The sequence below is a fragment of the Vicia villosa genome, linkage group LG6, assembly GCF_029867415.1.
Source record: "Vicia villosa cultivar HV-30 ecotype Madison, WI linkage group LG6, Vvil1.0, whole genome shotgun sequence".
NCBI classification, from domain to species: Eukaryota; Viridiplantae; Streptophyta; class Magnoliopsida; order Fabales; family Fabaceae; genus Vicia; species Vicia villosa.
In genome coordinates, this window is record NC_081185.1 from 140,166,684 (window position 1) to 140,310,862 (window position 144,179).

General features: G+C 32.6%; 6 protein-coding genes and 3 long non-coding RNA genes across 14 annotated transcripts; 4 read left to right on the forward strand and 5 right to left on the reverse strand.

Moving 5' to 3' along the window:
* Positions 1-3,988: 3,988 nt before the first annotated feature.
* Positions 3,989-7,200, reverse strand: LOC131612561 (uncharacterized). Of its 4 annotated transcripts, none has more exons than XM_058884331.1 (5): positions 7,082-7,200; positions 5,474-5,625; positions 4,887-4,974; positions 4,446-4,512; positions 3,989-4,359 (listed from the first exon to the last, which is right to left on the reverse strand). In XM_058884331.1, exons 2-5 carry the CDS (start codon positions 5,580-5,582, stop codon positions 4,294-4,296), a joined length of 330 nt encoding a protein of 109 aa, XP_058740314.1. In that variant the 5' UTR covers positions 5,583-5,625; positions 7,082-7,200; the 3' UTR covers positions 3,989-4,293. The 4 variants fall into 4 exon arrangements, with proteins under 4 accessions (XP_058740314.1, XP_058740316.1, XP_058740317.1 ...); XM_058884333.1 differs by having other exon boundaries at positions 5,474-5,629; positions 7,083-7,147; XM_058884334.1 differs by having other exon boundaries at positions 6,991-7,111.
* An 8,691-nt stretch (positions 7,201-15,891) lies between these two features.
* Positions 15,892-24,392, forward strand: LOC131610231 (uncharacterized). Of its 2 annotated transcripts, XR_009286421.1 has the most exons (18): positions 15,892-16,177; positions 16,267-16,389; positions 17,053-17,098; positions 17,181-17,344; positions 17,487-17,604; positions 18,499-18,581; positions 18,782-18,841; positions 19,147-19,383; positions 19,791-19,887; positions 20,048-20,098; positions 20,181-20,261; positions 20,521-20,592; positions 21,815-21,877; positions 22,066-22,218; positions 22,688-22,745; positions 22,836-22,888; positions 22,976-23,150; positions 24,170-24,392. XR_009286421.1 is itself a non-coding variant. In XM_058882124.1 (17 exons), exons 2-17 carry the CDS (start codon positions 16,289-16,291, stop codon positions 23,060-23,062), a joined length of 1,524 nt encoding a protein of 507 aa, XP_058738107.1. In that variant the 5' UTR covers positions 15,892-16,177; positions 16,267-16,288; the 3' UTR covers positions 23,063-23,408. The 2 variants fall into 2 exon arrangements, 1 of the variants encoding a protein (XP_058738107.1); XM_058882124.1 differs by lacking the exon at positions 24,170-24,392 and having other exon boundaries at positions 22,976-23,408.
* A 30,429-nt stretch (positions 24,393-54,821) lies between these two features.
* Positions 54,822-55,432, reverse strand: LOC131612562 (uncharacterized). The gene is made up of 2 exons (XR_009287424.1): positions 55,198-55,432; positions 54,822-55,095 (listed from the first exon to the last, which is right to left on the reverse strand). It is a non-coding gene; the product is annotated as an uncharacterized LOC131612562 (long non-coding RNA).
* An 18,581-nt stretch (positions 55,433-74,013) lies between these two features.
* On the forward strand, positions 74,014-74,578 carry LOC131610233 (uncharacterized). Its single transcript, XR_009286422.1, has 2 exons — positions 74,014-74,131; positions 74,238-74,578. It is a non-coding gene; the product is annotated as an uncharacterized LOC131610233 (long non-coding RNA).
* A 1,575-nt stretch (positions 74,579-76,153) lies between these two features.
* On the reverse strand, positions 76,154-78,932 carry LOC131610232 (pentatricopeptide repeat-containing protein At3g14580, mitochondrial-like). Its single transcript, XM_058882126.1, has 2 exons — positions 77,921-78,932; positions 76,154-77,817 (listed from the first exon to the last, which is right to left on the reverse strand). Exon 2 carries the CDS (start codon positions 77,799-77,801, stop codon positions 76,596-76,598), a length of 1,206 nt encoding a protein of 401 aa, XP_058738109.1. The 5' UTR covers positions 77,802-77,817; positions 77,921-78,932; the 3' UTR covers positions 76,154-76,595.
* Positions 78,933-79,599: 667 nt separating this feature from the next.
* LOC131612563 (uncharacterized) lies at positions 79,600-82,454 on the reverse strand. Of its 2 annotated transcripts, XR_009287426.1 has the most exons (6): positions 82,222-82,454; positions 82,030-82,126; positions 81,548-81,598; positions 81,042-81,453; positions 80,461-80,548; positions 79,600-79,725 (listed from the first exon to the last, which is right to left on the reverse strand). It is a non-coding gene; the product is annotated as an uncharacterized LOC131612563 (long non-coding RNA). The 2 variants fall into 2 exon arrangements; XR_009287425.1 differs by having other exon boundaries at positions 80,461-81,453.
* A 39,075-nt stretch (positions 82,455-121,529) lies between these two features.
* Positions 121,530-122,377, forward strand: LOC131610235 (thioredoxin-like 3-3). The gene is made up of 3 exons (XM_058882128.1): positions 121,530-121,735; positions 121,857-121,882; positions 122,017-122,377. The coding sequence occupies exons 1-3, from the start codon at positions 121,556-121,558 to the stop codon at positions 122,234-122,236; spliced, it is 426 nt and encodes a 141-aa protein (XP_058738111.1). The 5' UTR covers positions 121,530-121,555; the 3' UTR covers positions 122,237-122,377.
* A 37-nt stretch (positions 122,378-122,414) lies between these two features.
* On the reverse strand, positions 122,415-125,043 carry LOC131610234 (S-adenosylmethionine synthase 3). Its single transcript, XM_058882127.1, has 2 exons — positions 124,901-125,043; positions 122,415-123,924 (listed from the first exon to the last, which is right to left on the reverse strand). Exon 2 carries the CDS (start codon positions 123,920-123,922, stop codon positions 122,750-122,752), a length of 1,173 nt encoding a protein of 390 aa, XP_058738110.1. The 5' UTR covers positions 123,923-123,924; positions 124,901-125,043; the 3' UTR covers positions 122,415-122,749.
* Positions 125,044-128,160: 3,117 nt separating this feature from the next.
* On the forward strand, positions 128,161-130,202 carry LOC131612565 (transcription factor RAX2-like). Its single transcript, XM_058884335.1, has 3 exons — positions 128,161-128,448; positions 128,533-128,662; positions 129,063-130,202. Exons 1-3 carry the CDS (start codon positions 128,313-128,315, stop codon positions 129,568-129,570), a joined length of 774 nt encoding a protein of 257 aa, XP_058740318.1. The 5' UTR covers positions 128,161-128,312; the 3' UTR covers positions 129,571-130,202.
* The last annotated feature ends 13,977 nt before the right edge of the window (positions 130,203-144,179 follow it).

The window sequence follows — 144,179 nt, forward strand, 5'->3', positions numbered from 1 at the left end:
TTGCTGAGGGAAATCACTTGATCATATGAGAAACTTGACTCCCTTTGAGAGTCACAAAAACCTGATCACTTGAGCTCCTTAATCCCACCTACCTTGAAACAAATGCAAACAAATCAAAGCATATTTTTTGTATTTTGAATGGTTAGTAATATTAAATGATGCATGAGGATCTTCTGGATGAGTGATGGATGAGATGATGGAGATCAAACTCTTGCAAAATTGAGTGGGATCTTAGGGTCAAAATTTGGGGTATGACGGAGGGGATGTTCCAAAAATGCATCTCCGGTACCACCCTATTATGTTATTCCGAAGATGTATTTCCGGAACCACTTAGAACAAAATAAAATTCTGGAACATTAAGAAATAGAACGTTTATTGAAATGCAATTTTTTTTGGAAAATTTAAACATGTAACGAAATTAGTCATGGGAAGACTCAATTATTAGTTCATGTATTCCCAACTAATTCTTTAATGTAGCATGAGCAGACTCAACTCGGTTAGTTGTTATCTTTCCAAGGTGTCTAACCTGCTTGGTCCAAGCACAAACAATCATCTCCTTCACCTGGTCCATAATTGTACTTTGAACACATTTCAATAAATCTAAATATTTTCACAAACTTTCCTGAAATGTTTAAAATATAGACATATGGCTCTTTTATAGAAAAATTTATTACAACATTCCATACATCCATTATTTTTTTCACTATCATGGCCACCTTGACCATTTTTTTCATCTCTGGCCTTTATCTTTTTCTTCCTTACAGCGAGTTTAACCTGACTTCTCACATTCATTGTTATATGATACCTACACAGTAATGCGTAAGAAGTAGGAAAGACATTTGCAACTGAATTCATCAAAGCGGTATCACGATCGATGACAATTACTTTCAGCACGTCTTCTTTGTCGTTCAACATTCCCCGACACAACTCTAATGCCCAAATAATATTTTCCTTTTTTTGGTCTCTAGAAATGCAAAGCCAACATAATAACTCTTCTCATTAGAGGTAACACCAACAATTTTCAATAGTGGAAGCATGTACTTATTGGTCTTATACGTTGAATCAATGATGAGCACAATAGAAAATGTATTGAACAACTTGATGGAATCAAGGTGAGCCTAAAATATATCTCTAACGCTTATTTCATCCTCTCATGTTCGATACATAGATACATAACTGTTATCGTCCACAAACTTCAAGAGTGATTGCATATTTGCATTTCAGTTATACCCCCACTCAGCGCCTTGTTATTATGGGCCCAAATATTGTAGACTTGCCTGATATTTGATATGTTTTCGGGTCTTTGATGTTTCAAAGTTGCAAGTATGTTTTTCGGTTACACCATATTCAATGTCATGTTAGAAATAATTTCATTCTCTGCCAGCATGACGCGACATGCAATTGGATGCTCGGATAACTTTTCACACATGTCATGGTTATGTAATCCACATATCACATTAAATCGTTATTTGTTATTTAACAACGGATAACCACACAACTTAAAGGGACAAACACATTTGCTTGATGCAAATTAGATATTTTTTAAAACGAAATGTCTCTGAAACAAATTAGATATTTTAAATAAATATTTTTGCACAATTGTTTATAATGTATCTGGTCAATCCAACTCAAACCAACCTGTTGTTTTTCAATTTGGTCCTATTTGAGCTTTGTAGCAAAAAGGTACAAATCCAATACAAACTAATTCATATATTTTTTATCAGTTTGAATATTTGATTTTCTTTAAACCAAACCAAACCGACTCGCAAACACCCTTATAAGTGAATGTCAAATTGGTTGTTTTTATCTATAATATAAGAAAATTAATGGTTGTGGAAAAGTCTACAATACCCTTATTTACTTTTTTGCCACCGCATTAAAATTGTCTTTATTTTGTCTATGTACAATAAAGTTCTTAATTTTATTATTAAAATAATACAACCTTCATATTTTATCAAACTTATCAAATCTCTCTCCATTCTCTATTTTTTTCTCTTTCATCACTTTCTCACTTCTTTCTTTCACAAAAAAATATATATTATTGATCTATATATTTTTATATACGAAAAATGGTATTTAGGATCCAAATATTTTTATTCAAAAATGGTTTATGGAAAAAATTTATTCAAAAAATTTACTAGTGCTAAATACTTTATATACGAAAAATTTAATATTAATCCAAATATTTTTGTAAATGATACCTAAACAAAAATAATATTTGTGTATGGAAAAAATCTATTATTTATGAAAAATGATATTTATGAACCAAATATTTTTTACTCAAAAAAAGTATACGGGAAAAAATCTACTATTGATTTAAATTATTTTATATACGAAATTTATTATTGATCCAAATATTTTTCTAAATGATACCTAAACAAAAATGAAGTCTTTATACGGGAAAAACGTCTGTTATAGATTTATATATTTTATATACGAAAAATGTTATTTTTGATCCAAATATTTTTTATTCAAAAGTGGCATAGGCCAAAAAATCTATTATTGATCTAAATATTTTTATATATGAAAATTTAATATTGATCCAAATATTTTTGTAAATGATACCAAAACAAAAATAATATTTGTATACTATTTACGAAAAATATTATTTATGATCCAAATATTTTTTATTAAAAATGGTATACAGAAAAAATCTACTATTAATCTAAATATTTTTATATACGAAATTTACTATTGATCAAAATATTTTTAAAAATGACACCTAGACAAAATGAAGTCTGTATACAGAAAAAATCTATTATTTATATAAATATTTTTATATACGAGAAATGGTATTTATGATCAAATATTTTTGATAAAATAATCGTATACGGAAAAAAATCTACTATTGATTTAAATATTTTTATATACGAAAAATTTAATATTGAAGTCTGTATACAAGAAAAAAAATCTATTATTGATCTACATATTTTTATATACGAAAAAGGTATCCAAAAATGATATACGAAAAAAAATCTATTATTGATCTAAATATTTTTATATACAAAATAATCAATTATTTATATAAATATTTTTTTAACATTTTGTTTAAAATAAATGATGTATCCAAATGCGCGTAACAGAACAGAACCTGTGCATATGCACGGGTTTGTTACCGGTTGTTTTAAATTTTGCAAGTTGATCATCATATTTTCAAAAAAATTTAAAATTGACCTAAATTTTTTGCAATTTGGTCCTTAATAATTTCAAAATTTTATAAATTAGTCTTTTAATTTTTCAAAAATTGCGACTTATTCCCTTTTTTCAAAATTTTAAATTTTGTAAAAATGACCCAATAAATTTAACAAAGAAGTTTTTTAATACTCTATTCTAACAATATTTAAAAATAAATAAATTTTAGTTAAATCATTTGAACTGCTGAGAATTTAAATTTTCTTAAAAAATTTCAATTCCCTTATCCAAACAACTCTCAAGTTAATTGTTACGAAACATAATTTTACCACCCCTAGTTCTGTAGAATATTTTTGGTCGACTGAAACGACCATTGGTTCAGACAAGTGCAAGGACCCATGCAAATATGAAAAATGCGAGCAACTTGTCAGTACTCAGTAGCACTGAAAGTGGGATTTGAGTGTCAAACTGCAGTCGCCTGTACTCAATCAACGACTCTACAGCTACCGCAACGGATCCATATACTTGTCAGCTACCTTAGTCAATTGTATATATTTCTCATAAGGGCCATGTATCCCAATTCAATTAAATCCGAACACAACGAAGATGCAAATTGAAGAATTAGTGAAGTATGACTCTGAGCCATTGAGTGTATTGCACCAGCAGCATTATGCTTCAAAAACCCTTGGCTACTACTACTTTTACGCGACTTGGGCGCTTTTAGACTTGTGATTAGTCAAAGTTGAATACAGTTGCGTCAGAAAGCGAATGAACAACCGTGTGAATTCAACTTTTTTTTCATTTAAAACTTCATCAAAATACTGAGATTGCCTACTTTGTAATGATGCAGAACACATTCAAGTTCAAAAATGTAAAATAAAAAAAGTAACTGAAATATTAATGTTTAGCCAGACACAAACGACCCAAAAAATCGACCTTGTGGCAGGCAGAAACTGCTAATAAGCTAGCTTATTTGGATGCCAACAGAACCGATAACAATATTATCATTCAATGACTTCAACCAATCTCATGTTAAAGGGTCTGTCTCACTCTCAGCAATGTGCTTGTAATGGCTTCTTTGCACATAAAATCAATGTGCTTGTAATGGCTTCTTTGCACATAAAATCATCCAAGATTCTTACTGAAATTTACAGCAGAATATTACCTGTTAGCTTTTTCAACAAGACCTTGCTCTTCCCAAATTTTAACAAAATAGCCTACCATCGCCTGCATAACCCAAACATACCGAAATAACTTTTTCATATAATGCATTTCCAATTTGAAAAGGAAAGAATATGTCTCACAGAACTTACAGGTAATGGTATAGGCGGATGGAAAGGTTCTCTAGAGAAAAGCATGTCGTCTGAACTTGCTGTCAGGCTGAAAGAGATGACTCGGTTAATTTTGGTAAACATGATATGGAATTATGGATTCTCATAGAAAGGTACAGTCAGGACCAATGTTGAGCTATTGCAACATGTACAGGTTTACTGAAGTAAAAGTTTCCGCATAATATTGACAAGCCAGACAATGAAAAACATGATATACATCATACATGTATAGTGCTAAGAGGCACAGTTAAGAGATAGCTTTCATTTTCTAAAATACGGAATCAATTCACAAAGTAGTCAATAAACTTATCCATAGAAATCTTGATTGTTCGATTTAGTTGACGCCTACATTTCTGAATGAAGAACCCCTATTTTTAACAGTCATATTAAGAGAATAGATGAAAATCCAAAATATGCAAGTACCATATAGTTGAATCTTTAGATGGTCTATGTAATTTCTTTGACTGATCACCAACCCATTCTTTCCTCATTTTATTCCATGCTATCTCAGCTGCATGAGAACAAGAATATAGTTGAGAATATTCTAAGAGGCCTAATACTGTACTGCATTTGACAGAGGAGAAATCGATCATTAAGAAGAGTCTCACACAAGTCAACATCAAAATGCAATAATTTTTTTAAATATATTTCATATTTTCGAAATGATTTCATATTCCATATATTATTATTTTCACATATTCTAATTTTTCTACTAGGAAGCCACAGGCATACACTATATGCAAGTTGCCTCGTGACTTATCTAGGAAACAAAGAAAAACAAAGGACTAAATTTTCTAAAATGTTACTCTCTTGAGGCATGCAAAATCTATTAATTTAAAGTTAAAAACAAACACGCAAATCATGTTGCGGATTTGTCTAAGTTCAATTTGCTTAAATACCCAAAAAAAAACTCAATGCATGAGATGAGAGAGATACTGTTTGCCAATGCATGCTAACTCTTATGTTTTTAAAGTAGAACTATCGGTGAAATGTGTCAGAAAAGAGCATACCATGGTTTACAAAGTCTTCTTTCTCAGTCAAATTACTTTTGCTGGCATCATGCAAGCCCCGTGAAGAGTCATTCTGGTGGGCATTTGAACTACAACCGATCTCTTCCATCTTCTATGGAGAGCCTTATAGCATTGCCTTCTAAACTACTAGCCTGTGTAGAAAAAAATACTCTATTAGAGGGAAAGCTTTCCACTCATGCTATATGAATATAAACTATACAATCATCCGAAGGCCACGACATAAAAGTTAATGTTTTTAGGAGATCTGGCACTCATGCAAAAGAGCTTCTAGTTAAGCAATTGAAAATGAAGTACCATTTAGGCCATACTATAGAACTAAACTGTGTACCAGTAGGATGCGGCCAAATGAAAGAATACTATTCGGCCTCTAAATTTCACATTCAAAACTAACAATTGTAAATACAAAGTCTATTTCTCAATTCCAAAAGCCAAATTACTCAGGAACTAAAAATTCCAGCGAACAAACACAATTTAGAGTGGATTTGACTCTTCTAAAGTAAGCACAATTCATTTACAAGGTAAAGTAAACAATCCCAAACCATTACTGAATAAATCAATAGTTGATGTAACATGCACATGCATTCATAATAAATCACGCGCATTTTGCAATATAAACTGCAGAATTCTCATTAACTGTAGAAATCATTTTTTATACTCAGGGTTCAGGAAAGCATCCCTTTCCTCAGAGGGCAAAACGATCACAGTCAAAGCAATTATGAGGATTGAAGTTTCCAAAACATGGATTCCCCCGCAGCTGCGAATAGGAAGATTCTACTTTTCTGAAAACCCAAAATACCGATCACAAAGTCCATACCGTTCGATCTCGCACAAATTATCACCAACATATTGACAACACCAAATCAGAATATCCCAACAGCAGGAAACCTTGATCCCTCACTATTGTTGTGACAGCAACATGGTAACATTTTTTTATTCGAACAATACATACATTGATGATGAACCAATAATTCACAAGCACAAAGGTTTTAAAAAACGGTCGCGGTTGCCTAAAGGAAACATTTCGGTCGCGGTCACACAAATGTAACATTTCGGTCGGAACAGGTGTTGCGACACTGAATGCGGTCGTCGTGGCGTGAATTAACCATAATTCATTCTTAAACATAAAAACGGTGATACTGTTTTGTCGCGACAGTTTTCGCAGTCAGAGACCGTTTGCACAATACAGCACCTCAAATCAAACATACAAATAAACCCTATCCCATTTCTTTGACTTGTAAACTACACAGTCAATGTTACCAACTCACAAAACCTAGCCATCAAAATAAACCAACACAAGAAACCACCTTGAATTTCATGGCCACAATTTTTTTTCCAGCAATTGAATATAATTCAATTTTTTTCAATGCAACACTGTCATCATTTCAATAAAACTGAAGCAGTAAACAACATTCATCATAACAAAGCAAAAAAGATCAAGAATATTAGGAATTATTTCATCAAGAAAAGAATGGATTGATAAAGAACTCAGTGTTTACAGTGAGGGTGAATATGAGTTGAGGAATGGCGTTGTGAATATTAGGGTTTGGGGATTGAAAATCGAAAGGGAAATGGAAAGAAAGGAAAAACCTGTTGGGTAGTGTGTAGTGTGAGTGGCACTGCACCGAAGCGAAGCGAGGGAGAAGAAAAATAGCGTCGCAGTTTGGTTTAGAAAAAAAAAGGAAAATTCAATAAATTGAGAGTTAAATTGATAGGAATAATAAAAAAATTGTAAAAAGGACATCAAATATTTAAAGATACACTCAAACGGTCAAAGACACGCAACAATATATATATATATATATATATATATATTTATTTATTTATGCTATTTTATTGTGAAATTTCTAAACATAAATTATTTATACAATATTTTATAGAGATAATGATAGTGCACTGTCATCTAAAGATGTAAGGAAATATTCAACCAAAATATTTTAAAATATAAAATCATACAATTAATTTAAAATGTCCAGTGTAACTATATAAGATACAGTGTTGTTATTGGTAGTGCATTATTATTTTTTTTTTCTATTTTATAATAGATAGTAAACAAATTTTAATTTATTCAAAATTTTAATTGAAATACGTGACAGTGTAAATTTTTTTATATCAATCCCGTTGATTAATTTAAAATATTTAACTTTTATTTTATTTATTTTTAAATAATATAATTGAATGGTTAAAAGGTATTTATGGTAAAAAAAAATTTACATGAAATAATACATAACAATTAAACTCTTTATTCAGTTCAATAAAAATATCTATAAAATATTTGTCTTTTATTATTTGAATTTATTCAATGAAATATCAATTGTGAGAGATGAAACGACATATGAGTGATGGGTTAGCTGGTTTGAAGAAAACGCTTGCGCGATGAATTTTTTTCAACCGTTTTCTTTTTCAGAGCAGCTTCATTGTACAATTCCTAGATGACACAATGTTAGTGGCCAAACTTTCTTGCGTGGTTTCGAAATCGCTTCTGGTTTATCTGTTAATTTCCATAAAAGTAGGATCTTTGGTATCAATGTTAAGTAGGAATTTTTGAAAGCAGCGTCAGATTATTTATCTTGTGCAAGAAGTCAGCTTTCGTTTTCCTTTCTTGGCACCCCGATTGGCTGGAACCCTAGGAGAAGGTCAACTTGGGGACCAGTGATCTCAAAACTAAGAAATAGTCTGGCTTTGTGAGGAAGGAAAGGTATTTCGTTGGAAGGAATGGTCGCTTTGATTAACTCAGTTTTGATTTCAATACCTTTGTTCTCATTTTCTTTTTATAAAGCACCTGAAGGTAGTCCACAATGTAATCATCAAAATTCAGCGTGCTTTCTTATGGAATGGAGTCGAGAACCTTAGGAGGATTAATTGGGTGGCTTGGTCCACAATTTTCCGCCCCAAAGCGAAGGGAGGTCTGAGGATTAAAAACTGCAAATTGTTCAATCGTGCGCTCTTATGCAAATGGGCCTGGAGGATTCTATCGGAGGAAGATCCATTATAGTTTCAGGTTCTCTCTTTTAAATACGGGGACATTAAGGCTATGTTTGCGAGTTTGGAAGGGAGGGGAGGGAAAGGCTTCCAAAAATGAAATTTTAAAAAAATATAGGAAAATATTTGACATTTTTTGAAAAAATAATTTTGTTTAGAATGATAAAAGAGTCATTATCATTACTAAATTTTTAATTTTCAGAATACTTTAACAACCTAAAAGATATTTGTAAAATTTATGTAAGCCCTCCAAAACCCTCCAAAACCATCCTTCAATACAATTTTTGAGTTCCCCCATTTTATGGGGTTTTTGGTGTTATGAATAAACTCAAACCCTTCAAAACCCTCCTACCCAAAATCTTTTTATCCTTTTCTCCTAATTCTTCCTATTTTCTAAAACCCTCCCCTCCCTTCCCCTCCAAACTCCCAAACATAGCCTAAGGCTTTAATTATGGATTCTGCTTTTCCTTGTATCAAATCAAAATTTTCCTTGGTGGCAGGATTTGCAGCTTGTTTTGAGGTTCTTTCCTGATAATAGTAATTGGTTTCGTCACTGCATTACTTATAAATTGGGAAGTGGTAATTCTATTATTTTTAGAGGGACCGTCAGATTGTGCACGAGCCCTTATGTAAACAATTTTTTGTTCGGTTTGATTTTTTACAAAGACCTCGATTGAAAGTCTACAGAGCTGGCTTTTGGCTTAATGATGATTGGATTTGGAATCTTGTTGGATCTGATATGCCATTGTTGCAAGGAGTTCCTTTAACTAAAGCGAATTATTTGCACAATATGTTGATTGGTGTTTTTCCTAAAGCAGGTTTGCGCAACAGATTCGTTTGGTGGACCGATCCAAACGCCTTTTCTGTCAAAGCGACCTATTCTTTTTTGCTCTCTACTCTGCCCTTTGATGCAATTCCAGAATCCTCTTTGAAATCGGCTTTGGATTGCATATGGAGAGCTAATACCCCTTCAAATATTTAAGTATTTGTGTGGCGTCTTCTCCGTAAAAGACTTTAAACTAGAGACGAGTTGACATAGCAGGGTGTTATCTCAAGAGTGCATTGCATTGTTATTCCTCTATGTTTTGCTCCAGAAGAAACTCATCATCATTTTTTCGTTGCTTGTCATGTTACTTCTGAGGTTTGGTACCTTATCTTTACTTGGATAGGCTGCCTCTTTCTCTTTATTGTTGAAGGTGAAATCGAAGATCATCTGTTGGTTTTTAATATAACCTTGAAAGGCATATCCAAGAAAAATTCAAGAGTTCTTATTTGGTTAGCAATTGTTTGGGCCATTTTGTTGATTTGTAATGACACTTTGTTCAATGGAGGTATGAATGGAGCTTGTAATATTATTGTTATTGCGAAGTTGATTTCTTGGGATTGGTTATGGGCTAGATTTAAGGGCATTCTTTCTTTTTCTAAAGAAGATTAGTTGGCAAATTCTTTGCGTTGAATGAGCTAACTCTTTCTTTTTCTAAAGAAGATTAGTTGGCAAATTCTCTGCGTTGTATGAACTTGGGATGGCAAGCAAACCCAGACTCGCAGGGCCCACCCGCACCCGAACCCGAGTCAACGGGTGAAAACCCGAGTTGACTGGGTTTGGGTTCGGGTGGTGTGAAACCCGCACCCGAAATCACACCCGCTTATATATATATATATATATATATATATATATATATATATATATATATATATATATATATATATATATATATATATATATATATAGGGGACAACTCAAGTGAGAACACTTGGTTAATGTGAGAAACGAGAACAATTAATCTTATCCATTAAATTTCGATTCATTGAAATTAATGAACAAGATTGATTTCTCTTTCCATAGTCCTCTTTATTAGTAATGTATATAATCTTCAAAAAAATTAATTCACATTTATATTTTAAGAAACAAAATATTTAATTTATTGTTTTTTGGAAATAATAAAAATTGACAGAAAATAATTTTATTGATGATATATTTTATTTAATAATTAACCTTTGAATAAATATTATCATACTATCACAAATTTAAAAATAACAATAATATATTCATTCAACAAATTATTTACTGCTAATATAATTATAAATATATAATTTATTTATATTTTAAAAATAAAAATTAATATAATTATGAATCAATAAAAGTAAAAATATTATCATATATTAATTTGCATATTAATAATATTGTTATATATTTATTATAATCCTTAGTATATTTATATGAATTGTTTTTTTTATAGAAGTACTAAATATTTTCAATAGGATATCATTATTTTAAAAGTACAACAATTTAAATATTTCATTTCTTAAAATATAACATATCTTAAATTATAGAAAAGTTATATAAATTACAAATATAAAAGACATTAGAATGAGAAATCAACAATTACGTTTTTAATTTCTTAAAAAAAATTATAATTTTTATCTAAAAATTACTAATATAATTATATTATAATTTAAATATTATATATTTGGTTTTCATATAAAAAAATTAATATAATTATATATTAATCATTAACCTTAGTATTTAATTATATAAACTATTTAATTTTTAAAAACAATGAGAATATTTAATGTTAGTGAGAATATGTTACGTTAAAAATAATGATAATATTTAACGTTAGTGAGAATATGTTACTTAAAAATAATGAGAATATTTAACTTTAATTATTTTAAAATTAAATAGTTAATATAAATAATATAAAGGTTAACTATTAAATAAAATGTATCATCTTTAAAAAAATTATTTTCTGTCAATTTTCATTATTTCCAAAAAACAATAAATTAAATATTTTGTTTCTTAAAATAAAAATGTGAATTAATTTTCTTGAAGATTATATACGTTACTAATAAAGAGGATTATGGAAAGAGAAATCAATCTTGTTCATTAATTTCAATGAATCATTTAATGAATAAGATTAATTGTTCTCATTTCTCACATTAACCCAGTGTTCTCACTTGAGTCGTCTCCTATATATATATATATATATATATATATATATATATATATATATATAGGGGACGACTCGAGTGAGAACACTTGGTTATTATGAGAAATGAGAACAATGAATCGCGGCCATTAAATTTTGATTTTATTGATTTTAATGGACCAGATTGGTTTCTCTTTCTATGTTGATTTAAAATAAATACTAAGGATCATAGAAAGAGAAACCAATCTGGTCCATTAAAATCAACAAAATGAAAATTTAATGGTCGTGATTCATTGTTCTCATTTCTCATAATAACCAAGTGTTCTCACTTGAGTCGTCCCATATATATATATATATATATATATATATATATATATATATATATATATATATATATATATATATATATATATATATATATATATATATCTTTTCAATCTAGTGGTTAAAAATAATAAGTAATTAAATGTGGAGAGAGAAAACTATTACTTATTATTTTTAACCATTAAATTGAGAAAAATCAATGGTCTAGATTTGGAGTAAGTTATAATAACTTACTGCTGGAGTAAATATAACCCTCTCTCTCTAGATTTAAAGATACACTCAAACGGTCATAGACACACAACAATACATAATTATTTATTTTATTTTATTGTAAAATTTCTAAATATAAACTATTTATGCAATATTTTATAGAGTTAATGGTAGTGCACTGTCACACCACACCACCCAAAGATGCAAAGAAGTATTAACATTTATCCAATTAAAATATTTTAAATTGTTAAATTATATAAAAAATTTAAATTTACAGTATGACTGTACAAGATACATGGTTGTTATTGGCTAATAGTGTAAAAATAATTTACACGGTTGGTGTATTATCCATTTTCTCTCTTTTATAATAGATTATAAACAAATCTTAATTTATTTAAAATTTTAATTGAAATATGGAGACAATGTAACTTTTTTTTTATAAATTAATCACAACCATTGATTAATTTAAAATATTTAACTTTTATTTTAATTTCTTTTAAAATAATATAATTGAATGGTTAAAATGTATTGGTGGTATACATTTTTTTTACATCAATAATACATAACAATTAAGCTTTTTATTCAGTTCAACGAAAATATCTATAAAATATTTGTCTTTTATTATTTGAATCATCAACTATCAACCATCGATTAAAAATTATTTGCAATACCTAAAAGTTAAAAAAGTAAATACATAATATTCCCAATTAGTACCATTACAAGGCTATCATGTGCTAACACATGACAATACATAATGAATCCATTTTTATCTTTGTAACATTTTCTCTCTCGATTTTCTCTTTTTCTTTTTATTATTCTAAACATAAATAAATAAATTGAATTTTTGTAATGGAATAAAATAAAATACATTAAATTTACTCAACCAAAAACATAATTATTTTATGATTATTAAAAAATTATTTATAATTAGTAAAAGAATTATTTTTAAATATCAAAAACTATATTTTTCTCACAGGCTATCACCAAAAATACCTATTTTATTTTAATTAACCATTATCTTTATTTGAGACACAAAATTCATATTTTCAAATGTCAAAATTTTTATTTTTCTCACGGGCCAATATCACAAAATACAGCACAACATATTTTGGCAAGTGCTATTTTTAGTACAAGTGTTCAAGACATGAATGTAAAGTTTAACATGACCACAGGAAATAAAGTCGTTTTTGGTTGTTTGCAAGTTGCACATGCCCATGACTTTCTCCTTGCTATTCTTATTGATGGACTAGGTCAACATATACCATTGGTGGAGTATCGTACTATCGTGAGATACCACCTTATGATTTCCTTATCTCTTATTGATGAGGTTTTCCCTGTTTTTTGCAAGGCATTTTTGATTCATTTAGGGAATACACAGTTCATCGTAAGAAGTTTTAAGGCTTTAAATGAAAATATGAACCTGATAGAGGTGTCCTATTTGATATACTAATGCAAACCGAAGTATCTGTAAAGAAAGAAACGCATGTGAATTTCTTGACTGATCCACATGAGGGGAGATTGACACTTAGGCCAACAAATATTCTAATGTACGGGTGGGTAGGAGGGAAACATGCATGTGTGGACTTGATAGAGATTTCTCCACTAGAGAGACTGAGGACTGGAGGTTTTGTTGTAGGATAGACAACCCTCAAAGCCTCTTCAAGTAAAATGGTCAAACTTGAAAAAACATGTTCTGACAATCTACATGCTTTCATACCATTTGCCTTTGACACTTCTGATTTTCTAGCATCAAAAGCAATGAATCTCTTATAAAGAGTCAAAAGAATTATGTATAACAGTGTTATATCTCCTAGATCAATGATGTAGTCTTTAAGAAAATTTATTTTGCATAAAAAATTAATAACGAGAAAATTTATTTTGCATCAAAAATTAATAACGACAACTTGCTGTCTGTTTGTCTTATATTTTTCAATATGAACTTTATTATATATGATATAATAGAAAGAACACAATAATACTTGGACTTAAAAAAAAAATTGTACTTCATGTTCATTCTTTTTATCGTGTAAATTTTTAATTAAGAATATTTATGTCATTTATATATAAAAATATTATTTCTTTATTTTCTTTCATACGAAAATATTACACAATCACTTTTTTTTTTAATTTCTTTTATTTTTTACATTTTTTTCATCAACTAAATAAAGTATAAAGAAAATAAGATTAAATTACAATTTATACTTTCCCAAAATTAAAAGTTATTTTTATTTTTCTCTTATATAAAATCAAACAATGCAATTTTTTTCAAGGTTGAAAATATTCATCAATCTTAAAAGAATTGATAAAAAGTAAGTATTTATTATATGACTATGAAACCTTCCTATGGAAATGAGAATTAAATTTTTGATCCAAATCAAACTCTTTTAAGAAATTGACATCCTTATTTAGGGGTGTTCAAAACCAAACCAGTGCAATAGAAAACCGTAAAACCGAATCAAACCAAATTAAAATCGCAAAAAATCACATTCGATTCGGATGTGTTTGGGTCATTTTTTAACAAACCGCACGATTCGATTCGGTTTGCGGTTTGAATTTTACAAGCTGAACCAAACCGAACCGAACCACATTATGTTACAGCCCCATACTTCACTTAACCTATATCCAACCCAAACTCAAACATATTATGCCTTAACTTTACGATTACAAATGATTTTCTCTTCCGCACACTTAAGGTTTCAGTTTAAGTCTTCTCAAATCTCTCCTAGCGGTATTGCACATTCTTCTCATCTTCTTTTCCGAGTACATATCACCTATTCTTTTCTAGTCTTTCATCTATTAAGTTATTTCTTTTTCATCTTATTATTTTTATTCTACCGTTTTCTCTTCCAATTACGTTTTTAATGTTCCTCTTCTTATATAATCTCTCATCTCTTCTGCTCTTTCTTTTTCATCTTCTCTAATCTTTCATTTTTTTTTTCTATTTCATTATAATATTTTTGATATTGTTTTATGCTACTATTTTATGTTTTTTATTCTACTTTTAACTAATCTTATTTTTGTATATTAAATGGAGAATTGTTATTCAAATATGATGAATTTCGCTGTTAATTGATAACACATAAATGATTAAATACAAAATTATGTTGTCATCTATATGTATATGTATGGCTCAATAAATTTTTGTAAAAAAATCGAAACAATCCAAACCCCATTGGTTTGATTTTATTTCTAAAAGTCAACCAAACCAAACCGAACTGCTTATTTTTTTTCTTTTGCGGTTCGGATAATTTTTTTAAATTAAAACTGCGAAAACCGCACCGCGAAAATCTCTATTTATTTCTTACAAAAGGAGGCAGGCAACCGTTGACATAAATAAAACGTTTTAATTTTAATGTTGAGATTTGTGAAATAAAGAAATTGATACCCTTAAAATGGAAGCGGCAAGCAAGAAAGGTATTTCCTTTTTCACAAATCTTTCAAAAAAGAATATATGGTATTTTCGTTTGCCCCATATAATATTTAATAGTAAATATAAAATAAAAGGAAAGCACTATAATTTTTTTCTTCTTAAAAAACAATACATATTATTTTTCCTAAAAAAATCTTCCTAAACAATTCTTATCTTTTAGACAATGTTTGAAAAATAATAGCGAAGACCGAATCAACAATAAAACTTAAATACTAATTGAATCGATAGCAAAATATGTAAATAAAAAAAATTATATATATATATATATATATATATATATATATATATATATATATATATATATATATATATATATATATATATATATATATATATATATATATATATATAAAAACATTTAGGTATTTATGACTAAAAAAACATTTAGATATTAATATTAAATTTAAATTAAATTCTGGTGCGCCCATACATTTTTGTCTGACCATTAGTAGAAAAAAAAATCAAATAATGATTTAGTTTTGGGAATAAACGGCGAATATTAATAAATTTGTGAATGATTGCATCTGTTTGGATCCAATTCATAAATTTAGAGTTGAAAAACCAGAAACCGCATTCAGCATAGATGATGGATATATAAGTAGGTCCATTTCTGTTGAGTGTTAGTTTATTCTATTCTATGCTATCTCACATACCCAAACAAATTTTCTTCATCTTCATTTCTTCTTCCAATCCAATCCTATTATTCACAAAACAACAAAACCATCACAATCGTTCGCCACTAGCACATATTCCTCGCTAACAATCACACTCCACAGAATTTAGTTAGATATCCTTTTGACGAAAATTCAGGTTTGCTTTTATGGAAAATACTATTCAATCTTTACGATACTTAACCTAACTTGTTTTGATTGTGTGTTTGATTTTTTTTGATTGCTCAGGTTTTCGTGGCTGTTGGTCAACATGGAGATCGATGAAGCGATTAGAGGCTGTGAGGATCGAAGACTTCAGACTAAGTATAATAATGCTACTAGTGTTATTCAGAGAGCTTTGGCTTTGTATCCGTAAGTCTTAAACACTTTCTTAGAATTAGGTTTGAGTTTTATGTTTTTTTGTGGAGTTAGATTCATTTGCTCTTTGGTCAATGGTTTGTTGGTTTCAATTGAATGTGGAAATAAATGTTATGTGATGTTTGATTTGAATTCGTGGCTGGTAAGATGGATTAGAGTTCAATGTGGATTGATGTTTGATTCATATATGTTGGAACAAACAGGCCTTTGTTAAAAATTATTCTGTCTGTTGACTTGCAAATAGTCAACTAAATTTGTGTTGGAACTTTAAATAATAATGTGTAATGAACAATTGTCTGAACATGAAGTTCCACTTCGTCGTGTAATTGGGAAACTCGAAATAGCTTTGATGTATTTGAGTTGGTTTGTGTAGAAAGAAGGGTATGGGGTTTTGCTAATTGTTATCTTTTAAAACAGTCCTTTTCTGAATGATTGACCAGTTCTTACAACTTCATAAGGATATTAACTTGATTGTTTTAGGGATAAGTCCATGGATCATAGAATGGTGTCCCTACTTATTTTTGTCTTTATGCTACTTTGTATACAATAAGTCATCCTTGGATTTGCATGTAAACGAAAAAGATTATTTTACATTTTTATTTGTGGTGCAAGTTTGCCAGTGTATGCGTTTATTAATTAATGTATTTCTTCTTACAGAATTGAGGAGGTTGCTTTCAGTTTCAATGGTGGAAAGGATTCAACGGTGAGTTACAATGTGTGTAATCTTTTGTCATTCAACAGAATCTTTGAGTCTAATAATAATGAGGTTGAGCTATGGCTTGTAGGTTTTGTTGCACCTACTTAGGGCTGGCTATTTCTTGCATAAAGTGGGGCAAAATAGTGCTGCTGCCAATGGAGATGTTAAGGATTTTCCTATTCGAATAATATATTTTGAAAGCCCTAGTGCTTTCCCGGAAATCAACTCATTTACCTATGACACCGCTGCCACGTGAGTGAAGTTTCTTCTTCCTCTGTGCCAACATGAAAAGTGATATTTTCCGCCCTTATTTTTATTTTCTCTGTTGTCTTTTAGAAGTTAAGGCTTGTTGTTCTCTGAAGGATGAAACAACTAATGTTTTTTGTTTGAGCAGCTATGGTTTGCAAATTGACACCATCCGCTTAGATTTCAAGTCTGGTTTGGAGACTTTGCTGAAAGATAAGCCAATTCGAGCTATTTTCCTTGGAGTTCGAATGGGAGACCCTACTGCGGTATCCTTAGTTTTTAACCTTAACATACCTTTTTTTTTGGTTTGTTTTGAAGTGCATATTTTCTCACCTACTCTTCATTCCCATGTTTTGTACATGATTGGTTTTTTTTTGGACAAAAGTTTATGCATGCTTGTCGAGAGCTAAATTTTATTTGAAAGTGCTTGAGGATCTGTAGAAGCAAAATTTAAAAGTGAGATGCAAAATTGAAGGTTTTGCATCTTTCATATAAATATCATTCCACTATGAATGATACAACATAATCATTTATTATGTGTTAATATATATGGAACAGTTTGTTTATATATCTCATTTCAAATTTTCTTCTATAGGTAGCGCAAAATTGTTTTAATTTATCCAAAGAAAAGAAAAACTGACCCTGGCTTCCTCAATTTGTGCCAAATCTAGCTATTAGAAGGAATTGGAATCTAGGCTAGATAAGCACTTAAGCTTTTGAGAAAGGAATTAGGGTAGATGAGCAAAATCATCTCTTTTGAAGAGCATTGAATGCTTGTGAATAAGTAGTTTTACAGTATACGTTATTTGGAGATCTCTCTCCTTTATTCTTTTTAAACATGCATAATATTTGACATGTTGGACCAACCTGAAGGTGCCTACTGAGGCTTATGCATATACCTGAAGATGTTTTAAAAAATATGAAACTGAAAATACAATCTTGAAATTGCTTATTAAAAGCTTGATTTGAACACTTTACTGTCTAAAGGCAAGTTTTTAAATATGTTAATCCAAAAACAGTTTTTAGAAAAAGTCAAATGTATGGCCTAGGCTAAATTATTATTTTTTATGCTGTAAACCAAGACTTTTGATTACCATGGTTCTATGACAATTGGAATATTTTCATATATATATTTATACATGTGTGCTACCTCCTTGCAGGTTGGCCAAGAACAATTCTCCCCCAGTTCACCTGGTTGGCCACCTTTCATGAGAGTCAATCCGATTTTAGATTGGTCATACAGGTTTGCTTCCGTGTTATATGTTGTTTCTTCTCTGTTTTTTCAAACTCTCATCTGGATAAGTAAATAAATAACGATCTGGAAAAAAAATCTCTCTTCACCATATTAGTTATTCGCACTCACTTGTTTGAAAGCCTTTTTCATTTAATAATGTTAATTGCTTCATTTTGTTATCGTATTTACTTGCTTATATTTCTTTGCAGAGATGTCTGGGCCTTCCTTTTAACTTGCAAAGTGAAGTATTGCAGCCTTTATGATCAAGGGTAATACTCAATAGATCTGCATGTTTTACCTTATTGTTGGATTTTAATAATACACATGCCATATTTGTCCTTTTCGCTTTACTTCATCCCAAATAGGGAATTACGTGATTAATAATTCGTCCAAAGTCTCATAAATTTGCTTTGTCATCTCATTTGAATGAAATAAAGAAACTCCACTTAATAACCCAACCAATTTCGTCTCTAGCATTTATTAATCGTACCATCATTGTTGATCTTATGTTCCAGTTGATTGTGTTTATTCAAATAGTTTCAGTGTGCAATTATAACTTTATGATCTTGTGCAGATATACTTCAATTGGCAGCATATACGACACTGTTCCCAATTCCTTACTATCCATCATTAATTCTTCCAATAAATTCAAACCAGCATATTTACTTTCTGATGGAAGATTAGAGAGGGCAGGGAGGGTTAAAAGGAAATCTTCTGCTGGTGGACAACTTACTGCTGATAGCAATGGCTTGGATGTGCATAAAAACAGCACACTCACAGCATCAATCATTGCTGTGGGAGATGAGATTCTGTAAGTACCAGAATATCACATGGATAATTGGATTATGTTGAATCTCTTGGAAACTCTATGCTCTGTTTACTAGTATGATCTGCATTATAATTTTCCATTGGGAGATATTTCAATTATACCTGACTATTTATCCCTCTTTTTGAGTTTCGGATCATCAATATTCAATGTTTAACCTGTTGAATTTTTTGATTTTTTACTGGTTGATTTGTTGCCGAGCTTTCTACTATATCTTGTCATAGTTGGATATACTCATGAACAAACAGCATTTTTAATGAAAGAAAAATAAATGAAACCGCAAACTTTTAATCTCCATCATGTCTTGCTGTGCAGTACAGTGAATGCTTTTTTATTGTCCTTCAGCTGCTCTTTTAATGTTCTATTATTCTTTACCCTGCTCCATAGCTCAGGTTTGGCATTGTTGAGGATCAGTTGGGACCATATTTATGTAGGAAGCTGGGTTCCATTGGTTGGTCTGTGTTGCATTGTTCTGTAGTTCACAATAATGTGAGTTCATTTTTATAGAAGTCCTACCTCTGTATTTATAAATGGTTTTGCTTTGCAGATATAAAAGTTGATTGGATACAGACCATATGCAAACTGCAATATAGACATTATTAACCTAATGCTTTAATTTTTATTTTTATGGCACATGTGTTTTGTACAGATAGATTCTGTGGCAGAAGAAGTTGAGCGACAGAAATCTAAGACTGATATGGTAACATACAAATGCTTAGAAAGTTGTGACATTTCTTGAAAATCAAACGATGGTTCATATTATTCATCTGGCCTGCTTGTAGGTATTTATATATGGAGGTGTAGGTCCACTGCATTCAGATGTTACCTTAGCCGGCATTGCAAAAGCTTTTGATGTTCGTTTGGTGCGTTCCTTTCTCCAATTGTTATTGTTAATTTTTACAATCTGAGGCTACTTTGATCATTCCTTAAATATGCTCTTGATTCTTAAGTTAGCGTAGCATTCTTTATAGATAAAGTGTGACTTTAGTCAAGCTTTCCACCGACTTGATTAAATAGGTTTTTATACGGGAATGCCAGCTTGGTGGCTTACCTTTTATTTTCAGCTGCTTTTGATTTACCATTGCAACTCTATATGTGCGGTGATTGAGTTTTTTTGTGTAGGCTCCTGATGAAGAATTTGAAGAATATCTACGGTATATTATTGGTGATCAGTGTATTGGCGATAGGAATGAGGTGAACCATTGTTTTTTTTATTTGTTTTAGGAAATTCAATGATGTTTCTTTTGCGTTCTTTGGGTTTGTGACTGGGTATTGAGGCCGTCTTTGCCTAGGAGTTCTTTCTATTACATTTTACAGGCTTCTCAATATATAGTTGTTGTCACAACAACAACCAAGCATTGTCCCACTAGGTGGGAACGACTACATGGATCAAACGACAATATAGTGTTCTATCATAAGTCATGTCTATATAAACCACTGGCTTCTAAATCTCTCTTGATAGTTTTTTCTTTAGTTTTTCTTGGTCTCTCCTTGCCCCTAGTGACCGAGCTACCCCCATCTGATTTACTCTATATAGTGCTAAATTTACAAATTTCCTCCACTCATGCTCAAATCTCCTCAGTTGAGACTCAGCCATCTTTTCTACACTAGGAGCTACTCCAACACTCTTTCTATTGATATCATTGCTAATTCTTCTATTCTATATTGCCTAATACAATGACGATTTGCTACATAGAGTATTTTCTCAAGACTGAGTAGTGCCTTTTTATTGTCACAAAAACCTGAGGCTCTCGTCCATTTCTCAACCACACCACTTAAATTTGATGGTTTTATCTCCCTCTATTTATTGTCATTTGGCACAATGAACTGAAGATATTAAAACTGTATGGCTTGGGGCATGTTATGGCCTCCAACTTTCACCTCTAACCTGATGATTTTCTCCTTTTACTAAAATTACATTTGACATACGATATCTTCTATTCAAATCACAGTCATGTAACTCTTTGATTGAAGCATATGGCTTCTATTTGAGTAAAAGAGAGGCGTGTATGAAATTATAATTTGTGGCGCTGTAATAGAAGAAAGCACTTGTTTGATTGTAGAGACCTATGATTTTCATGACTGTACACACACAAATGGAAAGATCACAAGTTTTAACCCAACTCTTCAACACCACATTTTAGAGCAAGTCCCCCAGGGTTGTTACCTGCTAGAAAATTTGTGAAACACTGCATTCTTTTTTGTTGGGGAAGCAGTAAAAAGTTGACCTGTTGTATATTAGAAGGACAATCATTTACACCAATGAGATCTAAGGGTACAATCATATCTCGATTGCAACATTTCTTCCTCTTGTGTCTGAAAGACATCATTGTCTCAGATTTAGCTTGCATTACACAATATGCCATGTGACAGGAAGTTGTAAGTATATTGATCTGTTTTGTCTTTCATCTTTCAGATGGCTCAATTGCCCGAGGGCATAACTGAATTACTGCATCACGACAAGTTGGCTGTACCCTTGGTATGTGTTTAGAAGTTCGTTAATGAAAACTTTTTCATTTTCTTGTCATTCATCGGGAGTTCTATTTTACATTGAAAGCTTATAAATGTTTATTTATTTATTTATTTTCTGTGACGAACTCTTGTTTTTTATATAATGAAATAGTTGAAGTAATACAACCTGTTTGAGATATTGTCTTTTTCTTGCAGATGAAGTGCCAAAATGTAATAATTCTCAATGCAACAAACATTTCGGAGATGGAAAAGCAATGGGATTGTTTGGTTGAATTAACAAAGTCTAGTGACCTACTAACATTGCTGGAGCCATTCATATCAAAGCACATGACAACTAATTTATCTGATGTATGTGTTAACTTTCATATATTACGATACATCTGGCATGACCCATTCCCTTTGGTTTGAAGACAGTGCTTTCAGTGGCTGATGGCAGATTCTGATTTCCAGCCAAAATCTGCCATATAAACGCCTTGTGGCCAGTCGCGGAAACATATCGTATACATACAATAGGTGTTGTGGCCTATGGCGGCTAGCACAAAATCCGCTGTGTACATTGGAAATGATGCATGCCCTTGCCTATTTTTCACTTTTAATGCACGTTCTGTTAGCTTTATTAATTTGAAACTTCAATCTGGTTAGATCAGGTAGTGCAAATCATGTTTGTTTTTCACTTGAAAATATTTTTAGTGGTATCAACAGAATGCAATTTATTTTAATGAGAGTATGCAACATCTATGGTTTTCTGTGCTTTGTCTTTATTTAAGTTTTATTCCTTACGGACTCGACTGACTCCATTGGGATATCTAAACTGCAGGTTGAAGTTGCTCAACCTCTGTCAAAGCTTTGTCTAGAATTCCCAGACCTTTATATTGGTATGAAGTTTATGAATTGTTATGATGGTCTTACCAATATATGATTCATCATCCATGTTTTTTAAAAATGTTTTTCTTTGAAACATCTAGGATGTTACCGCAAAGCCAGATATGGATCTCTCATAATAAGTTTCAAAGGAAAGGTACAACTAAACTTCAACATTTATTGTCTTTAATTTTTACATATGTAATGTAAGTTTCTCTGCTAAGCCGTTCTAATGTTGTTACAGGACCAAGCACGCCTTGAATTAGCTATAAAAGCATTGCAGAATAAGTTTAAATCCGGTGCTTTCTTGGAGATTAAGAAGGATGATTGATATCTGCGTTCAGGGATCAAGGGATCATATCATTCTCATATTATCAATTATTTATCATGCAAAATGGACAAAGAAGAAAATCAAGGGTACTGCTGTTAGGGGTGTAAGCGGATCAGAAAAAACCAATTAAACCGAAAATCCAAACCAAACCAAACCAAAATAAAACCGATTGTTTATGGTTTGGTTCTAAAACCGAACTGAACCAATAAAAACCGATGTGGTTTGGTTTGGTTCTCGGTTTTAGTTTTTAGGAACCGCCGAACCGATGAACCGAACCAATAGAAGTAATTACGCTCTAAATTCTTTATTCCACCCTTCATTAAGCTCAAATTTTGTACCTTTCCAACCATTCTCCATCTTTATTTTTACTTTCTTCCTTTAAGCAAAACATGCATTTAGAACTAAACTCCAAAACATATAAAGTAAAAATCATAAGTCACAAAAACTTGCTTTCACTAAATTACTCTAGTTGTCTATCTCAAATAGTGCTCTCACTATCGCCACTATGATATGTTATGGTATCCTTCTTCGAGTTCAAATTCTCTTCGTTAATTTTCATATTGTTTTTACCTTTCTGATTTCTTCTTCAACAAAACTCCTTCTAGTCTTGTTACACAATAGTTTTTTTTGTGTATTTAAGGCGGAAACATGTTAATTAATGTGTGTTTTTTTGTGTTCTATTTGTTAAACTTTCAAATCTATCTCCAACATTCCGATGTCAAGATTCAACTTTTATAGTGAATTTTTTTCATTATTCAATGAAAGTATGTCATTGTTTCATATATGAATTTAAGCACAACTTGTAAGTTGTTTGAAAAATTAGAGCATGAAATAAACGACATGAAATGTATTATTTAAAAAAATAATAGTATAAAATATACCGAAAAATGAAATATTGGAAAATACATTGATGAATATAATGTTTGAAAAAAATATTAAAAACCGATCAACCGAACCAACCCAAACCGAACCAAACCGATTAGTTTGATTCGGTTCCATTTTTGAAAAATGTTAAAAACCGAACCAAACCAAACCGATGAAGATATTATTGGTTCGGACCTTTTTTTTGACCAAAAACCGGTCCAAACCGATCCGATTACACCCCTAACTGCTGTCATTGTAAAAGGAGGAGGAACAATGGCACAGAGAAGTGGCTGAAGCTTCAATTTTCACTATCTCCTTCAGGAGCTTGATTACAATTGAATTATGATTATTTTCTCAATTTACAACAGTTTTATCTCCTTCAAGGAGTTTGATTATTATTGAATGATGATTATTCTCAATTTACAGCACCAGTTTACAAATAATATACATGATTTTCCATTGAAAACTCACAAGTTAAACCTCATAAGTTAGCAGCATTTTATTTAGAAATTTACATGATTGATCTAGAGGTGATTTGTTTTCACTTGTTTTATTTTGTTTTTATTATTGTTAGTTTGTGGTTATCCTATATTCTACATTATTTACCATACGTCACTATTGCCATGCATTTGAAAAAGTAGTTCTTACTCATAGTACCATTCGTCACTAATAGTAATCATTATTGCCATACATATGAAAACTAGTAAAATAGATCCATAGTACATCATAAAATCTATTGTGTACGACTTCTTTCAAACACTAATCTAAAGCACGGCTTCTTTCAAACCCTAAACTTAAAGTACGACAACATTTGATTTTTTGGCAGTGTTTTTTAAATAAAATAAAGAAGACTTACAATATTTAACGTAACATATCTACAATGTAACATATCTACATCATAAAATTTTAATGGTGAGATGATATGAGCTCGTCTACTATTCAGTTGATAAAAATGCATATGACCGTTGAGTTGTTATTGAGTTTTTGGAGAAGTACTGATGCCAATACAACTTACTTGGTGGGATGATATGAGCTCGTCTACTATTCAGTTGATAAAAATGCATATGACCGTTGAGTTGTTATTGAGTTTTTGGAGAAGTACTGATGCCAATATAACTTACTTGGTGGGTAGAGAATTGCTTCAGAGGAAGAATAGTAAAAATAAGGGATAAACCTTTTAAAAACTATAACAGAGAAAATTTAGTTTGAGGTCGAGTTTCCTACTATGTATAATAGTAGTAGCGAGGGAACTGTTACAGGTAGGGGTGGCAAAACGGGTCGTGGCCCGCCGGGCCGACCCGCCACCCGCCAAAAAATGGCGGGTTGGGTTGGGATTTTAGGCCCGCCGCTTGCCAAAGCTCGCCCCGCAAAAACTCGCCGCCCGCCATACCCGCCCCGCCAAAGCCCGCCGCCCGCCAAAACCCGCCTCTCCTCCAAAACTCGCTCTTTTTTTAGTTAATTCTAGTAATTTTTATTCTTGGTGGTTTATTTTATACATTTATTTATAAATATATGTAATATTTTTTAAAAGTAAATTTGTTAAAAAGTTGCTTTTATAAAAAATTGTTTTAAAAAATAAGTGAAAAGTTTAATTAAAAGGTAAAAAAAGCCTATTAATCTATTAAAAAAATATAAATAAAAATAAGCGGGTAAGCCCGCCGCCCGCCAACCCGCCATCTTGGCGGGGGCGGGCATGACTTTTATGCCCATTTTACTTGGCGGGCATGCCCGCCCCGCTCGTTTTTTGGCGGGCATAAGGCGGGGCGGGCGGCGGGCGGCCCGTTTTGCCACCCCTAGTTACAAGGGTCTCTAATTATCATTTGACTCATGATAAGATAAGGAGGGAGATTGTAGCCCTCAAAGGGACGATAATGCTAGTCTTGGTTGTTATGCTTTGAATGTGGCTGAAGGGTGGCAAAATTCAGAAACAAAGACCTTCAGGGAGGCATTCGAAAGCTGGTAGATTCAACGATGGTTGAAGAGCCATTCTTGTGAGCTTGTTAGATTACCTAGGCCAAAAAAGGTGATTAGAATCATGTGGATGCCAGTAGCGAGATCATGGTTCAAGAGTGTCTTGAACTTGATAAAAGTTATTGATTAGAGTTTCATCATGGTAAAGAGCAGCAAGGTTGTTGACGGTTAAATTGGCATCAACACGGTTTCAAGTCAAGGTGAATATTGTTGAAGTATACCTTAAAACCTTTGTTGATAAAGAGAAAGAAAACATGTTTCAAGTTTGCCAAAAATAGAAAGCCGAAGAGCATCAAGAATGCCCGGTTCCGGCGGTTCGGGAATATCGAATTTGATCGGTTCGATTTGTGGTTCTGTTCATTAATGTTAGAATATTTGATATATATTTTATATTAATTTAGAAATAGTCTAAATTAATATAAACTATATTATAAGATATTTATAATATTTTATTCTAATAATTAATGGATTTTATTTTGGACTTTGTTATGTTGGGTTTTATATTATAAATATGCATCTCTTCTATTATTACATTGTGACAAGAAAAGATCTTTAGAGAAAAAAAAGGATAAATAAGGATTTTGGGTTTAGGTAAAATTTTTAGAGTTATCTTGAAGGGTCAAATAATACTTCTTGATACCTTGAGTTTGAGTGATTCATATTTGAGAGCTGGAGAAGTTGGGAATTACTTGGGTAGAAAATAAGGGTTTGTTCTTGGGAACTCTGAAGGCGAAGACTATTTTCTTGTAACCCATTTGAAATCTTTTGTAACAACTTTCTGAGTATACTGAATTCGAGAGCCGCTCTTTCCTGCATACGTAGATCTTTTGATCGAACTGGGTAAATAAACCTTTCACCTTTTCTCGCCTTATTTTATTCTATTACTTTTCTAATTATTGATTATTATTACCGAATGCCATTTATTTTGGTTGCTACTTTTCTTTGCATCACATATCAAAGTGTTGATTTGAATTGAACCTTGTCATTATCTCAACATCCGAAATTAACCCCAATCTTATTTATATTTAATTAAACTCTTTTACCCAATTAGTGATAATAAGGAAATAATTGGAAGAAATACCTAACGTAATCAGGTTGAAATTGATGAATTTAATGATTTCATAAATGCGTTGGAAGTGGTGGATATCCCAACTATTGGGAATTTTTTCACTTGGTAAAATGTTAGGGGAGTGCTAGAAGTAGACTAGATAAATTTTTGGTTTACGAGGGAATCATTGAAGGTTGTAAACTGGTAAGACAGGAAGTAGGAGTGAAATATATTTATGATCATGCACTTATTTCTTTGAATGAAAATGTTTTAGATTGAGGACCAAAACCATTTAGAGTGAATAAATGTTGGTTTGATCACCAAGATTTCAGTAATTTTGTAGAAGAAGTTTGGAATTCTATAGAGGTGGAAGGCAGAAAGGCTTGTGTCTTAAAGAATAATTCAAAATTCTTAGATCAAAGCTAAAAGTATGGAATGTTGACATTTTTAGTTGGTTGAATTTGAAGGTGGAAGAGGCAATTAAGATGATCTGAATGAGGTAGATGAAATTATGTTCAATAAGGATCTAACTTGAAGGGACGTGTTAATTGAAGTATTGGTTGTGGAGATAAATTGATGAGGTGGATGTAAGCTTGTATCTCTAATATCTCTAATAGTAGCATGTCAATTATTGTCAATGGAAGTCCAATAAATGATTTCAAAGTGGAGAGAGGGTATTAGACATGGGGATTCACTATCTTTTTACCTTAGTAGTGGAAGGTTTAATTTGCTTGGTCCATAAGGCAGCTGAAATATGAGAGTTTGTTGGTTTCAAAGTTTAATGATCAAATTGAACACTTGATCCTCCAATTTACTAATGATATACTTTTGTGAGGGAAAGGTAGCTAGGATAATTTATTGAGTTTGAAGGTTGTGTTGTTAGGTTTTAAAAGGGTGTTAGGGTTAAAGGTTAATTTCTTCAAGAGTAAGCTATATGGCATACAATTAGATGAGAATTTCTCGGAGGCATGTTCTCAATTCCTTACTTATTGTGTAGATTATATTCATTTCAAGATTTTTTTGAATTCCTTTAAGATCCAATTCAAGAAGGTGTGCAACCTGGAGACTAGTGATTGACGATTTGAGGAAGAGGTTGGCATTTTGGAGAGGAGATGTCTTTCAATAGGAGGTTTAGTGACTTTGTTGAATTATATTCTCACAAGCTTACCTTTTTTTAATGACTTTATATAAAGCTCCTAAAAAGATCATAAAAGAGATAATTCAAATTTAGAGCAGGTTCATTTAGCATGGAAATGAAGACAAGAGAGGGGTCAATTGGATAAAGTGGAGTAATATTTCTAAACCTAATGAGAAGGGGTCGTTTGGGACTTAGAAACATAGATACCTTTAACATAACACTTCTTTACAAATGGAAATGGAGGATGGTGCATGAATATGAGACAATTTGGAGGGATATTTTATCATTCTGATATGGGAACTTACAGGATTAGGTGTTGTGTGGTGATTCTATAAAAGGAGCATGGAAATCTTCAATGCACTGGAATGACATTCATCAAGTTGGCCAAAAAGTGTCAGATAAAGATAATTGGTATTCTAATGGATGAATATGGAGGAAGTGTAGGATGAAGAGTGCAGGGAACACTTCCAGATGTTTGTAAAAGTTTTGCAAGGTAGGAAATCTAAAGTGGAGATGCCATGGATGGCCAGTGTGTGGTGCTTATGGTTGATGAGAAACAACATTATATTCAATGATAAAATCAATAATATTAATGATATTTTGGCAAACATCAAATCGATCATCTGACTTTGGTTAGTTATTGAAGTTAAGAGTAAGGCGTGTGGTAGTTTTTATGAGTGGACTTTAAGTCCAAGAGACTTTTAGAATTGAAGTGATTCTTTTGTATTGGACTTGAGTACCCCTTTGTACTCTTTTTAATACAATTATGTTGTTCTTTTTGGATTGACTGCATCATGCAAAATAATATGGTGCGTTTAAGATATTTTGGTGCAGAAGGGACACATGTGGGACACGATGTTCCACCATGTATGCAACATCCGACCATTGTTCAGCAGGCTAATGTTATTGCATTTTTGGAGTTAAATTCTGTTTGGGAATCAATCAGATTTGTTGCTATTGTATAACAATGCATTTGTGTGATTTGTTTGGCAACTGTTTGAAGATCAAATTAATTTAAATGGATATTTAAATTTGAATTTGAATTAAAAACAAATCATATCTTTTGTTGGGAATTTTTATGGAGCAAATCAAATCTAACTGAATCAGCTATAATTATAGACGAAATCAAATCAATATTCAATTGAAAAAAAAATCCAGAAGAAGCATTTCTATTTAAGAAGACCAAACCTAACGTTTGAGGTGTGCAAGTAATGAAGATTCCTCGAGTTTGGGTTTATCTTTGAGTCTTTGGTTGTATGTGCACCACTCTAGCGTCTTCATTCATTATCTTAAAGCATAGAAATTGGTTTGTTAGTTGAGTTGTAATACTTTGTTCCTAGACACTAATTCTTTAAGCTTGAGGATAAAGTATTTGTGGGAGTTTAAGATTGCTTCATCTTATCAATCATATTTATGGGAGAGTATTTGAAAGAAAGTGAGAGGGTTCTCATATTTAGGGGGAGTCTAGAACGAAGCTTCACGGGTAGAATTAGAAAAGTGGCATTGAACTGGGAGAGTTCAGTGTAAGGCCATTTGACCTTCTGACTATTGAGAGTGAAATAGTTCTCTTGGGTGTCCTAAATAAAAAGACACTAGGGTAGAATTAAGAAGATGAACATTGAATAAGCGGCTTGTTCATCTAAGACACTCTGTACTAATTCTATTGAAGAGTGAATTTCCTTTCTTGGGTTGGAAGCCCCAAACGTAGGTGAGGTTGCTCCGAACTAGGTTAACAATTTTTTGTGTTCTTTTATTGCTTAAATGTTATTTGCTATCTTCTTACAAACTGGTTTTTTCTATGCTCCAGACATCGTATCTGACATCTGTCCCAAAAATAAGTCATTTGTCATAAATCAGTTGTACAAATTATTTTAGGCATTTGGTCCAACATCTAGCCTCCTCAAAACAGAATTTCAAATTCGCTTATAAAAAAAACTTGTCTAACCAACTTAACTAATTCTAACCAACCTAACAAAAGCAATTATGATATTTCTGGTTAACTCTAATATTCAGGATGAACAAGCTTACTTACCATTAATAGGTGATATTTCATATATTGATTGGAATGAGATAACTAAAATTTTAGGCATTGTTTGTGAGTTTAGAGGAAAAGAGAAAGGAGAATTTTGAAAAATAGGAAGGATTGGGTCAAAAGAATAGAAAAATTTTGATTGGTAGGGTTTTGGAGGGTTAGCTTTTAATTCATAACACCAAAAATCTCCTAATTCGGGGGAACTTGAAATTTGTATTGAAGGAGAATTTTGGGGGTTTTGGAGAACTTACATAAATTTTTCAAATATCTTTTATTTTGTTATAGTATTCTAAAAATTAAAAATATAGTAATGATAAACATTATTTTATCATTCTATACAAAATTATTTTTTCAAATGTCAAATATTTTATTATATTTTCTTAAAAAATCATTTTCGAAAGTCTTCTCCTACCCTCCCCTCCAAACTCGCAAGTAAAGTATTATGAATTACTGCATCATACTGTAATGTTTCATGATACTAGATATCTAGGAATAATCAGAGATATACAATTGATTGAAGGATCTATGTATGCTTGTGTTTGACTATTAATTGACTATTTTACAATATCTACCTCATTTTTAGAATTTTAGCTTCTATGTGTTTTGTCTTGTGTTCATCTTTACAAAAAAGAAATTTTCGAAAGTGAAAAAATAATATCTGAATGATGTAATAAGAAAATTTCTTAAATTTATTTTTTAAATACCAGAATCTTAACTTACAAGAATATTATACACTTCAGAATAATATAGTTATCTTTCAACTTTATTTTTATGGTAACTCACATAAACACAAAAATATACGACACCTCATAACAAAAGCCTTGCCGCATATATTAGAATCACAATCATCAGTAGTATAGCAGAATATTTTATCTGTGATGTCAAATACAAATAAACGAATATTACTAAAATGAGATGAACCATTATATACACATATAATAATTAAGATGATATGAAATAGGTGTAAGAAAACTTACTATCGCTGGTTACAAGAACAATAAGAGAAAAATAAATAATTAAAATAAGAATGAATTTAAACATTTCAGCCATTTTTTTCTCCAATTAATAAAAAAATGATTGATCCCTTTTTATTTCTCATGTATTTTTTAGTTGAGTTTAATGTCATATAGTATTTACAGATTGTTTGAAATCATTCTTAAATTAAAAAAAATATTGTTCAGCACCTCTTAGATATGTCAATGTGTCATGCATGTCTTTTTAACCAAGTTAAATGATCATTCAATAAAAATATTCCATGAAACTTTTGATAATTATTAGAGCTAATCTTTTTACTAAAGTTTCGTTATACATATTAATTTTTCTTTTAACTCTTCAAGACAAATAAGGAAATATTTTAAATGAGAAATAATAGTTTCAAACTAATAATATACCCGTGCGTCCGCACGGGTAAAAATTATTTAGTAGTGTAAAATTATACTATAAATTACAAGTTATGTTTATGTATGTTTAGCTGCTTAAAATCTACTAATTGGTTGTGTTCCATGACACTTCATAAAGTACATTCATTCACATTTTCAACATTAAAGATAAGTGCAAATGAGTGATAACTCAACACCTACTAAATAACAAATTCTCTTGAGAGTAGGAATGAATCGGTTCATCAATCATATTACAATAAAAATATTAGAATACATATTAATATTTAAAATATTTCATCATTGAAAAGGTCAATTTATGTATGTCTTTTTGTTTATATCTAACTGATTGCGCCTAATGTCACTTTATCAAATGCAAATTAACATTTATACATGTTTTGTTGCTTGGATCTAACTTGTTGTGTCCCATAACATTAAAGACAAGTGCAAAGTTATAATGAGTAAGATATAATATGATTTTGAGATAGATATTGTAAAAATCATAAGCTAAATAATAATTTTATGCAACAATGAATATATATAGAATTGTCATTCATTTGTGTATTTATATAGAAATGTTAGTTAAAATAAAATAGGTATCGTGTTGAAGTGGCCCGGAGTAAAAATTAAAAATTTGACATTTAAAAATAAGAATTTTGTGTCTGAAATAAAGATAATGGTTAATTAAAATAAAATATGTATTTTGCTGATAATGCCCCGTGAAAAAAATAAAATATTTGACATTTGAAAATAAGAATTTTGTGTCTCAAATAAAGACAATTGTTAATTAAAATTAAAAAAACTATTTTGATGATAGTGGCTCGTCAATAAAATAGAAATTTTGACATTTGAACATATTTTTTTTAATAATCATAAAATAATTATGTTTTCGATTGAGTAAACTTTTACGTATTTCTCTTTGTTCCATAAAAAAGATTCAATTTATTAATTTATTTATATTTTAAAAAATAAAAAGAGAAAAAAAATTGAGGGAGAAAAAAATGAAAATGAAAATTGTGAAGTGTGTAGGGTGTTTAATAAAGAGAGTGAAAAATAGAAATAATATAATTTGTAAAAGGAGGGAAAATATAATTTGAAATGAGAAAGTGATTTTGTATTGCCAAATGTCAACATTTTATTGATTAGAGTGTGTGATTATATTGATCTTTATGTAAGTACTAATGTACCCTTTTGCTTTGTAAATTTTAAAAGAGCAAAGAGCATTTTTGGTAGAGTGGTGACATCTTCTAAGAATAGCTAGATAGTAGATGGTAAAAAGAAATAGTTGTAGATAAGATGCCCCAACATTCCTTTGTTAAAACCTAAGTCACTAACCTATATTTTAAATGATATAATTTAAAGAGCACATAAATAATATATACATTAGAGCTGTCAAAATGGGCTAGTCCATATGGGTCGGCCCGCCAGGCCCAAAAATTCATAGGGTTCGGGCCTTAAAATTAGAGCCCATATTTTTGAGGGCCTTTTTAGCCCAGCCCTGAAAAGCCCGCTACCCATTAGGGCTAGCTCATATGGGCCGTGGGTAGCCCATCAGGCCCGCATAATTAGAAAATTTTAAAAAGTATATATTATATTTATATTGTCTTACTCCAAATAGCACATTCATTTTTCTCACCTCACTAAATTTTATCTCTATTCTATTAAATCTTTCTCTTTTAAATATTATATATTAATATAATAACCATTCTTTCATCGTATTATTTTAGTTTCTCTCTTATGTTAATTATTCAAGTATTATTTCATACAATTTAGACATATATTGTATTTAGAAACACATTATAGTATTTATAATAGAAAATATAGTACTTAAAAATGTATTATGGTTAAAATATTAGGACCGGGTAGCCCGAAGCCCATCTAGGGCCGGACTCGGGTAGTAATTCTCGAGCCCATTTAACACAGGGCCTTTTTGGCCCAGCCCTTAAAAGCCCAGAGCCCGTCAGGGCCGGCCCGTTTAGGGCTGGGTAGCCCATATTGACAACTATAATATACATGTCGTAGCATATTGAATATATGGATTACCTTGTAGGTTTTACTATTTCTGACAACTCTAAACTTGCGTAAGGATTTAAGCGTTCTCTTTATGATTAAAACAGTTTCCATGAGTTTGGTTTAGTTGCTTCAGCTATGCCTTGATATAGTTTGCCATAACTAGATGTGAAGCAGATCATTTTGTTTTCTTCCTTCACCCTTTTACTGGTCAGCGTATCTTTTTTGTTGTCTATGTTGATGACATTTTTATCACTGGAGAAGACTCTGATGATATCCAACATCTCAAAACTCATATTTTCAAAAACTTTCAGACAAAAGATTTGGATCCACTCTGATACTTAGGCATTGAAGTTTTCCAGTCCTCACCAAGCATTGCACTTAACCAACGTAAGTACATTAGTCATCCTAAGTGAAACTGGTATGCTTGATTGTTGTCCTATTGATACTCTTATGGATCCCAACGTCAAGCTTCTCCGGGTCAAGGGGAATCCATTGAAAAACCAGAGAAGATATCGACGTCTTGTGGGTAAACTCCATTATCTTACTGTCCCCAGACTAAATATTATATTTGTAATGGGGACTGTGAGCTAATTTGTGAATGCTCCTTGTGATAGTCATTATAACACAGTTATTTGAATTCATATATATATATATATATATATATATATATATATATAATGCACCAAAAATAGGACTATTATATGAAGATAAGGGAGATGCTATATTTACTTGTTATTCAGATGCAGACTATGTCGGATCACCGTCAGATAGGATATTCATTTCTGGATATTATGTTTTTATTGGAGGAAATATGATCCTATGGAGAAGGAAGAAAAAAACACAATTGCACAAGGTACTTTCAGAAGAAATAACCACATATTTCATCAAGTCTGAAGATCAATTGGCTGATATGTTCAATGATTCTCTCAAGGGTTCTCGAGTGGATTACATTTGTAACAAGCTTGACTCATATGACATATATGATCTAGCTTGAGGGAGAGTTTTCAGAATCAATCATCATCAATCTCTATCAATTAGAATACATTATACTTATTGAATACAACTCATACGAATATGGATATACCCTAGTATGATCTCATGACACACAACATTATATAGAAAATTCTTTTTCAATACATACTCGTTCCTGTACTCGTACTAGGTATTATACCAGTATCGGGTACTGTGTTCGAATGGGTGCAATCAATTTCATACCCGTACCGGGTACCGTACCCAAATGGGTGCAAGCAATTTCACAACAGTTTTGAGGTTCAATGTATGTAACATTATACCTATCTTCTCCTTTTTTATTTCATTTTTTCCTCATTCCTCTTCGGTTCTTCCTACAATTTCTTCATACAATTTTACTCATGTTAATTTCTTTTTATAAAAAAAATATTTAAAAAATATTTAGTTAAAAATATTACTTTGCTTGTTAACTCTGCAACTCTGGTTCATCGTGTTATTACTTCCACTGTCATTCTCGCATGGTCGTTGCCTCACATGTTGTCTCACAGTCACAACACCTCATCTTCTATTCTCCATAACATCTCGTTGTGCCTCGCTGCTGTTTTGGGGTCACTTTGTCTCATCGGTAAGCCGTCTCTTCTTGAAGTGAGTAAACAAAATAATTTAGTACTATTTTTTTCTCTGAAAATGTATAAAAGCATAGGCATTATAGGTGCGCGCAACTAGCTCCCTTTGTATTGTGTAATCCTGAAGCTCCCTTAGAGCTTGGTTTCTTACCTTCTTTGAACATGCCACGTGTTGTCTTTGCGCTAGCTCTTTCTCTCACAAAATTGGAATACTTTGTGATGATTTTCAAATAGTGAGTCATGTGAAAGAAGGAAGGGCATGTGAGAGCCTCTCAATGGGTCGTCAAGGTTTCTCATTGGCGTGTGAATATTTAGGGGTTCTAGGTTTTCGGTTGGTTCAAATTCTTACAAAATATGGTCCAATTTATTATGTTGGGTCAATGGTACCCAACTCTGTTTCTGGCTCAAAAGTTTTTTTTTTATGGAAAGGCAACTCTTTTGCAAAGAGGTTCATAATCCATTGGTTATTCTTTGGGCTCTTGTTTGCATTTAGGATTTGGTAAGATATGACGATGCATATTACTGGACCCGAATGGAGAGTTGATCGAGGCCATTATTCCTTGTTGGCAAAGAGGATTAATGGATAAATTCTCTTCCGCTGGGAAGGTTATGATATTTAGAGAAAACTCTTTAGTCATTTTACATTAGTTGACTAGGTTTTTACGAAGGAATCTAAGACGTACGATTTTGGCATCTTCTCTTGTGAAGTTCTACTGAGAGGATCAGACATTTGACCTTCCTTAAATAATCGTTGTAGCATATATAACAAAATTCCCTTCTGATCAAAGAAAGGGTTCAAGTAAGCATAATCAGGTATCTTTTTAAACTTGATTTTCATTGTGATGAGGTGTCTGTTAGTAGATCATGTATAGGTTTGGTAGTTCTCGTAGTAGCCGGACATGCTCAGTCTTTTATCCATTTCATATAGTGATTTCGTCAATATTTTTGGTTGTTAGTTATTTTTCTGGACCGTATAGAAGAATCTAAAAAAGAAGCCTAGAAACGAACATAACAGGGGATCACACACAAAACATGTGAACCCTCGATCCTTGGAAGATAGGGTATAAATCAATCAGATGGTCCACCATGCAACACACTGCTGTCTACGTGAGCGGCTGTAACCACCTTTTCTATACAAAGACATAAGCGCACCATTTTACAAGTATTAAAATCCATTCTCATTTTCACATCAATTTTTAATCTTATATTGACTTGGGCATTATAGTGATATCCTTAGAGATTGACCCCTATCTTCCACATCGCAATTTCAAGTCCATCGCAACGAATTCCATCATTTATTCATTGCATGGTTTCCAATGATTATTGGTTCGTTTGATATTAGGGGTTTAAGAGACCAGTTTAAGAAGAGGAAGGTTAGGTAGTTGGTTAAGGAGTGTCATATATCTCATATCTATTGAAGAGGTTAAGTTATAGGAGGTGGAAAAGACATTGTGTTTTAGTTTATGGGGTAGTTCCTCTTGTGGTTGGAGTTTTCTTCCAGTGATAAGGGTCAGTGGTGAGTTGCTCTCTATTTAATGTAGTAAGAAAGGAAAGGCAATTTTTTTTACATAGGGCCAAGTTACCATGGGTTCTGCCTAGAATGGTGTGCGAGTGATCGTTCGTGCTTTATTGTGAATGTTTATGCTAACTGTTCTCTTTCTGAGAGGAGGGTGATGTTGGATCATTTGATTCAGGCGTAAGGGCAGTTTCAGGGGGTTTCTTAGTGTGTTTTTTGGTGACTTTAATGCGGTCCTTATACCATAAAAAAGGAATGGAGTAAAGGCCTACTTGTCTAGCTTTGTTAAGTCTCTTGAGTTTGGAGCCTTCATTGGGGTCATGGGTCTGGTCGATCTAGCTCCGTTGGGTAGAAGATTTACCTGGGTTCACTCGAATGGGGTGCCTATGAGTAGGATGGATCGGTTCTCTTCTCACTGGGACGGGGAAGAGGAGTTGGTCATGGAATTGTTTTGACCTTGCCTAGGGATGTTTATATCCACTACCTGATATTAGTTAAGTACCCTTCACATCTCTGGGGTTATAAGCCTTTCTAGTTTAATAATTTCTAGTTGGGCAACCCTAATTTAGAGCTAGTTGTCAGAGATTTATAGAAGGCATAAGTGTATTCCTGTTGGATGGCGTGTACTCCTAAAGATAAGCTAAAATATCGCAAGCTTCATCTATAGGTGTTGAATAAGGAGGTTTTGGTAACACAAAGCTTAAGATTAATAAGTGTGTTGATAAGCTTGAGTTGTTGGAGTTGAAGGCATAAGTAATGGATCTTTCCCTGGATGAGTTGGGTAGTAGGTCAAGTGTATATCAGGAGCTTGAAAACCTCATACTTTATAGGGATGCTCAATTGTTCCAAAGCTCTAGGATGGCTTGGTTAAAATAAGATGATATTAATATTGGCTAGTTTCATGCGTTCTTAAAGCAAAGATACTAGAGAAATAACTTGGTTGCTCACCGAGTTAGGGATCGTTGGGTGGAGGATGTGGTAGAGGTGTGTAAGGAGGTTACTTAGTATTTTGAGGATCGATTCTCTGACTTTGAAGGGTTTAGACCTGTTTTAGAGGGGGTTACCCTTCTATGTATCTTGTCTGCTAAGGTGGAGTTTCTCTCTTCCAAATTTGTTCCCACCAATGTGGATGTGGTGAGTGCGAGGATCACTACAAAAAAAAGCCTCAGTAGTGACGTGAATATCACGCCACTAACGAAAAAATCACATCACAAACCAATATTTGCGAAGTGAAAATTCACGTCGCAGGAGGCAAGGTGGCAACTTTTAGTGACGTGATTTTCACTTCACTATTTAGTGAAGTGAAAATCACGTCGCAAAATTTGGGTCAGAGATTAATGCATTTTCAGTCAGAGCAGGCGTAGCAGCGTTTGGGTTAGAAAAGCAACTTTAGTTGCGACGTGATTTACATGTCACTACTTAGTGACATGGCAATCACGTCACTAAATTTGCCTAGGAGTCAACTGAAATGCGCATTTAATGTCTAATGTTGCGACGTGATTTTTATGTCACTACTTAGTGACATGGAAATCACGTCACTAATATATTTTTTTTTTTTGAAAAAACCAAATATATATATATATATATATATATATATATATATATATATATATATATATATATATATAAATATATATATATAATTAAATTAATAAACTAAATATATTAAAATTTATAAATTAATTCAATAAACTAAATATAAATCTAATATTAAAATTAAGAAAGTAAAATTATAAATCTAATATTACTAAATAATGTAATTATAATTTAATTAATAGTTTACACAAATTCAAAATTAAAAGTTATAACAACAAAATAAAAACTAAACTAAATCAACAATCAATCCGGGTCGGAAAACTCATCCTCATTTAGAATTTCCTGATCAGTCGGCGCAAAACTCCCCATAATTTGGTTTCCACCAAAGGATTGCATAAATTGTCGCATTTGTGTCCCCATATCCGATTGTCTTTTCGCCATGACCTCCATTTCCCGCTGATGCTCACTCCGCATTGCCCTCATTTGGGCCTCCATTTGGGCCTCCATTTGGGCCTCCATTTGGGCTTTCAGTGCCGCTTCACGTTCCGCCGCCTCACGCCTCACCTCATTTATCGCCAATTGTCTTACAGTGTCTCTCTGTTCATCTGTTAAAGTTACAGGACGTGAACCTCCTTCCCCGTCGAGAACTCTTTGATATAGAGTTCTATCATCAGATCTCAAGGTGCCTGCCAAATTTCCACCACCAAAAAAACACCCGTTAGGCTCCTTGCCGCCAATGACTTTACTCCAAAGATAAAAATCTACATCTGGATGAAGCGGCTCTCCCGGTCTTGGAGTATACTTAGGATTAGCAGTCAGAAATTGTACAAGCAATGCCTGATAATCATCCTACACATACAAAAAAAAGTTAAATATAATTTAGTTGCCACATGAATTTCACGCCACAAATTTAGTTGCCACATGATTTTCACGCCACAACATGTCACATGCCACATGAATACGCACTTCCCGACGCTTGAACATAAGGAGCAAAACCATCTGAGCATAATCCAAGCCTGACATTTCTAGGTTCTGCGGCAAAATCAGGATGTATTCGATCAAAGTGTTTCCATGCCTCGCCATCAGACGGATGCCGCATAATGTCTGGACTTGTTTTGTTTGTATGATGCCATGTCATCTGACTTGCACTATGCATTGAAGCAAACATTCTTTTTAACCTTGGAATTATCGGAAGATAAAACATGGACTTTTCTGCTACACGGTCTTGATTAGTGTTAATGGCTCTCCTGCGAACTTTATATCTTGGACTCATACAAAATTTGCATTCCTCCAACAATCCATCTTGAGTACCAAACTCATTGTCATAAAACAACATACAACCATTAATGCAACAATCAATCTTTCTTACTCTTAAGCCCAACTTCGACACCAACTTCTTTGCTTCATAAAATGTTGTAGGTAAGTTGTCTTTCATTGCAGTTGAGTCCAACATCATTTTTACAAAGAATTCCAAACACTGATCAGGAACATTCCAATTTGACTTGGCGGCCAATAATCTCACACACATTGATAACTTGGAGTCAGACGAACCGTCAAACAACGGCGTATTCATCTCATTCAACAATTGATAAAATCTCTGCACTTCTTCGTTCGGCATCTCTTCCCCATCACAATCTTCAGGTTGATCATAGGTCACATTCACACCAAAAGCATCCTCAACCATGTCACCGATCTGATTAAAGTTTTCCTCATATTCAATAGGCGGTCTTTCCTCATATTCCATTGACGGACGACTACTTGAAGCATGCGTACTGCTAGTGTCTGGTACGTTACTCGGCAATTTTTCACCATTATACGTCCAGACCCAATAATTTTCCATGAAACCCCTTCTATACAAATGCCTGACCACTTCATCTGGGTCACTAATTATAGGTCTACATTCACATTTAAGACAGGGACACCTAACTCCTCCTTCGCTTCGACAACATTCTTGAGCAAACGCCCACGTGATAAACCCGTTAACTCCTTCTATAAAATTGGGTTTAAGTGCACGTCTTCCTGGTTCCACTCTATCGTACATCCAACTATGATAATACAAATAATATTCCATACTGCACATATATCCAATCATTCTCTTTTTAGTAACAATAATTAAACATTTACTTATATCAACTATAAGTAAATAATTTTCTACAATAGAAGTAGATAAACAATATATACATTCTACCAATATATACATTCTAACAATATTCTAACAATATTATATACATTCTAACATTCTAACAATATATACATTCTAACAATAATACATATTATATATATAATATTTTCGTTTTTATAAAATCTATAATTATAACATTCTAAAAGTTATACATACTATACATAATATTACATTCTAAAAAATTAAAAATTATACATATTATACATTCTAAAAATTATAACATACTATAAATTATACATAATCTATACATATTATATAATCTATAACTATAACATTCTAAAAATTATACATACTATACATAATCTATAATTATACATATTATACATACTATACATATTATATAATCACATAAAAATTAACATTCTATAAATAATATACATTCTATAAATTAATCTATATATATATACATACTATAAATAATATACATTCTATAAATTAATCTATATATATACATACTATAAATAATATACATTCTAATTATTATAACATTCTAATAATTAACATTCTAAAAATTATATATCAAATTAACATTCTAAAAATTATATATACATACTACAAAAATCTCATTAAAAAATCTCACAAATTAATCTATAACATATAAATATCAATAATCACATAAAAAAATCTCAAAAATTATATAAATAAAATTGAAAAAAAAAATACCTCAATGAAGTTGAACAATATTGAGTGAGCTCCTCCTTATCCTTGAATCAAAATCAACAATGCTTCACCTACAAATATATATTAAAATCAGATTTTTACAAAAAATAAAATAAAAAATTGACAAGAACAAGTGAGGTTTGAATGTTTACCTGGAAATGGGGGGTTGTGATGATGAATTTGAGAATGAAAATGGTGGATTGAGGAGGGAGGATGGTTGATTATGGAGGATAGGAAGAGGGTTTGGGGGAAGAAGGAGAAGAGGAGAAGAGGAAAAGAAAGAAAGAAAGAGGAGAAAGGGGGTTCTGGGAAGAGGAGTTCCAACGAATTGGTATAATGCCTTTAGCGACGTGATTTTCACGTGTCTACGTTGCGAAGTGAAAATCACGTCGCAACTTCTACACAGTAATAAATGTGTCAGTCAACTGCACACATGACTGTACATAAATGCTGGCGTGTTTAACAAAAAAAGGTTGCGACGTGAAATACACGCCGCAACAAAAAAAAAATGAAAATTTGAAATTCCCCCCTTTGAATTTCCCCCCTTTGTCAGACTACTTTATCTGCTTTTAATTTTTTTTTTATTTTATTTAAAGGTTGCGACGTGTTTTTCATTTCGCAACTTTTTTTTTAAATATTATTTAAAGACACCCCATGTGCCAACGTTGGTTTTAGTTTTTTAATATAAAAAACTTTTAGTGACGTGATTATAACGTCGCAACTCACTTTTTTGAGCCACGTGATAATCACGTCGCAACATTTGGTGGCTATATCACACTTTTCTTGTAGTGGATAAATGGGAATGAAAGCCCAAGTTCGGGCGAGTTCAATTTCTCTTTTTATGATAAATTTTGGGACATTCTAAAGGCCAAAGTCTATGTGATGTTTGAACAATTATTTGATAATGTTGACTGATTTTTTTGATAATGTAGTCCTTTCGAAGAGTTTGATATCCTTCTTTATTACCCTAATCCCGAAGCTGGATTCTCCTTTATACTTTATAAACTTTAGGCCCATATCTCTTCCTGGTTCCTGATATAAGTTAGTGGCCAAAGTCTTGGTAGCTAGGTTGGCTAAAGTCATGGAATCTCTCATCTCCCCAGAGCAATTCGCGTTTATTAGGGGTATATAATCAATTGATGATGTGGTAGATCTTAAGAGGTGGTTTATTTAGCTAAAGCCTATAAGTAGGAATGCCTAATGTTCAAAGTGGACTATTATAAGGCTTATGACTCTGTTAGTTGGTTATTTTTAGAGTATATGTTGGGGAGAGTTTGCTGAATACTAAATTGTTGTGAATTTGAGTGTGAATAATTAGCACTCTCTGGCTTAATTCATTTTCTTTTTGTCAATTAACCTCAATTTTAGTGTATATTCGGTATAGTTTATACTATAGTACATGTATATTATGTTATCGTGTAAATATCATTGAGTTTAATTGTTTTTGTCTCATTTTTGTAGGTATTCAAGCATTGATATTTATTCATTGTTAGATAGATCATTGAATAAGATTTCCAACGCTTCGAACCGGGAAGAAATCGGAGTTACGATTCTCAAGTTATAGCCGAAATAAGATTTCAAGTTGCTATTGAGCGAGCTTAGCAGGCTCTTCGCACTAAGCGCGGTCTGCGTGTTTTGTAAAGTGTATAAATAGAATTGTAAACAGATTTTTAGGGTGATGCTTTGTGGTATTTGTTCCCAAATTTTTCTTAGGTTAGAGTTTAGAAAACAACATTTGAAGGTTGTAATCAGATGATCCAGAGTCGAAGCTTCTTTTCTCGTAATTTTGACACCGTGAAAGATTTGGTTTTCTTCTCCATTCTTCTCTTTGTAAGCTTCATTTTTTGGGGTTTGTTTTTAAATATACATTGTTTGTACGTATATTTATTGCTCATGGTATTGCACAAAATCTCTTTTACAAATCAATGTTGATGTTTATCCTTGTTTTTGCTTTGTGCTTGAATTTGAGTTGCTTTAGAGATAAACTCCTTAAATCTTGTTCTTGGATGGATATCTACTAGGTTCTAGACTCTAGAGATATATTTAGGCTTAGTATTTGCTTTGGGTATCGACTCTTAATGCTTCGTGTTGGTTGAGTTGCGCGAGACATCGCCGACGAGAGAAAAATGGTTGATTTTTCACTTTGCGTTAGATATAACCTCTGTGTGAGTGGTAGGTGATGATATTGACGAGTGATTTAGGTTGATTGCAATTGAGTAATAAGTTTATGTATTGAACGGGTATGTGAAATTCAATCCCGAGAGTTCTTTCCTTTCTGAAGAATAAAACTCTTTTTATGTTCATATGTTTATTTCCCGCATTTACCGTTTTAACCCAATTCAAACCCAAATTCAAGAACGCGAGAATTGTAGAACGACAATTCAATAACCACTAACCCCTATGGACATGATATGATAAAACTGAATAAATACTTACTTTTACTTTCCGCTTTACCGCTTCAGCAAAATGGCGTGGTTGCCGGGGATTAGTGTTCTTATTGTTTCGCATTGTGATAGTTTCTTTGTTTTTGAGTTTTGGACATAATGTACATATTGTCTATATGATGTAATTAGACTTGTATATGCATACTTAGATACTTGTACATTTTACTCGTGGTGTATATACCTGTTATGTTTAATGTGTGTTCAAGTGTTTGGTTAGGACACTTGCTTTTGGTTTGCGCTGTGAGGCATCACCATGGCATGAAGGGAGGAAGTTACTAGCTAAGCACAGTAAAGGCGTCGAGCTTACAACATAAAACAAGCATGTTTTATCGTTTTTTTGTTTCATAATTACTTTTTCATTCTAGTTTAGGTAGTGTGATGAACATTCATTACACCGGTTATACTCGGATTGTTCGTAAAATTCTCAAATCTTCACTTTACAAGTTGTTTAATTCATTTTCACCTGGTCTTTCCGAACCATTTTTGCATTTGAGATGTGTAGGTGATAGTGGTGGATTGGTAAGGAGAATCAGATGCGAATATGATTTTTCTGCACAGACCTGTGCGCGCTAAGCGCGAGTTTTTTGGTGTAGTGCGCTTAGCGCGGGTCTGTGCCCTAAGCACGATCATCATTTTTTATAAAGTACATATTTGTAGCATTTTTTAAATGTTTTTGCTTGTTGTTTGAACTCCAATTTCGGTCTGATTATTTGAAGTCGCATGAGGTGTTTGTCCATTTTTTATCGTTTCAACTTGTGAATGCGTGGTAATGATATTTTTTAAAGTTTTGTACACGTCCAAGGTATGTGTTTATCGCTTTCTTGACTTTAGCATATTCATGATACTTAGGCTTTTTATAACTTTCATGTCATTCATTCTTTTGTATACTTGTTCATGATGTGAATCATTTTAGTTCCCCCCATTGTGAGGAAGCTTTCCATTGTTTACCATATGCATGGAGTACCAAAATTCTTATTCTAACTAGATTTTATTATGCTTAATTTTTTGTTTGTGTTGATTGTATGAAAGCATTAAAAGGATCAATGCATTTTTGTTTCATTTTGAGCACAACTACCATAGCTAAATAGTTATTTTACCTTGTGAGTGTGTGATCATTTGTAACCCATTTGAGCCTTTGGTCATTATCCATGTTATTTGAACTTGATGCTTGTCTCTGAGTATCAGATTCACTTTTTGTATGGATTTTGATTATTGTTTTTTTCTTGAACCCTCAACTTTGTGTTGTTATGTGAATTTTTACCTTGCCTTAGAAAGTAGAAAGTATTCACATGATGATATGATTGAATTCAAGTTGGGGAGAGGATGATTATTCACTTATTGGTTGATTGCTATGAGGTTGGAAAAATAAAAGAAAAGAAAAATGTGCAAAGAAAAGAAAAAGAAAGAAAAAAAATGAAAAAGCTTTGAAAAAGAAAAACAAAAAGAGTTCAAATAATTGTACAAATAAATATGGTGTTTTGGTTTAACAGTTTGGGAATGTGGACAAAGTTTATTGGACTTTTGTGCTTGAACTTTGTGAGTTGATCACTCCCTTAGATTTAGGTAAGTTTTTGTTTTGATTAACTCTAGAAATTGCCCCTTGTTTGTTTACCTGACCATATTACAACCTTGAAAAGCCCTTGTGATTTTTGCTTTTATATTGTCAATATGAGTTTTTAGATGATTGCATAATTTAGTTTTTTGTTTGCAAGATTGTGATGTGAGTGAAAAATCCTTCATTTTGTGATTTTGTTCATCTACCGATGATTGTTTTTGCTAGGTGTGATTCATGAGTGAGCTTATGTTGTTTTAGAAAGTTTGGCATGACTTTTGTACTTAGATTTTGTTTCGTGATTATGTTGTCGTTGTAGTTCAGTGGTAAATATGTTCCTTGTGTGTATCGTTTTCGGTTGAACCATTGCATTTGTTTTCCTTTTTCAAAACTTGTTGTTGCGTGATTTCTTGGATGTCGCTTTTGTTTCTTTAGGTGTTTGACCTTTGTTTGAGGACAGACAATTATCTAAGTGAGGGAGAGTTTGATGAGTTCTAAATTATTGTGAATTTGAGTGTGAATAATTAGCACTCTCGGCTTAATTCATTTGCTTTTCGTCAATAAACCTCAACTTTAATGTATATTAGATATGGTTTACATTATACTGTGTATATTGTGTTATCGTGTAAATATTATTAAGTTTAATTGTTTTTATGTAATTTTTGTAGTTATTTAAGCATTGATATTTATTCCTTGTTAAATAGAGCATTGAATAAGCATTCCAACGCTTCAAACCGGACGCAAATCGGAGTTACAGTTCTCAAGTTATGGCCTAAACAAGATTTCAAGTTGCTGTTAAGCGGGCTTAGCAGGCTTTGTGCGCTAAGCGCGGTCTACGTATTTTGTAAAGTGTATAAATAGAATTGTAAACAGATTTTTAAGGTGATGCTTTGAGGTATTTGTTCTCAAAGTCATCACCTTCATTTTTCTTAGGTTAGAGCTTAGGAAACAACATTTGGAGGTTGTAATCGGATGATCTGGAGTCAAAACTTCTTTGTTCATGATTGACACCGCAAAAGATTTGGTTTTTTTCTCCATTATTCTTTTTGGAAGCTTCATTTGTTGGGGTTTATTTGTAAGTATACCTTGTTTGTATGTATATTTATTGCTCATGATATTGTATAAAATCTCTTTTACAAATCAATGTTGATGTTTATCCTTGTTTTTGCTTTGTGCTTGGATTTGAATTGCTTTAGAGGTAAACTCCTCAAATCTTGTTATTGGATTGATATCTACTAGGTTCTAGACTCTAGAGATAGATTTAGGCTTCGTATTCGCTTTGGATATCGACTCTTAATGCCTCAGTGTTTGTTGAGTTGCGTGAGACATTGTCGACGAGAGAAAAACAGTTGATTTCTCACTTTACGTTAAACATAATCTCTGTGTGAGTGGTACATGATGATATTGACGAGTGATTTAGGTTAAGTGCAATTGAGTAATAAGTTTATGTATTTAATGAGTATGTGAAATTCAATCCCGAGAGTTCTCTCCTTTCCGAAGAATGAAATTCTTTTTATGTTCATATGTTTAATTCCCGCATTTACCGTTTGAAACCCATTCAAACCCAAACTCAAGAATGCGAGACTTTTCGAACGGAAATTCGATTATCACAAATCCTTATGGAGACGATATGATAAAACTATAAAAATACTTACTTTTGCTTGCCGCTTTACTGCTTTAGCATTAGGCTTGGGTTTGATGCGATGTGGAAGGCTTATATCTGAGCTTGTATCTTCTCGAGTAGTATCTCTATTTTGGTTAATGGATTCCAGGAGGATAAGATTAGTATCCAAAAGGAGCTTAAGCAAAGGGACCCCTAACATCGTTCCTTTCTTGTTTGTGGTGGAGATTCTAAGCGCTTCTACAAACAAGGCGATATCGTTTATAGCGTTTGTAGGCTTCAAAGTAGATTTAGACGGCTTAAAGGTGTCCCAACTTTAATATGCGGATGAAACTATTCTACTTGGTGTTCCCTCAGTGGATAATTTGTTGACTATTAAGGTCATCCTTAGGAGCTTTGATCTAGCTTCGAGGTTGAAGGTTATTTTTCTAGGAGTTGTATCTTTGGGGTTATGTTGCCAGGGAGTTCCTGGATTTGGAAGAGGGTTTCTTGCACTGCAAATCTGATATCCTTCCCTTCATGTAGTTGGGGCTTTATGTTGGTGCTAATCCCAGGAGAGAGGGGACGTGGGATACTCTTATTAAAGATGGTTGTGAATGCTTTACCAAACTTCTTTCTCTCTTTTATGAAGATACCAACTAGGTTAAGGTTGTTTAGATGAAGTGAGTGGATGTGTACAACCCATTAGGGAAGATGATTTAGGGGGTATGGGATTTAAGGCTGGTTAACATAACTGTATTATGCAAGTAGAGGTGAATGATGCTTGAAGGTATGACGTCTCTACAGAAAGATATTAATATTTTAAGTACAAGTATCAGGTAGGTGGTTCTTAAGCGGGTGGTCGGGAGGAGAGTTTGCGAAAAGGATCTCCCTGATGGAGAGGGGTTTCTCTAATCAATTCTATATCTAATTAGCCTATGAATTTGTTCACCTCTTTATGCACTAAGGTGGAAGAGGTTGGTATGAGAACTAGGTTATGGCACGATATTTGGGTGGGCTCGAATCCATTGTGTGTTTATTTTAGACCAAAAGGACCTGGTGGTAGGGTTGATGGGTCATTGGGAAATAATGCTTGCTTTTAGATTTTAGGTGGAAGCACTTCCTTTTGGTTTGGAAAGAAGAGCTCATAGCGAAGTTTCGTAGGTTTATTGCTTGGGTGGTTAAGCAAGGTTGGAAGGATTCTTCATCGTGGCACGCTAACCCCCAGAGAAGTTTTTCTATGAGGATGAATTATACTAGACTTTCCTCTTTGGTGAAATGTGTTAATAGTAGGTCGGTTTGAGTGCTTACGGAGTTGACTCGCTCTGGTTCCTTCGATTTTAAGGATGCTCTTGGTGGCTAGTTGTCCTTCTTTTATTTTTTGCAAGTGGTCGAGATTGCATCCCTTTAGCTGTTTTTTTCTTGGGGTATGATGTGTTAGTTTTGGCGTTGAGTTGTTTCTATTTGGATGTTGTTGTAGTTTGTAAATTCCTTTCTTTTTTAATAGTGCTCGTGCTTCTTGTCTGTATCTGCCACTCTTTTCCCCTCTATGCTCTTGAGTTATATATATATATATATATATATATATATATATATATATATATATATATATATATATATATATATATATATATATATATATATATATATATATATATATATATATATATATATATATATTTGCTTTGCTATTGAACTTTTTTTCAAAGGAATCATTTTTTTTTTTTTGAAATTGAAGCAACCCGGGGAGGGAAAACCAACTAAAACACACAAAGAGTGAACGGTTCCTTCTCCTCAACTAAGTGTCTCTTATTTTTCATCTTTTATTGTGTTTTTTTTTCTTTCTTTTAAGATAACTTATTTCAATTGAAATTTAAATTATACTTTTTTAATTTAATTTAAAAAAAATAATTTTGATTCAATAATCATAAATTTCATCAATTATAATTAAATTATTACAGTATATTTATGTCTATTTTTCAATACATGTAATTCATTTCAACAAAACTAATTAAATATTTGATTAATTATATAAATGAATAAAAAATAATACTTATATTCACGTGTGATGATTTATTTAATTTTAAACATATATAATTGAGTTCTATTTCGACTTAAACAACTGTAATTTATTTATTTTTCCTTTTATAGTTATATGGTAGTATTTCGTCAAATGAGAGTTATAATATAAGTTTTTTTAATTATTTATTAATTTAAGAGTGATATATATATATATATATATATATATATATATATATATATATATATATATATATATATATATATATATATATATATATATATATATATATATATATATATATATATATATATATATATATATATATATATATATATATCAAGGACAATATTGGGCAATACAATCATGTTTATTAAATTTACTTTTTAAGCAATAACACCATAACTTTTCTTAATTGTTACACTAGTCCGCATAGACACAAAAACATACGACACTTAGGAACAAAAGGAGAGTCACATGTATTGTGTTCACATTCTTCATCAGTAACACATAACATTTGATCTGTGATGTCAAATAAGAATAAAGAAATATTATTAAACAATATGAATGATTATACATATGATAAACAGGATAATTTGAAATAGGAGCGAAAAGATCTTTACCTTTACTAGACACAAGAATAATTAGAGAAAAAAATACGATCAGAGCATGAATGAATTTAAGAACTGTAGTCATATTTTTTTTTTCCACTTTGCATATGGTAAATGAAAAATTAGTGGATTATTTTATAAGTAAAATTCTGCGGATTAAATTTAAATTTAAATTTAATACAGTTTAGTACCATGTTGCGAGAAGTCATTCATAATTTAAGAATTATAGTAACAGTCTCTTAAGTATATTGATGTTTGTATATCTTTTTAACTCACTCAAATAATGATTACTTAATCTTGATAAAAATATCCAATGAATTTTTTTATGATCATCAGAGAACATTATTTATATGTGTGTTTTAAGAATGTCAAAGGTCGTAGCGGTAAAAAATTGAGATCGATGCTATTGAATCGAACTAGCTCGTATTTTAATGAAACTTGCTACTTTGCTTTATTATTTTCAAAGTAAATGAGAGAAAGAACGAAATAAAATATTAAAAAAATATTAAAATCAAAGCTAATAAAGTAAACAGAAATCTTATGTTCGGGGGTGGATTATGCTAGAGAAAGATATTAGCACCCCAGACATTTGTAGTACTTACAGGAACCTCTTTGAGAATACATATTATTGTTTTATTGTTATTATTTTTATTTTGTGAAATAGAGTGGGATGATGAAAAAAGAATTTTAAAAGTGTATTCGGCAAAACATCGCATCCTGTGCATACATACTCCTTTTGTGCAATAGAGTCAGAGCAATTGTAATTTTTTCAAAAGGAAAAATAAATAGCCAAAGTGACAAAAATCTTTTTGGGTGTTGAGTTTTAATAATATACAACAACAGGTTTTTTAAAATGCTAAAGTTTAATAATATTAAATAAATTTTTGAAAGGGGTCAAGCTTTAACAATACAAGGCAATGATAAGTTACAAGATTGGTGGTTGAGCTTTAACAATACTAAACCAGGTTGATTTTAAAAAATGGATGAGATTTAACAATACAAAACCAAGTTTAAAACAGGGAGAAAATGCTAAACTTTAACAATACAGAGCACAAAGTAAAAAAAGAAGGGAAAGAAGGTGAGTACTTTGACCATTTTAATTAATATTATTTAATTCACTTGAATTTTATAATAATGAGGAATCATACATCTCAATCAAACATTAAGGGTAAGTTTCTCAAAGTAGTGGCTGAGACATAGTATCTGTATGATGAATACAATTAAAATGGGTTAAGATATCAATGTATGCAAATAAACTCAAGTATAAAAGGTTATCAATAAAATGGATGGCATACTTCAAGGTCAATTATATATATATATATATATATATATATATATATATATATATATATATATATATATATATATATATATATGAGTATGTTGCAATGATTACATCAAATGAACAATATATTAAAATGGTTATAAATAATTACTTCAGTCTTTCCTAATCACAAACACGAGAATATCCACTATTTGAGAAAATACAAGCAACCAAATTGAAAAGACTCTGAATTTGTTCTGCAACAATGCTTATGATTTAATTGGTTGAAATGCAATGTTAATTTTTTCTTGTAAAATAAAGATCTTTTAAGCCTAATCACTGGTTTTTAGTCCCTGGCTTAGTTTTAAAATCTTAAATTTTGAGATAATATTTTACAGATATATTTAGAAAATTATAAACAATAACTTATTTAAATTGAAAACTATTGAATTTATGATAAAATTTAGAAAGCTCTTATTTTAGAAGAATAAATATATATTTAGAAAGCTCTTTTTTGCAATCAATCACAGGAACAGATTTAAAACCATATCATAAAGTATATATCAAAACTACCAGAAAAAAATAAATCGCAACAAAAGTACATATTACATGATCATTTTATTGGTAAAACAAATGCAGTTTATCTCATGTTTATTAAAAATATGCTATTATTTATATTATAAATTTTAATTGTATGTAAATTGTTTCCATGACATCAAACCCTTATTCAATTACAGCAACACATCCATGCCAATTACAACCATGATTAGAATAAAAAGTAAATCAATAACAATTACATGATCTCCTTTTCTCCATTATTTTCTTCAATGTTGCAAAATCCAATGCATCTCTAACCTATTTGTGAAAAAGAAAATCATATGCATTGAACCATTTTTCTTCAATATGGCAGGTAGCATCTTTCTATAAAAGTTTGAGTAAATATTTAGTTTAGTTCAGTCTAATCCTTCATGTTATCAATATTATAAATGACCAGTGAAATTGTAAGAGGCTAATCAATTTATTGGGGGTTATGATGACATTATGTTGATAATGTCAAGAGTTGAAACTAAGTACATAACAATCTTAGACATGCATTTGACAGTAACTTTAGTTGGTGCTCCTTTGCAATGCTAACCAAATCAATTGCATCTTTATTTATATCCCTAATTCATCAGATGTTTAGTTAGTTCAATATTCATTTTATGTATGAAACAATATGATAAGAGTGTGATGCATTAAAAAAATTGATATATAAGATAAAAGCGAATAATGAAAAAGGATAATTAAATAACGAAAGTAGATGAAAACATAATGTGAAAATCTAGTTGACATTGTGCTTGTTCTTCACTCTCCCTTCAGTGGCGAAAGAGTTTGCGATTACCAAACAATAATTATTATACTAACTTTAAATATGCATTGATTTTCACACTTTTTCTTTTTGTCTTTTTTGTGATTTCGTGGGTCATCGTTTGTTTTGATTTCCCATATTTCTGTGGTGTATTTTGATTTCTCGTCTTTGTGCGGGTATTTTGTTTTTCCGTTTTTGTGCGGTGTTCATTTGTTTCAGGTTGAAAGATTAGTTTCGATCTAGTGCAGATTCAATTAATGACTTTGGTGCCGTCAACGCTACAGATCCGGAAGCATGAATATTTCGGACATTTCAATACAGTCAATACATTAATATTTGTAGGCATATGCAATTTGCCGTTTTATGCTATTAACATGGATGCTGTGGATTTGTTCGCAGATTCATCCTTTTTGTTTTTGGCGATTTTGAATTTGTATTGCAACGATGTACTCTATCGATTTGAATGAATGAATATCATTTATTTTCTGTCAAAAAAATGCATTGATTTTAAATATTAAATTTTTGAAGCCAATATATTGATCATGTACTATTGAATTTTTTAAGGCAATATAAAGATGAACTATTGATCATGTACTATTAAATTTTTGAAGGCAATATACAAGCATGTAGTTGATTAAAGACAATGACTATATATGTATAGTCCTACAACTAAGGGTGAGAATAGGTCAGGTCGATTAACAGAGATCTATAGCCTAGTCTACACAGGTCTAGGTTAGGTCAGACTTTTTTCAAATAAAAAAGGCTTAGGATTTTTTTAAAGTCTATTTAACTAAAAAGGCCATGCAACAGGCCATACAAAAAGTCTTTTAAGTCTAGTAGGCTGACCTATTTAAATATGGTAAAGGATAACATGGTGAAGTTGAGTTATTTCTTCATCATGGTGAACTATTAAAGTAACCATTAATTTAATATTAAACAAATTTAATGTATTTTAATAACTTTCATTTTAAATTGACAAAATTAAAAAAAATATTAATGTTAACAAATTACTTAGTGATAAATAGGTAACATATTAAATTTTTATAATAAATTATGTACTTGTTAAAAAGTACGATACGTGATAACCCTTGGTGATTAAGGATTGTTAGAGATTTTAAGATATATTGTAGTATTAAAAGCTAACTCATGTAAGGGGTGAGAAGCTCTATGTATTTGTTTTTTCTATATGAGAATGAAATTGTCCTTCTCACCTTTAATGCTGAGGTATTTATAGAGCTGTTAGGCCCTAAACTTAGGTCACTAAATAACAACAACCAATATTGACATGATGTGGGAATGGACGGTTAGTCCATTATTATTATGAAATACGGCCGTGTCATTTCTCATTTCTCACCCTTGATCGACTCCTCTGGGAGAAGGGCGGCGAATACAATATAAGAATGACGCTTATAATAAAAGAGCAATCAATCCAATAGATATGAGACCATTAGAGCTTTATGGCAAGACAAGTCATTATCTGCCTCACTTGTCACCTCTTGTGGGTATTTTAGGAATATACCAATACAGAGTCCTTCAAACATAGGGGCTTGGAAAGGACAGAGTGATTTATATATGCCTTTCTTATCCAAATGACTCACTCAAGCGAATTTAATATATGGGAGACTTTGGCATACATGTCTAAGTATAACCGAGGTGATGTCAATTAGAGAAATCCCAAAGAACTATTGGGAGAGGAAAAGCATCAGAGACTTTAAATGTTAACATTGATGATTTATCCTTGGAACGCCAAAGAGGCCTTACTATTTTAGACATGTAAACAACATGCATAGCCCTTTCATGTTTAATGGGAAACCTAAAAGGCCCTTGATTACCCCTAAATCCCCCTCTATTAAAGGGAGTCACCTTCAAATCTCTCTCATTTTCGCATACATTTTCGTTGAAACCTTTAAAATCCCCTTCTATCTTCACCAACAGCTCTTTCGAGTACAAACTTATCCCTTTTGCAGGTATTGATTGAACTTCTCATTTCCTCTTTTTCTTTAAGGTGATAATTCAGAATTTAGATGAGAATGGAAACCTAATGGAGCCATCAACTCACAATGAGCGTATAACCTAATGGATCTGTTGTTATAGGAATGTTAGGCGTCCCGACATGACAATCGACTATGAATTAGTAGAACTAGACACTTTGTTAGTTGCAAGATTTCTCTTAATTTTGATTGTGATAGTAATGGTGGTAGTAAAAATGGTTCCTTTTTCCCTTAAAGATAATGACTAATTCCGATCTTGAATTGAAGGATATTAGAGAAGTCGAATTATTACAATACTGAGGACTAAATAGCTTCCCTCCGATAACAACTTAACTTCTCTTTATCAAGAGACAAATATCTCTCCATAAGCCAAGAGCATTAGAGACACGTTTTCACTGCCACTTACCTAACAAAGCTAGATTAATTAAACATAGATCACATACACAAATGTCACGTCTCTACTTAGATTTGCAGACATTTAACCAACGGACTCAAGAGATCTTAACATCATCTCTCACCCTTCAAAATAATCTTCTTTAAATCAAAGTGTGTTTGGTTGAGTGGCGTTTTGTTTGTGTTTTAGATTTTTCATCCAAGTTTTAGAGGATTAATTCAGGGGTTTGTGACCTTTTTACTAATGTATTAGTGTTAATTCAATATTGAACTTTTATCTTTATTTTATTTTAATTATTTTTACTTTGAGAGATTTTGAGCACTAATACTACTTAATCATTTAGTGTTCAGGGATATTAATAGTAGTGAATAGTGATCTATGTGACATGAAATTTATATTGTGAAACAAAGTTACTAGTTAGTTTCTATGAAATGTGCATTATGATTTATAGAAATGTGTATTTAATTGATGTAAAATGTTATTGATTTAGTTATGGTAACAAAATGTTTATAATTTAAGTAAAATGTTACTAGTTTAATAGGTTGAATTATACACAATTCTAGATTAATGGTTGAAAAATATATAGTGGTTGAACTTATTACAATTTACAAAGTGAACCATTTGATTATAATTCCACAAAACTCACAATTATGGACAATTATAAATTTAAAATACACCCTTACATACTTATATTGGCACAATCCACAATCGAATTTATTTAGCATAACTTACACCATTATAATTATACATTTATTCCTTAAGTACCAATATCATAACTTACATCTCACATACACACATATACAAATGGCACTTTGCAACATGATTTTCGTAACATGCATTGTTTATACAATCCTCGTCGGCAGTGCAAAATGCATGATCTGTAATATCAGATTAAAAACAAATAAATAGACTAAAAATAATCAATGATTGTGAATATATATGATAAAGAAGATAGTCATGAATGGATGTGAAAAACTTACATTCGGAGTCACCAGCTGTTACAAGGACAATTAGAGAAAAAACTATAATCAAAATATGAATTAGTTTGAGTGTTTTATTCATATTTTTCCTCATTTGGATGTACAATAATTAGAAAATTTTCTTATCATTTATAAGTATAACTCCATGATTTAGTTCCTACAAAGTTGCAAGAGTCATTCATAAATAAAAAATAATTGTTTGGTGTCTTATGTACATCAATGTGTTGTGTAATTTTACCACTCATTCAATAGATTATTTAACCTTAATAAAAATATTACATGAAAATTTTGATGATCATCATAAGTCATATTTATTTTATTAAATTTTGGTTTTATATTATAATTTCATTTTCAACCTTTCATGAAAATAAGAGAAAATTTTCAAAAGAGATATAGTAGTGTTGAATATCGAAACAAATAGTTGCTAAAACTAATATGGGTCTAAACCTACAATTAGCTAGACTTCCACAATGTGTCAAGCCAATTATTACAAGGTGGCATAGAGTCCCACAAGTAGAATAGGTCGAAGAATACCCCCCAAGTTAAGTTTCCAAGACTTAAGTTCCACACAGAGATATAATGCCTCCATGTTAGCTTTTCCCTTAGATGAAGCTCGGAAGATGCAACCTTAAAATGATCATGGAAAGTCACCTTGAAATCAGAGATTGGTAGTCATATCCCCAATCTAGTGGAAAAGGCACTCGTAGAATGGAATTGACCAACCCTCAAAATAGTTGCATATCCTTTTTGCTGAATCCACAGGAAGAATAAACGATCTGACAAATTCTCGACCGTTATACCAACAAAAATTATGGTTGCTTCATTGTTCAAGGCGGACAAGGTCCTTACCATTTCAACATCCATCCAATTGTACTTGATAGCGTTTCACTCCATTTTTAGTCCGGTCATCCACTTTAGAGTGATCATCGGGATTAATTCAAGAGACTACATTAGGTCTACCTTGATATTACAAAGGAGCCCTAATCTTAGGGTCGCTGGCTCACAATTGTACCTCTTCTGATAAATATGAATGAATTCCTCGATGTCACTACAACACGGAAGGCTTTTAAAAGCGTTTTTTTGGCCTTTAACAGCGCTTTAAAGCGCTGCCAAAGCCAGCGCTGGCATAGGTTACGAAAGCGCTTTTAAAAGCGCTCTGGTAGACCCCCCCTATAAGAGCGCTTTTTACAGAAAAAGCGCTCTGGTAGACCCCCCTATAAGAGCGCTTCTTCTGGAAAAAGTGCTCTGGTAGACCCCCCTACTAGAGCGCTTCTTCTGAAAAAAGCGCTCTGGTAGACCCCCCTACTAGAGCGCTTTTCCAAAAGCGTTTTGGTAGGTGGCGTATTTTTTTTTCTTTTTGTAGCAGCCTATAAGAGCGCTTTTTATGGAAAAAGCGCTCTGGTAGACCCCCCATACTAGAGCGCTTTTTCAAAAGCGCTTTGGTAGGTTGCGTATTTTTTTTTCTTTTTGTAGCAGCCTATAAGAGCGCTTTTTGTATCAAAGCGCTTTCGTATGTGGACCTTTAAGAGCGCTTTTTAAAAGCGCTGTCGTTGCTAAATGAGATATTTTAAAGTGCAGCCTATAATTTCAGCCTCCCAGATCGACCTGTAATATTTTTGACCTGTAATATATTTTCAACCTGTAATATTTTCGACCTGTAATATATTTTCGACGATATATTTTCAACCATAGGTAGGACTATATATATACTAATATAATACCATTATAATATCCAAAATTTTATATATACATCACTATGTCAATCAAACTAAATCTCTAACATCAACAACAATATTATACTTCAAATATTAATTGGCAACAATATGAACAAAGTTAGTAACCATAGGTAGGACTATAATATTCTCTTCAAATCGACACAAATTAATCCTACTACATGAATAGCTGATGAATATAAAATTGACACAATTCCTCTTTGATTTCTTCCAACTTAAGTCTCGTGTAAGAAGCAGCACGGAATTCGTCAAAGTACTACAGAATAAAAACATAATATGAATGATTTAGTTAAATGTAATAAATTATAAGAAGTTATCTAATTAAGTTATAAATCCATACCGTGATTGGAATCTCTAATTGATTCATTTGAAGGATTTCTTTAATAAACCTCAAAACAAAGTATCCGCAGTCTGAACTGTTCCGCTGTATCGGACACTACATAGAAAAACAAATAAGATTTTATAGTTGTCTTGTTTTATCAAGTAGCATAAATATTATAAGCAAAATTGTGAAAAATAATGTAACTGCACTTTGATCCAAGTAATGTTGTTTGATTTAGTCCGGGATACATGTGCGTCTCGTTGACTTCGGAACACTTGTATTGATCTAACAAAAAATTAAAAGCATATATTTAGATCAATCTCACAAATAATTAAATATATAAATATACAAGAATATTTAGAACGATCCCACTTACACATCAATAATTTCCTTCATAGCCGGATAATTGCTCCACTCACCATCTACCGAATTCAGATAATATACAACTTCTCTTATCGGGTTGATAGTAAGCAACAACCAGTGTGCTCTATAAATTAAAACAATAGGTTATATGAAAATTTTGCTACGCAAAAGAAACAAAGATTAAATGAACCAAGAATGAGAAACTAACCCTACTGGTCGGGTATTATACGCCCAAAGAATCAGACTTTCAGTATTGCCGGATGACATGAATCTATCGACTAAGTGTTGTCTAACTGATTCCGGTTCCGAAGCAATTGTCATTCCACTGCAATGGGCGGAAGACACGAAACGGAATCTGTTTGACAATGGAGTCCCGCGCAACACTCTGTCATGCAACAACCTTAAATAAAAACATTATAAACATATTAGCGGATGAGTGAATAACCGGATGTATGAGTGCATATTAGTGTATATTACCGGATGAGTGAAAAACATAATAAACATAATGTGTAAATAAATTGTTCGACTAATTAAATAATATATCGGATGAGTGAATATTACCGGATGTACTAGTGCATATTAGACACGCCTAGTTGCTCTTGCGTAAAAATCTCTTCCAAGTCATCTATTGCAATATGTGACATGAATTCAACACCAAAGATACCTTCCTCCATATTGATTTGACGGAGAGCACCTTCCTTCAAATCGGACATATCAACAAGTGTTGCGAGCGTCGTCCGGTATCGAGGCACAAAAGCACCACCTTTTTTTGCCGCTTGCTTCGGAGGACCCTTAGGTGGTACGCTACGAACGTCCTGTGTCACTTGTTGTGACCCCCGAGCAGATGCCTAAAAATCATATAACGATCGATAAAATATAAAATCATGCAATTTAGATTCAAATTAAATATTAACACCTTAAATGTACCTCTTTTAGTGATGCAACAGACTCCTCCTCTTGTAATATCCCCTTGCCCTTAATTGCGGGTTTTGTAGGAGCAGTCTAAAATTAAAATGTAAAAAATAATTAACGTAACGGTACAGAATTGACATTCGAAAACTAAATGATTCATAATGGTTTTGAATATACCTCATCACCAATGATAATGAGCTCCGAGGGCCATGCAACAAATGACCCTATTGCATCTCGCATCAATGTTGTCTCTGAGACCATGTCAGGTACCGGTAGCACCGCATCATGATCTAATACAACATCAACTGATACTTTCAGGTGTCCATCTGGGAACGGTCTATGGTGAAGTAAATCTCCCACAGTATTGTGAACTTTTCCCTTGCCAACTAGGCGATAATACGGTGCCGATAAGTATAGTTGGCAAGAAGAAATGCCCTAAACCAATAGTAAATATAAAGTCATTATCGTTAATAAAATAGAACAATTTATAAGGAAAAGAAATTTATAATTACCTTGGGAAGTTTTCTTTGACAGTTGAAACTAGCTTTATCACTAGTTTCTTTCACCGATGCAGTATTGCACTTTTCTCTCATATACATATCTTTATCTCTTTGCAATTCAGAGACTTGTGCTTGCAATTCCTGCAATTTTTGCAACACTTCTTAATTGGTAGGATTTCTTCTCCTAGGACTCTTGTAAAAAGAGGTTGGAGTCACACCATGACCCTTACCCCTCACCCGACCGGGATACTCAGGAGCATCTAGTGCTCTACTAAGTACGCTCCTATCATCCTGGTCCTCACCGGTGGACACCGATTGCGACAAGGTCTCCTGTAATTCATTTACATTTCAATAATTATCATTTATATATTAAAAAACATTTGATTTAATTAAAGACACAGTATTATACTTACACATTCAGTAAAAACTCTCTGAACATCGGGATCGACAGCTTGATTCTTGCCCACACGAGCTTCCCTCCACAACACATGTACAGGAAGTGAGGTTTCCTCACTTTTAGTCTCCTCTAACTATGCATTGACACAAATGATAAAATCGTCAAATAAAACACATTTAGACAATTAATTAAAACGCATTTCTATTTACTTACAATTTTATCCTCTAAGCGTGCATATCCCAAACGCCCTTTTTTGTATGGATATGCGGGTTTTGATGCTCTCGCGCTATTTGTGACACTCCTTTTCCGAAAATCTTCATCTCTTTGATTTACAAACTCAACCCAGTCTTTTTCATCAATGAAGATCTCATACTTTTTTGACCGTCCCGGTGCCTCTTCAAGAAAGTTTCCATCTTTATCCTTAAGATAGTTATTTGTCAAAAAAGCTTTCCACCCTCTATATCTTTTTCCGGCCAAACTAAGTATGTAGCGTCTACGCTCATCTGGTATGTCAAAAGTCCTCTGCAAAAAAACATACGCATAGTGTGTTAGTATAAGTAATTTAAACAATTTATCGTCAAGATAATAACAACAACCATATATGGTATATACCTGAAGCTCTTCCCAAATCGCTTTTTTTTCGCATCCAACTCTTCGCTTTTCAGATTCCATTTAGCTACGGAGACTGGAATATGCATACGAACAAGTGTACCAATGTAGCTTGTCAACTTTGCAGAATTAGGACCAATTGGTTGGTTTTCAGAATTCCATTCCAAATGGTATACTAATCCTTGGTCTCTATGTCGAATGATTCCCTTCATAATGGTGATGCCTCGTGCAACTTCTTTTGCTTCAGTATCAGGTGGAGCATTTGTATCCGGAGCCTCTATTTCTTGAGCATCTCTTTCTTGTGAGTTTTCTTGTGAGTTTTCAGGTGGAGCATCTCTATCCGGAGCCATTTAACCTGTATCAAACAAACTAAAGCACATTAGTACACTATTAATAAGCTAACAATCTATACAAGTCAAATGGAAGTCAAACCATGCATGTACAAGTGTATCGGAAACGAAATCGGTACAAATCAAAATAAGCGTCAAAAAAGAAAGTTGTCGGAATTGAACGAAATTTACATGGCTATGGTAAAACGTCCTCACGGACTCAAAAATAAAGTCGGTTTTCCGAAATTCATACCCTAAGCCCGACTTTTGATTACGGGCAGAAGCAAAACCGAAAAAAAATAGTCCCAAAATGTAAAGATAAGTGCATGAGCAGCTCCGGAATCGTCAAAATAGTATAGTTACATGTAAAGAAGTCGACAAACGGATACATGGTTCAAAAGTTATGTACAAAACGAGAATATGCACCAAAATTGAATAAGTACTATACTATTGAATAAAACAATCGGTACAAATTGAATAAAACAAATTAGTCGGAATATGTATACTATTACCTTTATCACTAACGTCTCTTTCTTTTCTTGGTAGGATTGTGTTCTACGCGTCTCTTAACAACGCGGACGGTTGGATTGATCCAAATACCCTCATTATGATCATTTCTAGTACACGATTCATTCTCATTTTGATCGTTTCTTTAACTAAATAACACAAACATCTTCTTTAATTTTCAAAATACAATAACCGTTCTCTATCGTGATATCGTGTTATTTAGAGAAATCGGAAGAATTAACTTATGTGAGTGATGGAGAGTTGAGCCTGTATCCATAAGAAGAAGCAAGCAATAGAAGCATAGTGAAGGAACTGACTTACAATCAAAGGAGAGTGGGATTTGATTTGGATATAATGGCAAAGATATATCAGGCTATGATTATTTGTTGATAAGATATATTAGACTTGTCAAACATTGTACATGGTAAACTATACCATTATCATGAATCATAAACCAAAGATACATAGAAAAAACTATTTGCTTGCTATCATACTTTTAGAGTAAACTATACCATTATCACTTCAGGATCAAATAAGATAGCAACACAAAAACAAATTTCTACATTACAGAAATTATGAACAGAAGCAGAACCAGAAACTATTTGCTTGATATCATACTTTTAGAGTAAACTATACCATTATCTCTCATAAATGTTTCAAAGTATTCTCACAATTTGCTCTTAAAATAGTGGGAAGACTTTACCTGAACAGAAGCAGAACTAGACTTTGATTTTGACCAAGAAAAACCCTAAAATCCCACAAGACTTTGATTCTGAGAGAAGCAGCAAGAAGACGACGACGGCGGCTAGTTGGGGACGGAGGAGGGGCTGAGACCACGGCGGAGGGAGTGAGAGCGAGGAAGCAGAGAGTACGTGAGCGAGGAAGAAGAAGAAGATGTACGGAGGAGCTTTGGGTTTCTGAATAAAATAGCGTGTTTTAGTTTTATGAAAATTTTAAAAAGGGCTACTAGAGCGCTTTTCAGAAGCGCTTTCATACACCCCCCTTATACCAGCGCTTTATTACTAAAAGCGCTTTCGTACCCTCCCCCTATAAGAGCGCTTTCAAAAGCGCTTTCATAACCCTACCTATAAGAGCGCTTTTAAAAAGCGCTTTCATAACATAACCTATAAGAGCGCTTTTGAAAAACGCTTTCATTACCCCCACCTATAAGAGCGCTTTTCTAGCGTGATTTTTAATTTTGTTTTTAGCCAAACCTACCACAGCGCTTTTGGGCAAAAGCGCTTTCTTAGGGGTGTTGTTAAAAGCCAAATTTGGCGTAGTGTGTGCTCCCTCATCTTCTTGACAACTTGTATTTCCTCCTCATTCGGAGTAGAATAAGGCGTATGGTCCTCGATGGGATCGCCATTTCCACCACCATCGTCAGACATAATAACTTTGAAAGAATCTAGGGAAGAAGTCCTCTCATTGAGGGAGTTCCCAGACACCACTTCTCAATCAAAATCATCACTCAAACATACAATTTCTCTATTCACGCCATCATGAGTAAGGGGGGGGGGGATGAGTCAGGGGTTAACCCTACTCTCACAGTAGAAGAAGCATCTTTTTCAGTATTGTTATCTAGGCGAATATGGCTATTACTCATTCTCACTAAGAAAATAGAAAATGTTGAAGGTAAAAGCTCGAGCTAAGGAAAGTACTTGAATATGTGAGTTCGAGGAAGTAAGGTGCGAAAGAAATCCTGAAGCTTGAATGGGTAATGACAATTTCTCCAGAAAAATACTCTTAAAGGAAAAGAGGAAAGAGAAGCTTGCAACCAAAAAATCTTAAAAAGGAAGACTTAATATTAAGAATAGTGAAAACTTCTAGTAGAAAAAAATATCTAACGATCCATATCCACCACGAGAGAAATTCCAAATCAAAAGCAGGATCTTCCCTTGGGAACACAAACAAACTCAAGTGTTATCCAGTCTTTTCAGTTCCCATATTAGAAAGAAACAACAAAACGTTTCAATGATGGGAACACATTTAATGTTATAGTTTCCCATTGTTTTTCATAAAAATTGAAGCATCTCACGACCTGAATAGCACGAAAGGAGCCTCTGAAGGTCGGTCACGACCACTAAAGACTCACCTGGTTCCCTCAGTGTCTGGCAAGTACTGGACAGGTCAAATGCAGCCCAAAGCTAAGGTTCATTCCAATTCAATCCACTTCACCAAGCCTAAGGTATAAAATTCATCTCATTATGGACCCAAGTACATTCTCTAATATTCACTTTCACTACTCTCATATTGAGTTATGAACTGACTTGGACGTCTGAGTGTCTTGCAGGTACATCACGTCCCCGCCACGCCGAAAGCTCATTTCAACACCATTGGAGGTTAGGACTTTCGGTTCAAGGTTCTGAATCAACAAACCACATCCAATTATGGTTCTTGAGTGAAACAGTAGGGTTGAAATAGCAAATGCACTATTAGAAAGAAACAAATAGAGAGAACATTGATAATATGTGAGAGCAATTAAAAAACTGATAGACATTTTTCCTTTACTACATATCCAATACTACAAGGTTTTCATTCTCTCGTCCATGTCTCTATTTTCTTTTTATTGTTTCTCTTTGCATTATCAAAATATTTCACAAAATTCAAATTTGATATTTTTGTTGTTTAAAAAATGATCTTTTTAAATATAATGTTAAGTTTGTTTAAATTTTAGACTTTTAATTTTACCGTATGAAATGACCTCTACTATATATATAGAAAATAATTCATTGGAAGGTCAACTCGACCTACTTTAGTCAGTGCAATAGGATAGGAAGGAACTTTCTATGGTTAATGTGAATAAAAGTTTACTATAGTTATTGCACAGTGTAAGATTTTATATTCCGTAACTTAGTGCATTTAAGGGGTATAGTTATAGTACATGTAATAGAATCAATAACACTTCTATTAAATCGGATTTTTTCGTTTTCTTTTTATTTAGTTAAAAGTTATTTTTCTCTTTTTTTAGATGTCACTTTGTATATTCTCTCACCAAATTTTCTCGATCTTGACTTTCTCTATTACTTGAAGTAAGGGTGGACATAAACCGAAGACCTAACCGAAGACCTAACACAATCGGGTGGAAACCGAAAAATAAAATAAAATTGGGCGGGTTTAAACGGTCCAGCGTAGGGGTGTACATGGATTGAGTTGGACTGAGTTTGGCCTAACCCGTTATCCAACTCGTTCAAACTTCAATGGGTTGGATTCGTGGGTTGTGTTTTAAATTAAAAATTATAATTTTTTTTAATTTAAAGATATTGTAACACAATTCAATACATTTGTACTCATTTCTAACACACAAAATGGATGAAGCACATCATATAATATTTAATAATATTCAACAACATGACAAAAGACTAGATAGTAGTATAAAATTCCACAAGACACATTACTTTTATAAAATACGTAAGTTGGAAATGATACAAAAGAAAATAAGAAACAATATTTTGTCTTGGAATTACGTAAACTCATTGCTCTAGTAGTATTATTGGTGAAGAATAAAGTTTTTTTTGGAACAATTATGATTTGTATTGAGATACTACTTTTATATTTTTATTTAAAATAATAATAAATAAGAAATTACTAATGTCATATTAATGGGTTGGGTCAACGGGTCCACGGATTGCAAAACTCAAACCTGATACCCGAATCAAAACTATATAGGTTGTTACGGGTTAGATTGGGTATACACGTAAATGAATGAGTTCAAGTAATTTATAAGTTGATTCGGTTTGGATTAGAGGGCTCGTGGATCGGCCCGCACCCATGAACACCCCTATTCCAATGAGTCTAACGAGTGAAATAGGCGGGTTCAACTGGTTTTAAATGCGCGGTCAGATAACGCAGGCTGAACCGCGAGTACACTTATCCGTCCGAATACCCCTGTACCAAATGCAACCGCTTTATTATCAGTTTGACTTAGGGGTAATACCATGATACTCAACACACCACTCATTCTAAATCTTGTCTTTCTCTCAGTTGAAACCCTAGCGCCTCTACTCATCACTCAGCCCCATTACTCATTCTTCCGCCACCACTACTCCATCATGACGAATTTCAGTCCACCGCCATCAATCACCGTTACTCCAAAAGGGAAAACCTTAAACCTGCCCAGTGTTGTTCTCAAGATGACAAGTTATCAGTTGTTGAAGTTAATAGTCAGGTTAAAGTTATTAGTTTTGTTTTATTCCGATGATAATGACATGAGTAGATTTTTAAGCTTTTATTCCTGATGTAGAGTGTGGGTTTTACATTTTTGTTTAAATGGTTTAAATCTTTTATCATAATAATTAACATGTATATTATCTTATAAATTGATTATTTTTGCTTTCTAGGGTATCATGTTTAATGCAGATCCAGAGTTGAGGATTCTGAGAAGTTTTGCTTTTGTTGAAAACTATGAAGCGCCGGCACGCCAATCAGAAGGTGTGTCTTGGCATGTCTCCGCACTAGATACGTATTAGACACTGACACACGTACGACACGTATCAGACTTTTTTTGAAGTGTTCGTCGAAAAAATAATTAAAATATTACGGACACAGATACGACACACTATTTTAAATAACGGACACTATCAACATTTCAAATTATTAGAATTTAAAAAAATAAAAACGTTTTTTACCTTTTATTTTCCATTTCCCCCACTATAAAACCAACTCGTATTCCTTGTTTTTTTCATCTTTGTTTGTTTTCATCTTTAACCCACGCCGCTTCGCCACACGACCGTATTCCACTGTCGCCACCACCCATATTTCACTCCTTTTCTTTCGATACTCATTCTTTTTACTTTCTTAATTGAAAGTAATCAATTTAAATGTTTTTTGTTGATTGAGAGTACTGAGTTTAATTATACATAAATTTTGGTTCTCATTTTAAACTCTTTATAAATTGTGCTCATAAATTGCATTATTTTATTAATATATAAAATATATATATATATAGCCGTGTCCGTGTCCTATTTTTTATGTTAGCGGTGTCCTCGTGTCCGTGTATGTGTCGTGTCCCGTGTCCGAATTCAAGCTTCATAGGTTAAAAAAAGTACAAGCTACCACTTTTGAGGAGGGATATAATAATGAGTATGGAAGACTTGCATAATAGACGTGTACTTGTTTTGGTGTTGTTTATTTTGCTGTATGTGTATCCATCTTTCATCGTGGAAGGGGTATTGACTTAGCAGTATCCATTATAAGGTGTTTGTTTAACCATTATCAATTTTTTCAATTTATTATATTATATTTTATAGCATGTATGCATTCAGGTTCAGTGTGTTGTATCACGTTTGCATCACATAAGTTTCCAGTTTTTATGGGGCTCATATAATACACACGTGTCTTGTTTGGCCATTGCAGTTTGCTTCGTGATTGAATCGGAGGAAGTTCTCCTTGGCTTACATAGTGGTGTAGTTGTCTTTTGTGCAAAGTTGTGTCACTGTCGCGATTTCGTTTGGGTTGGAGCAGGTCGATTTTGTTGCCAATATGTAAGTTGTAATTTACCGGTTTTTTTGTATTGGTTGTGAATGATCTTCTTCTCAATGTACAGGCATGTTGAAGCTCTCTATATCTAAGTCCGTGGTGTTATCACGGTGTTTGGAATCTTTTATGTGGCTTTTTTCTCTTGTTAGGAGTTTCATGTGGTTTTTGTTTTCTTTTCAATTATTTATTTTGTAATTTGTGGTGTAGTGTTTACAAATCTTGTGCTTTATTTGATTAATGCATTTTGGCTAAATATCATTTATGGTAAATTGTTGATTGGTAAATTTCATAAATAAGCATGTTGTTTGATGGCAGAGCACCAGCACTAGGTGTCTATCGTTGTATTACTATTTAATAGTTATATTACTCCCTCCGTCCCACAATGAGTGATCTAGCACATTATTTCACACAAATTAAGAAAAATGTATAAAAGTAAGAGAGAATATTGTTTTTACAATAGTACCCTTATTATGTATCGGGAATTGTGAAATTTATATTAATTAGAGGTTAGAATTACAAATTGAAATGAGTCATTCATTTTGGAACATCATTTTATTCTAAATGGATCACTCATTGTGGAACGAGGGAAGTACTATCTAATTTAAAATATTTGAATGTGTCATATTTAAAGTAGTGTGTTATTAGGCTTAAAATGAATCAGCCCCATAAGCCGAGTAAAGTTGAGTTGGGTGAGACTTTTGGGTGCGAGTTGAGTTGGGTGAGTACTTGTTTTAGGTGTATTGTGTTTAAAAATTACATCAGACATCCATAACAAAGCAAAAATACCATGAATTGATTTCAATAAAGGAATACAAATTTTCATAGGTTACTAAATATTCTATATAAGAAAGTTCGTATAAATCACATCCAATTTTTAGTTTTCTAAAACATTTGCTGAATATTCAGCTTCAACCTTCACTACTCCCTCAAACTCTCAGCATAGGCTCAATCCATTAACGGCATTGAAACTCAACTCTAGAGCTTCAATTAGTGTGAGCTTAACCTCCATAACCTGAATAATCTTCTCCTTCCATTCTTGTGTTTATTCTCTGGTATTCTCTTCACTTAGGTAAGTTAACCGAATTCCCTTTTCAATTCATTTTTTATTAAAGTTATTCTTTTATCTTATTAATTAATTAATTAACACAAAATCTAATGATTAATTGACATTTAATTAGGATTATATGTGAATAAAAATCGATTAATTGAGATTGAATTAAAATATGGAGACAAAAATAATCTACTTGGCCGAATTGCAATCATAGTTGTATTACTATCTAATAGTTGTATTACTTTCTTTCTTATATTTAGAACGAGAGAAGTTAAAAGGTGATATATGAGATTACACTTCAATTTTTTTCTGAAAGTAGTTTTCCATCTCAACTTATTAATATTTTTTTTTTGTCTTTATTGTTATATAACTATTTTAGAATTAAAATAATAGTAAGAAATGTAATGTTTTATTACTATTGCAATTAATGTTATATTTGTATTTAGTGAAAAAAAATATTTTAGTTAGTTATTATATATGTTAAGCAACTTTTTAATCCATACTTAAATGTTAGAAAATGTAAAAACTTTAAATTTTATAAATATATTCTCACTGTTTGGTAAGTTTGTCGATTTCTGTTGGGTCTGCATATTTTCTTTTTTTTCAAAACAACTTTTAAGAATAAAAGACATGCATCTGTCGCTTTTTCAATTTAAAAATAATTTAAATACTTTTTTTAAAAAGAAAACTGTATTACAATTTCTATTATAAGAAAATATATTGTTTGAGAAAGTGAAAGTGGTTGTTTAAAGGCAGAAAGAGTTACTAGTGATAATATTGTGATGTTTATATTTTTTTTATAGATTTTGGATTATTGGGATTGGGTTATTGTTGGATTTTTAAGGTTTGAGGTTGAGGAAATTTGTGAGTTTTATTTTTATAGATTTTGAATTAGTAAGATGAAGTTTTCTTTTAGTGATATTGGTGAAGATATGGATGGAGGAGGATGATGAAGATAGGAAAGATTTCTTGTTTTTGTTTCGATAAAGATTTGTGTTTGAATGATAAATATATGGATAAAAGTTTGTTTTGATAAAGTTTTTGTGTCTTCCGCTCGCCTAAAAGATTGTAATAAAATTTTGTGATCTTAAATACAATTTGAAAATATGAACAAGTTATAATTAAAAAGTTTATTAAGACAAACATTCTCATTAAATAAATAAGTAAAATAATTTGTTTTATTAATTCATTAATACAAAGAAACTTTATAGTAACTTCTGACTATACGATCAATTATAATAAATATTTATAATAATTGATCGTACTATATAGTTTTTTCACAATATAGTCAGAAGTTTTTATAAAATTTCTTTGTATTAATGAATTAATAAAACAAGTTTTTTTATTTATTTATTGATTGATAATGTTTGTCTTAATAAACTTTTTAGTTATAACTTGTTCATATTTTCAAATTGTATTTAAGATCACACAATTTCATTACAATTTTTTAGGTGAGTGGAAGACACACAAAACCTTTATCAAAACAAACTTTTATCCATATATTTTGTAACTTCATAAATATTATGATTGATTCATATGATATGATGTGTAAGGTCATATAATTATTAAATGCATAAATATTACATGAGTTATCTCCCTAAAAACGTTTTAATGAAATCATATGATCATATATACAATTTAAAAATATTGCATTATCACAAACTAAAATAAACTAGTATACTATTTGATATTTTGTAACACAGTTGCAAATCTCATTGAATGAATTTAAGTATAACACATACTTAAAATATTTTTTACAAATAAAAATATAATTTATTTAAATATTATCACATATAATCATATGGTTGAACATGTTTTAAAGTAGTTATATAATTTTGTTTAATATTATTATCTTTTAATAATTTGTTAAGAGAAATAAGTTGAGAATTTAACACATCATGTTTGAATCAATATATATTTCAAATTTTAAAGAATTATTTAAAATAAGTATTCAAAAAATTTATAACAATATTTTCAAGAAAGAAATAAGTTGGTTAGGGCAATGTGGAAAGGTCCATTGCAACTAAGTTGACACTAAACCCACAAACTTAATCATAATAAAGCAAAAAGTCATTAAAGAAATAAAACACAAAAACATCAATTTAGGTTTTCAATTTAGTATTGGGTAAGAAAGCAAACATTAATTTGCACATATGCATCACAACTCGAATATGAAGAGGGCATGTTAGAAAAACTACCCTTGTTGATGTCGACAATTTTGTTGACGACTCGTTAAGATTTAAGCTGTTAAATTTCATGGACGTTTATTCAGGGTGAAACCAAATATCAATGGATCATTTAGACCGAAATATAACAACTTTCATGACTGATGAAAGAAACTTTTGCTAAAAAGTCATGTCCTTCGATTTTAAAAATATTTAGAAAACTTACCAGCGGATGATGAACAAAGTATTAAGAAATTAGATAGGAGATACGTTGGAAGTTTACATGGACGATATGATCACCAAATCAAAGGAATAGAAGCACACACATGGAATCTATATTTGGTGAAGCAAGAGACTACATAATTCATTTGAACCCCAAGAAGTGTTAAGGTGCGACAAGGAAATTTCTAGGATAATATCTCATCGAAAAAGGGATAGAAGTGAACTCGGATAAATGTTGAGTAATAGTCAACCTGTCATCTCCATAAACCAAGAAGGGGAATAAAATTGAATGGCATATTGGTTGCTTTATCTCAGTTTATCTAGAGATCAATATATCACGCGCTTCTATTTTACAAACTCTTGAGGAATGAAAGGATGTTCGAATGGACACACAAATGCGACATTACATTCACTAAGCTTAAGAAAGTTTTATCTACCTCTTTGTGTCTCCAAAAGCTATAGGAGCAGTTTTGGTGAGAGAAAGTGATTCCTTCCAACACCTAGTATACTTCATCGGGAAGGTATTACAAGGTCCAAAAGTATGATACTAAAAAGTAGAAAATATCGCCTTAACACTCATGGTAACAACCAGAAAACTAAGGCATTATTTCCTGACACATACATTAGTAGTACAAACTGATTACCATACATATAGATACTCCACAAACCAAACAGTGAGAAGAATGAAAAAATGGGCCATATAGTTATCACAGTTTTATATCTCTTATGAGCCAAGAAAAAAGCTCAAAGCTCGAGTGTTCGTAGGCATCGTAGCCATAACCACTACTGAGAAGTTAGACATAACCACTAGAGAGAAATTATTTGTAGACATGTCATCCAACACCGAGGGAAGGAGTGCCACACTTCTTTTTGGAAAACATATATACATCCTCAAATTAAAGGTTGCCATAAGGTTTGAATTCCCCACTTCGAACAACCAAGTAGAGTGTGATGAATGCTTAGTTGGGTTAAAGGTTACCATAATAGTTATAATAAAGTCGGATTCACATATTGTCATATCACAAGTCTAAGGAGAATACCAAGCCGAAGATAGCATCATGTAGAAGTATCTAAAAAAAGTAAAGACTGGTAAGACAAAATTAATAAGGTGGAGGTGAAGGTTAAGGAAGCACAAGAAAGGGGGATGAATTGGATTTCTAGAATGATAATATTTTGCTACCAAAAACAACAAAGAGAGAAGTTAGAATAAAAATAATGAACACTGATATTTTTATCCTGGTTCACTATTAATGAAGCTACCTCCATTCCACCCGCCAAGGTGATTTCGCCTGATCACAAGGAATTAATCCACTATAACCAAACTTGATTACAATCACTAAGACTAATATTTAATGTCTTCTTGATAAATTTTTACTATAGCATAGTCTCTCAAGGAAAATACAACTCAAAAGTGTGTTACAAAGATGCTTCTATGAAAACAGATTAGACAAATGTATTAAAAGAATTTACACACAAATATATTTTCTATAAATGTGTATGAAGAAAAGTTCCTTGAGTGTATGCTTTTATTTCTCTCAAAAGTTTCACCGTATTGCAGTGTTCACGTAGAATTTTTTCTTGTTCCATTCTTCCAAGACTCCTTTATATAGGCAATAAAAAGATCCGTTGGCGGGTGAAGATGGAATTCCACAAAAGTATACACAAAATGGTATAATATATTGTCCTTTTCTCACAAAATCAATGTAGTGAAAGGAATATTAATTTTGTATCGTGTACTATTTTCTCACGTAAAACCTTTTGATCTTATCTTATAATATTCAGAGGCTTCAGAAAGAGAGTTAATGAAGCATGCATAGAAGGATCAAAGTCTGTATGAAAAGGTCTTCAGAACCTGGTCTTTAGAGTCTTGATCCAGAGTCTGGTAACACAGTTCTTCAGAGTTGTTGAGCACAACACTCCAGAGCTTGATAACATCAGAGGCTTCTCTTGTTAGAGTCCCAAAGCTTTATGGATGAGCGATGATCAGAAACGTTGAGTAGAGTAGTTTAGAGCTTGTTCATCTTTGTTATCTCCTTTGAGTCAGAGTGTTCTAGTCAGATTTTGATGACGTCACAAGTCACTTTCCCAGAGTCGAAATTTATTTGCTAGCAGCTGCACACTTAACAAAACCATTAGGATACAAAAAATTTCTTTATGAAACTGTGTATTGTTATCATTAAAACTAAAAGTCAAATTTTGTTCTTACATGAGGCACATCACATCCCAAGATAAAATAATGGTAAAGTATATTTGTTGTCAAATTTTTCCATTTCCAAGACACGAAACCACAATAATACCATCATGCATTAGATATTGGCAAGCCTAAGCATAAATGATAAGATAATCATACATTAGATATTGCCAAACCCAAGCATAAATGAGAAGATAAGCATAGTAGAGAGGAACTGACAACTACAATTTAGATGACACCAATAATAAAGTATATAAAGTATGTCTTACGCATACTCGTTAATTGAAGGATGACACTATAAGAGAGGGTTCACCAACCCTTTGTTAAAATTCCTCACTAAAGGGAGTGAGAGAAAGTATGGAAGAGATTCATGAGGGAACAACACGAAAACACTTGGGAGACACACGTTAGCCAAGAAGACCCTTAGAGTTATCTATTTTTGGCCAACCATGAGGGAGGATTCCAAGATACACAGTTAGAATTGCAAGTAAACTTGTGCCAATTTCTTCATTTAAATAAGGGTTAATGAACTTTTTGGTCCCTCTAATATTCCAAATTTTGTTTTTAGTCCCACTAAATATTTTCTTCAAACAATGATCCCTCTAAAATTTTCCATCTATACTTTTGATCCCTCTTGCTAACCTTCGTTAATAGAGCTGACATGGCACTGTCTCGTGGCAATGCCAGCATGACAAAGATGTTGACATGGATGTCACGTGGTATTTTGTCCCCATTTTATATTTTTTATATAAATCTTATTTATAGCGGCAGATTCCGTCACAAAATCTGTCGCTAACATGAAAATCATATGAAAACTCATAATTTGCAGCTAATTTGTAGCTAATTCAAACACATCATTCTTATGACCTCAACTTTGTTTTTTTTATGATTGTTTGCAATAACATTTATCACATTATAAGGATATCTCGCAAAAAAAATTAAATTGTTTTTACTTGAGATGAATTAAGTATGAGTTTCTTTTGCAAGTCGATCTTCTATAAAACGAAAACAAGAAAACGTTAGCATATTATTGATTTTTAGGTTAATATTTTGCAAGGAATTAGATGATAACACATAAAAATTATCTCAAAAGTTTCATGGCATGTAGAATAAGTTTAAATTTATTTTAATTTTCCGATCGAAACACATGTGTGTTTTGATCAAAAAATCAAAATAAATCGAGAACTATTCGGAATGCAATTAAAGTTTGCAGATATTTTATATATGTTATAATATAACTCCCTGCAAAATAATAGCTTAAAACTCAATCATATGATAACGTTATCCTTGTTTCCATTTTATAGAAAATTGACTTGTAAAATAATTCATATTTAATTCATCTCAAGTCAACAAAATTTAAATTTTTGTGAGATATCCTTATAATGTGATTAACTTTCTTGCAAAAAATAATGGGAAAAAAAGAGTTCTAGGTCATAAGAATGATGTGTTTAAATTAGCTAGGAATTAGCTGCAAATTCTGGGTTTTCATATGATATTCATGTTAGCGACGAATTTTGTGACGGAATATCTGTCGTTATAAATAAAATTTATATTTAAAATATAAAATAAGGAAAAAATGCCACGTGACATCTATGTCAGCATCTTTGTCATGCTGTCATTGCCACGTGACAGTGTCACATCAACTCTGTTAACGGACATTAGCAGGAGGGATCAAAAGTGTAGATGAAAAATTTTAGAGAGATCATTTTTTTGAAAGAAATATTTAGAAGGACTAAAAACGAAGCCTGAAGAGAAAAAATTCATTAACCCTTTAAACAATTATTTATCAATTTGTACTTTTAACCTGTCTATCCCAAAAGATTAAAAGGTTAAATAAAAACAAAAGGAGACATTAATAAAATAAAAAAAGAAGAATGATGATCACAAACAAAATTTATTTGAGTACTTTTACTAAGTTTAAATGGTCAACTTAATGATATAAAAATATATAAACGACACATTGATATATCTAAGAGACGCTTTACAATAATTCTTTATTAGTGGATGATTTTTTGCAAATTCTATATATACTAATTAAATGCTCAAAATACCTTCTATTTATTACAATTTTAAAGAGAAAAAAATATGTTTGAAGTTCTCAAATTCGTTCATGTCTTTATCATATTTCTTTCTCTAATTGTTATTGTATCCTCTCATCGTAAGTTTTTTTTTCACATCTACTTCAAGTTTTAATTTTTTTTATCATATGCATAATCTTTTATACCTTCTTGCTAATACTGGTTTATTATTACTTAAAATCAAAGGTTATGTGTTCTGCACTAGTGACGATGATTGTCGAACATATATGTGCACTACTGACGAATGTCAAGTTCCCAAGTGCATTTGGTATTGGTGTTCCTGCGTGGATGAGTAACAAAAGTTTTAGGGGTTTAAGAATCATGCAAGATTTCTAAAACGTAAAGTGATCAATTAAGTGAATGACTTCTGTTGAAATCCACTAACTTTGGTATATTATTATATGTATTTTATTAGTTACTTATTTCTGATATTAACTACACTACTTTTATGGAAGTTAGTTTTGATTTTATTTGTATAAATAATCAACTTCGTCGTTATTATTATGAAGTGAAAGTAATTGCATCTAGTTTCATTAAGAATTGAAGATGAATTACAATCTGCTATATATGCAGCAAGTATTCACAATAGCTATCATACATTGCCTACATAGTATCTAAACTTCTAACTAACTTTCAATTGTACTAACTAACAGTTAGTTAGGTGGTTACACTCTCATTCCTTGTGTCTTCATTGTTGCTTGTATGTGAAGTAATCTTATGTTGTAACACCCTCCCACACTCTCATTCCTTGTGTCTTCATTGTTGCTTGTATGTGAAGTAATCTTATGTTGTAACACCCTTCCACAAGTTGATGGCTGATAAATATCAAGCATTATTAACTTGGATAATAGATTGTTGAAAGGTTGGGCAACAATGGTTTAGTGAACAAAATTTCCAATTGATCCTTTGAGGTGCATGGCAGCAGCTTCATCAATCCATTCAACATCTTCTCCCTCACAATATGGCAATCTATTTCTAAATGCTTGGTTCTTTCATGAAATATAGGATTGGAAGCAATGTGTAGTGCACTATGATTATCACAGTACAACACTAGCATCTTTATGCATTCAACATGTAGATCCTTGAGCAAATATGTAAGCCATTGTAGCTCACAAGTAGCAGCTGCTAGAGCCCAATATTCAACTTCACTTGATGACCTTGAGACAGACAACTGTTTCTTAGTTCTCCATGAAATAAGAGACCCATTCCAAGAAAGAAGCACTGGCCAGAAATGGATCTTCGAGTATCTGAGCAGCCAGCCCAGTCTGCATCTGAATATCCTTGCAATGTTAGTTGGGAATTTCTTGGTAAGAATATGCCCCTCCCAGGACATGACTTCAAGTACCTAAGAACCCTAGTGGCTGCATTGAAATGAGTGACTGATGGAGTTGACAAAAATTGATTGAGCTGCTGGGTGTAGAAGGTTACGTCACGTCTGGTGGCATTCATATAGAGTAACCTGCCAACAAGTCTTCTATATGCAGGAATGTCATGGTATGGAGCACTTGAATCCTTATGAATCTTAAAGGATGGATAAGAGGGACTGGACACTGGCTTGGCAGATAATGCAGAATCCTGCAAGAGATCGAGGCAATATTTTCTTTGACGTAGAGAGATGCCAAGTTGTGAATGTGCCACTTCAATTCCAAGGAAGTATTTCAACTGGCCTAGATATTTGATTTTGAACTCATGATTAAGCCGCTCTTTAATCTGCTGCATTTCCTGTAAAGAATTACTAGCTAAGATGACATCATCTACATAAACCAACATGATGGTGAATGATGTCTTTGTTTGCTTGATAAACAAAGAAACATCAGCAACAACCTATTTATATTCATGTTGAATGAGGAAGGAAGTCAATCTCTCATGCCACTTTCTACTGGTTTGTTTAAGACCATATAAGGACTTAACAAGTTTGCAAACTTGATTGGATTTGGAAACTATAACACCTGGTGGACCATATATTCATGTATTCATGTATAAGACCATATAAGACCATATATTCATGTATACATCCTCTTAGAGTTGCCTATGGAGAAAGGCATCATTAACATCTAATTGGTGAAGATGTCAATTGTTGATGGAAGCAAGAGCTCTGAATAGCTTTGTTCAAACAATCATATTTGCAAGCCTCAACATAGGACTTAGGCTCAGTATGAGAGGAAATAGACAAAGAGTAGTGACAATGAGGTGTGGAAGGATTAGAATATGAAATGAAGTCCGAGATAGGATATAACATACCTTTAGATGATGAGTTGGAGTTTCTAGAGATGGAGCACACATAGTGCTGCAGGTATGATGGCTTGTGAGAGGCTCTTGATGATGCACGATTGGGAATTGGTGAGGTGCTAGCACGTGGTTGTAAGGGGGTGGTTGCAGGTGTAGGAATGTCAAGGTGGACTGGGAGAGGTGATGAATTAGGTTGGTCATGACTAGTAGGTAACAATAACTTAAAAACAATTTAAATGTTAAATTTTAAGTTAAAAACAATTTTTAAATTTTAAGTAACAATAACTTAAAAAAACACTACCAACATGGTATTTTTCAATTACAATCAACATCCAAAATCTTATCAAAAGAACCACCAACATCTCTACAAACAACAACACACTTAACAATCTGTCTCCACATCCCCATCCTAGGAATAAAACCCATCCTAACCATACCCCTAACACCCCACTCAACTTCCCCAACCAACCCCTCTTTACAAAACTCAAAAACCAAACCTTTAAACGAATCAAAACTAGGAACAAAACCTTTCAAAACCATCTTCTTAACAACCTCTTTAGCCTCCCCAAATCTCTTCATATCAATCAACCCATACAAAACATGTTGATAAGAACTTTCATTAGGGTAACACCCATTCCTCATCATCCCATCTTCCAAAACCTCTTTAGCTTCATCCACTCTCCCTTTCCTCCTCAACCCACATATCAAAACATTGTAAACCATAACATCAACACAAACTTTCTCCCTCTTCATCACCTCCAACAACTCAAAAGCCTCATCCACATCCCCCTTCTCACATAACCCATGAATTAAAGTACAAAAAGTTCTCTCATTTCGTTGAATCCCCAGCTTAGGAAATTCATCAAACACCTTAAACGCGGCTTTCATCTCCCCTTGTTTACACAACCCTTTAATGATAATATTAAGACAACAAGCATCGATCTCGAATCCCAACTTCGAAGCCGAGGAATAAAGATTAAAAACAACATCATGTAGTTTGTTGTTAACCAATAGATTAAGAACAAAGTTGAATGTTTTTGAGGTTGGGTAAGAACTGAAACTCGGCATCATGAAGAGGGTTTCAAGGACTTTATCAATTCTGTTGGCTTTATGGGCGTAGAGTTTGATGAGATGGAAGAAGAAATCTTGGGTGAAGCGGTGTTTTTGATGAGGTTGGAGGGATTTGAGGAGGGAGTCGATGATGGAGAATTGGTGGGATTGTGCTAGTTTGGTGATGAGGGAAATGCAGAAGGGTTGGGTTGGGTTGTAGTCTTTGCGAGAGGAGTAGAGGTTGAAGAGAGTGAGGGAAGTGGAAGGGTTTGTTAAGGAGTTTATTAAGGTTGTTGCTTGTTTTGAGGTTAGCCAGTCTTTATGGTGGAATCTGGATACAATGATGTTGTCTTTGTTGCTTGTGTTTGTGTTTGGGGGTTGTGAAGAAGATGAAGAAAAAAGTGATGATGATGAGTTTGGGGTTTTGTTGGAAGTTAGAGAAGGAAGAAGGGAACGAGTTCGGGAAAACATGTTTGTTCGAACAAAACTGGAAAATGGAAAGAGAAGTGAGAATTCATGAAGCAATATAACAAATTATCAAATTGTTATAAAAAATTGTAACATACATAGAGAGAGAAATAGAAACTAACCTTGTTTGTCAAAGGTACAACCAAGAGTATACTGCCACAAATGCTTTTGCTTCTTGGTTTCTATATCAGGTACTAAGGAATTCGGTCAAGATAAGAAATAGCTATCATCATTATGTCTTGATCAGAATACCTAATGAGATCATATATGGTGTGAATATTAGAAGTAAATCTTGTCAAACCACTTAAGTCTTGAAATAAAATGTTATGCAACTATAGTACAAAAATATACTACTGTGAATAAACAACACTTAAGTTAATGTCTCATTTCATTACTTCTTGTCTAGCAAGACGTCATTAGTTATAAATGTAACATACTTATACACTATTATGGCTGACTTGGCCATCCTTGATTACAAGTGGAAGGTTACATTATGTCATATTGCTATTAGTTATAGCTTTCATAATGGTTAAGTTGGTAGTTAGCTAAACATAGGAAGTTACAGTTGTCTTGATTGTCAGAGTCTCTAAATTGACACATCACAGTTGAACTTTTCATAGAGAACTAGCAACATAGTTTGAAAATTAATAAGATACAAAAATTGACAACATAGAAGTTCTAGCAACATAGTTTGAAAACTACGAGAAATTTTTATCGACAATTGACAATAAGAAATAAGAAAGCTAAACAGCATGCGAAATTGGTGAGAAATACATTTGGCTTAAATGTGCTTTTTTCAAAAAGTAGAACATTCTATATATAAGATTTGAAAGCTATACAATGTGTGAAAACAACCCATTGAAAAAATTTAGTATTTATACACTTGAAAGCTATACATTATATAAAAGTCATGGAATGTGAAAATCTAGTATCACTATATACTTTTACTAAAAAAAAAAAAAAAATGCATGTCATGACATGGATCATTCACATTATATGACCAATTGAAGTGTCATTCTACTACTTAAAGAGTACTTTCTCTTTCAACAGAGGTGATCTAGCAGAAGAAGATGTAACATTTTCGTGATTTCTGTCACATGCATGCTATCATTTGAGTATTCGTTATCTTCGGCGTTGTCTCATGTTAAGGCTTAAACTAGTCGGAGACCCGTGCTGTCGCCCGGGTGCATTATTTGTGGTGTAATATTTTTTAAACGATACGAGAAAAAATGTAAAATTAAGAAGTTTGATCAAATTGTATATATAAAATGGAAATTAATCATTTAAATAAAAAGTTTTATTAATAAAATATTAATAGTACATGTTTATGAGATATTTATAGACTTATAAATGTTTATGTATTAATTTTCAAATATAATGTATAGATAAACACCTCAGCTTTCTTATCATAAATGTTGGAAAATTTAAAATTCAATTGTTTTTTTAAATTAAGCATCATTTTCCATATAAAAATCTTTTCTTGCCAGCATCAATGATAAACATGGCAATTTTATTATAAAAAATGTTGGAAATTTTAAAATTCAATTATTCTCTACAATTGGATATCATTTTATATACAAAAATCCTAATTTTGTTGACTTTCATTGTTATTCACTGAAATTGAATATATGTCTTCATAACGGAATCCATCAATTATTTTGTAAGTTAATTATTTATGATAATACATGTATTAGTTTATAAGTAAATTAAGTGAATTCTCTCCACTAACATGGTAATCAAAAACACTTTTAATTTTTTATCAATTACAACATAAATTATCTTAATTTTTTATAATTTACAATGAATATCTTGTATCAGCTTACAGAACCACAAACAATATACCCCTTCTATTGCTCCCTTTCAACATGTTGATCTCCTTTCAACATTTATCAAGTGCTCAAGATTAACAATCTTCCAATCACTTGTACTGTGAAAATAACACCAGAAAATTAGTGACAAAATATGTGACTGCAACAATATTATAAACTATGAATGTGTTTTAAGCTAATAAACATTCAATTGATAACTCCCAAATTAAAACATTAAATGACTAATACAAATTAAAAACTGTTAAACACACACACACACACACACACACACACACACATATATATATATATATATATATTAGCTTGGCAACAACAACAATAGTATCCTTTTACAATTATTAATGAACAAAGTTATCTCCAGCTGATGAAGTTGTGTGCCATGGCCTTCAGTGTAACGTGCACTGTCAAATGTTTCATTTGGCTTTCCACTGATTTGTGATAGATAGTCTTTTGTAAAATATTTTGCTTTTATAATCTTCCAACATATGTAGTGAAGTGAAAATATGAGTTATAAGTGTAACATGAGTTATGTAGTGTTTGTTCAGATTTGAAAGCATCAGATAAATCACCTTGACAGTAAACTCAATTCTAGCAAATTATATATATTGACATATAAAAAATCAAATCATAGAATTAAAACAAAAAGCTTTAGTTGAACTACAATAAAAGAAGTGAGGAATCATTGAAAGAATAAGACTTGTTGCGATAAAATTTATCTGGATTTCTTTGGTAACTTGACAAATTCCTTTCCATTTTTTCCAGAAATGGCCCATATCCTAATAAATAAACATATCATAAAAAAAGAAATTAAATGTTAAATTATACTTCATTACCCGTGACAGATGAACCAGAAGAAAGCTTGAATTTCAATGAATTTCAGTGACAGCAAATCATTGGAATTGTGTGCTTCCGCTGTTAGAACTGGCTCAAAAGCAAAGGCAAGTTATTTCCGGCAAGAACATGAATTTTCCAAAATCGACAGAGTTGATCATTTATTAGTGTCATGTAAATTCATAGAAAAAGAAAAAGAAAGCCAATAAACATGAAATGCATATGCTGAGATAAAATAAAGACATGTTACATATAGGCAGAACCAAATCCTTATTGTCCAAATAACAAAAAGAGCAATGTATTGTTTTATACACCTTAAAAATAACCACATTAACACAAACCATACCTATGGCATAAAAAAAAATGTACAAATAGCAAAGTTTCATATAGCATATTTTCAAGTTCTCCCTTCTTGTACAACTTAAGTGTATTTGCACATGTAAAAACAAAAATTGGAAACAAAAGGAGAATAAGGAAACTTCACACTGTTACGTTGCGAATAGATCTAGATCTATTATAAAGCAAAGAGCCAAAGACACAATCTGAGCAGAGATAAATGCTCCACATAGAACTCAATGCAAACCTTTCACTCCAACAAAATTCTGGTTTGTAGTACAGAGTATTGAAATGCGTCAATAAGGTTGATAGTGAAATTGAATCCTCCATCAGCACGAATGAGCTCGTTAGCAGCTTTAGGATTGTGAAAATTCAGCTATATCATCAACATTAACCATCAAACATAAAATTCAGCTATACTAATGTGAAGGTATTGCGACTCTTATCTCGGCTTGCTTTAGACGGCTACTCTTTCAATCCATAAAGGCCTGTCATATAAATTACTTTAGATGCTACAAATAATGTGAATACCGATATGGCCTGAAGGTGTAGTTCATATTCATATACTGTACTGTTGAAACAATAAAATATTATGAGTTCTAATAGATAGATAGACAAAAGACCATTCCCGCATAGAAAAGACATGCAATCAGCATAACCTACAAAGAAATACATGCCATATACACAGTTCAAATAAGCTTATAGACATTATAAATATAATGAAAAGATTTAGAAGTTCATTAAGAGGCTTACTTGAATCGAAAAGCAATCCCGGGTTTAATGATGCGGTAGCGTTCACAAAAGCTGCTCATAATATCAAAAAAAAAGGCTTATGCAAAGTTTATACAGTTTTTCACACATAAACTTTGATTGAAAGATGTACTTAAGAAAAAACAATCAAAGCCTGTTTAGATTGAGTAATTATAGCATAATCAATTGCAAGAATATTTAGGAGGGTTTTTAAAAACAGCATCAACATTTCAAAAACTGTTGTCAGCTTATTTTTGCAATCTCAGCAAATATTTATTAAAAAACAGTAATACATAAGTATTATTATATATTGATGCAGCTTATTCACACAAAATCATATCAATTACTTAGGTTGATTCTACTGTACAGGCAAGAAATGAAATTATGGTAAAAAGTGATTTCATCATAACAAAATTGACAAATTTCAAAAGATTAAAAAAAACAAAGCGATTAAAAAAAGCAGGATAAGCTAATCAATTCAATACCTCTAGATCCAAGGGTGAGGGAAAAGTTATCATTCCAAACAGGAGCACCAAAATTGGTAGTCCAGAAAGGAGAATTGAAAGCGCAAGAAGGACGATGCTGCAACAAAAACAAACATAAACAACACTCGAACGAAACAATAAAAATCCATAAAACCTTTGATTGAATAAATAAACAAATAAGCAAAACCATACAGATTGAATGAATCAAGAAATCAGAGCATTTTCTTCTTTTAACTACTTCAAGAAATATGATTGTTAATTAATCTATTTGTTATAGCAAGATCTGAGCAATACGAAAATGGTACATTAGTAAGGTCGTGAGAAGTACGAAAGGGGGATGACGGCGGGTTAGGGCGGGGGTTAGGGTTTGTGGAAAACAAATAGAGGAGAGAAAATAGGGGAAAGAGAGAGAAGAGAAGACAACAGAGAGAGTAATGGGGGAATTTGGTTGTGCCAAGTGTCCAATATTGATTTGAAGGTAGAAAAGTGATAAGATTATTTTGTTAATTACTGTTTTGTCCATTTGGTAGTGTAAATGAATTTAAAGAAAAGGGCATTTTGGGTTGTTTGGTCAATTGATTAGTAAATGGTAGATAGTAGAAGTAGACTTGGTCTCATGTATACAGAAAAAAAAATTTGGTCAGAAGACTAAAAAGATGAAGAAAAAAAATAGCATATCCTAGTATGGACCCGTTTGTTTTGGTTTTTTTTTTAAAATGATTTTTAATAGTGTTATCAAATTTTGTGAAAAAAATGTTTACAAAGAAATTTTTTATAAAAGCTTCAAATGAAAATTTTGTTTGAATAGTTATTATTAAAATGTGATTTTAGGTATTTCATCTATTTATGGGGAAAAAATTTGGATATTAAAATTTCAAAAAATCTATTAATTTTAAAGCTATTTCAAATAGATTTTAATAAAAATCATTTAGGAAATACAACTTTTTGAAAAAATTATGATTTTGACTAAGTTTTAGTCTTCAATTATGTATGTTTATGTTTTAGAATGTCAAATTAAGTGTTTCATTTTAGAAAAAATGAATATAAAAAAACTTGTAATATTTTGAAAAACGGTTTTAGAAAATCTATTTTCAAAAATACAAAGAAAAAATCTATTTTTTTAAAGCTGAAACAAACTGACCCTATGATAAAAAGCACCAGGAAATATCTGCATATCAGGTTACAAAAAGAACGACATTCGAGCCGCTGCTATCGTTATGCGGTTACTGTGAACATAATGATATTCAAGCTGCTGCTATCGTTATGCGTACTGTGAGAAACACAGTAAACACAGGGAGAACAGTTGTGTGCACAATTCATCAACTAAGCATATACATTTTTGAAGTTTTTGATGATTAAAAATGAAAGGAGTAAAATAAACTATTTACCAGGAAAATGACAAAATCGAAAATGACAAAATCGGTAACGAGAGCTAACGAACCCAGCCGGAGCTACCTTTTTTTCACTGTAAACACAAAATCGGAAAATGAAAATGACATCGGCGACATCTATCCATGAGGAGACTGAGTTCTTTATACCTTCTCTTCACTTATGTTTGACCGAGCGTGAATGCCGTTTTCCAAGAAAGAGAGGGAAAAGGTTGTCGTTGGATGGATTGAGAGATTGTGTGGATGGATTAAGAGACTGAGGGTTTTCCCTGGGTGGATGGATTGAGAAATTTAGGTTTACGTTTTCGTTAGCCGAGAGATTGAGTGAAATTTAGTTTTTCGTTTCATTATTTAGTTTTCTTTTATTTATACTAGCGTGTCTTTTTTTCATTTTATTTTGAACTTAATTTAAAAATATTTATTAAGTCAATTTTGTGATAGAAATTAAAAATAAAATAAAGATTGTATAATAACATCACTTAAAAATGAACCAAATAGATAGGTATTAAAGAGGAATTAATTACATGTATTTATTTTTAATTTATTTCTAATCTCTCTCATGTAATTAATCTTACTACTTTGAAAAATAATATGAACAACTTATTTCTTTTCTTTCTCTTTCTTTCCTTCTCTCTTTCTTATATTAAAAAAAAGTACTGAAAATCGAATAGACGGACACTAAGATTAATATATATAATAAATGAGAAAAGAAGTCATGCACTGAGAGTATAAAATAGTTTTACACTGTTAACTAATCACAACTATGCATCCAATTATACCCCACTTTTATTTTTAAAAACTTTTAATGACATGGCGTTTTGTTGATTTTTTATTGGTTGAATGTGTAAAATAACTTTACACTGACAGTGTATGAATATTATTCTCATAATAAATTGACTAAAACACTAAAAGAGGTGCGCTTTTTTAATAGAACTTTATTAGTTTAATATTCAGAGAATAATAAAATTAAAATATATTGTAAATTTTACTTATGCTTTCCTATTTGTTGATTTATCCGTTAACCTCTACCAAGGTTTTCAGTTGAATTGTTCTTCTTTGCTTGAAATAAAATACTTTTTTAATAGAATTATTTGGACTTAGATTTCTTCTGAAAATATAAATAATATTTTTGTTTAATTTTTTCTAATATCTTCCTGGATTGTGCATAGGGACTTGACTATTTACACTCATTTTTTAAACTTCATAGAGACATTAAAGGTGGGAATATCTTATTAACTGAACAAGGAGATGTTAAGCTAGGTGAGTAGTATGGTAGTTGTATGTGTAACATTTGCTGACTTCTCGAGTTCTTGTATAAAACAATTAGAGTGTGTTTGGATGAGGCAATTAAGAATTTTTAAGAAATTTAAAATTCTAAGCAATTTAAATGATTCAATTGAAATCCATTCAATTTTAATTTTTTTTGTTTGGATGAAGTATTAAAATGATTCATTGTTAAATTTTTTTGGTCATTTTCATCAATTTTAAAACTTTTGGGTCAAATTTGAAATATAAAAAATAGGGACTAATTTGCAATTTTTGAAAATTTAAGGGACCATTTTGTAAATTTGGAAAATTATTAGGGACTTATTTGCAATTTTATGAAATTTTTTGGGATAAATTTATAATTTTAATAAAATATTGGACCATTTTGCAAATTTAGAAAAATTAATAATAAAAAATTTAACACTCAAGTTATGGAGCAATTTCAAATTCTTTACTTTTTGGTGTCATTTGAAATTCCTTAAATTTAACTTGATTAAAATATTTCATAAATTTACATCATTTTAACAATTCTCCATATTTTTCATCCAAACAATGAATTTTGATCAAATCATTTTCAATTCCCTCAAAAAATTACTTTCCCTCATTAAAATTCTCCATCCAAACACACTCTTATTGTTTTAAGACTGCAGAGGTTTATTTTTCCGTCAAGCTAAACAAATTTGTTACTCCTTGTTGTAGGACTGCGTCCTACTTCTTTTTTTAGTTTTTATCCTCTTGTTGATTCATGCATCCATTGAAGATTGTGAGAGAAGAAAGTTTTAGCTCAGCGAAATTGAGAACAACTTCATGGAATAGATCGTGGAGCACTGCTGGAGACACAGTTCATCAGACAGTGGTATGCTTGCTCTGCTTATAAGAGAAAAGGAGAGTTTACCCTTTAGTATAAGGGATTTATAAGTATCAGATTATGAGATGATTCTCTTTAGGATGGTTGGTGCTTTCATGGTGTGCTAATTTTTTAGTCTTATAGTTAAATTTTTTATAACAAATTTGTATTCAGAAATTTCTCGGCAAAACACCATGGATTATTGCACTTCTCGATTTTTTTTATAACAAATTATGAATTTTGTTGGCACATGATTGCTAAGTTGGGGAATGCCATTATTGTGTATGGGTAAAAAATTTAGTAGAAGGGAGCAATATTCTTTTAAATTCAAGAGTATTCTAAATTATTGCATAGGAAAAATATAATCTCATATATATATATATATATATATATATATATATATATATATATATATATATATATATATATATATATATATATATATATATATATATATATATATATATATATATATATATATATATATATATATATATATATATATATATATATATATATATATAAAATTTGGACACATATTAACTGCGGAGTTATGTTTATGCGGTTTTATCTGCAGATAGTTTGCTGTGGATTTACCTGCGGAACTTCCTGTCGAAAATATTATCCACGAAGGTTTTAATTGGGGACAGAAAATCGCAGGAAAATCCGCAGAAAACTTGTTTCCGGCAGAAATTTAGCTAAAATTCACCGGTAAATCCGTAGGAAAATAGAGTATTTCTAGTAGTGATACTTACAAACTTGCAACAAACTATTCATAAATTAATTATTTTTATGTGTCTCTTAGATACATCAACATGTGTTGGATAGAATTTTAGCTCACTTAATACATCACTTAAATTTAGTAATTTCTCATAAAAATTATGATGATCAAAGGTCATTTTCTCCTATATATTATATTTTTATTTATTTATTATGACAATTGGATCAAACTCTAGTGTGTCGAAGACCTACTTACTGTATTCGAAGTGTGTTCTAGTATATAGGTGTTGAAATGTTAGGGTTGTTAGCAGTGGCGGAGCCAGGGGTGACAAGGGAAGGTCGCGGCCACCCCTTTACTTTTAGAAAAAAAAACTTATAGATTAAAGAAGGTTGTATTAAAAGCTACTTATAGTTGAAATAAATTTATAGATTAAGGAATGTTGTATTAAAAGCTACTTATAGTTGATATGAATGATTCTACGTGTAATGGTACTGTGATACAAAGTGAAAAATTCTTTTTTTCACTCTTTTGATAGCTCTATTGTCATGGCCCACACATATCAATCATCTACCTAGTCTATTGAGTTTATAGTTAGAACTCACATAACTACTATCTCTATAACTACTATCTTTATTGAGTCTATAGCTCTATTTTTCTTGTTAAAGATAGTTTATAAAATTTTACTAATTAACAAATTCAATATATAATCAATATTTTTAATTTTTGTAATGTATTCAAATAATCTTATGTGTATTGTTTAGGGACAAACGTAATAATATAAAAAATTGATATAAGTTAAAAATTAATGAAACATATTTTAATTAAGTGAATTTTATTAGCAGATTTGCCAAATAAAAATGATAATAAAAATTACAAAATTATTTCTATCAAGTTATTGGAAATGATAAAATATTAATTTGAAGATAATATAAGTAATATTAGTTTTAAAAATTAATACTATATTAAAAATTGAAAAAATAATTTTATTTCGAAACAACATTTTTTTTAATAAATAATTCACTTTTTTGAGGATAATGAGTAGTATTTTTTAGCACAAAACTTAGGTACAATTATTTAGATGTGGTTTTTACTATTTTCTAATGAAAATATGATAAGTGTATAATTTTCTTTTACACGTATGCAAATTTCTTCTATTTCCACTCATCAAATGATATTTAAATATATTTATTATGTTTTCATTGGAAAATAGTAAGAACCTTACCTATAGAATTGTATCTAAATTTTGTCCTATTTTTTATCACCTATATTTCTACCACTTTTAATATCGAATGACTTTTCATATTTACAATTCTCACCAGTTACATTTGTTTTGTTCGCTTCAATTACACATGTGCCACTATTATCTAAACTTTTTTATTATTTATTTGTAAGTTCTATCTCATTCATTCTTCTATGTATTTTTTAATTTCAATTTTTTTTTTTGTGAAAGTGAAATTTTTAATATTAAAATTTTATTTTAGGGTTGAAATTATACATCTTCTATTTTTAAAAAGTTGATATATTTATCAATTGTATTATAATAGAAAAAAATTGATAGTGTTGTCAGTCTAACATTTTAATATATTTTTATTATAATTTAAAGATTTCATATTAAAAATAATTTAAATATTTTATAGCTTTTATTTTATTTTATCGGCCCTCCCAACTTTTTTATCCTGGCTCCGCCACTGGTTGTTAGTATTTTGAATTGGGCTTGTTTGTTATGTCCAATTGTTTAAGTTAACTTGTGCTCTAAGTTGGCTTGTAACAGGTATTTTCCAAAAAAACCCATTAGTTTAGTATGTTAGGTTTTATTATAAATAGCATACTAGTCTCTCACCATTGTATACTGCAAATCCTAATTTAGGGTGAGAAGGTTATTTGTTATTCTTGTAACTTGTAATCTTGATTAAAGAGAAAAAGAAAGAATAACAGTTATAACCAATTCTTATTATTCTTTTTGTTTATCATCTTCTTTCCAATTGTGTTCCCTATTATACACTATTTTTGACATCCTTTTTCACAACATATATCTTTTAACTTTTTAAGATACACATGATATAAATCACAAAAGATAAATGATAGTGTTCAAAAGATTGGTTTATATTGAATAAGTTTCTATAATATGTTTTTTTTTGTGTAAGCAAGAAATATATTAACGGGAGAACTAAGGGTTCTCCAACCTTGATACACAAGACCGACACAAAACCGGCAAAAAAAGCGATATTACAAACCAAATACAATCACGATAAAAAAGACAACGGGTCTTTACAAAAATTGTAAAAGTTACATTTGGGATATGTAATATCACCAAAGAAGGATCATCTCCACATCAAAAATTTGATTTTCCACACTATATCATTAATATTCCAAGCTTCATTTTTAAAGCAAAAGCCATTCCTTGTCAACCAAATAATCCAACAAGTGGCCAACCAAAACACCCCAAATTTACCTTCTTTAATTCTCTTCGAACGGCTCATTGCAAACCATTCCATAAAAAGTGGAGTGCAATCCTCCTCCTTCCAACCCGAAAAATCCATCCATTCACCAATATCTTTCCAAACAAGTTTAATTACATAACATTTGAAGAAAATATGGTCTCTATCCTCCAAGTGTAACCCACAAAAGACACAATTTAAATTAGAAGTAGGAAAAGCAATACCTCTAACTTTCAAAAGATCTTTGGTTGGAAGCCTATTCACAAAAAGTCTCCACGCAAACGCTTTAATTTTGTACGGAATCTCCATCTTCCAAATCTTTTCCAACACTTCATCATTCTTATTAATGGGACCAAAAGGAATTCGTCGGAAAGCATACCGACGATAACATGATGATACCGTAAATATCTTATCCGTTTCAATATTCCATCTCACGGAATCCTTTTCCAAATTACAACCCGCAAAAGATTCCAAAAAGTTCCTTAAAGACGCCAACTCGGATAATAAACCCGCCTCACCCGCATCTACCAACGAAATGCCCAAATCCCCCCACTTCCAAACCCCCTCACTCCATCCTCCCATCACCGCTACGGAAACATTTTTCAACAAAGAAATACTATAAAGCTCCGTAAACACTTCCGACAAACATACATCGTTCAACCAACAAACTTCCCAAAATGGAGTGCTAAATCCATTACCAACAATAAAACAACTATTCTCAAGAAAAGGATCTTTATGGAAAGAAGAAGAATTTCCAACCTTTAGCATGTCACGCCACCAAAAGGAAGAAAAAGAGTTTTTATTATGAACCCCGCCACCAAAAAGATGCATATTAATATCTCCATAATGCGCCTTCAAAACCTCTATCCACAAAAACCTCCCCCCATTAGCAATTCTCCACCTCCACTTATTTAAAAGTGCTAAATTAAAATCATTTAAATCCTTAATGTTTAAACCACCCTTTAAATAAGGCAATGTTACACCCTTTCAACTAACCCAATGAATTCTCCGTTTATCGGCCACCCCTCCCCATAAGAAGTTACTTTGCAACTTAGAAAAATCACTTACCACTTTTGCCGGCATCTTGTAAAAAGACATGGTGAAGATAGCTAGAGAACTCAATATAGACTTCAAAAGAGTTATTCTTCCGCCAAGACTCAAAAAACGATTTTTCCAACCCATCAAGCGAATCTTCATCTTTTCTAAAAGCGGGTTCCAAGTGCACGGCTTCCTCGGATTGAAACCAATTGGAATGCCAAGAAAATAGAAGTTGCTACTTTCTAATTTGCAAGAAACATACAAAGAAGTCGCTTCCAGAAAGTTCGTTGAAACATTTATCCCAATCAATTTGCTTTTGTGGAAATTAATTCCAAGACCCGATACCAACCCGAAAGCTCTCAACACGATCTTGACCGCCTTCACGTGTTTCCAAGAACCATCACCCACTAACAAAGTATCATCCGCAAATTGTAGAATATCAACACCACACTTCCGATTAATCGAAAAATCCTCATACTCTCCAATTTCTATGGATTTCCGAACCAACCTCGTAAGAGCCTCCGCCACCATGACAAAGAGAAAAGGCGAAAGAGGATCACCTTGTCTTAAACCCCTTTTCACCAAAAATTCACTAGTAGGACTCCCATTTACCAACACCGACATGTCGCTCTTAAAAACCAATAGTTCCATCCATCTTCTCCACTTTCCACCAAAGCCCATTTTTAATAACAATTGTCTCAAAAAATTCCAAGAAACTTTGTCATAAGCTTTCTCAAAATCCACTTTAAAAAGAAGACAAGATTTACCTTCTTTGTTAGCAAAATCCACCACTTCATTGGCCACCAACACCCCATCGAGTAATTGCCTATCCGGAACAAAAGCGCTTTGACACGGAGAAATGATAGAGTTCAACACCGACTTCAAACGACATGCCAACATTTTCGCCATGAATTTATACATACAACCCACCAAACAAATTGGTCTATAATCGTCCAAAGAGAGTGGGTTCGCGGTCTTCGGGATCAAAAACAAAAAAGAAGAAGTATATATATGTAATCTTCTACATATTCTAGTGACAAATTTTAATGTAAACTAATTTTATAGTGACAAACACACCTCTTTGACGGCGTAAACTTCAATACCAGCTTCTTGTGATAATCAAAAAAATTACAATGAAATATCATTCATAATAATTGAGAATCCATTTTAATCCAGATGCATAATGCTCATTAAGTTGCAAATATTCAGACATAGAGTACCTTTTCTATCAATGAATTCTTTACATCTTTTCTCTTGATAAAAATGTCACATATGCCTTATTGTTGCAAGGTAATTATTATTTGCTAGCTTCACATTGCCTCTTTTGCTTGGATCAAAGTTTGTGAAACATTCTTTATTGTCATATGATTTGAGCATCATATTCAGATACTGTAACTCACCCATAGAATTTTCTTCAAAAGTTGTGACCATTAGTTAGGGGTGGCAAAACGGGCTATGGCCCGCCAGACCGGCCCGCTCACCCGCCAAAAAATGGCGGGTTGGGATTTTAGGTCCGCCGCTCGCCAAAACCTGCCCCGCCAAAACCCGCCGCCCGCCATAGTCCGCCCCGCTAAGGCCCGCTGCCCGCCAAAACCCGCCCATCCTCCAAAATTCCCTCTTTCTTAATTAATTATAGTAATTACAATTCTTGATGGTTTATTTTATATATTTATTTGTAAATATATGTAATATTTTTTAAAGTAAAAATTGTTTAAAAGTTGCTTTTATAAAAAATTATTTTAAAAAATAAGTGAAAAGTTTATTAAAAGGTAAAAAAAACTTATTAATCTATTAAAAAGATGAAAAACAAATATAAATAAAAATAGGCGGGCATGATTTCTATGCCCATTTCACTTGGCGGGCATGCCCGCTCCGTTCGTTTTTTGACGGACTTATGGCGGGGCGGGTGGCGGGCGGCCCGTTTTGTCAACCCTACCATTAAAAAAACTATTAAACATCTTACAATTTTTAAAATAGTCGCCCATAAAAAATTATTATTACTTATATTAATCAATATTTTAAAAAAATAAATGTAAATTTTTTTTGGAAGAGAACATAAAATAAATTGATGTCCATTTTAATTAATTAATTTTTAATTTGTATATCTTATTAAGCATTAAATACATAGAATAATATGAAATATATTATTTAAAAAAACACTATTCTATATATTATAACATTTTTTAAAATATAAAATTTATATATTTTGATGAATATTATAGATAATATTTTTTCCCATCACTAAATATTTATGGATCCACCACTGGCCACTAACGAGTTTGCTTTTGATTTTTCTTGCCTTCTTTTTTGTGCCAACACTCATTAAAAAAATGTCCATAGTTCTCACAATTGCAATAATATTTCATTTTTTCTTTTATCAAACTCATTCTTTTTTGAATGATTAGTGTCAAAGCCTCCTCGTCAATAAATGGTTCACTTTTATATGAATCTCAAACTTGTCATTGTTGGACCATCTTTCACTTATGAAACTTATATTGACTTTCTACTTAAACTTTGTTTCATGGTCATTTTTCTTCACCCCATATGCTTGTAAATATCTTTAAAATGGCCTTTCAACTCCTCCAACAATCACAATGAGCTCATGATCTAACAAAGAGCTCTAAAGTTCCTCAATTTTCCATTCACATGAAGTCTTAACAGAAGTATTGTCTTATTATACTCACTCTTACCTTTTTCATTTTCGTTTAGGAAGATGGTATTTATTAGAGATTATGTCGCTAGTGGTAATCTGGTTGACACCAATAACCATGAAGGGAAGTGGGAGTTATGGTGTATTGTTAAGAAAAATTGGGTTTCTCTAAGTGACCTCGTTGATCGGAGTCTACTCACCTTCTATTCTTAAAACTACAAAAATTGGAAAGATAATTGTTTCCAAGTTCGAGGTGGTATTGATTGTCTCAAAGTGATATTCGAGGAGGACACATCACATCACTTCCCTTTTTATTAGTGATGTGAGTCTGTATGTATATTGGTTTGCTACCAAGATAAACTTATTGAAGCGGAGAATGATGGTGTGGATTTTTTTTGAACAATTTCACTGTTTATAACATTAAAGAGTTGATGAAGTGTGAGGAGGATAAGCCAACGATTGACAATTATTTGCATAAGTGTGTGTTTAAATTCTTATATTTTTAATTTCTTCCTTGTCTATTCTCTTGTTAAACCTAGGGAGGTTCATGAGTCAGCATAGAGCGGCCTCCTTTTATGTTCTTGAGAAGAGCTTGCATTTAAGAGAGTCATTTGAAATTATGGTTGCCGTCTATGTACTAATGGTGGTAATGTTCCACCGTGGGTCGCTCTTTCTGTCAATATGCATGCAATTCGAAAAATATTTAAGTTATTTTTCAAGAATAATTTAATTTTTAAGATTAATATCTTAAAAATCTATTTGAATTGTTGTATATGATTAATGAGGGTCAAGGAAAAATAAGCAATCCCATATTTTATAATAAACTCTTATATATAACACAACGGTTCTGATGTATACCCGTAGTGAAATGAAATTTAATAATCGTTTTGATTTTGGTTGCAGCTGGGTATCGAACCCATGACCCTAAATTTATGACAATGGTTGGTTAAGCTAATTGTTGTGATAGGTAGCGCATAACATAGTTTATCACAACGGCCGCACAACTGTATTGGAAAGCATCGTACATACAATCACATCTTACCTCACAACGGTTTTTCATCCGTTGTGGTAAGACTTCTCCAACCGTTGTGGTATCATTTTTCTATAGTAGTGATTCATAAATTTCGAAGTATATTTGGTGATCATGTTTCAGTGAGTTTGAATCGAGGTTCTACAATATTTATAAGGAAATTTAGAAAACCATGTGAAATGATAATTTATTTTCTTGTCATAGAAAAATTATTATATGAGAATAGTATTATTCATATCTTGGTGAATAATATTAATTATTAATAAAATAGTTTTTGTGTTTAAGGTTATAGTTTTCGGCCGGCAAAAAACCCAATACGAAATTCCAACCACACATAGCCCAATTGAATTATCCAACGAATATAGTCAGCTTACATTTTGGACTCTGTAACTGACTTGAGCATTTGAGTGCTAAACTTCCAGGTCCATCCTGCACCACCACACTAGAAATGAGCACCACAACTTAAAGAGTTCAACATCTTCAATCAACATAAATGTTGGCTTCAATACAGAATAATGGTGTCTTCTATGAGAAATGACCTCTAATTCTTACAAAGAATAACCTCCATAAGATGAAAAGAACGAGCTCATGCACCGAAGAACTCTGATGAATTTCCAATCCCAAACCACCTCAATTTTTTGTAATTGACGAGATCCGTTCAAAAGCGATGTGTAACATAGATCCATTTTCAGATAGACTCATCCAAGTAACGATTGATATTAGATTACAAAATAAATACATGTAAATGCTAGGATTTTGATGTCGCGATAAGGTATATGGAATCCTAAACTCGGAGTTACCGTGGTTATTACATTAACCGTAGAAAATCACACAGTAGAAACATTCCTTGTGGACGATAAAAGTTTGGGTAGTATCTCCTCAACACCGACATATTATAAAAACTAGGATTCGCTAGTTAGATTTTATTCCGTGTGGTGGCAAAGGTCTCTTGACCTTCAAAGGTTTCATAACCCGCCCTTGCAGATTGATAGATCTACCACTATCACTTGGAGAACGACTAAGCGAAAGGAAGGTAATTGTTCCCTTCCTAGTAGTTCCGTGTAAGATTACTTTTAGCGACATCCTCGGTAGATCCTTCTTGGTAAAGTTGGATGTTGTGGCTTCCCTGTTCTACATTAAAATAACATATCATAGTGACACTGGAAAGCCAATCATACTTAACACCAACTAGAAAGGAGCAAGACATATCTACGAAGTTATGCTTAAAAATATACTTACCGCCTCGGCAACGTCAGAAGAAGGCCCAGGAGGAGTCCATATGGTCAATCTTGATGGGCATAAAGATGAAGTCATCCCGATTCTGAATTGTGATTTCTAAGTCATTCAGCTTGACGATAATCCCCTTAGATACGTTAATATAGGATTCAGACTCCCTTCCGAGGTACAGAATGCACTTATCAAATGTCTCAGGTCAAATGCATATCTCTTTTCTATTTCTCCCCCATGAAATATTAGGCATCTACCCCACCGTAGTTTTACATTAGTTGAACATTGATCCCAATTTATAATATGTCTTATAACAAAGAAGAAAGCAATCTTAGGAGAAGGTCGAAGCTATCGCTATCACAGCCAAAGGACTATTGGACACCAACTTCATTTCTAATGTGAAATATGTTAGAACAAGATTTGTTTCTGCATTCAATCTTTAAGTTTTGATGATAACGATACATATATTTGTTATGCAACAATTTTGTACTCTATTAGTTTCTTAAGTATGTTGTTTTACTATTTGGGTTGATTAAAGATTGATGTCTAGAAAATCATCAGAATCAGCGTCATCGCACATTAGAAGAACTATTCATCTCAATTCTTAAGTGACATCAGCAGTTCTGAAGAATGTCGAGTGACTCATCATAAAAAGTATTTATAAATGTTTTGAAGCATCAAAATTCAAGAATTCAAGCTCATATACGCTTTTGCTTCCAGCTCAGAGAAACAAGAATGCATCGTTAAGATAAGCTGCTTTCAACTCAGAAGAATTCTTTCTGGCTATGAAGAATATTTTTTCTTGGAACGTCTACGTTATATGATCTCTTTGTTTCTCTCTCTACTTCAGATAAGAAGTACATCTCAAAAGAAGATTGATCAGATAACTTGTAATAGAAGAAATATGGTACAACATTACATCACCTTTTCCACTATTGCAGGACGTATTGTACGATTTAGTCTTTGGTGTGCTCTTTGTCCCCCACGACCTTTTGGAGCCGTTGCATCAAGCTGCAAGGAAAGTTTCAACTTGTACTTCTCAACGGTCATTTTATTGGGACTATATATATAATACTCTATCCTTTGAAGAAGCTGCCAATTCACAGAGATTAAAAATGCCGCTAAAAGATATATTTCAAAACTCAACAAATAAAACCTCAACAAAAAAAATCTTAGAGAAGTTGTACTGAATACTCCATTGTGAGAAATCTAGTTTGTAAGAATCTTTAAAACACAAGAGTTTTTGCTCATTAGATTGTGTTAACATTTTCTCTAAACTCTTTATGTTTCAATATGCTTATTAAGAAGCAATATCTTGTAAACATTATCACTTTATAAATCTATTGAGATTTGTATTCCTTAAGTGACTAGGATGGTAGTCTGTATACTTGAGAGGGCTAAGGTAACTCTCTAGACTCTTAGAGGTTATTTGTAATCTTTTAAGATTAGTGGATTAAGTCATTTTCTAAGGAAAAAAAATTTATTTTAAAATGTTGGTGGTATTCTAGAGGTGGTATAAGATAAATCATGTTGTTGCAGGATTTTGAGTGAAAAACTGGTTTTAGTGACTTTTTGCACTATACTTCTACTAGTGGATGAACATTAAAAAACTGCTGATTTTATTGAATTCACCACCCAATGCTATATCTTTCTTAGCATTACAAAGCCTTTATATAGGCTTGAATCAAAACTGACATATAAGACAATAAGATGGTAATTAAGATGATGACTCTTTGATTCTCTCAATCTTAATGATACAACTCTAACATAACTCTAAATAAAGACAATAATTAGAACTTGATAGTTACAATTCTCTCATAATTCTTACTAAAGATAGTGGTGGTTACAACATATTAATTTTAACACTCCCCCTTAATGTGTTGCTCTTTAACTCCCATTTCTTCTCTAAGTTGTTGAAATCTTCCTCTTGGTAGTGCTTTAGTAAAAATGTCTGCAAGATGCTCTTGTGAGCTACAGAACACTAACTGCACATCGCCATCTTCGATCACACTTCGAATGAAGTGGTGCTTTATATTAATATGTGTTGTTCGACTATGGAACACGGGATTCTTAGTCATGGATATTGCTGATTGATTGTCACAGCGAAGCAGCAGACTTTCTTCTTGCTTTTCTCCGATATCTTCAAGTAATCTTCTCAATCACAATGATTGTTGTATAGCCAAACCAGCTTCCAAATATTCTGCTTCAGCTGAAGATTGCGCTATAGTGTCTTATTTTTTCGAACACCAAGAAGTTACTCCTGAACCAAGGTTGAACACATAACCAGAAGTCTTTTTATGTCATCAACACTTCCAGCCCAATCACTGTCACAGTAGCCTATAATTTTGAGTTTAAAATTCTTTTCAAACCTGATTCCCTGCTCCATGGTTCCCATGACATACCTTAGAACTCTTTTTGCTGCTCCAAGGTGTAAGTGACTCGGTTTACTCATAAACCTTGAAAGTAAACTTGCAGCGAACATTAAGTCGAGTCGTGTAGCTGTTAGATAAAACAAGCTTCCAACCAAACTTATATACATGCTTGCATCTACTAATCTTCCACCATCTTCCTTCTTTAAGTTTTCATTCACCACTAAAGGAATATCAACAGGTTTGCAGCCATTCATGCCAAAATAATTTCAACATATCTCTTTTGACAAATAAAAACTCCATATTCATCTTGGTAAACCTCAATACCAAGAAAATGATACAGCAAGCCAAGATCTCTCATCTCATATTTTTTCATCATTTCTATTTTAAAATTTTCAACCATTTTCTTGTTGTTACCCGTATACACCAAATCATCAACATAAAGGGCAACAAGAAGGATATCATCTTTACCTTGATGCTTCACATACAAGGTATGCTCACTTTGACTTCTTTCAAATCCTTGTTGAATGAAGTAGCTGTCAATTTCACTATACCATGCTCTAGGGGCTTTGTTTCAACCCATAGAGAGCTTTCTTCAACTTGTAAACTTTTTCTTTTTGGCCTTTAGTTACAAAGCCTTGAGGTTGCTGCACATATACCTCTTTTTTTAATTCTCCATTCAGGAAAGCTGACTTCACATCAAGTTGGTGCAGGCTCCACCCTTTCTGAGATGCTAATGCAATAAATGTTCGTACAGTATCTGATCTTGCAACTGGGGCAAAAGTTTCACTATAGTCAATTCCAAGCTGTTGTGCATAACCTTTTACTACCAATCTAGCCTTGGCTCTTTGAATTGACCCATCTGGATTATGCTTCAATTTGTACACCCACTTTACTCCAATAGCTTCTTTGTCATTTGGCTTTTCAATTAGTTGCCATGTTTTGTTTTTCTCAGTGGCATTTATTTCTTCTTGCATCGCATTCCTCCAAACATCTTCTTTGATTGCTTCATCAAAATTTTCTGGTTCCACAACACAATAGTTGCATCTTGCATAAATATCACTCAAATCCTTCAATTTATTGGAGTTGAGATAGGAGATAGTGAACTTGCAATTGGTGAACTTGGAGAGGATGAGGAACTTGGTGTACATGGGGTTGGTTGCTCATTCTCAGCTGCTGAATTATGTTGTTATAATATGATTGCAGGAACTGTTTTCTCCTTCATTTTATCTTCTTCCTAATTCCAATAAGCCTTCTCATCAAATACAACATCTCGGCTAATGATCACCTTGTTTGTCTTCAAGTTGTAAAGTCTATAGCCCTTTAACATGAAACTATAGCCAATAAAGACACATCTTTCACTTGTTTCTTCCAGCTTACCGACGGTGTTCTTCTACTCTAGGCATCAAATGGAGTCTTTTTCCACACGACTTTTGTTGGACACCTATTCATCAAATACACAGCAGTGTTAACGGCCTCGAGCCAAAAGGTTTTAGGCAAACCTTTCTCAAGTAGCATAGACTTCGCCATCTCCATCACGCTTTGGTTCTTTCTTTCAGATACACCATTTTACTGAGGTGTATAGCCAACAGTGAGTTGTCTTTCAACACCTTCATCTTCACAAAATTTGTGAAATTCATTTAAGGTGTACTCCTTCCCTCGATCACTTCTCAGCATCTTTATAAATATGCCACTATTTTTTTTCAACTAATGCTTTAAATTTCTTAAAGATTACAAACGCTTCAGATTTTTGTCTCATGAAATATACCCAAGTCATGCGAGTAAAGTCGTCAATAAACAAGATAAAGTACCTGTTCTTGCCATGAGACAAAGTATTCATAGGGCCACACACATCTATGTGTACAAGTTCCAACACTTGTTTGGCTCTTCATTCACCTTCCTTTGGAAATGTTTGCCGGTGGTGTTTGCCAAACACACAACCTTCACACACACCAGATTTTCTTTGATTGTTGGCAGCCCATATACCATCTTCTTTTGATAGAGTGACTTGAGGCTTTCGTAATTCAAATGCCCAAGTCTCCTGTGCCATAAATGTTAGAACAAGAAATGTTATGATCAATATTCTTAATTTTGATGATAACATTAAGTATGAATTTTGTATAAGACAATGTGGTACTCTAATCCTTTAAGTTTTCCATTTCAGAAAATATATAAAGAGTATGCACAAATCAGCATTCAGAAGCACTGACCCAGAAGATTCTGGATGGCTTCATCAGAACATGCTCTGGCAAGCCATCAAAAGATGGTCCTGCAGAATCAGAACATGAACTGGAAAGCATCAGAAGAATGGCAGTCAGAAGTACAAGCTCTGAAGCTCTGATGGTATCACGCTCAAAGCACTTCAATGTCAGAAGACAGAAGATGCTCTGCACTAAAGCTGATGACTCTGATATTCAAACGTTGTTATCTTCAAATATGAGTCCAGAAGAAAGTACAAGATGAAAGGTTGTAACGTCAAATCTCTGACTGACAAAAGGAACGTTAGAAGCTATAAAAGGCAAAGTCAGTAAAAGCAGGAAAAGCATGGCTCGAGGTAGTTGACAAAAGTGTGAAACATTAAATGCAGCGTTGTACTATTCACGCAAAGCATTAAATGCATCCCAACGATCATTTCCTCTCAAGCGCCTATATATAGAAGTTCTGATCAGAAGAAAAAAACAACACTTGCGCAAAACTTACAGAAATGCTGTCAAATTCAAAAGCTAAAGAACTTCATCTTCAACCTCACAAACTTTGTAATATCTTAGTGAGTGTTAAGAATAGAACTTAAGAGAAATATCACAGTTGTGATTACAGCTTTATTAGAAGCAATATAAACTCTTGTAAACATTTATTTTACATTGATTGTAAAAGGATTCCTAAAGTGATCAAGTTATGATTTGTAGACTTTAGAAGACTTAGAGGGTATCTAAGTGGAAAACCATTGTAATTAGTTGGATTAGTGGATTAAATCCTTAGTTGAGGTAAATCACTCTAAAGGGGTGGACTAGAGTAGTTTAGTTAACAACGAACCAGGATAACAATCATTGTGTTAATTATTTTTATCTTCCATGTTTTTGAGTTACACTTATTCAATCCCCCCCTTTCTAAGTGTTTTTATATCCTTCAATAAACACGGGTCATTCTCTTCTCTGGCCATCATGCTTACATTTTTCTCATAGTTGAAAGATAGTGGAAAGCTCCTGTTACTAATCATCTTCACAACGGCAACACTTCTTCTTTCTGAGTCAAAAATTATGTACTCTCTATTCTCAAAGTTTAGAGAATAGTCGTGCTCCATAAGTTGTCCAATGCTAAGCAAATTTTCGTCTAATTCCGGCACGTAAAGCGTGTCATGTATGACTTTGCTTCCTTGATTTGTGGTGACTCCCATGCTTCCTTTCCCTTTCACTTCGACATGTTCTCCATTGCCTAATTTAACTTTTGAGCCGAATGAAGAATAATGCTTCCTTCTGTCCGGTCATATAGTTGTTACATCCGCTGTCCAAATACCAAATATTTTTACCTTCTTCATGCAATGCTTTTTGACAAGAAAAAAACAAATTTCCTTCATCAGATTCTCCTTCTGTGTACGAAGCATGTTGCTGATTTCCAAGACGACAATCCTTTTGAAGGTGCCCGAATCTCTTGCAATTGTGGCATTGCGGTTTGCCTTTGTTCCAACAGTCCTTCTCGTCATGTGTGCTGCTGTTACAAATTTTGCACCATTTGTTTGATGCTTCATTCCATCTTCCTCCATTTGTGCCTCTTCCAAATCTGCCACGTGAGTTTCGACCTCTGCCTCTGCGTCTTCTAAATTTGTCACCTCTAGAAGACTCACCTCCACTTTGTATTTGGGGCTTATTTTCACCATTGTTGGGCTGAATGTTGAGTTTATATTGAAAGGCACTCCCAATTTATTTTTCAGAATGTCGTAACATCCTTTGCTCGTAGGATCTCAAAGACCCCATCGACCCTTGAACAGTCAAGGTTGATATATCCTTGGTTTCGCCTATCACACCCACTATTAGGTCAAATCTTGATGTCAAACTAATCATAATTTTGTCAGCAATTCTGCGAACTTCTATCCTATCACCATGCGACTTCATCTGATTCACCAACTGAAAAAGTCTGTTGAAGTATTCGTTCAGGCTCTCGTTCTCCTTCATCCTTTCATTTTCACAATTTCTCTTAAGAGAATGAAACTTCACCGTTCGCACTTTTGAGTCTCCTTCAAACTCTTGTTGTAGGATACTTCAGGCTTCCTTCGATGGTTTAGCTCTCATAATCCTTGGGAAAATGGATAGAGAGACTGCTCTTTGAATCATCCCGAGAACTCCAGCATATGTGATCTTCTTCTTCTTCTTCAACTCTTCAAGTCGTTGGCTTGATTCTTCAGCCTTTTCTTTTGATTTTTCAGCCTCTATTGGTGCCGATTCTCCATACCCATTTTTGACATACTATAGAACATCCAAAGATGTGAATAGAGTCTCCATTTTAACAGCCCAAAAATCATAGTTCTCTCCTTCAAATAGAGGAACTTTGACATTGGTGTAAGTTGCGGAAGGGTTGTTTGTGGAAACCATAACTTTTGTTGTTTTTGCTGTAATTGCAAGGATCTGCAGCTCAGATACCACTCTGTTGGTAGTATTCTATAGGTGGTATAAGATAAATTATGTTGTTGCAGGATTTTGAGTGAAAAACTGGTTTTAGTGACTTTTTGCACTATACTTCCACTAGTGGATGAACATTGAAAAACTGTTGATTTTATTGAATTCATCATCCACTGCTATATCTTTCTTAGCATTACAAAGCCTTTATATAGGCTTGAATCAAAACTGACATAGAAGACAATAAAATGATAATTAAGATGAGGACTCTTTGGTTCTCTCAATCTTAATGATACAACTCTAACATAACTCTAAATAAAGACAATAATTAGAATTTGATGGTTACAATTCTCTCATAATTCTTACTAAAGATAGTGGTGGTTACAACACATTAATTTTAACAGAAAATCCCAATTCAACCCCCTCCCCGTCCAATTTTCTTGTGTTTTTCTCTACCTTTAAAATACACATAAATAGTTATCTAATATCGTATTAGTTAAGAAAGCCTTCAGAAAATGGAGGATGTGTGTAGATTATACTCACCTCCTCAAATACTACGGCACACGTAATTGTATTGTTTTATACAAATGCTGCAAATCAATTTGCGGAGGTGAAAATTCCATCCTATTCTAAAAGTAACCACCGCTAAAGGCCAAGATATTTGTTATTATAGATTGAAATTCCATTAGAGATGCTTAAAGAAGTGTATCATGCATGTTCATGTAATATATAATACACGATGTTGATTAATGTTGGTTACTTGGTTTAACCAAATGAGGATCTTCGAAAGATTACTTCGACCAAAAAGAAAGTAAAGCTATGCAAGATATGCATGAATAAGAAGGATGAAATTATGAATGCAACAATAAACATTTCACATTATTTCAATGAAAATGCAAACGAAGGTTATGCATGATTTTGTGAGTGATTATGCATGAAGGTATTGTTTATGCATGCAATTAGGGGTGGCAAAACGGGCCGCCCGCCCCGCCCGCCCCGCTTTATGCCCGCCAAAAAACGAGCGGGGCGGGCATGCCCGCCAAGTAAAATGGGCATCAAAATCATGCCCGCCCCGCCAAGATGGCGGGTTGGCGGGCGGCGGGCTTACCCGCCTATTTTTATTTATATTTTTTTAATAGATTAATATGCTTTTTTTACCTTTTAATTAAACTTTTCACTTATTTTTTAAAATAATTTTTTATAAAAGTAATTTTTTAACAAATTTACTCTAAAAAATATTACATATATTTATAAATAAATGTATAAAATAAACCATCAAGAATTGCAATTACTAGAATTAACTAAAAAAAGAGTGAGTTTTGGAGGAGGAGCGGGTTTTGGCGAGCGGCGGGCTTTGGCGGGGCGGGTATGGCGGGCGGCGGGTTTTGGCGGGGCGGACTTTGGCGAGCGGCGAGCCTAAAATCTCAACCCAACCCGTCAATTTTTGGCGGGTGCGCGGGCGGCCCGGCGGGCCCCGGCCCGTTTTGCCACCCCTACATGCAATAGTACTTTATTAAAGGAGGGATACGCTGAAATTTTCTGAATCGTTGATGTTTTGATTATCTTTATTTCCTAAATTATTTTTGTAACTAACAACCATAAGTCACAACAAGAAAATTATTTTTCTAGCTAAATTTTTTGTTTTTGCAATCTTATTCTACTATAGATTGCACAACAAATTATTTATCAAAATATTTATTGGATAATCTACTACTAATATTAAAACAATTCCAACTAATTTGCAACAACAATAGTAAAATATTATGTTTTTTAGATAGCATATTTTTTTAATATTTTATCAAAAAAATCTCAAACTAAAAGTCCTTAAAAATTTCAGAATTATCTCATAGATATATATTTTCTTAAAAAGTGATTATATTGAATTACAATTCCAACTCATATAAAAATATGTATTTTTTTTAAAGTGTCTTAGTTGCCATGATTAGACATTGATTTAAATATACAATTAAAAAACTATTTATTAAAATTTTCTTATTAAACCTATGCTTGAGGAATAGAATGAGAACATGATTAACAAACAGGTTCATAACTTTAAGAAGTTTCATAGCTTTAATTATCTTATATCTAATCAAATAATAATTAATATAAATTATTTATATAGAATGCATGAAAATAATAAATTACATTTTGACAGAAAAATACAACATAATATTATTTAATTGAAAACTACAATAGTACTTTATTAAAAATCACTTTGTTAACACTAATATCTTATTTTAAATATTTTTCCTTAAGTCATATTTTTAAGTTAATAATTCTTTTTTAGTTAGTAATTAAAACTAATTAACTTTTCATTTATCTTTGAAATGAAAAAATCAAAAAGAATTGGTGGATTTATCACTTTATATATTATTAATTTGAGGACGAATATTCTTATTCCAAGAGTAAGTTATTAACACTTATTCCAAATTTGAACCATTGATTCTTCTCAATTTAATGGTTAAAAATAATAAGTAATAATTTTCTCTTCCCACATTTAATTATTTATTATTTTTAACCGTTAGATTGAAAAGAATAAACTTAAAATAAGTGTTAATAAGTTACTCTTGGAGTAAGAATATCTCTTCTATATTAATTTATAAGATCAATATAGGATAACACATATTGTTATAAAAAAATTTCAAAAACATTAAATAAACTATTTTATCACATAATTTTCAAATATGATTTTAATTTTTGTTGAAGTCTCAACATGTCACTATCAAAAACATTGAAGCAGCCAGTTCATTAATCTCGCCGCTATGAAGCCTATTCCCATTCCCATTCAATATTTGATTGAACCAAATCAGAGAGTTGTAATTATGCTATAATTATTATAAATGTGTTTTTTAACTTTCAATCTAACATTTCTATTTCAATTACTGTAGTAACGTGGTTTAGTTTAAATAATAAAACTTTTGTTTGCATAAATTGATTCAAGTAGTATAAATGTTTAAGTAAGTAATAATTTGGTTAGGTAGTATAAATGTTCTAAGCAGGGGAGTTTCAAATTTTTGGAGGCCCTATGTAGGTTAGTTATAGTTGACCTATAGGTAAAGAAGTATAAACCTTATTTAATCACGATCTAACTTGACAAATAATTTTTGAGGCCCTATTTACCTATAGTTTAACCTTAGAAAATTTAAAATCCTGTACGGTAGCCCGCCTCACGTGCCCTCAAAGATAGCCCTAGTCCCAGGTAACAATTTAGTTCAAAATCTCGTCTAACAATCAAGAAAAGTCGTCTAATTATGAAATACATTCTAAACTAACATTTCTATCTCAAATATAATGAGTAACATAAAATTTTAAGATAAAGACTAAAAAAACCTCTTATTTCTAAAAGCAACTTAACTTAAAAAGTGTTAAAAATGTCTCAGATATATATATATATATCAGTTTTGAAAGAAAATTCTAAGTTCAAAACAAACAAGTACAAGCAATTGAATAAATGATGTGAGAGTCCAAATAGATATGAATTTGGTTCAGAGTCTCACACTCACAATTAAATTAGATAAAGTCCTCTAAATTATCAAATACATTCTAGACTAACATTGTTATCTCAAATAAAATGAGTAACATAAGATTTTAAGATAAAGACTAAAAAAAGCTGTTATTTCTAAAAGCAACAACTTAGCTCAAACAATATTTAAAATGTCAATTAGATATATAATAGTTTTGAAAGAAAATTCTCAGTTCAAACAATTAAATATATGTTGTGAAAGTAACCACTTTTGATAGTTGACAAATTGAGTTCATAATAGAAAATTCTCACTATAATATAACATTGACTTCAAACTGCTACAATCATAAAAAAAAAAAAACTTTGTCTTTATATTAAGATAAAAATATACACTTTCGTAGCGGAATCATATTCATTCGGACTAAATACTTTATTGTTTCATAATAAAATTCACTTCATTTAAAATCTTAGGCATAAAAACCAAACATCCCATAATCTCATTAAAATAACAAAATAGAAAGAAATACAAAGTATATTTCAAAACACGAATAAAAAACGTTATCTAGTGTTACATAATCAGAACACGGTCAAAAACTCAAAAATGCAAAAAATAAATAAAGATAGCTTCTCCAACTCCAAGCAAACTTGAAACCAAACTCTAATCTTCGATACCTGAGCAATGTCGTTATAAAATATCATTCCAAAAGAAGGGTGAGAATTCATATCATTATAGAAATCATATAATAACATATATTGAATAACATACATATATAATATGAATTCACCACACTTCATATATTTCACATATATAACATCACTCAATCATAATGCTATTCTCAAGAGTACCCACACAAATCACATTTCCACAAATGTATCATTTCCACATAATTCACATAATTCCACATTTTCGCATAAATACAATGTGACTCGATGCAAGACTCAATGCAATACTCATGCATGTGGTACCAATCACTTGTTACTTTTTTGATTTTTACGTTTAAACTGGGTCCGTCCCCTAGACCAATAACACAACAAAAATCTCATTCCATAATGGTACAACAGTACATTACTTTCTCCACTGCTGCAAGGACGTATGTACGACCCCAATTTTTGTGTGCTCTTTGTCTCCCACTATCTCATTTGAGCCGTTATGTCAGCTGAAAAGGAAAACGACGTCGTGTCCTTCTCAACGGTCTACTTTTTTAGACTATATATAAAGGCACTCACCATTGAAGAGTAGTAGCTCAACTGTTACTCAACTATTATTCAACTAAAGGCATACTAAAACTTCAACGTGAAAGAAAAGCAAGAGAAAGAAAATTATAATCATAATGTTCTAAACACTCCAGTGTGAGAAATTTATTTCTAAAAGAATCTCTAGAACACAAGACTTGTTGCTCATTATTTGTTTTAACATTTGTTCTTAAATTTTGTTTTCTTATCTAGAAGCATTATTTGTAAACACTTTCTATTGTAAATCTGTTGAGATTTGTTTTCCTCAAGTGACTAGATTGTTAGTCTGAATACTCGAGGGGGTTAAGATGTCTTTCTAGTCTCTTAGAGGTTGTTTGTAATCTTTCAAGATTAGTGAATTAAGTCATGTTCTAAGGCGAAATCACCTTAGCGGGTGGATAAGATTAACCTTTTCTAAGGTGAACTTGTATAAATCTAAAGTGTCTTTTCTCTTTCTTATAGAAAATTTCTTAACCAACCTCCTAACCTTCTTGGTCACCTCTGGCAAATTTACAAAAATATCCCTTGTTTCGGAAGTTCATTTCCGAAAACGTACTTTTATTGGAAAAAAAGGTGTTTTCGGAAATGAATCTCCGAAAAGGTGAATATTTTAATGAAAAATATTGATTTCGGAGATGCATCTCCGAAATAAGGTTAATTTTCAGAAAATTGGTGAATTCGGAAGTTCATCTCCGAATTCACACTCTCCTTGGAGGAATTCGGAAATGCACTTCCGAAATAAGGTCTGGACAGAAGAAAAATAACAAACAAGAACGATTCGCTTTATTTAATCGGCGATTTTCGGGATGATTTCCTCCACCGCGGCGAGACATTGTGATGAAAGCAGTAACAAGAGATAGAAAACGTTAAAGCAAAGAAGAAGACTTAGGATCGAAAATGATTTGGGATATTTTGAAAGAAAAATGGGTGAGAAGCTTTTAAATAAGAAAGTGTTTAGAAGTTAACCGTCTGAGAGTGGTGGGGAGAAGGAAAAGGGCACTTCGAAATTTCAAAAGGTTTTTTTATTCTTTTAATAAAAATGCGTACTACGTACTGTAAGTAACAAAATGGAATTAGCGCGTGGCTGTGGAGCTTCCCAATTTTTGTTACGTATTAGGACAAAGATCGTTTGAGTTCTTAATTAACGATAAGAATGACTCCTGTAATGGTGAATATTTACTATCATTTATTTGATATATTTATCATTTTTTCCAAAATCCACTTTATTACTACTATTGCATTATTTTGGAATACAAAAAATTAAATAGTAGATATAAATATATAGAGTACTATAATTTTAAAAAGAAACGGCACTGCAACAGGTGGACGAACAACCGGAGCTGCAACATATGTAGGAGTAGGAGGAGGAAGAACCGGCGGTACGTCCACCGCGAGAGCCACAGCCACCACAACCACGGCCTGATCCTGCAGCATTCACGGATGATTGTTGAGAATGTGCAGGAGATGGTTGACTCCGGCAATTTTCGGGATGGTTTCCTCGACCGCGGCGAGACATTGTGATGAAAGCGGTTACAAGAGAGAGAAAATGTGTGAGTAGAGGAAAAGAGTAAGGATCGAAAATGATTTTGGATGTGATTGGAAGAAAAATGGGTGAGAGAGCAGGCTTTTAAGTAGGAAAGTGTTACCACATTTGTTAGAAGGTAACCGTCTGAGAGTGGTGGGGGAGAAAGAAAAGCCACTTCGAAATTTCAAATCAGGTTGATTATAATTTTTGTCCTGTAATGGTTTTCTTACCTAATTGTAAAAAATAAATGAATTTTGATGCATTTCGGAAATGCATCTCCGAAAACACCAATTTTTTGATGTTTTCGGAGATGCATTTCCGAAATCTAAAAAAACCTAAAAAAAATAACTTCGGAGATGAATCTCCGAAGCAGGGGTAAGTTGGGAATTTCGCTGGGGGTGACCCCCATAGGGAGGTGGGTAAAGAAAAAATCTTCTTATATTGTCTATCTCACTTGTTTTGGTGAATAGTTTTTCAAAAAGAAATGTTTTTTAAAACTCAATTCAAACCCCCACCCCCTCTTTCTTGTGTTTTTCTCAACCTTCATTTAATTTTAATATTTCATTTGTTTTTAATATAATCGACCATTCTCTTTTTGTTATTTTAATTTTTTATATATCTTATTATGTTTATATATTACTTGAAACCTATTATTATATAGTATTTTAATAATATTAATATAAAATTATGTTGTGAATTCAATGCCACGAACAAAGTATAAAATAAGGGATGAATAAAGGACAAGGAAGAAGAGGAGAACACAAATATTGGTTATAACTGCTATTCTTTTACTTTCTCTTAAAACAAGATTACAAGTTTACAAGAATAACAAATAACCTCTCTCACCCTAAATTAGGATTTGCAGCTTAGCAATGATGAGAGACTAGTATGCTATTTATAATAAAACCTAACATACTAACTAATGGGCTTTTTCCACAAGGCCCATTACACAAGCCAACTTAATAAACAAGCTAACTTAACAAATTAGGGTTTAAACACTAAAACCTAATTTAACATGCTAACAACCCTAGCATCTTCGACACAAGCATGTGAACAACCTTCGACTTCATGCTTAATCCTGTCGAACCAAGAAGCTACCCTTCAACCATACTAGAGTTCGATCCAATATCTCACAAATCTCCACCTTGGATCTAACTCTACAACATCAAGGAAACAAACTAGCTTTCTTCATGCAGCTTTATCAACTGCATACAGTGGAAAAACTTGCAACTCGGCAATGTCTTCTCCGCTGCCGTCAATTCTACATTAATGGCTTCCTCTCCCTTCAACGCTTCCAAATAACCCTGCTGAACCAGTAGGGCTTTCATCTTCAAGCGCCACAGACCGAAATCATTCACTCTGGTGAACTTTTCAATCTCATACTTTGTTGAAGGCATCTCCTCCACGCTCACTGCACCAATTTGTTGTGAATTCAATGCCACGAACAAAGTATAAAATAAGGGATGAATAAAGGACAAGGAAGAAGAGGAGAACACAAATATTGGTTATAACTGCTATTCTTTTACTTTCTCTTAAAACAAGATTACAAGTTTACAAGAATAACAAATAACCTCTCTCACCCTAAATTAGGATTTGCAGCTTAGCAATGATGAGAGACTAGTATGCTATTTATAATAAAACCTAACATACTAACTAATGGGCTTTTTCCACAAGGCCCATTACACAAGCCAACTTAATAAACAAGCTAACTTAACAAATTAGGGTTTAAACACTAAAACCTAATTTAACATGCTAACAACCCTAGCATCTTCGACACAAGCATGTGAACAACCTTCGACTTCATGCTTAATCCTGTCGAACCAAGAAGCTACCCTTCAACCATACTAGAGTTCGATCCAATATCTCACAAATCTCCACCTTGGATCTAACTCTACAACATCAAGGAAACAAACTAGCTTTCTTCATGCAACTTTATCAACTGCATACAGTGGAAAAACTTGCAACTCGGCAATGTCTTCTCCGCTGCCGTCAATTCTACATTAATGGCTTCCTCTCCCTTCAACGCTTCCAAATAACCCTGCTGAACCAGTAGGGCTTTCATCTTCAAGCGCCACAGACCGAAATCATTCACTCTGGTGAACTTTTCAATCTCATACTTTGTTGAAGGCATCTCCTCCACGCTCACTGCACCAATTTGTTGTGAATTCAATGCCACGAACAAAGTATAAAATAAGGGATGAATAAAGGACAAGGAAGAAGAGGAGAACACAAATATTGGTTATAACTGCTATTCTTTTACTTTTTCTTAAAACAAGATTACAAGTTTACAAGAATAACAAATAACCTCTCTCACCCTAAATTAGGATTTGCAGCTTAGCAATGATGAGAGACTAGTATGCTATTTATAATAAAACCTAACATACTAACTAATGGGCTTTTTCCACAAGGCCCATTACACAAGCCAACTTAATAAACAAGCTAACTTAACAAATTAGGGTTTAAACACTAAAACCTAATTTAACATGCTAACAACCCTAGCATCTTCGACACAAGCATGTGAACAACCTTCGACTTCATGCTTAATCCTGTCGAACCAAGAAGCTACCCTTCAACCATACTAGAGTTCGATCCAATATCTCACAAATCTCCACCTTGGATCTAACTCTACAACATCAAGGAAACAAACTAGCTTTCTTCATGCAGCTTTATCAACTGCATACAGTGGAAAAACTTGCAACTCGGCAATGTCTTCTCCGCTGCCGTCAATTCTGCATTAATGGCTTCCTCTCCCTTCAACGCTTCCAAATAACCCTGCTGAACCAGTAGGGCTTTCATCTTCAAGCGCCACAGACCGAAATCATTCACTCTGGTGAACTTTTCAATCTCATACTTTGTTGAAGGCATATCCTCCACGCTCACTGCACCAATTTGTTGTGAATTCAATGCCACGAACAAAGTATAAAATAAGGGATGAATAAAGGACAAGGAAGAAGAGGAGAACACAAATATTGGTTATAACTGCTATTCTTTTACTTTCTCTTAAAACAAGATTACAAGTTTACAAGAATAACAAATAACCTCTCTCACCCTAAATTAGGATTTGCAGCTTAGCAATGATGAGAGACTAGTATGCTATTTATAATAAAACCTAACATACTAACTAATGGGATTTTTCCACAAGGCCCATTACACAAGCCAACTTAATAAACAAGCTAACTTAACAAATTAGGGTTTAAACACGAAAACCTAATTTAACATGCTAACAACCCTAGCATCTTCGACACAAGCATGTGAACAACCTTCGACTTCATGCTTAATTCTGTCGAACCAAGAAGCTACCCTTCAACCATACTAGAGTTCGATCCAATATGTCACAAATCTCCACCTTGGATCTAACTCTACAACATCAAGGAAACAAACTAGCTTTCTTCATGCAGCTTTATCAACTGCATACAGTGGAAAAACTTGCAACTCGGCAATGTCTTCTCCGCTGCCGTCAATTCTACATTAATGGCTTCCTCTCCCTTCAACGCTTCCAAATAACCCTGCTGAACCAGTAGGGCTTTCATCTTCAAGCGCCACAGACCGAAATCATTCACTCTGGTGAACTTTTCAATCTCATACTTTGTTGAAGGCATCTCCTCCACGCTCACTGCACCAATTTGTTGTGAATTCAATGCCACGAACAAAGTATAAAATAAGGGATGAATAAAGGACAAGGAAGAAGAGGAGAACACAAATATTGGTTATAACTGCTATTCTTTTACTTTCTCTTAAAACAAGATTACAAGTTTACAAGAATAACAAATAACCTCTCTCACCCTAAATTAAGATTTGCAGCTTAGCAATGATGAGAGACTAGTATGCTATTTATAATAAAACCTAACATACTAACTAATGGGCTTTTTCCACAAGGCCCATTACACAAGCCAACTTAATAAACAAGCTAACTTAACAAATTAGGGTTTAAACACTAAAACCTAATTTAACATGCTAACAACCCTAGCATCTTCGACACAAGCATGTGAACAACCTTCGACTTCATGCTTAATCCTGTCGAACCAAGAAGCTACCCTTCAACCATACTAGAGTTCGATCCAATATCTCACAAATCTCCACCTTGGATCTAACTCTACAACATCAAGGAAACAAACTAGCTTTCTTCATGCAGCTTTATCAACTGCATACAGTGGAAAAACTTGCAATTCGGCAATGTCTTCTCCGCTGCCGTCAATTCTGCATTAATGGCTTCCTCTCCCTTCAACGCTTCCAAATAACCCTGCTGAACCAGTAGGGCTTTCATCTTCAAGCGCCACAGACCGAAATCATTCACTCTGGTGAACTTTTCAATCTCATACTTTGTTGAAGGCATATCCTCCACGCTCACTGCACCAATTTGTTGTGAATTCAATGCCACGAACAAAGTATAAAATAAGGGATGAATAAAGGACAAGGAAGAAGAGGAGAACACAAATATTGGTTATAACTGCTATTCTTTTACTTTCTCTTAAAACAAGATTACAAGTTTACAAGAATAACAAATAACCTCTCTCACCCTAAATTAGGATTTGCAGCTTAGCAATGATGAGAGACTAGTATGCTATTTATAATAAAACCTAACATACTAACTAATGGGATTTTTCCACAAGGCCCATTACACAAGCCAACTTAATAAACAAGCTAACTTAACAAATTAGGGTTTAAACACTAAAACCTAATTTAACATGCTAACAACCCTAGCATCTTCGACACAAGCATGTGAACAACCTTCGACTTCATGCTTAATCCTGTCGAACCAAGAAGCTACCCTTCAACCATACTAGAGTTCGATCCAATATCTCACAAATCTCCACCTTGGATCTAACTCTACAACATCAAGGAAACAAACTAGCTTTCTTCATGCAGCTTTATCAACTGCATACAGTGGAAAAACTTGCAACTCGGCAATGTCTTCTCCGCTGCCGTCAATTCTACATTAATGGCTTCCTCTCCCTTCAACGCTTCCAAATAACCCTGCTGAACCAGTAGGGCTTTCATCTTCAAGCGCCACAGACCGAAATCATTCACTCTGGTGAACTTTTCAATCTCATACTTTGTTGAAGGCATCTCCTCCACGCTCACTGCACAAATTTGTTGTGAAATTCAATGCCACGAACAAAGTATAAAATAAGGGATGAATAAAGGACAAGGAAGAAGAGGAGAACACAAATATTGGTTATAACTGCTATTCTTTTACTTTCTCTTAAAACAAGATTACAAGTTTACAAGAATAACAAATAACCTCTCTCACCCTAAATTAAGATTTGCAGCTTAGCAATGATGAGAGACTAGTATGCTATTTATAATAAAACCTAACATACTAACTAATGGGCTTTTTCCACAAGGCCCATTACACAAGCCAACTTAATAAACAAGCTAACTTAACAAATTAGGGTTTAAACACTAAAACCTAATTTAACATGCTAACAACCCTAGCATCTTCGACACAAGCATGTGAACAACCTTTGACTTCATGCTTAATCCTGTCGAACCAAGAAGCTACCCTTCGACCATACTAGAGTTCGATCCAATATCTCATAAATTATAATGTGTAAATTAGATATCTAAAAATTGATCCAAATTAAATTTTGCAAAGTTGGATCAGATCATCAAATCGAATTTGATTTTTTAAACCGAAGCCGCAGAAAAATTTATCTCTCAATCAGATGAATTTTTATCTAAAAATTGATCCAAACTCCGCCACAAACATCCGTCGTGCCAAATTTCATTATCAGGCCTGGAAGTGTGTTTTCATTGGTTGAAAATATAGAACTAAAGGTTACATAATTTATTACTTTCATTCTCAATATTTTTCTTTCAAGAAACGTTATTCCTACAAAATTGTTCCACAACCCAATTTATCCAACATATACCCTACTTTCCCACTTTATAATTGCTCTCACCTTTTTCAATCATATGAAATCACTTATATCTGGATTACCAATTCCTTTTCTTTAATTTTTCATTTGTATGGATATGGATTATATGAGGTTAGAAAGCATGTGTGTCATAAAACCATATTAACTTAATTCTAATATGTCGGTTGAACATACTTTTTAATAAAAATATGACTAAAAAATATCATAAAGCCATATTAACTTAATATACGAGTACAAACTAACGATTAAAGTATTTCTTTTAAAGTGAAACACATTCAAATAGTTATTGCTATATATAGAAAGAAACATTCTATTAAATTTTATTGTTGACTATTTATATGTAATTGATTGCATTTAAGACAAAACGTTTAACATAGAAGTATTTGTGAGCTTTATTGTTTTGTTCGCTCGCAGATACACCTAAACAAACGACATTTCAAGACATAAGGAGAGTGGCATATACTGGAATCACAATGTTCCACTTTGTAGCAGAATATTTTATCTGTGATGTCAAATAAAAATTAAGGTATATTAATAAAAAAGAGATCAACGACTATGTGTAAGAAAAAGATGATAGTAAGAAAAAGATGACAATTTAAAATAAATGTTAAAAAGAACTTACTATTGCTGGTTACAAGAACAGCTAGAGAAAGAAAGATTATTAAAGCATTAATGAATTTGAGTTTTTTAGTCATATTTTTCCTCTTTTGTATATAATAAATAGAAAACTAGTTGGTCACTTTATATGTAAATTTCCGTGAACGGTTAGATTAAATTTAATATTTTTTTTGTAATTACATAGTTGTAAGAAGTCATTCAAAAATTAAAAATTATTATATGTGTCTCTTAGTAAATCAATATGTGTCTCTTGTTGTAAAGAGTTTTAAGGTGGTATAAAAGCCCGTGGTTCTATTTCGTGAAGAGCGGAAGTTGGATTTTATGTTAGATCTTCTTATAGAGGGTGGAATTTCATTTTATTGAATTTAAGTGTAAGTGATTAAATTTCACATTATCTATAAATAAGTAAAATATTGAATTTATGAGAAGGAGACATATATACACGATTCCTTATAGTTTTGAGTAGAAAGGTGACACTTCCCTCTCATGTGAATCTAGTGCATTAGTTTCGTCGCCTTTTCCCCAAACTATTAGAATCATGTATCTATGAACAATAATGATAAATTGAAAAACATATGCACCATCCCAAATTAAGGAGGTCGCGCCCATAGTGGCGACGTAGTTTCCCCATAGCGGGTAGCATCTTTGTTATGACAACTCAATCATCGTCATTGATGAAGGGGTCACCCTTACTATCAAGGGACAATAAAGGGTTGGTGTTTTGATAGGGTTGTATGGCTCCAGATAGTTTTAATGAGGCACACGGTAAGTGTCAAATGTACATGCTGGGTACACTAGTTAATAACCTTATTAGAGATACAACAGTTACATGATCTTGCTTTTGGTTTGAGTTTTTTGAAAAAGAGACCTATATTTTTCTTAGGTTGTTCGTTTATATACAGCCTTACAGATTTAGTCTCCATAAAATCAATGAACGAGTCGTAAATATCTATATCTTCTTAGGTTAATAAGTCTTTATGTCCCCCTCTATGTGTTGAGACAAACTAATCTTTAATTTGATGTGTCGGCTTTAGATTAACCTATTCAACTCGGCCTATTTATGTCAATCTAACTCGCTATTAGTCCATCGAATGCCTCGAGATGCTTTATTCCTAGGTATTAGAATGTACAATACTGCTTATATATTTTTAATTCACATAGTTGATCACTCAACCTTTGTAAAAGCTTTACATGATAACATATATTTAGATGATCACCATAAGTGATTTATTTGTTACTTAAACTTTGTAAAAATCTCATCATAAAACTTTTGTTGATTGCCAAAAATTATTTATATTTATTTCTCCTTTTGTCTTTCAAGAAACGCAAAGTAAAACTCCAAAAAAAATGATTTTGAATAGTAAAAAATAAATAATAATTGTAGATGAGACGCTCCAGCATCCTATTAGTGAAATATATTTAACATTTTAAAATATTGTTTGTAAAATTGTGGATAAATTTAAATTTATTAGCTCAAAAATCATTTTAATTTTTTTTTCTTTTGATAAGAGGTAGTGGAAATCATATGAGGGTAGTGGAGCAACAATGTGTACAAACTTTTTTAAAAATGGCGAGAAAATGTAACTAACGTTAAAGAGGAATTGGGTCCAACTCAAAATAAAGTTTTTGTTTTTTTTTTGTTTTGAAAATCTGGTTAAAATAAAATAAAATAAAAAGAAATAAATAACTTATAAAATTATACAAATATTAATCAATTTTTAAAATTATTTGATTTTGTTTTTCCTCTTTTCAAGTAAAATCAGTATTAATAAATAATAATAAAATAAAAAGGACAAGATTAATCTTACTGAAACAATTTATTTTAAAAGTTATTAGATAAATTAATTTAAACGAAATATAAATTGTGACATGAATAAATGCAATAATCACATATTATTTTTTGAAATTGTTTTAATTTTTGGGATAAAATTGGGGTACTACAGTTGTTCCTATTTAGATAATATGAATGACGAGAGTCTTTATATAATTTTTGTGAAAGATAATTAAACATAAAGAACTCAAGTTTTGTCCTTCGATGAGTAGAAAGAAATGCAATGACAAGAGAATCCAATGACTGCCTCTAGATTGCATACTAGCGGGTGAATCGACAAAAAAGTAGATGATCGTCTTCAATTGAAAGGTTGATCCGTAGGTTGACAAGAAAGTAAATGATCTTTTTCAATCGAAAGGTTGATGAGTAGATTGACAGGAAAGTAAATGATTGTTTTCAACCGAAAGGTTGATGGGTAGATCGACAGGAAAGTAGATGATTCTCTTCCACCAAAAGGTTGATGCATAGATCAACATAAAAGTAAAAGATCATCTTCAACTAAAAGATTGATCAGTAGATCATAGAAAAGTAAAAGATCGTCTTCAACCAAAGGGTGGATGCGCAGATTTACAAGAAAAGTAAATGATCATCTTCAACTAAAGGGTTGATGCGTAGATCGACAGAAAAGTAAATGACCGTCTTCAACCTATGGGTTGATTCCTAGATCGACAGGAAAATAAATTATCGTATTTAACCGATGGATTGATTCATAGATCGACATATAAGTAAAAGATATTCTTCAACCGAAAGGTTAATGTGTATATCAAAAGAAAAATGAAAGATCGTCTTCAACCAAAGGGTTGATGTGTAGATCGATAGAAAAATAAAAGATCTTCTTCATCCGACGGGTTTAGGCGTAGATCGACATGAAAATTAAAAATCACCTTCAACTAAAGGATTGATGCATAGATCGACAAGAAAATTAAATGATCGTCTTCACCTAAATGGTTGACGTAGATTGAAAAAAAAGTAAAATGATTGTCTTTAACCGATGGGTTGATGTGTAGATCAACAGGAAAATAAATTATCGTCTTCATTCGAAAAGTTGATGCATAGACCGACAAGAAAAATAAAAAAATTATCTTCAACCGAAAAGTTGAGGCATAGATCGACAAGAAAATAAAAATATCATCTTCAACCAAAAGGTTGATGCACAGATTAATAAGAAATTAAATAACTGAGGTGCAAATGAGTATTGAGCTTTGAAAAGTAAATAATTGACTTTGTTCTAATTAAAAAATTGGCTTTGGATGCTAATAGAAATTGGGATTTTAGTCTACAATGAAAGTTTGATTTGGATGTTAGTGAAAGTAAGGTCTAGGACGTTGATGTAAATTTGGGTTTTATGAGGTAAAATATGGTGTCAATGGAGGTTGGGCTTAAGGAAATAATTGTGAAGAAAAGGCCTAAGGTAGGTGCCAATGAAGAGGTAGTCTTAAACTATTTTATGGACTCCTTAATTACAAAATGTGCCATTCAAAATCACTTTAAGTTTGAATTTTACTTTTGTTTTCTTTTCTCTTATACTCTTGTGTTAGAGTATTGTGATATGCAGTTAAATATTTGCTTTAGGAACTGCGAGTGTACTAGGGGCATGGGTGGTTGAGATTAGTCTATATGTTGTGACATTTTTCATAAAGTATTATTTTTTGGTTGTCATTTGTCAACGGTTGTATTTATCTCCGGTTTTGGTAGTTTCCACATTATATTTTTGTGTAGTCATTTTTTTCTTTATTTTCTTTATGCCTACTTTTCCCAACAGGTAATTGCCGTTGGTGATGATTTCTAGGAAACCAACATAGCAATGTAGTTGTTCCTTAAAGGATTTAAGCATACTCTAAATGTTCACTTTAATTTAATCTTTGTGTAACGCTTGATGATGGTGTTTTTGAAAAGCACCTTGCTTCTTGAAAGTGGGAAATCAACAAAAGTAACTTGGTTATCGCTAGAGAGTGAAAAAATCTAAATTATATATGACAAAAACTTTGGTTTCTAAAGACAATATGAATGTTGTGGATATGGAAGCATCTTTGAGGCACCAAAGACTTAACCATATTAGTGAGAAAATTTTGAATTGTTCATCATAAAAGGTTGAATGCTTCCATGATTGAACAAATGCAAATTTGGAGAAATATTCTCATTGTATGGTTGGAAAATATACCAGAATTGTTGAGAATCAAGTGTGAGTGTGGATAATAGTCCCACATTGAAAATGTGTGTGGTGACTTGAGCATATATAAGTGGGAGAACCCACTCACCTATCACCTTAAGGTTTTAGGTGGAGAAGTGGTGTCTCTCCCATAAAGGTGTGTTGCTCAAAGGAATGTCCCGGAAATTAACAATGCTCCCGAACTCGACCCTCCCCCGATGTTGCGCTAACAATGGTATCATGAGCCTTTGGTTCGAGAAAAAAAGGGACCGGCTAAAACTTGTAGTTGAAAGTCAACAGATACATGTAGTTGAAGAGAATCAACGGATACTTGTAGTTGAAGTCAACGAATACAAGTGTATGTGGAAGAGAAGCTTCCACATGAGGGGGAGCATTGTGTAAGACTCACACTTGAGGGGGAGTGTTGAGAATCAAGTGTGAGTGTGGATAATAGTCCCACATTGAAAATGTGTGTGGTGACTTGAGCATATATAAGTGGGAGAACCCACTCACCTATCACCTTAAGGTTTTAGGTGGAAAAGTGGTGTCTCTCCCACAAAGGTGTGTTGCTCAAAGGAATGTCCCGGAAATTAACAATGCTCCCGAACTCGACCCTCCCCCGATGTTGCGCTAACAAGAATATCTTTCAAAAAGAATCCTCCCTGAGGGAGGTAAGGTTTGCTTTAGCTGATGTATTATAATGTTTATGGCATTTTAAAGGTAAAAATCTTTTAGTGGTGCACAATATTTTGTTACTTTTATTGATGATTGTTCCATAAAAATATGGGTTTATGCTTTGAACAAAAAATAACAAGTGTTAGAGAGTATGTCACTAGTGGTAATGTGGTTCACCCCAATAACCATGAAGAGAAGTGGGAGTTGTGGTGTCGTTGTTATTAGGGTTCGAGACGAATGGATGATAGAGTGAATTAGAAATTCCTAGAAACATAAATGTTTGGGAGTACAATAGTAGTTATACCAGTTTTGATGGTGAAGTGATTAGTCATATTGACATTGCTTTTGTGTACTCTTATCTCGGACTAACGGCACCACCGATGGCAATTTTAGGCACATGTTCGATCGTATTCACCAATGAATTGGAGGTATTGATTCTCTATTTAATAGTGAGGAAAGGGTAAAAGAAATATGTGTAGATATGTTTGTATCATCCATTAGGAGTGAAAATGATGTTTTGCAAGTGCCTTTCATGGAAGGCGAGAAGGCACACATGAGACGTCCTCACAGGGTTGTAAACAAGTATTTCTATATGTATAAATGTATTATGACAAATTTAGGGGTGGGAATTTCCTTCACTCTGTTTGAGGAGGACTCCTTGAAGAAGATCAATGTTTCCCCTAGTAACATCATCCAAACAGTTGGGCCTTCATGAGGGGTTTTGAGATCCTTTACAAGGCTCTGGAGATCATGCCAACAATGGGCATTTTATTTTGATTCTACACGACAAATGGGGTTGATAAGGGAAATTGGGTTTCTCTAAGTAAGCTCGTTGGTCGGAGTCCTTCTATTTTTAAAACTACAAAAATTGGAAAAATAACTTTTTCCAAGTTCGAGGTGGTATATATTGTCTTGAAGTGATATTCGAGGAGGACTGGTCATGTCACTTCCCTTTTTATTAGTGAAGTGAGCCTGTGTGTATATTGGTTTTCTACCAAGATAAACTTAGTGAAGCAAATAAGGATGGTGTGGATTTTTTTAGAACAATTCAATGTTCAGAACATTAAAGAGTTGATGAAGTATGAGGAGGATAACCCAACGATTGACAGTTATTTGCGTAAGTGTGTTTAATTTCCTCTATTTTTAATTTTTCTCCTTTTATATTCTCTAGTTAAACCTATGGAGGTTTATGTATCAACATATGACTATCTCCTTTTGTGTTCTTAAGAAGAGCTTGCATTTAAGAGATTCATTTGAAACTATGGTTGTCGTCTAGGTATTAATGGTGGTAACGTTCCATCGTGGGTAGCTCTTTCTGTCAAAAGCTACTATTGAAGGAGGATTAAAAATCTCTGGGACTGGTGCATCCTAGATCAGTGGAGGGAGGTTGCAGGTCTAAGGCTTTTATACTTTCATGTTCATCACCTTTTAGTTGTTATTATTTAATATTTTTACGCTATTCCACAAAGTTTCGTTTTCACGCAAATCTCCTTCATAGAAGCATGCATCTCCACTATGTCATTTCGGTCGTCAGTGCTTGAGGGAGCTCTCACCATCGTGGAATTTACTTCTTGTGAGTACAATATATTAATTTGTTGATGAGTCATGATCCTTTTCTGATTCTCTCAACAATGTATTTATAGTTATACTAACTTTAATTCGATCTTAATCCCACAGACTTTTATGTTTTGATTTTATGATCACTTACTATATCTTACAAGACTCGAGGTTGAGTTAGCTTCCTATAATGAAATTGAATTGACCACGTAACTGGCCATCCTCGCCCAAATAGAGAGCTTGTATTGTTTATGTTAGACGTCACCCTCGCATCTATGATCGAGTGACTCACATTTCCTCTCTTCCCATGGATGTGGGATATTATATTTATATAACGAAGTAATATCAAAATGGACTTAAATAAGACATAACGATCAATAGTCTCTCAAGCACAAGTCTTAAAACGACGAACTGGTTTTAAGACCAAATCATGAAGTTCAATTTTCTTAAAATATTTCAAGTTATTTCAAAATTATTTTTTAAAATTAAAAGAGTAATTTGACATTTAATAATTTAAATATATATTATTAAAGTTTTAAACATAATAAAAATCGCATAATTTTTTTAAGAAGATCCATCTTAAAATTGATTATTACAAAAAATTATTTAAAATTGTTTTTCATTTTAAATATATTTTTTAAAATTTATAGTAAAAAACACAATATTTTTTTTTAAAATTAATTAATGCATTGACATTGTTAAATATATTTTACATTGTCAATTAATAATTAGTCGTTAAATTTTATTTTTTATTAATTATTAACTTTTATTTTAGTTATTTATAAATAATAATAGTGTATGACAATTAATTTATATTTGAACTAATTTTTACATGAGAAGTTTCTCATTTGATATGTTTTATATAAAAATTATAAGAAAAACATAAAATACTTTGAAAAATTATCGTGACACTTTCCGGATCGTAAGAAGGGTTAATTAGTAAATAACTTGGTAGGTAGAGTCTATAGTTAAAGTGTTAAACTGATTTTTGTGGCTAAGAAAAAAACCAAAAATGTTTTTCGGATTGAGAAAAGAACCAAAAATGGTGGAAAACGGAGAAGATAAATCAAACAAAGGTTTGGAAGGCACTGGCTTAGTTTTACCGATCAACCGTCACTCTAACTTGAAAAGCGCTTCCTCCGATGATGACTTCACCCAAATCCTCACAAATATCAAATCCTCCAAAACTCCGGTAACCAACCATTGTTATCCCCTTTATTTCCTAGGTTTTCACTTCACTGTTTCTTTTTTGTATGTGATCTGTCGTAGAAAATGTGTATCTGATTATTGTTCTGTTACATAATTGTTTGCAGGCTGTTATCAATTATGGAGCTTCATGGTATGTTGTTAATGTTTAATCCAAATTATTGAGCTGTTTGAACACCAGGTGTTTGATGTTGGAGCTTCATGGTATGTTGTTTGGATTTGTTTAGGATGGTGTCGGTGATGTGTGTTTTTTTACGGTTTTTTCAGGTGTCGAGTTTGTAGCCAAATTCTGCCTGCATTCTGTAGATTGAGCAACAAATTCCCGAAGTTGTCCTTTATATATGCAGATATTGATGAATGTCCGGAAACAACTCAACACATTCGGTACACTCCGACCTTCCAGTTTTTCCGAGATGGTGAAAAGGTAGATGAGATGTATGGGACCGGAGAAGAGAGGCTGCATGATCGTCTGTGGTTGCATTCGTGAAGACATGTTACGATGGAAACATTATGTTTGTAATTTCCCTATTGATCTATTGGTGTAAGAATGACAATTGGCAATTGCCTATCATCGACAATTCAATGTATTTCAAATTGAAGATTAATTATTGAATGACTTTGTTCGAAACTACTGCAGTAGGAAAACTGGTAAACAATTTTGAAAATTGACTTCAATGAAAAGATATATCAAATCAATACATTCACGATCCTGAGTTTACACCAATAACACTGGATTGGTCGCAAAACAATCAATAGAGAGAGAAGGAAAATACAATCCAAAATGTAACTAACGAAATTTAAATGAATTGGTAAAACTGAAAACAAGACCAACTAAGAAAATATCATCATCTCTGATTCCTTTACTCATCTAATCCCTGAAACATATCTTCAATAAGAGATGTATGTAGGCATTGAAGCTCCTTTATTTTCGTCTCACCCGAAATCTGAAAGATGGCTACGATGATAACCACCAATATCAACGCCAGGGTTGCTTGTTACCTCAAGCCTTGGGCTTGAGTATCTTGACAGTCTCCCAAGTGAAATCAGGATCATCACGTCCAAAATGGCCGTAAGCAGCAGTCTTTTGGTACCTGAAGTTGCCACCTCTTTTGAGATCAAGATTGTTGGAAATCATTCCTGGCCTGAAGTCGAAATTCTCCTTAATGAGAACCAAGATGTCCTTGTCTGGAATCTTTCCTGTTTTGTATGAGTCAACAAATACAGAAAGTGGCTCTGGGACTCCAATTGCATAAGAAACCTGCACAATACAGCGTCTTGCAAGCCCCGAAGCTACGACACTTTTGGCTGCTTGCCTAACAATATATGCACCACTTCTGTCGACCTTGGTTGGGTCCTTGCCAGAGAAGGCACCTCCACCATGAGCACCCCAACCACCATAGGTGTCAATAATGATCTTCCTACCAGTGAGTCCTGCATCTCCATGAGGTCCACCGATCACAAACCGACCAGAGGGATTGAGATGGAAGATAGTCTTGTCATCAAGGTATTTAGCTGGGATAACAGGTTTTATCACATGCTCTTTTAAATCTGCAGCAATTTGCTCATTGGTGACAGTTTCGTCGTGCTGAGTTGAAATGAGGACAGTATGCACACGGATTGGGACCATGGCTCCATTATCATTCTGGTACTCAACAGTCACTTGGGTTTTACCATCAGGCCTAAGCCACGGGCATGTTTTGTTCTTTCTAACTTCAGTGAGCTTTGCACCAACCTTTGTAGCAAGCACATGAGTGAGTGGCATTAGCTCAGGTGTTTCGTCAGTGGCATAGCCAAACATGTGGCCTTGGTCACCAGCACCAATATCCTCTGGCTTTTTGGTCAAGTGACCATGAACTCCTTGAGCGATATCAGGACTCTGTTGCTCAATGTTGACAAGAACTTTGCAGTTGTCAGCGTCCAGACCGACATCAGCTGATACGAATCCAATTCCTCTGCAAGTGTCTCGAACTATTTTCTCATAGTTCACATTAGCCTGGGTTGTGATCTCACCAAAGACCATAACCATGTTAGTCTTTGTACATGTCTCACAAGCAACCTTACTTTCCGGGTCTTGCTCCAAACATGCATCAAGGATGGCATCTGAAACCTGATCACACAGCTTGTCAGGGTGACCTTCATTTACAGATTCTGACGTGAAGAGGAAGGTTTCCATCTCTGGTTTTAAGAGGAAATGCACAGTAAGTTGACATGTAATATGAATCTTACATAAAGCTAACAGTCATGAATTTATGACAAATACTATAAATTGATCAAACAACATTTATTCAATTTTTATTACAGCTGCTATAGATTTTAATTGAATCAATATCAGTACTTTATAAAGGAGTCTGGATCCTCTGAAAAGTACACAAATGTTGTCAGCACTATTAATTACAACAACCTACTTCAGTATCATGCAAGGTGATGAGTGATAAGAAAAAAGTTATTTATGTCAATTTTATTTTCTTTTTTCAGTATCATTATAAAATAAATAAATAAAAGATAGGAGCAACATTGTTACTAGATGATTGTTTCCTATATCTAAAATCATTGAATTGAATGCAGATCTGAGAACCAAAAACATGAAAAAGGTTTCTACCTCTATTGGCAGATTACGACAATTTCCATAAAAAGTGTTATATTTGAGAAAAGTCTTATATGCAAAACCTAATTCTGGTTGATATGCCACACAAAATAAATCTGAAACCACATTGCCGATGTTTCTACTATGATCGACATTTTCATTTTCAATTACTTCACCACCAATCCATCACAATCCATCACAATACAAAACACAATAAACAGAACAAACAACTAAGCTAATAATTCAGATCTGCTACTTCTACAACAAACAAGACCAGTAATGCATTATCCTACATACACATCAGATCAAAGAATCAAACAATAAATCGCGTAACAGATCCAAATCGACATCGTAATTTCACATACATCGTAATCAACACGTAAATTAACATCAACAACTGTTATGAGAAAATCTAGATCTGAACAAGAATTCAAAAACAGAAGCAAATTCTAAGAAACAAACAACACATTGTAGATTTGGATCCAAGATCTGATAAATAGAAATGCTAGAAGAATCAAATAACAGGAAACTGAATTTGGATGATTGAGAAAAAGAGAGTTTACGTACCAAATGTGGTGCTTGGAGTGAGAAGGTAGACAAGTAATTGGTTGTAACAGAAAATATGAGAGAGGAAGAGAAATAGAAAGATAGCACGTTCTTTATATATAGACGCAAATGTGTTCAGACAAACAGAAAATTAACGAATGACTCGCTCTTTATTTTCTTGATTTTTACAACTTTGTTACTCTTTTATTTGCTCATTGGTAAAAAAAAATAAAATTTTAAGTTAATGTGCATCAATCATTTTCATTTGGAGTGTGTAGTTAGTCTTAAGTTTGGATTTAATACATCAATTTTATCTAATCCGTTTTTTTATAATTAGGAATAGAGAGAATATTGGATAATATAATGATAAATAAGACCTATCATCAATATGGAAAAGGAAAAAGAAATAATTCTTAGCAAATGTACTTACACTTAACCACTAAGTTATACCACTAACTTCTATCATTTGTGGTCCATACAATATATTGAGCCATCCCATAAAAAGAATTTTCCAACAAAAATTATTTTGAAAATATCTTTCAACAAATAATAATAATAATGTTAAGAATATACTCTTTTACACACATTATCTATCTCATTTTCTTTTTATTGCTTGACTTGACATTATATAAGAGAAACTCTTACCCCACTTTTTAGTTCTCCCACACACCATGCGGCTTGTTTAAAATGTTCTTTTACTTTCGTAGATGTATTTTCAAAATCACTATTTTTTTGTTTAATATTGTTTTGTTTCGTAAATGTACATACGGAAGTTTTCGTTGATGCATCTATGAAAACATTTGAGGTTATATTCGCGTCAGACTCTTCCTCTCCCCATTCTTCACATTCTCATTTCCAAACTATCAAACTCTCTCAACTTCTAAAATCAAACTTCTACCGAAGTTGTTTTCTTCCTCTCGAGTTGTTTTCCATTGTTGTTATAAAAATTGAATTTTGGAGTCAAATGTATGTCATTTGAAAATTTAGCAGACTGTTCCGTAGATGCATCTACAGAATACTCTGTCTAAACACGTTCCGTAGATGTATCTATGGAAAGAAATATTTTTTTTAAAAAAAAAAAAACCTGCTTTCGAAAGTGCATTTATGGAAGCAGGGGACAAAATTGGAATTTCGCTAGGTGGATAAAAGATTCAAGAGGTGGATTGAGATTTTCTCTTATATAATTGCATTAATTTTGGTCCCTCAAGTTTTGTAATGGCTTGATTTTAGCCCCCAAAGGGTGGATAAGAGAAACAATTGTTTGATTTTGGTCCCTCAAGTTTTGTAATTGCTTGATTTTAGCCCCCAAGTTTAAATTGCTTGATTTTGACCCCTCAATTTTGTCTCTCTTGCATTTGATAGTCCCCTAATGACACGCAGATTAAATTTATCTTTTTTTGTTACTTTTTCTCTCTTTTTTTTTTTTTTTTTAAAATTTTCTTCTCTACAATTTTAATTTTCTTCTCTTTTTAACAGTTAAACTTTGAATGTAATATTTAAAAAATTCTTAAATATTTAATTCAATTTATGTTTAATAGCAAATTATTATGACAAAAAAATAAATCACTATCTAATTAAAATAACAAATTTTTTGACGAATAACTCCCTCATATTTAAGCATAAAGTCCCCAAGTCTAACAATATTATTAATCATATATAATTTAAATTTTTTATAAGGGATATTGCATGTTTGTCCGTATATTCTAAGTTGAATGAAATATTTAAAAATTTTAAAATATTACATTCAAAGTTTAACTATTAAAAAGAGAAGAAAAATTGTAAAGAAGAAAATTATTAAAAAACAATAAAAAAGAGAAATTTAATTTACATGTCATTAGGGGACTATCAAATGCAAAAGAGGATAAACTTGAGGGGTCAAAATCAAGCAATTGAAACTTAAGAGGTCAAAATCAAACAATTAGAAAACTTGGGGATCACAATCAAACAATTGAAATATAGGTGACCAAAATCAAACAATTGAGAAATTTAAGGGTTAAAACTGCATTTAAGACTAAATAATAATTACTCCCTCCGTTTCTTTTTAAGTGTCGTTTTAGAAGAATTTTTTTGTTTTTATTAAAAAATGAGAGAGAGTGTATGATTGAATTTATTTGAAAAGAGAAAATAAGTGAGAATATCATAGAAAAAATAATTCTAATAATCTCCTGTCTTAATTGAAGAGCTTTATGCTAAAACGATACTTAAAAAAAAACAGGAAGTATAATGTTCGAGGTGTTACACATGTGGCATGTGGTGCTTTGGTTATTTTTGAAAGAAAAGGTGTTTCGACTATAGAAGATGGCTAACCAATAAAACAATAATGGAGGTTAGCGATTGATTGACGGGCTTCGACGATTGAGGAAATTGTTGAAATTCAAAGGTTGCAGAATGTTGATTGAACTTTGATTGAGGGAAGAATAGATTAGAGTTCATGCAGAAGGAGATAAAGAGAACACAAATTCTGTTTAGGGATATTAAATCTTGAAAATGTCATAAATATAATGATTAAATATATTAATAATATTTTTAAATATATTTTCCAATTAACTTTTTAAAAAATAGTTATTATTGCTTACTTGGCACCTCAATGACAATACTAGTATTAAATCACAACGACACATATGCAAAAAAGTGGAGGGAGATAAAAAAAAAATTAAAGATTGTAAAATAGAGGATAAAAATTGGTTTTAAAATAGACAAAATAAAATATTAAAATTATCAAAATATATATATATATATATATATATATATATATATATATATATATATATATATATATATATATATATATATATATATATATATATATATATATATATATATATATATATATATATATATATATATAAGGAGGGTTATATTGACTCCAAGAGTAAGTGTTCAACACTTACTCCAAATCATAACCATTGATTATCATTAATCCAACGGTTTTAATTAAAATTTTATATAAAAAAATATTTCCAAAAATAATTAGATTAAATGATCAATTAAAACCGTTAGATTAATGAAAATCAATGGTTATGATTTGGAGTAAGTGTTGAACACTTACTCTTGAAATGTAAGGTCGTTATCGCTTTTAAGTGTATGAACAGACGAGAAGTAAAAGTTGAACACTTCCATAACTATAAATATATTTTAAAAACATTTAAACACAAAATTCATATGTTAAATTTATTATCTATTTTTATAATAAATATGAAAATTGAAAATGACATTTATAATAATAATATTATAATGAACATAGCAAGTATATAGTAATGGAAACTTCTGTAAAGTAATGAATTATTTGGTTTTGGAAGTTGATAAGACAGACAATAGGCTGTTCCCTTTGACTTCTGCTGTTTCATCTCTGAATAAAAATCTATTCAAACCTTCCATTATTGTGTGATACCTCTCTCTCTCTCTGCAGATTAAAGGAAGAAGAGAGAAAACTATGGGAAGAGCTCCTTGCTGTGACAAAGCTAGTGTAAAGAAAGGTCCATGGTCTCCTGAAGAAGATGCAATACTAAAGGATTACATAGAGAAAAATGGAACCGGTGGAAACTGGATTTCTCTCCCCAAAAAAGCTGGTAAGTACATGCAAATGATTATATATATATTTATATATGAAAGAATATTTACTTCTTGCTTTTTATTGGATTTTTTTCATTAAGGTTTGACAAGGTGTGGCAAAAGCTGTAGACTAAGATGGCTTAATTATCTTAGACCAAACATTAAGCATGGTGAATTTTCTGACTCAGAAGATAATATAATTTGCACCCTCTTTGCTAGCATTGGAAGCAGGTACTTTTTTTTTTTTTTTTTTACCTTAATTCACATATCTACTTCATTTCTATGCATTTTGTTTCTTTAGATGTTTTGCATCTCCAAGGTTTTAAATAATGATCACAATCGTGTATAGATTTTCGCGATTTCGGTTGGTATAAATATTGGGTATAAATAATAGGACGCTGATTGTGATCGTCACAGTGTGAATTAATTTATTCTTTATAAAAAAAGGGGAAAAATGGTATCGCTATGAACACCTTCTGATACTATTTTGTTGCGGTCGTTTTTGCTGTAGCGGACTATTTTTAAAAACTTTATCATCATCTAAAGTTTTCCAAATTAAGATCTTGATCTTGAGTATTAGGGTTAAAACTTTACATTATTGATAATGTTTCAAAATTTTCACAAATTATAGGTGGTCAATTATAGCATCTAAGTTACAAGGAAGAACCGACAATGATGTGAAGAACTATTGGAACACAAAGCTCAAGAAAAAATTCATGTCCATGAATCAATCAGTGGAGATGAAATCTCAACAAGTTACCCTTCTATCCATTCTTCAAACTTCAACAATATCATCTCCATCTCCATCATTATCATTCACAGGTTCCTTTTCCTACTCATCAGCAGCATCTTCAAGTCTTTTGAGTGGAAATTCTCTTACTTCAGCACAAGAAAGTTTCACTGGTCCCTCTCAGAGAAATATCAAAAACCAGATCAACCATGTCATAGATCAAGAGCTTGTTGAAAAATATGATGATGATGATGATGTTGATTACCTCTATAATGGTGGAAGTGTTAATCAGTGGACAGAGAAAGAAAATGGATTATGGGGAGAAAATCCATTTGATGAAATTAAAGAGCTAATAATAAGCACTAGTAATACTACTAGTAGTTGCAACAACTTTTTGTTTGATGAGTAAGAGACAGAGGAAAAAGTCATTATGTTGTGATGGATGATGCTGACTATGTGGCTAAATTGGACTGTGTTTGTTGTGTCTTTGTGATGATATTGGTTTTTAAGTATTGAATGAACAGAACCAATTTCTTTGTTTCATAGAACATTTTACAAGAATCAATTTAAGCTTGCAAAATTCATCAATGACAATGACTCATGCCTTTCACTAAAGAGTTTAGCTACTCATAATCTTAAAAAACTATATTTCAATACAGAAATCTTTGAAGTATACTTTTTTCACCATCTCACTTTTAGAATATCTAAGAAAAATAAGATTTCCTTTTCTCTAAATACGAAAGTGGGCATCCAGACTAGATTTGGTTGTCTATACTCATTTGGAAGCGCAATTGGGCTTAAGAGAATTTGCTTGAAAATATGTATGGGGCATCTAGACTCTAGCATACGTGTTTGTGAAGATGAGAATTTTCCTTGGACTTTCATGGAGTTGTAGCCTTGAATGTAAGATTTCATTTGCTGTCAATCAAACGTCGATCGGAGTTACGAAGATCTAGATAGGGTCATAATACTACATGTACATCATGATGTATCATGTGATGAAATAGAAGTTGTAAATCTTTCTAAATTCACCGTGTTTCTTTTTTGTCATTTCTTTTACTTCCTACGACCTACAAAGTAGGATAAACCTTTCCAAAACTGCATATTTTCAAGAAAATGTAATTAACTCATTAGAAACCTCATTTGTTTACTTTTCTTGCAAATATTACAATATATACAACTTAGATACAATCAAAGGTTATCAAAATCTTGCAAATATAAGAATAAAACATAGTAAAATGGTGATAAATCACGGTCTACTACGATCAATCTCATACATAATGCTTATAACCCCACTTTCATATGGAGTAATCTCAATATCCTTTTTTCATTTTAAATTGGAGGACATTGCTTGAATCCTAGCAACAACTAACCTGATTATTTCAATCCTAGCAACTGGTGAAAAAAATTTGTCGAAGTTGATTCCTTCTTTTTGAAGAAATCCTTTTGCCACAAGTGTTGCCTTGTGTCGAGTTACTTCTCCTTAGGGATTAAAGTTCACCTTGTATACCCATTTCACATTAATTTCCTTCTTGCCTTGTGGCAATTCGACTAGTGACCAAGTGTTGTTAAGTTCGATGGACTTCAGTTCCTCATTCATCACTTGCATACACTTCGAGTCCTTCAATGCCTCAGTTACATTGACAGGCTCGACATTTGCATGGAGCATAATGAACAAGTTCGCCTTCATCATCGACAACATCATCTGATATAATCACACATTCCTACAACCTTGCAGGCATTTTTTTGTTCTTTAAGGTCTGCTTGTGCCTGCTTGACCTCTGACTTCTTCTTGTCGAACTTCTCTTTCGACTTCACTAGCTGATTCTTCACATAAGATTCTTACTTAATCCTTCTTGACACTTTTAGTCCAATCTCATTCCTTAACCTCATCTAGGATTACGTCCCTACTTATCACAACTTGCTTGTTTACTGGTTCGAACAGTTTGTATCCACAGTCTTTTCTGTTATCGAATCTTAACTCTCTGCCAGTCAAATGATATCTTATTAGGATCATTTGACTCGACTTGTCATCAAGTTTTCTTCTCAACTAATCAAACACATGTATATGTGCTATAGATCCAAATACTTTTAGATGACTTAAGCTAGGCTTGTCACCAGGCCAACATTATTCGGTTGTGATTCCTTCTAGCTTCTTCGTCGGACATCTTTTTAGAATGTATGTTGTAGTCGACATAACCTCACCCCATAATTTTTTAGGTAAATGTTTACCTTTCAACATACTTCTCACCATGTTCATGATGGTTCTATTCTTTCTTTATGAATTTCCATTTTTCTATGGAGTGGTGACACCTCCTCATGTACAATCCTTTCTTTTTCACACAATGCATCGAAGTCTTTCGACCCATATTCTCCACCACCATCAATCCTCAGAGTCTTGAGTTTTCGACCACTTTATCTCTCAACTATAGATTTAAACTCGACAAATACTTCGATCACTTCACTTTTCTTCTTGATCAGGTAAGTCTATAGTTTTTGACTAAATTCATCTATGAACGTGACAAAGTATCTATCACCTCCAATCGAATCCACCTGGATAGAACCACACACATCCGAATATTTGACTTCAAGAATTGTCTTTGACTTGCTTCCTACATCCTTATTGAAGCTATTATTATGTTTCTTTGCCCGCAGACATTCTTCACATACTTCTTTTAGAATGCCGATTTCTGGTAACCCTAAAACCATATTTCCTTTTTTTTAGATTTATGATGTTATTGAAGTTAAGATGGTTAAGTCTATAGTTCCATATTCATTCATCTCTGATAGCTGGAATTGTCAGACACTTGTGTTCCATCACAATAAGTTCAATCTTGAAGGTTCTGTTATGAGACATAGGAGCCTTAAAAATTAATCTACAACCTAAGTCGAGAACTCTCATCATTATGTCTTCGATCAAAACTTTGTAATTCTTCTCGATCAGTTTCCTTATGCTGAGAAAATTGCTTTTCATGCATGGTATGTACAATACATTTGAAATTACATACCTTTTTCCATCTTTCCTCATAATCAGAACATCACCAGCACCTCTGGCTTCTAGTGTATTGTCATGCGCAAATTTTACATTGTTCTTCATTGAGGATTAAGAAAGAATCTTATGTGAAGGTGTAACATAAAATTCTTAACATTGTAACATTGAATGTGACTCTTGTCGGTTTTTTCCATCAACTCTTCCTCTACCTACACTACAACCTATATGGTTGCTATGATTTGATGATTTCCTTTGATTCGACGAGTTCCCTCTTGCTGGTTTCCTCTACCAGTCGAATTGTTGTATCCTCATATACCTTTGCTACTAAACCACCTTCATTTGCCTTTCTCTTTTTTAGCTGATTGCGCCTATAGAGCTACATCGCTCTTTGACTTACTTGCAAATATTTCAGTCATTCTTTGTTCATGAGATTCAAGTGTCCCTTGAATCTTTTCCTTTGTCAAAGTTGACAAATATTTCGATTCTTCTATGGCTACTACCATGTGATTGAACTTCGGAGCCAATGACCTCAAGATCTTTGCGACAATTAATCTTGATGTCAACGCTTCCTCACGTATCTTGATTTGAATCACCAGTTTCGCAACCCTAGTGAAAAAATAAGTCATGCTTTCACTTTCTTCCATATGAAGTAATTCATACGTTCTTTTATGAGTTTGTAACCTCACCTCTTCCACCTTCTCTCACTATTACAAATAATACATTTCATAACCAAACTTTCACCTTATCTAGAAAAAAACAAAGGTATTATGGTAAGGCGCGCCATGTTTTATTTTAAAAAAAAACACATTCCCTCAGTTTTTAATATAACCGAGGGGAAAAAAACTCATGACACACTTCGAATCCCAGTTATTGTAGTTTAAGTTTTTATTTGTTTATAAGTGAAAACTAATTGATTTATCCCTTCGGTTTCTTTAATAATCGAGGGATAAATAATACGATTTTACTATAAAAACAATCGTTAGACAAATTTTACCCTAATCCTAACTTATATGTTGTCGCCCCAAACTAGTACGCATCGTTTTTTGGGATGGGTTGCAAAACTGAGAAAATCCTCAATGTTCTTCTATCCTTAAACAAAATATTTTTCTGCTCTTGCAGTTTATCTCACATAATGGTGTTGATGTTGTATATTTTGAACAACTCTCTATAAAATAATATTGGAAAAGTTCCATATGATAAATTGCAAGTGCAGAAAATCATTCATGCTTCCAATTAAGTTAAACAAAGAAGGTTGTTCAACCTTTGAAAAGATATGATCAACAAAATCTGGAATTGCAACGATGATGATGAGTATGAATTTTTTAATATTATTTGTAAACAATGTAATGTTTTAAACAAAAAAATATTATTCACCTTTGTGTTCTTCTAAAACTGAGGGACTTACTTATTTTATTTTTCTATCTAAAAAAGAAAATATGTTCCCCTCAGTTTTTTTAATAAAGACTAAGAGAATATGTTACACAGCTACAACAATGAATCTCTACCCTACATTCTTAAAGGAACAACACTCAAGATATTGCCAAGACATTATTCCTCAACATATTATCTACATCCACCACTATATATATTTCTTGTGAAAGCATTTTCCTTGATAACGTTTGCACAAGTTAATGAAATTTTGGAACTTTAAGAAGCTTGGAAAAGTTATCTATATCCACCACTATATATCTTTCTTGTGAAAGCATTTGCTTGATAATATTTTGAATGATAATTTAGGATATTGATCACCATCATTAAACAAATATGTGACATCCATTTCATGAGTATCAAAGCTCAAGACACTTCCATTAGTGATTCGTGTGAAACCTAATAGACATCCATTATAAAAGCATTATGAATATCAGTAACAGTTAATGAAACATTTAACATGAAAAATTTGAATCGTAAAAAACTTGATAAAGTTCTATACGATAGATTGCAAGAGTATAAAATAAATTGTGTTTAAGGTTTGTGCTCTTTAATAATCATTTTTACGATGTTCTTCAATAATCATATATTCAATCATTTAACTAACCCTTTTCTTGTTTTACATTAAAAACAAATAAATGAAAAAGGGATCTAGAATATATTGCATCCAATATTTTATCTTCCTGATATATCAACGAAACGAGGATCCAACATCTGATCTTCACCAACAGTGATGACGATGACTCAGATTAAAAAATTGTTTTATATATATATATATATATACAAAAATATTATGCGTAAAATATATAATATTATGGGTAAACAATTAATTTATTAATATTATGTAGTTTGTAACGAGTTAAAAAAATATCAATCTTATCCCTCGGTGTTATTGATGAATCGGGAGGTATGATGCACTTGTTTTGAAAATATTAAACGTGCAGAAGCTAGGCTTCAAACACATGCGCATAAACATTTACCCCTCGGTGTTTTAAAAATTGAGGGGTAAAGTTGATACTTTTCATGACACCCTTCGTTACCTCGCTTCTGTAGTCGAGGTTAAATGTCTGTCGGGTCCGAGGTGAAACGTGTTATCTGTAGTACTGCCTGTACCTCTAAAAAATTTCTAAATAATATCACATGCTTCTTTTGTTGATTCTATATCACTCACCTTTTCAAAGTTATTTGGATCAACACATTGATTAATTATAAAGAGATCTTTATAATCTTTCTTCTTCAATTCTTTATGTGCAGCCTAAATTAGGATTTGCAGCTTAGCAATGATGAGAGACTAGTATGCTATTTATAATAAAACCTAACATACTAACTAATGGGCTTTTTCAGCAAGGCCCATTACACAAGCCAACTTAATAAACAAGCTAACTTAACAAATTAGGGTTTAAACACTAAAACCTAATTTAACATGCTAACAACCCTAGCATCTTCGACATCTGCATGCTAGACCCATCTTCGACTACAGCATGCACACTTCGACACCAGCATGTGAACAATCCTTCGACTTCATGCTTAACTCTGTCGAACTGTCGAACCAAGAAGCTACCCTTCGACAATACTAGAGTTCGATCCAATATCTCACAAATCTCCACCTTGGACCTAACTCTACAACGTCAAGGAACAAACTAGCTTTCTTCATGCAGCTTTATCAACTGCATACAGTGGAAAAACTTGCAACTCGGCAATGTCTTGGTGATCATATCAGCAGCATTGTCTTCAGTCGAAACCTTCAGCACTTGGACTTCTCCACGCTCGATTACTCCTCTGACGAAATGCAGCCTCACATCAATGTGCTTAGTTCGCTCATGATAGGCTGAATTCTTCGACAGGTGTATTGCACTTTGACTATCACATTTAACAGTGATACCTCGACCTTGAAGTTTTAGCTCCTTTGCAAAACCTTCAAGCCACAATGCTTCTTTCACAGCTTCAGTTAGGGCAATATACTCCGCTTCAGTGGTTGATAGAGCAACAACCTTCTGAAGTGTTGCTTTCCAACTAATTGCAGTGCCAAACATAGTGAAAATATATCCAGAAATAGATTTTCTAGAATCCATACAACCTGCATAATCAGAGTCGACATATCCTTCTATTACTGCTTTACTATCTTCACCCAAGGCTCCACCATAAATTAGGACTCTATTCAGAGACCCATTTATGTACCTTAAAATCCACTTCAATGCTTGCCAGTGAGCCTTTCCAGGATTCGCCATGTACCTGCTTACAAGACTGACTGCGTAAGCTATGTCGGGTCTAGTACAGACCATAGCATACATCAAAGAACCAACTATATTAGCATATGGGATGCTATTCATATAGGCTCTTTCGACATCAGTACTGGGACACTGATCAATACTCAGCTTGAATTGAGGGTTTGTTGGAGTCACAACTGGCTTCGAATTCGACATACCAAACTTTTCAAGAATCTTCCGTAGATATGCCTCTTGAGATAGGCATAACTTCGACTTCTTTCTATCTCTTCGAATGTCAATTCCAAGAATCCTGGAAGCAGCTCCCAGATCCTTCATATCGAACTCCTTATTGAGTTCAGCCTTCACCCTCATCACATCTTCGACACTGTTGCTTGCTATGAGAATATCATCCACATAAAGCAACAAAATAACAAATGAATTACCAGGTCGAAATCTGAAGTAAACGCAGTGGTCGAACTGACTTCTAATGAAACTTATGCGTGCCATGAACTTGTCGAATCTCCTATTCCACTGTCGAGGAGATTGTTTCAGCCCATACAAAGATCTCTTTAACTTGCACACATAATCTTCCTTCCCCTTTTCGACATACCCTTCAGGTTTCCTCATCAGGATCGTTTCATCTAGATCACCATACAAGAACGCAGTCTTCACATCCATCTGTTCCAGTTCAAGATTGAACTGTGCCACCATGGCAAGCAACATTCGAATGGACCTATGCTTCACAACAGGAGAAAACACATCATTGAAGTCGACACCTTCTTTCTGAGTGAAACCCCTTGCAACTAACCTTGCCTTGTATCTTTTCGACGTCACTCCTTCAATTCCTTCCTTAACTTTGAAAATCCATTTACAGCTGACTAACCTTGCCCCAACAGGTTTCTTGATCAGTTCCCAGGTATGATTATCATGAAGAGATTTTATCTCATCATCCATGGCCTTCAGCCATTCAGTCTTATTTCGACTCCTCATAACTTCCTTATAGTCTCTAGGTTCTTCGTCTAGAACCTCACTTGCAGAGATTAAGGCATAAGCTATAAGATCTGCATATCCAAGTCTCTGAGGTGGCTTGATGACTCTTCTCGACCTATCTCTCGACAATAGGTAGTCATCGTCAGTTTCCTCAACTTCAGCATCTTCTGCTTCTTCTTCGACTTCATCTGGGATATGCAATTCAGCATCAACATGCTCCACCTCAACAGGAATCTCTACTTGTTCCAGCTCTTCGTCAGATGTTTCTGTACTTCGACCAACATCATCAGTTTTCTTAAAAGCCATTTCAGCTTCATTAAAAACTACATCTCGACTGGTGATACACCTCCTGTGACCTGGCTCTAGGCACCATAGCCTATAAGCTTTGACTCCATCAGGGTATCCCATGAACATGCATTTCAGAGCTCTTGGTTCGACCTTGTCTTGCCTAATGTGAGCATAGGCTACGCAGCCAAATACTCTCAGTTTGTCGAGATCTGGTGGATGTCCCGACCAAACTTCTTCAGGTGTCTTCATATCTAACGCTGTCGAAGGACATCTATTTATCAGATATGTTGCTGTCGAAACAGCCTCAGCCCAGAACACCTTCTTTAACCCCGCACTAGTCAACATGCATCTGACTCTCTCCAAAATAGTTCGATTAAATCTTTCAGCCAAACCATTTTGCTGTGGAGTACCTGCAGTAGTTCTGTGCCTTGCAATACCAAAGGCAGCACAAAAACTGTCGAATGCCTCATTGCAAAATTCAAGGCCATTGTCGGTTCTCAACCTCTTGACCTTCCTGCCAGTCTGATTTTCAACCAGAGTCTTCCAACTTTTGAAATTCTCAAAAGTTTCATCCTTAGTCTTCTGGATGAATACCCATAATTTTCTGGAATAATCATCTACTATGGATAGAAAATACCTTGCTCCTGAATGTGATGCACACCTTGAAGGCCCCCAAAGATCAGCATGGATGTAATCAAGGGATCCATGTGTTCTTTGTTTGCCTTTGTTGAACTTCACTCTGCAAGATTTTCCAAGTACACAGGGTTCACAAAACTTCAGCTTTTCGACTTTGTCTCCACCAAGCAGACTTTGTTTCCCTAATTCGACCAGACCCCTTTCACTGACATGGCCCAATCTCATGTGCCAGATTTCTGTCTTCGACAAAGGTTTCGTGGATACAACATTTGTTGAACCACTTACAACTTCAGCCTCAAGGGTATATAAGCCTTGTTTCTTCACGCCTCTCAAGACTTCCTTCGACCCCTTCATGACTCTTAGGATACTTTTCTCTCCTTGGAAAACATATCCTTTCTTGTCGAATTCACCAAGAGAAAGCAAATTTCTCTTCAAATCAGGAACATACCTGACTTCAGTCAACAACCTTATTGACTCATCATGGAGCTTGAATCTCACAGATCCAACACCTGCAATCTTGCAAGCCTTGTTGTTTCCCAGCAATACTGATCCACCATCTTGATCACATAATTCCTCGAACAAGTCTTTGTTTGGAGTCATGTGCCAAGTGCAACCTGAATCCATAATCCACTCCTTCTTAGAGTCACTGCTTGAAACCACAAGAACATCAGATGATTCGAAATCATCTTGAACAATGGCAGCGTTGCCATTATCCTTACCTCCATGATATTTCAGGCGTTCAGGGCACACCTTTCTTGTGTGACCCTCCTTCTTACAATGGTAGCATCGAATGCCAGATGCTTCGCCACCGTAAGACTTCGACTGGCTTTTGCCTTTCTTCTTGTCAAACTTACCATCCTTTCGTAAGAGTTTTCCTTTAACGGCCAAACCTTCGCCAACAGTCGAAGGTTTATGCTCCTTTCGTTCATTCAAGTCCTTAGAGTACAAGGCTGATTGAACTTCTTCAAACGTCAGGGACTCCCTTCCATACAAGAGAGTTTCTTTGAAGTGAGCATGTGATCGAGGCAAAGAACACAATAGTAACAGCGCTTGATCTTCATCATCGATCTTCACATCAATATTTTCAAGATCAAGAATCAGCTTGTTGAACATATCCAACTGCTCAGCCAATACTTTGTCTTCAATCATCTTGAATGAATACAAAGCTTGCTTCAGGTAGAGTCGATTTACCAGCGATTTGGTCATATACAAACTTTCAAGTTTCACCCATAACCCTGATGCCGTCGTCTCCTTTGATACCTGCCGGAGAACCTTATCACCAAGGCTCAACAGAATTGCGCTGTGTGCTTTCTCGATCATAGTTGTCTTCTCCGCTGCCGTTAATGCAGCATTCATGGCTGCCTCTCCCTTCAACGCTTCCAAACAACCCTGCTGAACCAGTAGGGCTTTCATCTTCAAGCGCCACAGACCGAAATCATTCACTCCGGTGAACTTTTCAATCTCATACTTTGTTGAAGGCATCTTCTCCACGCTCACCGCACCAATTTGTTGTGAAAAACGATACCAATAACAAAGTATAATAGGGAATTAGGGATAAGAACACAAGAATTGGTTATAACTGCTATTCTTTCACTTTCTCTTAAAACAAGATTACAAGTTTACAAGAATAACAAATAACCTCTCTCACCCTAAATTAGGATTTGCAGCTTAGCAATGATGAGAGACTAGTATGCTATTTATAATAAAACCTAACATACTAACTAATGGGCTTTTTCAGCAAGGCCCATTACACAAGCCAACTTAATAAACAAGCTAACTTAACAAATTAGGGTTTAAACACTAAAACCTAATTTAACATGCTAACAACCCTAGCATCTTCGACATCTGCATGCTAGACCCATCTTCGACTACAGCATGCACACTTCGACACCAGCATGTGAACAATCCTTCGACTTCATGCTTAACTCTGTCGAACTGTCGAACCAAGAAGCTACCCTTCGACAATACTAGAGTTCGATCCAATATCTCACACCTCTCTTATTCTTAAATCTTCACTCGAGTGAGTCAACCACACCTTGGTTAAAAGATGATTCACGGTGCAAAGAAATTTTTAGAAGAAAGAAAGATGAATTGGGGGAAGAAAAGAGAAATTAGGGTTTGAGAGAAAATGAGAACAAGAAGATAGATTTTGCAAAGTTTCTCTTTGCTTTCAAACTAAAATTTTATTCAACTTTTCTTCACACTTTACAATGATGGGGTACGTCTCTATTTATAGTTATGTTTGTTTGTTCACCAAGCAAACTCTAATTAACTAACTAACTAACTAACTAACTAACTCAGCTAAAATATAAAAAAAATGCTAAGTTTTATTCTGTCGAGGGTAGCTCCTTCGTCAGCTATACATTTCGACTACTACATTTATTTCAACAACTATTTGATTCGACGCAAAGAATTATACTTTTAACAGTTATGATCACATCATGGAGGCCAAGTATCAAGATCAAATGGAGAAGATCAGTGTCGATCCTTTAGCATTTTTTGGAAGCCGGCGATCCCGGTCAGGATAAAATCATTTGGTTGGAGGAATTTCTTCAACAGATTAGAAACTAAAGATCAATTGGAAAAAAAAGAAGGAAGGTGTCTCTTTAACCATGAAGGGGTCTATGTTTTATGTTTTCATTCTACTGAAGATTTGGATCATTTGTTGTTTAAGTGCACAATTTCTAAGAAAGTTTGGGAACATGTGATAAATTGGCTTGACATATTTGAGAACTTTGAAGGACCACCTTGTTCTTCTTTGGAGTATACGCTTCAAAAAAAGATAAAAAATGGTAAAGAATGAGTCATTTAGATGACGATCATTTGGAGTTTCTGAAAAATAAAAAATGAAATTCTACTCATTAGAGTTATGATCTTGTTTGGTCAATTAAATTTTTATTGTCTTTTATAAGAGAAATTTTTCATCCTAACTTTAATTTTCTAGATTTTAGCATGGCTCCGTTGCTTATCTTAAATTTTTTGTTGGTTTGTAATATTTTCTTGCCTTCAGTTTGACTTGTATTAGAGTAAAAGTATCATTTGTATTCAATTTCAATAATATCTAAAAAAACCTTAATACAAATTTTTTACGTAAGTTTTTTTCTTTTTAAATTTATAATTTTTCTAACTATTTTACTTAATTTAATCATTGTTATTTAATTAAATATTCAAAGTTTACATATATAAAAAATACTAAACATTGATAACCTTTTTTTTCTTTAAATTTTATCATTAGCTTAAATATTTATTTTATTCTTATCATTTTATTAATTTTTATCCGTCAAATAATTTCATTTTTAAAAACCATTATATAAAATTTTATAACTTCTAAAAACACAAAGATGGATATATTATAGTGTCTCATAATTATAGCATGGCGCGGAAATCATGGAGTAACTTTGAAAAAAGTTGTTCTAGATTCGTAGACATCAGTTAGCCTGCAAAGACGTAGCATGTTATGTGTATAATAAGACAATCCATCATCTCTACAAAATATTTTAAAAAATCTTTAGGAATAGGACACGAAAGAAATAGCAATCAAATTTGATCTTGAAAGTGAGTTTTCTATAAATAAATCCAACTAGGGGGACATACATTTTAATTAAATACGGTATTTAATTAAAAGCATGTATATGATTCAGTATTTCAACTTATATATAATCACTGGTGGACATATTCATATCAATAGGTTCTAGAAATATATAATTTTGAGGATGTGAACTATGCCTTGTTGATGAGTTGTTTAGAAGAAAAAACATATTAGTTGAACGTTCCAATGGAAATAACACATGTATAAATATATTAAGAAGATAAATTTGACTTTGACTTCTTCCACCATTTTGTTTGCTTTCATTATAGAAACTATAGATAATCGACCGGGATAGAAGTCTATAATAAACATTTTAAAATAACTATAAATATTGAATTCTTATTAATAGAGATCAAAATGTCAAATTAGTATCTTAAAGCAATATGAACATTGTCTAATTATTAAAATAAAAAATTATTACATGACATCAAAGTTTAAAGTTAAATATGATTTTACTAATTTTTATGTATATTTTTAAATTCGTGTAAATGATACAAGATATTATATGATTTATCAATTTTAATGTTAAAATAACGAAATTAAATTCTAACTATAAGGATGCTTGATCAAGATACCTCGGTGCATGTATGGGTGAAGAAGATAATGAGACTATCTTCAATTTTAATGGTGACTTTTTAGAACTATAGTGTGACTAAAACGGGGACAATCTGGAGAGAGGGGATGGTGAAATTTTTCATTTTTAAGAGAGAGAAGAAGACTTGATGAAAGAAATTAGCAAGTAGAATATTCTAGATGCGTGTCATGATCGAGCTGGCTTTTAATTGATCGCTCTCACTTGCCCTGCTTTTTGATGTGACATTGATAATGACCGTAGGTGTGAGGTTTCTCTTGAATCCTATAAGGCGGTGTAAAATTCAAGAGTCGAGAATAGTTAATTTCCTAGTAATTTAGAAAGGGTCGAAAATATTGGTGTTGGCTGCTTTGACATCGTGATAGCAATTCGTTTGAGTTCAATTAACGTGGGCCATATGGCTGACTTGTGTAATTCGGTGGGAGAACAGACTTTAAAATATGTTTTTCGCAAACAATGTTGCGGTGAGCAAGAGTTGGCACCGACTTTTATTTTGTCCAATTATTAGGAAAAGTATAAAAGTACAGGAAAGACCTAAGAAAGAGTTTGAGTTCGGGGGGTAAGTTATGAAAAGGGAAGGTGTTAGCACCCTTTTCATCCGTAGTTATCTACGGACTCTTAGTTTTCTTAACTCATTTTGTTTTGTTTGAAAAGCTTGAAAAAGCATAGTGTGTGTGTTTTGAAAGAAGATTCCAATAGTAAGGCAAGACTTCGCAATGATCCTTGTGTCGGTCCTCAAGAATGTATGCAAAGTATTTTTGAAATTTCGTTTGAAAAAGCAAGTGGTAAGAAAAACAATTTTTGTTTGAGCAAGCAATCTAAGGGCTACTTACTCTATGTTGGTCTTTCCTATACTTTCTAATTTCTTTAAGGGGATAGGACTAACCATACCATCTGCGCGGTTTAGTTCGGTTTGCGGTTTGTATTTTACAAACCGAATCAAACCGAACCAAACCGCATTATGTTACAACCCCTAAACTTCAATTAACTTATATCCAACCCAAACTCAAACCTATTATGTCTTAGCCTTACGATTACATTTTTAATGTTCCCTCTTCCAATTACGTTTTTAATGTTCCTCTTCTTATCTAATCGCATCTCTTGTGCTCTTTCTTTTTTATCTTCTCTAATATTTCATCTCCTCTTTTTTTCTATTTCATTATAATGTTTTTGATATTATGCTACTATTTTATGTTTTTTATTCCACTTTTATCTAATATTATTTTTGTATATTAAATCGAAAGTTGTTATCCAAATATGATGAATTTTGTTGTTATTTGCTAACGCATAAATGACTAAATACAAAGTTATGTTGTCATCAATATGTGTATGTAAGGCTCAATAATTTTTTGTAAAAAAAACCGAACCAACCGAACCAATCCAAACCGAACCGCACACTTTTTCCTCTTGCGGTTCGGATTATTTTTTACGTCAAAACCGCCCAAACCGCACCGCGAACACCCCTAATTGAATATTAACGGAAACCTGGAGTTACTGATTAAAACATTGAATATTAACGGGAACATGAAATTACTGATCAAAATAGTGAATATTAACGGGAACATGAAATTACTGATCAAAAAGTGAATATTAACGGGAACATGAAGTTACTGATCATCATATTGAATATTAACGGGAACCTGAAGTTAGTGATTAAAATATTGAATATTAACAGGAACATGAAATTAGTGATCAAAATATTGAATACTAACGGGAACATGAGTTACTGATCACAATATTGAATATTAACGGGAACCTGAAGTTATTGATTAAAATATTGAATATCAATGGGAACATGAAGTTACTGATCACAATATTGAATATTAACGGAAACGTGGAGTTACTGATTAAAATATTGAATATTAACAAGAACATGGAGTTACTAATTAAAATAGTGAATATTAACGGGAACATGAAGTTACTAATCACCATATTGAATATTAACGGGAACCTGGAGTTACAAATTAAAATATTGAATATTAACGAGAACATGAAGTTACTGATCAAAATAGTGAATATTAATGGGAACATGAAGTTACTGATCACAATATTGAATATTAATGGGAATCTGAAGCTACTGATTAAAATATTGAATATTAACGGAAACATGAAGTTACTGATCAAAATAGTGAATATTAACGGGAACATGAAGTTACTAATCACAATATTGAATATTAACGAGAACCTGAAGTTACTGATTAAAATATTAAATATTAACGGGAACATGAAGTTACTGATCAAAATAGTGAATATTAACGGAAACATGAAGTTATTGATCACACTATTGATTATTAAC

Coding starts and splice junctions, on each gene's coding strand:
- LOC131612561 (XM_058884331.1), bottom strand. CDS start 5,582: ATGGAAGAGATCGGTTGTAGTTCAAATGCCCACCAGAATGACTCTTCA. Junction 4,975..5,473: donor AGAAGACTTTGTAAACCATG/GTATGCTCTTTT, acceptor GTTCTCATGCAG/CTGAGATAGCATGGAATAAA. Junction 4,513..4,886: donor TCTAAAGATTCAACTATATG/GTACTTGCATAT, acceptor CATCTCTTTCAG/CCTGACAGCAAGTTCAGACG.
- LOC131610231 (XM_058882124.1), top strand. CDS start 16,289: ATGGAGATCGATGAAGCGATTAGAGGCTGTGAGGATCGAAGACTTCAG. Junction 20,262..20,520: donor AAGCTTTTGATGTTCGTTTG/GTGCGTTCCTTT, acceptor TTTTTTGTGTAG/GCTCCTGATGAAGAATTTGA. Junction 22,219..22,687: donor TGACAACTAATTTATCTGAT/GTATGTGTTAAC, acceptor TCTAAACTGCAG/GTTGAAGTTGCTCAACCTCT.
- LOC131610232 (XM_058882126.1), bottom strand. CDS start 77,801: ATGTTTTCCCGAACTCGTTCCCTTCTTCCTTCTCTAACTTCCAACAAA.
- LOC131610235 (XM_058882128.1), top strand. CDS start 121,556: ATGTTTTTCGGATTGAGAAAAGAACCAAAAATGGTGGAAAACGGAGAA. Junction 121,736..121,856: donor TCAAATCCTCCAAAACTCCG/GTAACCAACCAT, acceptor AATTGTTTGCAG/GCTGTTATCAATTATGGAGC. Junction 121,883..122,016: donor ATCAATTATGGAGCTTCATG/GTATGTTGTTAA, acceptor CGGTTTTTTCAG/GTGTCGAGTTTGTAGCCAAA.
- LOC131610234 (XM_058882127.1), bottom strand. CDS start 123,922: ATGGAAACCTTCCTCTTCACGTCAGAATCTGTAAATGAAGGTCACCCT.
- LOC131612565 (XM_058884335.1), top strand. CDS start 128,313: ATGGGAAGAGCTCCTTGCTGTGACAAAGCTAGTGTAAAGAAAGGTCCA. Junction 128,449..128,532: donor TTCTCTCCCCAAAAAAGCTG/GTAAGTACATGC, acceptor TTTTTCATTAAG/GTTTGACAAGGTGTGGCAAA. Junction 128,663..129,062: donor TTTGCTAGCATTGGAAGCAG/GTACTTTTTTTT, acceptor CACAAATTATAG/GTGGTCAATTATAGCATCTA.